Source organism: Trichomycterus rosablanca, chromosome 6, assembly GCF_030014385.1.
Source record: "Trichomycterus rosablanca isolate fTriRos1 chromosome 6, fTriRos1.hap1, whole genome shotgun sequence".
Lineage (NCBI taxonomy): Eukaryota > Metazoa > Chordata > Actinopteri > Siluriformes > Trichomycteridae > Trichomycterus > Trichomycterus rosablanca.
The window spans coordinates 15,260,594-15,404,772 of record NC_085993.1 but is presented as its reverse complement, the minus strand read 5'-3'; the positions used below and the strand labels follow the sequence as shown (position 1 = coordinate 15,404,772).

At 40.2% G+C, this 144,179-nt stretch overlaps 4 protein-coding genes, 1 long non-coding RNA gene and 1 other non-coding gene across 6 annotated transcripts in view; all 6 read right to left on the bottom strand.

Moving 5' to 3' along the window:
* Positions 1 to 55,724: 55,724 nt before the first annotated feature.
* Positions 55,725 to 78,520, bottom strand: znfx1 (zinc finger, NFX1-type containing 1). The gene is made up of 14 exons (XM_062997163.1): positions 78,513 to 78,520; positions 77,122 to 78,418; positions 76,744 to 77,030; positions 74,568 to 74,809; positions 73,606 to 73,728; positions 73,276 to 73,424; positions 72,467 to 72,610; positions 71,190 to 71,286; positions 68,461 to 68,720; positions 68,230 to 68,369; positions 63,446 to 63,746; positions 61,944 to 62,054; positions 61,722 to 61,817; positions 55,725 to 61,047 (listed from the first exon to the last, which is right to left on the bottom strand). Exons 1-14 carry the CDS (start codon positions 78,518 to 78,520, stop codon positions 58,609 to 58,611), a joined length of 5,694 nt encoding a protein of 1,897 aa, XP_062853233.1. The 3' UTR covers positions 55,725 to 58,608.
* Positions 78,521 to 78,595: 75 nt separating this feature from the next.
* Positions 78,596 to 86,058, bottom strand: LOC134316930 (uncharacterized). The gene is made up of 3 exons (XR_010013146.1): positions 85,986 to 86,058; positions 84,835 to 84,890; positions 78,596 to 78,716 (listed from the first exon to the last, which is right to left on the bottom strand). It is a non-coding gene; the product is annotated as an uncharacterized LOC134316930 (long non-coding RNA).
* Positions 86,059 to 88,260: 2,202 nt separating this feature from the next.
* Positions 88,261 to 110,617, bottom strand: ddx27 (DEAD (Asp-Glu-Ala-Asp) box polypeptide 27). Its single transcript, XM_062997488.1, has 21 exons — positions 110,343 to 110,617; positions 108,387 to 108,536; positions 107,129 to 107,188; positions 106,828 to 107,047; positions 105,424 to 105,470; positions 105,239 to 105,322; positions 104,109 to 104,214; positions 103,426 to 103,599; positions 101,336 to 101,486; positions 100,306 to 100,405; positions 97,528 to 97,669; positions 97,273 to 97,426; positions 97,068 to 97,149; positions 93,196 to 93,373; positions 92,010 to 92,116; positions 91,827 to 91,923; positions 91,646 to 91,737; positions 89,043 to 89,163; positions 88,858 to 88,954; positions 88,686 to 88,757; positions 88,261 to 88,558 (listed from the first exon to the last, which is right to left on the bottom strand). The coding sequence occupies exons 1-21, from the start codon at positions 110,424 to 110,426 to the stop codon at positions 88,543 to 88,545; spliced, it is 2,334 nt and encodes a 777-aa protein (XP_062853558.1). The 5' UTR covers positions 110,427 to 110,617; the 3' UTR covers positions 88,261 to 88,542.
* trnat-agu (transfer RNA threonine (anticodon AGU)) lies at positions 105,772 to 105,845 on the bottom strand. Its single transcript has one exon. It is a non-coding gene; the product is annotated as a tRNA-Thr (tRNA).
* Positions 110,618 to 116,169: 5,552 nt separating the features above from the next.
* Positions 116,170 to 120,669, bottom strand: snrpb (small nuclear ribonucleoprotein polypeptides B and B1). The gene is made up of 7 exons (XM_062996649.1): positions 120,549 to 120,669; positions 118,226 to 118,377; positions 118,030 to 118,141; positions 117,789 to 117,941; positions 116,848 to 116,986; positions 116,440 to 116,565; positions 116,170 to 116,351 (listed from the first exon to the last, which is right to left on the bottom strand). Exons 1-7 carry the CDS (start codon positions 120,549 to 120,551, stop codon positions 116,314 to 116,316), a joined length of 723 nt encoding a protein of 240 aa, XP_062852719.1. The 5' UTR covers positions 120,552 to 120,669; the 3' UTR covers positions 116,170 to 116,313.
* A 6,763-nt stretch (positions 120,670 to 127,432) lies between these two features.
* itcha (itchy E3 ubiquitin protein ligase a) overlaps positions 127,433 to 144,179 on the bottom strand; it is a 27,481-nt gene continuing 10,734 nt past the window's right edge. Inside the window, exons 10-24 of the mRNA XM_062997487.1 lie at positions 138,537 to 138,711; positions 138,342 to 138,411; positions 137,834 to 137,918; positions 137,264 to 137,392; positions 136,194 to 136,266; positions 135,994 to 136,065; positions 135,147 to 135,235; positions 133,891 to 134,050; positions 133,600 to 133,733; positions 132,575 to 132,715; positions 132,094 to 132,214; positions 131,264 to 131,368; positions 131,080 to 131,176; positions 130,890 to 130,962; positions 127,433 to 128,866 (exon numbers count right to left, since the gene is read on the bottom strand). Of these exons, the coding sequence (XP_062853557.1) occupies positions 128,767 to 128,866; positions 130,890 to 130,962; positions 131,080 to 131,176; positions 131,264 to 131,368; positions 132,094 to 132,214; positions 132,575 to 132,715; positions 133,600 to 133,733; positions 133,891 to 134,050; positions 135,147 to 135,235; positions 135,994 to 136,065; positions 136,194 to 136,266; positions 137,264 to 137,392; positions 137,834 to 137,918; positions 138,342 to 138,411; positions 138,537 to 138,711 (1,624 nt within the window). The 3' untranslated portion in view covers positions 127,433 to 128,766. The remainder of the gene's footprint in view (positions 128,867 to 130,889; positions 130,963 to 131,079; positions 131,177 to 131,263; positions 131,369 to 132,093; positions 132,215 to 132,574; positions 132,716 to 133,599; positions 133,734 to 133,890; positions 134,051 to 135,146; positions 135,236 to 135,993; positions 136,066 to 136,193; positions 136,267 to 137,263; positions 137,393 to 137,833; positions 137,919 to 138,341; positions 138,412 to 138,536; positions 138,712 to 144,179) is intronic.

Here is a 144,179-nt window from a genome sequence, read left to right as displayed (position 1 = left end):
TTACCGTAATTAAATACTGTTGTTACGTTACTATAGTAATTAGTATCTTTACACACAATTTTAACTCATTATTTTACGTTTGGTTAAATCTCATATTGTACCAGATGTAACACTTGACTACAGCTGGGTGCTTTTACTGTATTAAGTTCTTTATTGTTTTTATTGTTTGTATTTTTACTTCATTTTGATGCACACAGCTGGGGAGCAAATAAACCGACTGTATTCTGAAGGGAGCTGTCTGTCTGTCTGTCTGTCTGTCTAGCTGAGAAAGGGGGATAAACTATTAGTGAGGGCAGAATGATTGTCTTAAAAATACACTGTAAAATCCTAAATAAACTGCATCTTTCAAAATGCAGGCTGATTTTGTGACCTGCAAAGTGACACAGCCCGCCAGTAGATGATGTTACACATATTTACACATGATCCTAAAAAAGATAAAAAGATACAAAAAGATAATTAAGAAAATTAAGCATAAGGAGGAAATTTAATGAAAGTGAAAACAAGTGTGTGCTTCAGGAATAGAAACCGGTGCGTCTCTTGTGTTATGAGGCTGTGTCTGTGGTAAAGTAGAACAATATAAATGCAGAATTCAGCCTCCAAGAAAAACAGCAATGTGACTGCAATCACAGCAGGATACGTTACAATCGGCCCTTTGAGGGCCACCATAATGCTGATGTGGCCCTCGGTGAAAATGAGTTTGACACCCCTGATATACAACAAACCTATCTCAAACTATGTCCAGTTATACTGGAACAGAGAAAAGCCTTCCCTAAACTGTTGTTACCATGTTGAAGGTATATGATTTACCTTATGTAGTTCATTTTAACTGCGGCACGGTGGCTCAGTGGGTAGCACTGTCGCCTCACAGCAAGAAGGTCCTGGGTTCGATCCCCAGGCGGGGCGGTCCGGGTCTTTTCTGTGTGGAGTTTGCATGTTCTCCCTGTGTCTGCATAGGTTTCCTCTGGGAACTCCGGTTTCCTCCCACAGTCCAAAAACATGCAGTCAGGTTAATTGGAGACACTGAATTGCCCTATAAGTGAATGTGTGTGTGTGTGTATGTGTCTGCCCTGCGATGGACTGGCGCCCCGTCCAGGGTGTTACTGTGTGCCTTGCGCCCATTGAACAGCTGGGATAGGCTGGGATAGGCTGGGATATCTGAAACTGATGGTCAAGCTTGCAAATAATGTTGTGATGCATCACAAAGATGTTCAATGTAGACTGTTGGAGTTCCTAAGCAACAAACTTCTTTCAAACTATGTCTAGTCTCATTGGAACAAACAATGGTCTTCCCTAAACTGTTGTTGCAATGTTAATTTTAGCCACATCAGTGAAAACTTTCAGGAACGTTCACATAGTTTCATAAAATGGTAATATTTACTTTATTTGGGAGTGTATCTGTGGGGAATTTTGCCCTTTTAGTAAAAACAGCATTTAAGAGGTCAGAAACTGATGCCTCGCAAAGATGTTCCTTTACAACAAACTTCCCTCAAACTATGTCCAGTTATACTGGAACAGAGAAAGGCCTTCCCTAACTGTTGTTACAATGTTGAAGGTATATAATTTACTTCATATTCTTTTACCGGCTCCCAAAAACTGGTGGAAACGCAGGTCTGTTCTCTGTAAAACACAGGATATTTCGCTAGCACACCAGCTCAGAGATTCTGAACTCCTCGGCTGGGCGCCATCTAGCAGGCATAACTGGCAGTGCCTGCAGGGAGATATGCCCGGAATATGTGGGTGGGGTCTTCAAAAACGCTGTGTAAGGACTCTGATTGGCAGATAGAGGCACCTGTGCAGAGTACATGGGTGGAAAAGGGTTCCGTTAAGGGCTGCGCGTGGGTCGGAGGAGGCATGAGCAGCAATATACCCTCCTAAACTGCAAAAAATCAGGAATCCCCAGCAGTGGAAGTCAAATTGACTACACTAAATTGGGAGAAAAACGCATAAAATATACAGTATATACAAAAAAACAACACCAAGGTTCAAAGAAATTTGAAAAGAACCGGTTCAAGAACCAGAGTTCTTTTGGTGGAAAAGCACTAAGGGCTCCGTAGATGGAAATATTAATGCTACTGCATATAGTGACATACAGAGCATTTTACATCCACACATCCAACAATTTGAGAATAAATTGGAAAGACAACCGCATTTAACATCAGGCATTTCTCATAACCCAACATCAGATTCCACAAAGTCTGAAAGTCAAAAGCCTTTATAAAAGGCCGCTCAGGTGGCGCAGCGGTAAAAACACACGCTGAAACCAGAGCTGGGATCTCGAATACAATCGTATCAAATCTCAGCTCTGCCTGCTGGCTAAAGCTGAGCGGCCACATGAACAACGATTGGCCTGTTGTTCAGATATGGGCGGGACTAAGCCGGATGGGGTCTCTCTCCTATGACTGGTGCAATTACGATCTGCTGGCTGATTGATTGCGCCTGCACAGAGATGAGAAAAGAGTGCTCTCAGGGTGTGTCTCTTCGTACACAACACTGAGCTGCACTGCACTCGTCAAAGTGGTGGAGAGGAAGCATGACGCAATCGGGCAATTGGACATGCTAAAAGGGAGAAAAAGGGGAGAAAATGCATTAAAAAATATAAATAAAAGCCTTTATAAAAGTGTGGATTCTGTTTTAAAGGCAAGAGAGGCAAAAGGGAAACAAACTATGTACTAATACCCACTGATTTTGCACTAATTGTTTGGTGTCCAAAAACTTTTGTATTTATAACAATAAAGTTTCCTCTATTCCTGCCTAAAAGGTTTACAGTTTCTGTGGGCCACTTAATAAGCTGTGCAACTTCTGGCCAAAATCAGAATACCAATGTATCATCTACAAGTTTGGACTACTGGGTAGAATTTAATTGCAGCGAGATACTAGATCTAGACGCAATATGATCACCAGCGGTAAAATAACTTTTGTTTAGTTTTGTGTGGGTTTAAACACACTCCTCGACTCTAAGTGAATTTAACACTGCGGCTCTGATCGTATACTCTGCGTACATCCTTCTATTCCCAGCTTTCATTTAATAACCATGAAATTAAGACAGAACACACTGGCACGTACAGTCAATCAAATCCCTGACTCAGAATCTAAAATAACAGAACGTCATATATACATACAATCAAACACATTTTATGTGCCCATAATCAGAACAGCTTGGAGATGGGAGACAAGGTTATCAATTGTGGTACATGTATCATTGCAAGCTGTTCAATAAAGTGTCGCTGAACGTTATTGGTTCTTCGCAGGCGTGGGGGCATTGTCCTTAGGGACTGAGGTTTGATACGGCAAGTGGTGCACCGTTCGCATCAACCAGCTGCTGGCCTGCCAACTTCAATCAGAATGACACACGATGGTAAAGAATGAATACTTCAGCATGTACGTGCAGCCCTGACACACTCACACACTCCTGCAGGTATTTATCTGACTTTCACTAAGCCTGTAATTCGGGATTAGCCCATGAACATGGCTCAACACTGAATGTCACAAACTGACACTTTTACACTGTCACAACTAATGCTGGAAAGAGTAAAATTACTGTTAGTTTAAAATTAATTAGCCTAAGACTAATCATGAGAAAAAAAAAGTTAATGTTTATTTTATAAATTTATTATATTATATTAGGATTTTAACATCAGGTTTTACACACTTTGGTTACACTCATGACAGAACAGGTAGTTACTGGTTACACAAGATTCATCAGCTCAAGTTTCATATCAAACACAGTCACACAATTGTACCTCCAATTCACCTCACTTTGGATCGTGGGAAAAATGGGAGCTCCTGGAGGAAACCCACACAGACACGGGGAGAACATACAAACTCCATACAGAAAGGACCCAGAAATGACCGCCTCACCGGGGAATCAAACCCAGGACCTTCTTGCTGTGAGGCAACAGTGCTACCCACCGAGCCACCCCAAGGGTTAATGGTTGCAGTGGACTCACAAAGGATTCAGATCTCTTGACTTTTGATTTGGCATGGATATAATTGCAGTTTTTCCCAATCAGTCAACACTTCCATCAATCACCCATAATGATGAAATAAAAATGTTTTTTTGTTTGGTTTAGTTTTTTTTTTTTTTTTTTTTCTCCTCCTTAAGTGCATCCAATTGTTCAATTTGCATCGTGCTTCCTCTCTGTCTATGCCAAACCCTGCCCTGATCGAGGAGATCGAAGCTAACCCATATCCCCTCCGAAACATGAGCAGCAGCCGGATGCATTTTTGCCAACCACACATTGATGAGTTTGGCGCCACCTAGCGTTGCATGTGGAGAGACACACCCTAAGGGCACTCTTCCTCATCTCTCTGCAGTCGCCTAATCAGCCGGCAGAGGTCGTAATCACATTCTGACAGAGAGAGACCCACATCCGGTTCTTTGTCCCACCCCCCAACTGAGCAACCGGCCAATCGTTGCTCATACAGCCACTCAGACTCGAACCGGTGAGGCAGAGCTGGATTCAATACGAGGTACTTTTTACCGCTGTGCCACCAGAGCGGCATAAAAATTTGTTTTTAAAGTTTTTTGGAAAATTTTAATCACAAGTATTCAGATCATTTTTCAATAAAACAATTTTCCCATTTGGCTGTAAGTCTTCTTGGATATGTGTCTACATTTTGCACACCCTGATCTGGGCAGTTTTTTGGACATTTTACATGGCAGATGGTCTCTAGCTCGATCAGATTGGATGGAGACTGTCTGTGAACTGCCATCTTCAGATCTCGCTTCAGATGGTCATTTGGGTTTAAGTCTGAGCTTTGGCTGGGCCACGCAAGGACAGTCAGAGTCTGGTAGAGTTTGTTTCATGTATGTTCTTGTATTTGGCTGCATTCTTACACTTGTTTCTACACTCACTGTCCATTTTATGAGCTCCACTTATCATATAGAAGCACTCTGTAGTTCTACAATTACTGACTGTAGTCCATCTGTTTCTCTACATACTGTTTAAACCTGCTTTCACCCTGTTCTTCAGTGGTCAGGACTCTCCCAGAACCACTACAGAGTAGGTATTATTTAGGTGGTGGATCATTCTCAGCACTGCAGTGACACTGACATAGTGGTGGTGTGTTAGTGTGTGTTGTGCTGGTATGAGTGGATCAGAAACAGCAGCGCTGCTGGAGTTTTTAAAAACCGTGTCCACTCACTGTCCACTCTATTAGACATTCCTACCTGGTTGGTCCACCTTACAGATGTAAAGTCAGAGACAATCGCTCATCTATTGCTGCTGTTTGAGTTGGTCATCTTCTAGACCTTCATCAGTGGTCACAGGACACTGCCCACGGGGCGCTGTTGGCTGGATATATTTTTGGTTGGTGGACTATTTTCAGTCCAGCAGTGACAATTAGGTGTTTAAAAACTCCATCAGCATTGCTGTGTCTTATCCACTCATACCAGCACAACACACACTAACACACCACCACCATGTCAGTGTCACTGCAGTGCTGAGAATGATCCACCACCCAAATAATACCTGCTCTGTAGTGGTCCTGGGAGAGTCCTGACCATTGAAGAACAGGGTGAAATCACGGTTTTATACACCTGTGGCCATGGAAGTGATTGGAACACCTGAATTCAATGATTTGGATGGGTGAGTTAATACTTTTGGCAGTATAGTGTATTTGTAATCTGACTCTGAAAGAGTCAGTGCTTCACCAGCCATGAACTGAGCACACTTTACTGATTCTTAGTACTAGACAAAAAGGAATTTCTTTTAATTCAGGTGTTCATGTATTGTCTCCCTCATTTAATAATACATATGGTGAATTTAAAGTACACTGGCATGTTTTACCCTAAACGAACGTGAACAGACCTGTACAGAAATTTGCAGACCGTAACTGGACGCAGGAATCAAACCTGGATGCTGGAAATGTGCGGAACAACCCTAACCTTATAATATACACAGATTGAAAAGTCACTCCAAAAGTGAAATACTGTTTTAGTGATGATATTTAACAGTCAGTGGATGATAAGAAAAGCAGTCAGTGATCTAAACTCCAGAGCCTTTTATTTCCTTCTTTTTAGGAACGGAAATATTACATATTCATAGCTGGAGTGTTGATTTAATATTTGCAAATCATTTCTATAAAGAGAAACTATTCCAGTGGGGAGCACTACAATACAGACCTAAACCCCAGCGTGTCAGCAATATGCTCTAACCCGGTGAAATGAAAACCACAGATTGTAACTCGAGCTTGCAGAATACAAAGCTGTCACTTAAAAAAAAGCTGCTTTTCTTCACACCAAACAAATAAAGCCATGCATTACATAGGCCTGCGTGTATCTCTGTGTGTGCGTGTGCAATGAATATAATATGAATGTTTTCCATAGTGCAGAAAACCCGCACCAGAGCAGAGCAGAGCAGTCGTGTACGTGGCCTACAGTCCTGCTGCAAAAACATCAAAGCGTTTGACGCTAATTTTCCCATTATGAAAGCAATCTTGTAAGAGCTGCGACTCGCCATATGAAAATCGATACAGTTCATTTTTATGCCATGTGGCATTGCTCATTATGTCACATGCTGTGCGGGTTTTATACTTAAACGTCCGTGCTGGGTGTTAGCTCATACACATAGAAAACAACGAGATCACAGCCCTAATAAGATACTTTCTATCATTAAAAAAGGAAATGAAACAAAATTTTTACTGGTCTACAAATGTTTATTTCTACCCTAATGTCAAAAAGTTAAGCTTTTAAGAAGAGTAGTGCTGGTTCTACAGATTCTGGAAAAAAGTCAGTTCAGGTTAATAAATTAGAGTAATACACCGATCAGCCATGAGATTAAAACCACCTCCTTGTTTCTACACTCACTGTCCATTTTATCAGCTCCACTTACCATATAGAAGCACTTTGTAGTTCTACAATTACTGACTGTAGTCCATCTGTTTCTCTACATGCTTTGTTAGCCCCTTTCACCCTTCTTCAATGGTCAGGACCCCCACCGGACCACCACAGAGTAGGTATTATTTGGGTGGTGGATCATTCTCAGCACTGCAGTGACACTGACATGGTGGTGGTGTGTTATTGTGTGTTGTGCTGGTATGAGCTGGTATTAGCAGTGCTGATGGAGTTTTTAAACACCTCACTGTCACTGCTGGACTGAGAATAGTCCACCAACCAAAAATATATCCAGCCAACCGCACCCCGTGGGCAGCGTCCTGTGACCACTGATGAAGGTTTAGAAGATGACTAACTCAAGCAGCAGCAATAGATGAGCGATCGTCTCTGACTTTACATCTACAAGGTGGACCAGCTAGGTAGGAGTGTCTAATAGAGTGAACAGTGAGTAGACACAGTATTTAAAAACTCCAGCAGTGCTGCTGTCTCTGATCCACTCGTACCAGCACAACACACACTAACACACCACCACCATGTCAGTTTCACTGCAGTGCTGAGAATGATCCACCATCTAAATAATACCTGCTCTGTGGGGATCCTGACCATTAAAAAACAGGGTGAAAGCAGGCTAAAACAGTATGTAGAGAAACAGATGGACTACAATCAGTAATTGTAGAACTACAAAGTGCTTCTATATGATAAGTGGAGCTGATAAAATGGACAGTGAGTGAAGAAACCAGGAGGTGGTTTTAATGCTATGGCTGATCGGTGTATATTGACTCATATGTTTTTAGCTCTATTGATTCAAAGTAAAATTTAGTGTTCATTAGATTTTGAAAGGCAAATACATCTTTCTTTTAACATTTATTTATTGATTGTCTGTTTTACGATTCACTAGGCAAATTGCAAGAAACACGCCGGACAGGTTGCCAGTCCATCACAGGGCAAACACACACAAATGCACACACTTTAAGTACCTCCAGTTAACCTGACTGCATGTATTTGGATGGTGGGAAAAAAAACTAGAACACCTGGAGGAAATCCACACAGACATGGGGAGAACATACAAACTCCACACAGAAAGGTCCTGGACTTTCTTGCTGTTGCAATCTTTTCCAAATTAGTTTATCTTTAGTTGATGAGGCAGCACGGTGCCCTACAGCAAGAAGGTCCTGGGTTTCATCCCCAGGTGGAGCGGCCCGGGTCCTTTCTGTGTGGAGTTTGCATGTTCTCCCTGTGTCCGCATGGGTTTCCTCTGAGAGCTCCAGTTTAAAGACATGCAGTCAGGTTAATTAGAGATATAAAATTGTCCATAACTATGTTTGACATTAAACTTGTGAACTGATGAATCTTGTATAAAGAGTAACTATCGTTTCTGTCATGAACATAACCAAAGTGTAAAACATGACGTTAAAATAATAATAATAAATAAATAAAATCTTTAGTTGATGTACTTGTCATATGTCCAGTAGCATTTAGTTGTTTATCCATCAGTAGCATAACGGTAACACTTCAGTAAGAAAACTAGCAGTTTACCAACATATGCGATACATTTGAGAGAACTTGAAGACACCCATTGTTGTTTTCATCCTAAAAATAATAATAAAGTGCCTCTATGACCTCTGTGCTACATACAAGGAAATACATAGGCTCACTACAAATAACTACTTATAGTGCAAATTTGAGATGTAAGACAAGAACAGGTGCATCAGAACAAAATAAATCCAGAGCAAAATATAATCACCAAACTGTGCAAGCTAGTAAGATGCAATGCAGTATATAAAGAAGTTTACAATAGTTACTGCTAGAAGTGTGTTGCTGCAATTCCTAGTGGTGCTGTTCCAGGTTATACCAAGTAAAAATGTCTAACGATTAAACAAAGTCTCACTGTTTGCACAAATGTGGCTGTATTGCCTCAATTATTCAAATAATATACTCGTTTCAGAGGCTTTTAAATGTGCAGCTTTAGAGTACACGTAGTGCATACTTAACAGTTTTGACTGCATAAAAATAAGATCACATTTATAATCAGGGCAATTAAAATATTCAACTAAATCTTAAATATTACATAAAATCAACAGGGTGCATAGATTATAAACTTTCTAAGAAGTGCCTGCTGTGGGAGTAATTCAAGCTTCTACTGAATAAAACATGTCTGGCTAATTACAGAACTATACAACACACATAACTGGTTACTTTTTTTAATTAATGCAAAAGGTAAATTGATTCCCTGCAAAAGGTAAATTGATTCCCTGCGATGAACTGGCAACCTGGCCAGACTGTATTCCTGCATGGCACCCAGGCTTTCTGGGTGGCGCCAGCCTCACCAGTTTGAGCAGCATGAAATACGAGGGTTCTTTCCACACTTTTTTTTAACTCTATTTATTAAGAATTTCAAAAACAAATGACATCACTTTTCTACATAGTCACCTTCCGATGCATTTGTCCAGCGTCGTACCAACTTTTTAATGCCATCAGCAAATAATGTTTTTGGTTAAGTGTGTAGCCACTGACGCACCGCTGCTGTCACATCATCATCACATGAAAATCTTCTTCCCCTTAAAGCTTCTATGAGTGGTCCAAAAAGGTTGAAATCAGATGGCGCTAAATCAGGACTATAAGCTCTTTCTCACTCTATTTTAGACATGACCAATTACTACTCCTCCCACCCTCACCGTTTCCAACGTAAATATAAAAGTATAAAATATAAAATACAAACTGTTTAATATGACGTGGTAAAAGCAACTCAGGCAGTACGATACGAACAACACTTAACAGGAACAAAGCTTAATGTTACTTATTGTACTAAACGGGCAATGAATTTTATTAGTGGAGAGAACGTATCAGCAGTAACAATTAAGAGAGGTTTAGTGTTCCTATGCCGTTATTTTAATACAGTAAACAATGTTAAGCTTTTTTAACGATAAGCATTTTAGACTCTCTCGGAAAAGCTGATTCTCAATTTCTCAGCACCCTGAGCTATAACACAAGTTTAAAAGTGAAACATTGAGGAAAATACAGATACATGTCATAGATACATGTGGACGCTTTTAGAGTGAATTTGACGGTTATTCCACACAAATGCAGGTTTGTCTTATATTCGCACTTTAATAAGGTTTTACCGCACCACTCAAGCCAAGCACTGAACAGAGCAGCAGTTTGCATTGAGGCTCGTGATGAGCGCTTCTCAAGTGAATGCCCCCTTATACTCTTTACATGTATGGTAGTCCTGCAAGGCCAAACACTGTTCTCTCAGATTAAAGTCTAGACAAAACCACAGGGCTGAAAAACTTTAATCTATAACATACACAAAGTGGTTCAAATTAGGTTGTAAACAAGCTGTGTCTTTAAAGTAGTGTACTGATCAGAAGGGTGAGAGTGGTGTAGTGGTATAATACACTAGCCCACTACCGCTGAGATGCTAGGTTTAAATCTTAGGTTGGGGGACTACACAGACATGATTGTTTATGTCTGAGGGCGATAACTAAACAGTCAAGGTGCCTGCCTGTGCAGTCTTAGAGCTGGTCCCAAACCCAAATAAAATAAGGAGGGTTGAGTCTGAAGGAGCATTTGGGGTGAAAACTATGTCAAATCAGGTATGCGGACCAGAATGATCTGAACCAGAATGAGGTTGAGGATTCAAGACTCAACACTGCCAAGCTGTCACTTTTGGGTGCTTAAGCATGGCTCTTAATCTGTGGTTGCTTGGACTGTATCCTGTGAGTCAACTAGAGATAAAAGCATCTGTAAATGTTTATATGCCAAAAAGTAGTAGTGGTACATTATCACCCACCCCAGCCCTCAATTTTTTTTCTCCTCAGCCTTTGTAGTTACATGCCAAATAAGTAAATGTAACAATGGGTATTGTTAGGTAAAATATCAAGGTATAACTTGTCCTTCTCCTCTAACATCTGTGTTACAACAGTGGTGCTCATTTGAGTAACAGTTAACCACAAAACCTGTCTCCCCCTCTGAATGTTAAACAACCCCAACACCCCTAACCATAAACTTGGTTCTGCTTGTAAATGATTCTCTTGGGTCCCGGCAACTAAGTTGGACATAGACTCACATTCTCACATACACGTTATCTCCTCTATATAAACTCGATTCTCCGTGTAATAAACTGGAAGCTTACTCTGATTCTCTGTGTGTGATGAGTTTCTCCCCGTCACACTCAGGTTTTGCAGGGATCTTTATCGCAAACTCATAGCAGCAAATGACACTGGAGTAGAGGATCTGATGCCAAGATTTCCTTCATATTTTTTCTGTTCTAACAGGTATTATATCCTTACCCACACAAATGTTAGCGCAAACGAAACATCTACCAGATCTAGAAGTGAACAGACACACAATGTAACAACATTTATCCTATTTTACAGTCTGGCTCCTGGCACAGAGCTTTCCTCTAGCAGAACGACCTGAGGGCTAAAACAAAACAGTACAAATGGCAATGTCAATACAGATACCCGTTGTGTTATATTGCTTGTCAATCCCCTTCTCTGTCCAGCACAACTTGTTATCGATTTTTTCTTAAACAAAGTTAACCAGACATGAACCACCAGTGGCCAGCACTCACAGGCATAGACAAATTTCACTGTCGTTTAACATCATGGTTAAGTCCAAGTTAACACACTGGCCAGAGTAACTAATCTTCCTAGAAGGTCTGAAACCTACTGTTTGACAAGCTTGATGCCAAACCAAGCAGGTCAATATGCAGACAAAGCTAAAGTGCATTATATTTTAGATGATTAGACAAGATGTATTGATTTTGTTTTCTCTGATCAGAATTTAAAACTTTGACAGTTCAATACAATCTGATAGGGGACAGGGCAGTTGTCAAGTAGGGTTGAATGACGGTTTGATATATAATTCGTGAACAGTATAGCCAAAAGTTAAGGAGACCTGACAATAAGCTAATTGGACATTGCAAAACCATGGCTTTTTTCTGGATAGACTTTCCAAAAGAAATCATTAGGTAAAACATTTGTAAGGTCAGCAACTGGTGTTGGACTTGTTGGTCTTGGCTTGTAATGGATGTTTTAATTCATAACGTAAGTCTGCATGTGGTTAGGGTCAGGGCAGTTACGTTTGGCTTTCCCTAAACTATTGTACCAAACTTGAAAACATTTATTCATTCATTTATTTATTTTCTTATCCGCTTTTCCAATTAGGGTTGCGTATCACAGCTTTTCAATGGGCGCAAGGCACACAGTAACACCCTGGATGGGACGCCAGTCCATCGCAGGGCAGACTCACATACACACACACACACACACACCCATTCACTTAAAGGGCAATTTAGTGTCTCCAATTAACCTGACTGCATGTTTTTGGACTGTGGGAGGAAACCGGAGCTCCCAGAGGAAACCCACGCAGACACGGGGAGAACATGCAAACTCCGCACAGAAAGGACCCAGACCGCCCAGCCTGGGGATCGAACCCAGGACCTTCTTGCTGTGAGGCGACAGTGCTATCCATCAAACCCCACTATGTACTGTAGTTAAAATTGTAATGACACTATCAGTGGTACACTCATTTAGGTAGTTGAGCTGTTTCTTGTGGAATTAGTGTTTATGGATTGGATTGAATGCTACACAAATATAGGGTCTCTCAGACCAGGGTTTGATCCTTGCTTTGGGTCATTATCCTGTGGCATAATCCTGGCATGTTCTCCTAGTGTCAGTGTGGGTTTTTAACAGGTATACAGGTTTTAATTAATTAATTCATATTCATTAATAGTTTGTTTTACCATATCCTGTTCAGGGTGGCAAGGGTCAGATTCATTAGGCAAAAGGCAAGAACATCCCAGACAGGTCGGCAGACCATTACAGAGCACAGACTCACACCCACACTCACACTTAGGCTGACTGCCTGTGAGAGGAAACACAGGCACAGGGAGAACGTGCAAACTTCACACAGAAAGGACAAATCCAGGCCCTTCTTAATTCAATTTAGTTTAATTTAGTCATTTCTAATTCCCTATTACAATTCATCTGACACCTGCACCAGGCCCATATTGGTTGAGAAGGACCACATACCAGAATCAACTCCCAAAGAAAGTAGATAGATAGATAGATAGATAGATAGATAGATAGATAGATAGATAGATAGATAGATAGATAGATAGATAGATAGATAGATAGATAGATAGATAGATAGATAGATAGATAGATAGATAGACAGATTGACATTGGTCAATATTAAACATTTGGATTTGTAATGTGGTTTCTTTTAGGAGAAATATTTTTAATATTTTCAAAACTCCTCTGCAGTATCTTACCAAGCAATATAGTCACCTGAAAATCAAAGCTTGCCTGGTAATATTGTTATAACTAAAATCTTTCATAAAGCTATTCCCAGTGTGTGTGGGTATGTGTGGGTGTGGGTGTGTGTGTGTGTGTGTTTTATTTTATTTCTTTCATAATAATCCTCTTATCGAACCTCAAGTGTTCAGCAGAGCTTTGTAGAACAAAAGCTTATATGAAAACAAGAAATTGGACTCAGAAGATTAGCTTTTACCTTTCTAGTATGTAAAAAGGAAATTCTGTGGTACACACTGAGGGTCACAATTGTCAACATGTAACTGTTACTTCAACCCCATCGCCGGCTTATAGCACTAATGAGCTTAAAAAGAAAGGAAGCTAATTAGTAAGCTTGGCTGGTGTACATTGTTAAGAACAAAAAAGCACGGTTGCGCTACAGCCTTTTTTTGATTCTGTCAAGCACCGGTGCCATTAGGAGCAGTGGTGCTTATAGACCATTTCATCTGTTTGAGGAGCAAGCTGGGGTCAGTATTTTTGTGAGATGGGTTCAGTTACGACGGACCAGTGATATTTAAGCTGCGGTTTGACCCCAGGCAAAATGAGCAAAATATACAGTGTATTTTAACTGAGATTTTCTCTATAAAATGATAAATACATATTTATTTAAATATTAAACAATGTAAAGTTATTCAATGTTAAAAAAAGCAAATTCCCCGTTCTGACTTTTAATTTAAACATACTATATGTTTTCATTTTTAAACTATTGTTAATAGCAGAAAGAGCTTTGAAGTAAATGCACTATTGTTCATTAGAAATCATTTATTAAAGAAAAAAGCCAGACAACACTGGACCACTTTCATCAAGCAGAGAAAACATCTACGGAGGTTGCTGAAACTACTAAAATTGGGTTAAGAACTGTCCGACGATCACTTAAACGTCTGGTGAAATCAAATGGTAGAAAAACTACAGTAGAACTCAGGGATATGTTTAATAGTGAAAGTAAGAGCATTTCCACACACACAATGCGAAGGGAACTTAAGGGATTGGGACTAAACAGCTGTGTTGCCTTAAGAAAACCACTTGTCAGTAAGGCTAACCGGCAAAAACGGCTTCAATTTGCTACGGAGCATAAAGATTGGACTCTGGAGCAATGGAAGAAGGTCATGTGGTCTGATGAGTCCAGATTTACCCTGTTCCAGAGTGATGGGCGCATCAGGGTAAGAAGAGAGGCGGCTGAAGTGATGCACCCATCATGCCTAGTGCCTAACGTACAAGCCTGTGGGGGCAGTGCTATGATCTGGGGTTGCTGCAGTTGGTCAGGTCTAGGTTCAGCAACGTTATGTGCCCAAAGAATGAGGTCAGCTGACTACCTGAATATACTGACCGACCAGGTTATTCCATCAATGGATTTTTTCTTCCCTGATGGCACGGGCATATTCCAAGATGACAATGCCAGGATTCAGAAAATATGCAGTCGGTACAACCCACCACTGCTGACTGTGGAGCTTCGCAACTGACACACACCCCTTCGGTCAGCAGTGGAGCATTGTATCGGTAGAGGTAAAGCATAACGCAATCAGGGTAACTGGATATGACTAGATTTTGGAGAAAATTTTGATCATCTTTGATCATCTTGTTTATTTTTTTGGAAATTTGGTTTGTAGTTTTTATATTATATTACATCAACAGTAAAGTCAGTAAAATGGTCCAGTTTAGAAATCTGAATAATTTACACATTGAGCACTTTATCAGACACACCAGCCAAAAGTTTATCACATGTCTAGTTTTGCCTCCATTGGCAGGAATATGGACTAATGGCTGCTATGGAAATAACTATAAAGTTACTTTATAATGTTCCTGTATGAAATAATTTACTCTTCTTGCATACACTTTTGCTCAGCTTTAAATTGCCAGTGTTCCAAAAATTTACAGCAAGTAATTAAAAAGTCTGTTGGAAAGCAGCTTTAAAATAAAGAGCTGAGCAGTGAAGTGTAAGAGACAATGGTGCTTCAATCTTCATGCGTATCTAAACATTACCTAGTTGTGTAGGAGGACATCATAAATACCTGATTAAACTTATGGTTTTCAGTGTTTTGTCACTGTTTGATATACAGGACTGGTCTTTAGATATAAGACATAATTCTGTCAGCACATAAGCAGTGAGTAATTAAGTCATTCTACTTCAGTACACTGAGAAGTCTCCGGAACGAGCTTATGCTCTGACAATTGCTCGTTACACTTGATTGCACTTATTCTTAGGCTTGCTTACTTAATTAATACCAAGGTAATAAAACTTAGAGGCATTGTTGTGGCAAAGCTGGTGAGGTGTAGGCTGGAAAGCAGCGTGGATTCTGTGGACCTGGGTTGGATCCTTTGCTTTTGATTACAGTCTTTAAAGAGTTTTACATGTTTTGTAAGTGAGTATATATACTGATCAGGCATAACATCATGACCACCTTCCTAATATTGTGCCAAAACAGCTCTGACCCATCGAGGCATGGACTCCACTAGACCCCTGAAGGTGTGCTGTGGTATCTGGCACCAAGATGTTAGCAGCTGATCCTTTAACTCCTGTTAAAGTTGCGAAGTGGGGCCTCCATGGATCGGACTTGTTTGTCCAGCACATCCCACAGATGCTCGATTGGATTGAGATCTGGGGAATTTGTAGGCCAAGTCAACACCTCAAACTCGTTGTTGTGCTCCTCAAACCATTTCTGAACCATTTTTGCTTTGTGGCAGGGCACATTATCCTGCTGAAAGAGGCCACAGCCATCAGGGAATACCGTTTCCATGATTACCAAAAATGCTTAGGTAGGCGCTAGGTGTCAAAGTAACATCCACATGGATGCCTCCGCCTGCTTGCCTTCCCATAGTGCATCCTGGTGCCATGTGTTCCCTTGGTAAGTGACGCACACTCACCCACCCATCCACGTGATGTAAAAGAAAACGTTTGGCCCTTGTCAAACTCGCTCAAATCCTTATGCTTGCCCATTTTTCCTTCTTCTAACACATCAACCGTGAGAATAAAATGTTCACTTGCTGGCTAATATATCCCACCCACTAACAGGTGCTGTGATGAAGAGACAATCAGTGTTATTCACTTCACCTGTCAATGGTCATAATGTTATGCCTCGTCGAAGAAGACTGTTATAGCCACAAAGGTCATGGTTTTGGAATGGACTGTCCAACATGGACATGGATTGACACTTCATGTTTTTTTTTCTATTTATTTATGCATTTTCTCCCAATTTAGCGTAGTCAATCTGTCTTCTGCTGCTGGGGATCCCTAATTGCATTCGAGGAGGGTATATTGCTGCTCATGCCTCCTCCGACACGTGTGCAGTCCTTTTCACCCATTCCTTCTGCACAGGTGCCTCTATCTAGTGGTGGGCGGATCAATCCAAATATCGATATTAACAATACCAACGTTGGTATTGGTATCGGATTGATACTAGAGTGATGGGATCAATACTTCAGTTTTACTTTTTCTCTGCTACATTTAGCACGTTTCTCCCGTTTCGTCAGAAAGTAAACACCATGTGTGTACAGACAGTAGCAGCTCCTCTTACATATTATAATACATAATACATGCACGCCTCGCTCCTCCCCTCCTGCTTCGCTGTGTTTTGTTGTGGTATCGTCACGTTATGTTGTTAAAATCCTAACAGACATCAGTACATTGGTAGGCATTGAAAGATTGTACGTTTTTGAATACTTTGCTTTGCAAATACAGAAATAGGGGCGATTTTATGAAAATCATAGTGTAAACTATACGTACGTAAAGTACGGACGCACCTTATGCACATGAATCGGAGCATGCACACTTGCACAGTGAGGCTCTTATTCTGTGTGTTTTGGTGAATAAGAGCTCTTTACTTTTGACTTTGTGCTTATAAATGTAAACAGAATAGCATTGATTTTTTATTTTAAATTAACAAGGACACATGTATTTGGTCACTATTAAAAATTCACAAATGTATTCAGCCGCTTTGTGGTAAAGTTGTGAGAAAGTAAAGCACCAGAAACAAGAAATCGGAGCGCTTTAAACAACTGAATTTATCTTCAACCCTACTGAGAGCAGCTACTTACAAAAGATGTATTTATTACAATAATACACTTAAATGTCCTGAAAATTCATTCAGATTTAGCAATTTAAGGATGCATCTACCTTAATTATTAAAAAGTATTGGTATCGGTATCGATATCGGCGATACTGGCCCTGTATTTACTTGGTATCGGAACAATACCAAATTTTGCAGTATCGCACACCACTACCTCTATCTGCTAATCAGGGACCTTGCACAGCGTTTGAAGACCCCACCCACATAACCCGATCATCCCGCCCCCTAGCAGACACGGTGGCCAATCAGTCTCTGCTGCAGGCACTGGCAATTATGCATTTTGGCTTTTGTCACAACCCTCCCTGATAATGAAAAATAACTTTGGACATATGGCTTCTGTCAACCATTCTGATTTTACTCGGTTCCTGTCAATCATTCTGGATCTGACTTTAAATAAATAATAGAAACTGATACTCTAATGTCTTATCCACTCTGGTTGTGTTTGAGATTGATCATGTCATGTCATTAACTTATAGCCATTCTGGCTGTGTCCCAAATGGCATACAACTTATAAAAATGTAATGTCAAAAATAGTGTAGTTCATCATCAGTTGTGTTTCTTCAACAGTATGATATGTAGAAGGGTGTTGGTTTTGATTGTTTAAAATGCTTGTGATCTGCATGTTCTGCAAAATAAATGTAGGTCTAATTATTTATCTACAACCTGATGTACTATTTCTGTTACACAAAAAGGTATCCAGTATGGTTGTTTGAGGGAAAGCACTAAAAACTTTGTGATCTTCAATTTTTAAAGCATTTAATATAAACATGGTTTAACGTGGGAGCCAGCATACTATAGCTTTCTGGGAACTTACCCCAGTGTCATGCCATTTTGGGACTCACACTGGAATGCCCCTGGGAGGGCAGATCGCCCCAAGGGCTGTGTGATGTCCCTTTTTCCAGAGCGGACCCTGTCTGTAAGCCAGTCGGTGTGGTTGAAGTTCCGCTCCTGCATTGCAGGTCACGGCTCCCTATCTTTCCATAAAAATAAAAAAAACTGAGCTGCCAGTGACATATTGTGTTCTCAGTTCTGAGCTATCACCTTTGTGTCCACTTTTTCAATTGCGGGCTGTGAATGTTTGTGTCATTTCTGTTATTTTGCCCACCTTATTTAAATGTGATTGCCCCCTCTTTTTAAGTGGTTTTTGAGCCACAGTATTGATATTATATACAAAGTATTTGCCCTTGGTTCTATTTCTCTCTTGCAGGTGCGTGGCTTCACCTCATGCTGCAGTAGCAAGGCATAACCCGCCCCATTACATATGGTTCTATTATGGACTCTACCACTGTAATTTATTTAAGTCAAAATTCCAGGACCTAGCGCTAATTTTTGGCTACCCTGGCAGGTTTATGGGTACCTTAGATCATCTTTACTATCCTGGTCAATTTTTATTTTCCTTGGGTTACTTTTGTGCCCCTGTCTCCACTTTTTGCTCAATTATTAAAGTCTTCTAATTATGTTTTATAAGAAATTTTAGTTGCTCTCTGTAGAAAAAGGTTATTCCAGCCCTCATCCAATTAAATTTATTGTAGGCTGAACAGTAGGAGGCTGAGCAGCTTTTGATGATAACGTCCACCTTATAAAACTGTTGGGTGTTATTTGGATTCAGTGTCTATGCTTCAGTGTACAGTTAACAGAGACTCAGCTGCTTCAACCAAAACAGTCATAACTGTCTCAGGATTTTAATTTACAAAATCCTCCAAAACTGTAAAAAGTCAGGCTGTCTAAAATTAAAAACTAACAATTAGCCCTGCAAAAACTAAAGAAAGTAATTGTGACTGAAAGTATTCTTTAGTACAATAGCGTTTTCTTAAATTATAGAATGTTTAAAACGTATTGTGTTTTGTTAACAGTAAAACTTTACTAATGTAATCTGTATGTTCTTTAAATTGTGTCTACAAACAATATATTTTTATTAAGTAGACTATACTTCAGAATTAAAGTATACACCGATCAGGCATAACATTATGTTTGTTTCTTGTTTCTTGTTTCTACACTCACTGTCCATTTTATCAGCTCCACTTACCATATAGTAGCACTTTGTAGTTCTACAATTACTGACTATAGTCCATCTGTCTCTCTACATACTTTTTTTAGCCTGCTTTCTCCCTGTTCTTCAATGGTCAGGACCCCCACAGGACTACCACAGAGCAGGTATTATATCTGTGGTGGATCTGCAGTGACACTGACATGGTGGTGGTGTGTTAGTGTGTGTTGTGCTGGTACGAGTGGATAAGACACAGCAGCGCTGATGGAGTTTTTAAACACCTCACTGTCACTGCTGGACTGAGAATAGTCCACCAACCAAAATATCCAGCCAACAGCGCCCCATGGGCAGCGTCCTGTGACCATTCATGAAGGTCTATAAGATGACCAACTCAAACAGCAGCAATAGATGAGCGATCGTCTCTGACTTTACATCTACAACGTAGACCAACTAGGTAGGAGTGTCTAATAGAGTGGACAGCGCTGCTGTGTCTGATCCACTCATACCAGCACAACACACACTAACACACCACCACCATGTCATTGTCGCTGCAGCGCTGAGAATGATCCACCACCTAAATAATACCCGCTCTGTGGTGGTCCTGACCATTGAAGAACAGGGTAAAAGCAGGCTAAAACAGTATGTAGGGAAACAGATGGACTACAGTCAGTAATTGTAGAACAACAAAGTGCTTCTATATGGTAAGTGGAGCTGATAAAATGGACAGTACAACCAGTACAACAAATTTCTCCCTACAGGAGCTTCGGCAGTCACATCACTGTGGAGGGAATGAATCCCTAACCCTCTTTTTTGCATATTTGCTTTAATTCATGCAAATAAAAATGCTCTCAAGTACAAACTTCCCTCTTAAGGTCCTGTCACAGCACCTCAATAGGGTTCAAGTCATGACTTTGACCTTAAACCACTCCAAAACCTTTTTGTCTATGTCTGAGCAATTCAGATGTGGATTTGCTCTTGTGTTTTAAGCTTCAGATCAAGGACTGATGACAGTCATTCTACTTTATAGTGTCCATCAATTGTAGAAAATGATCAGGCCCTGAAGCAGCAAAGCATCCTTACATCATTGTGCTACCATCACTATGTTTGTGTTTGTACATTAATAATGTCAGACATATTTTTTAAAATTTCCGTTTAAAGTTATCCTTTCTGTAAATTTTGGAATCCATATAACATTATATAACAGCACTGTATATTCAGTATTCAGTATTATACCAATTATATCAAGTACCAATTATAAGAAACAGTTACAGTGTCATTACATAGTGACCCGTCAGAAAGTTTCTGAAAATCGATCAGCCGAATGATGCACTTGTGCTCTAAATTTGATAATGGTGCAATAATAGCCAGTTCAACTACAGCCACATGACGAATATGACTTTAGGATATTTCTACATCATTAATCATTCATGATTACTCAGGCTGTTGCTTTGTGAATGACACTATAATTAGTAATTCTTAATGTTTACATGTCTTTAGGGTGAATATTCTCACAGACTGATTATTATTTACAACTTTCAGTTTATTGCTGTTGCAGGGTTTGTTGTAGACATCTACACGAGAATTGGGACACATCAGTTTTCTACAGTGCACAGAGACAAAGAAAACTCAGAGCTTTAATGTTACTTTAAATTTACTCTGTTTCCACACACAGCCTTACAGTTACACCGATCAGCCATAGCATTAAAACCACCTCCTTGTTTCTACACTCACTGTCCATGTTATCAGCCCCACTTACCATATAAAACTAATACTGACTGTAGTCCATCTATTTATCTACATACCTTTTGAGCCTGCTTTTACCCTGTTTTTTAGGTATTAGGTAGTAGGTATTATTTAGGTGGTGGATCATTCTCAGCACTGCAGTGACACTGACATGGTGGTGGTGTGTTAGTGTGTGTTGTGCTGGTATGAGTGGATCAGACACAGCAGCACTGTGGAGTTTTTAAATACTGTGTCCACTCACTGTCCACTCTATAAGACACTCCTACCTAGTTGGTCCACCTTGTAGATGTAAAGCAAGAGACGATCGCTCATCTATTGCTGCTGTTTGAGTTGGTCATCTTCTAGACCATTGTCAGTGTTCATTGAAGAACAGCATGAAAGGGGGCTAACAAAGCATGCAGAGAAACAGATGGACTACAGTCAGTAATTGTAGAACTACAAATTGCTTCTATATGGTAAGTGGAGCTAATAAAATAAACAGTGATTGTAGAAACATAATGTTATGCCTGATCGGTGTATAGCATAAACTTGTATATTATCTACACCAAACTACCCAGACCTATGAGTGGTACTAAAGTGGTTCTATTTTCAGCTTTGATTCTTGATTATCTTAAATCACTTAAACACCACTTCATGTGACCTGTATATAAGAATAAATAAAACCTTCACAGACTCAAAATTCATCCGCTTGCAGGCAGGAGATAAAAATAGTTAAGCATGCAACAGATTAAAACTTGCAGCTTGTGAAGTTCAGCCCATTTCTATTTCTCATTTTCACTATCTGTCGGCGGAAGTGTAAATGCCACAAGGATTAGAGAAATTACATGTGCTCTCTCTTGCTTGCCCCAGTCCTGAGCTTATCCTCCTATTTTCCTCTCTTATGTTTGCTTCCCCTTCTTTTGCCCTTGCTCTCCTCACTTCTAACACCATCCTAGCATTCTTCTCTCACTGGCTGGACGATAGGGAAAAAAAAACAGTCGGTGCCTGACCAGCAGCGTGGCTCTGGACTCCTGAGAGTCTGGAGTGCCCAGTGCAGTGTCTTAAAAATTCCTATAATCCCAAAGATCTATTACAGATAGTGGCTCTGACACAGTCAACAGAGATTAGGAGCAGCAGATAGTGACTCTATTGATTGGTCTTCTCATTCCCTCAGTCGACCACTGGGTCCACGTGGCCATATAATGGAACGCAGTAATAAATTCCAGCAGACGTGCGCAGTCACTGCAGTTCAAGTGTCAAACGTGAGTGGCACAGTGTATGACTGTCTTTAAAGTCAATTAACTCCTACTGAGAGATGGATAACTCATCCACTCTCCTTTGTACAATATATGAAGCACTTAATGGCTATTTTTAATGTAATGACTAAAATGATACTGAGTGTTTTTGGGGGGCAGAATATTTATTATGATGTTAGGCAGGATACTTTATAATACAGTTTTTATTTAACGTCAATAGAATACAGTGTGTTTATTACAAATCATATAATAATTATAATTTAACTAAACAATTAAACCTTTAAAATTTCCATGGACAGCCGCTCAGATGGCGCAGCGGTAAAAACACACGCTGGAACCAGAGCTGGGATCTTGAATACATCGTACTGAATCTCAGCTCTGCCTGCAGGCTAGGCTGAGCGATCACATGAACAACGATTGGCCTGTTGTTCAGATATGGGCGGGACTAAGCCGGATGGGGTCACTCTCTCATGACGGGTGCAATTACGACCTCTGCTGGCTGATTGATGGCGCCTGCACAGAGATGAGAAAAGAGTGCTCTCAGGGTTTGTCTCCTTATACACAACGCTGAGCTGCACTGCACTCGTCAAAGTGTAGGTGATAAGATGCATACGGCTGCTGCCCACGTGTCGGAGGGGATGTGGGTTAGCTTTGTTCTCCTCAATCAGAGCAGGGATCGGCATTGGTGGAGAGGAAGCATGACGCAATCGGGCAAATGGACGCACTAAAAAGGGAGACAAAGGGGGAGAAAATAATAATAATAGGGGGCATAAAGAAAATATTTTAAAAAAAATAATACTGAGTGTTTTTGGGGGGTCAGGTTATTTATTACGATGTTTTGCGAGATACTTTATAATACAATTTTTAATACAGTGTGTTTATTACAAATCATATAATAATTATAATTTAACAAAATAATGAAACCTTTAAAATTTCCATGGAACTCAACACTGTTTGTGTTTGTTGTGCCACCCTTTCACTGTAACTACAGCATGCATGAATTCAAGCTGGCATGGACTCTAATTTGTGCAAAATCTAATAAGCCATCATATTCCAGCACGAGGGGTGGCACAGTGGCTTGGTGGGTTGGCCTGTTCGCTTCACAGCAAGAAAGTCCTAGGTTTGATTCCCAGGTGGAGCAGTCTGGGTCCTTTCTGTGTGGTTTGCATGTTCTCCCTGTGTCTGTATGGGTTTCCTTCAGGTGCTCAAGTTTCCTCCCACAGTCCAAAGACATGCAGTCAGGTTAACTGGAGATACTAAATTGCATTAGGTGTGGGTGTGTTTGCCCTGTGGTGGACTAGCGACCTTTTCAGGGTGGTTTCTGCATTTCTCCCAGTGATTGAACTAAATGCTTAATGAGGTTTAGGTCAGGTGACTATAAACGATCACACTCATTCATTTTTCGTTTTACAACCACTTTATCCTGGTCAGGGTCACGGTGGGTCTAATTTATTGGTCAAAAGGCAGGCAACACCCTGGACAGGTCGCCAGTCCATCCCCGGGCAGACACACACATTCACACAGACACACTTAGGGCAATTTAGTAGTTCCACTTGGCCTGACTGCATGTCTTTGGACTTATGGAAGGAAACCGGAGCACCCGGAAGAAACTCATCTGGATAAGGGGAGAACATACAAACTTCACACAAAAAGGACCCTTGCCACCTAGCGGGAAAATCACACCCAGGCCATTTTTTCTGTGAGACAACCATGCTACCACTGTGCCACCTAATTGTTTGTTTATTAGGATTTTAACATCATGTTTTCCACTTTGGTTACATTCATCTGCCCCACCTGGGGATCCAACCCAGGACCTTCTTGCTGTGAGGCGACAGTGCTACCCACTTAGCCACCGTGCCGCCCCTGCCACCTAATTAAAAACAAGAAAATAATAACAATAACAATAATAACAGTAATAATAATCAATATACAATAATAAAAATAAAAAAACACTACTCTGTACACTGATCAGCCATAACATTAGAACCACCTCCTTGTTTCTACACTCACTGTCCATTTTATCAGCTCCACTTACCATATAGAAGCACTTTGAAGTTCTACAATTACTGACTGTAGTCCATCTGTTTCTCTACATACTGTTTAAGCCTGCTTTCACCCTGTTCTTCAATGGTCAGGACCCCCACAGGGCCACAACAGAGCAGGTATTGTTTAGGTGGTGGATCATTCTCAGCACTGCAGTGACAATGACATGGTGGTGGTGTGTTAGTGTGTAAGGTGCTGGTATGAGTGGATCAGACACAGCAGCGCTGCTGGAGTTTTTAAATGCTGTGTCCACTCACTGTCCACTCTATTAGACACTCCTACCTAGTTGGTTCACCTTGTAGATGTAAAGTCAGAGACGATTGGTCATCTATTGCTGCTGTTTGAGTTGGTCATCTTCTAGACCTTCATCAGTGGTCACAGGATGCTGCCTACAGGGCGCTGTTGGCTGGATATTTTTGGTTGGTGGACTATTCTCAGTCCAGCAGTGACAGTGAGGTGTTTAATAACTCCATCAGCGCTGCTGTGTCTGATCCATTCATACCAGCACAACACACACTAACACACCACCGCCATGTCAGTGTCACTGCAGTGCTGAGAATGATCCACCACCCAAATAATACCTGCTCTGTAGTGGTCCTGGGAGAGTCCTGACCATTGAAGAACAGCATGAAAGGGGACTAACAAAGCATGCAGAGAAACAGATGGACTACAGTCAGTAATTGTAGAACTTCAAAGTGCTTCTATATGGTAAGTGGAGCTGATAAAATGGACAGTGAGTGTAGAAACAAGGAGTTGGTTTTAATGTTATGGCTGATCAGTGTATATACTGTATATAGTCATAGCTAAAGTAAATTATTGCTGCTAAAAAACAATTTAATGCTTATTAAGTCACTACAAATTATCCTGCTTTTTAATCAAGTTTTTAATATGCACCCCGCTGTTAACAAAAAAACCAAAAATTAAAATTAAGGTTTGATTATGCGACCACCCAAGAGACAAGACATGATAAACACAGGTGTATTCATCAATTCAAATTAATTTTATAAACGTCTTTTTCAACATTAAATGGAAGCATTAATCTAAAACATTAGATTAATGTCGCGGTGGCTTCGCGGGTGGCACTGTCGCCTCACAGCAAGAAGGTCCTGGGTTCGATCATCAGGTGGGGCGGTCCAGGTCCTTTCTGTGTGGAGTTTGCATGTTCTCCCCGTGTCTGTGTGCTCCGGTTTCCTCACACAATCCAAAGACATGCAGTCAGGTTAATTGGAGATACAAAATTGTCCATCACTTGTATTTGACATTAAACTTGTGAACTGATGAATCTTGTGTAATGAGTAACTACCAATCCTGTCATGAATGTAACCAAAGTGTAAAACATGACGTTAAAATCCTAATAAACAAACAATAAAGCGCTTGACCTATGCAGGGCTGTATAGTTAATCATAATTTAAAAAAAAAAAGCATTAATTAAATAAAGCTTTATAGCAGAATATGCTTGTATGAACAAGCTTCAATAAATGTTAATGCAAGTTTATGTTGATGTTATGTAGCCCTATGAACAGCATTCTTGAGTAAAGTGTGATTATTTGTAACACACTACAGACCTCACTGCCAGTAGCAATTATTGACACAACTATAAATCCATTAAGCACTGTCCAATTATTTTTTATTTATTTAATTATTTATTTTGCAAAACATAATGTGTATTTTAAGTAATATTATGTAGGCATTATGTCTGAGAACAAAATAATTTACAGAGCAATGACAAAATTGCTCATCATTAATGCCATCTGAAGTTTCATTCTGCACCATTAGCTCATTTTCACAGAGAAAATAAAACAACATTAATGCATTTCTTTTAGCTTTGAACTAGCCAGATTCCATCTAAATGTCCTGAGGTTATCAAACATAATATCCTCTTTGTTGAAAACATTTCTTTAACAAATGCAAGATTGACTGGCTAAAATAATATTATGCTGACATGAAGTTTTCAAAACCAGGTCATCAAACCATTATGAGACTTTCCAGGTTTATACATGCACTACCTTTCCAAGGTTTAGCACTGATAGGATAGATTGCCGACAGCTCACAATAGCTACAAGGCTTTTGCTAATCACAGTATTGATCCTGTTACGCTCCCTATTTGAAACTCTTTAGGTTGGTGGGCAGCTCGGAATGAATAAAGTCCAGCTCTACTGCAGTAGTGGGAGGCTCAGAGAAAAACGACTCAGACCTGCCCAGTGCTTAGGAGCAGAATCGCTCCTTAGTATTCAAGTCCAGTAGTGCACACAGTCTCCAATAGTATTGAACAAATAGTTTGATCTATTCATTACTTCTTTTTGTGGGGGAGTGGAAAGTAATATTGTTGGAATTTAAGGTATTAAAGAGCTATAGGTGACATGTGGAATAAATGTATATATATTTAGTCCTAAATTTTACGTGCTTGCATACAAGGGATGACCAAAATAATAGAAAAATGTAAAAGTATATTAATGTTTTATATAAAACCCAGCTGCTGTTGCCTTTATGCCAGCTGTGATATTTTAGGAATGGTGTTGAACATGCACAGAATGGTTTGAAGAAAACACTATTCAAGGTTTTTTTTTTTTTTATGAATGCTTACATTTGGTCACCGGGCTTTTATCATTCCTGAATATAGCAATGTGATTAGGAGTGTCTAATCCAAAAAAAGAATGTGTATACCAGAGATGTTCACAAGTCACAAAATACGAGTCCGAGTCAAGTCACGAGTCAATATAATATACACAAAACATATAATGGAAATATAGCGTAGAAATAAACAAATAATATGTAAGTTCAGATAAACAACAACAACAGATTAGCAACTGTATTTTGCCGTTTTACTTAGTGTCTTTACTTTCCTAGGCATTGTGCAAATGAATGTAATTTTCGTAACCACAAGGTACCAGTTAAAAGCTTAAACTGATACGTTTTGTTTTCATTGCAAAACAAAAGTGCACGATAAATCACGGCACAGCGGCCAAAATCCAAAAAAATGTCATAACCACTGCTTACCTTAGCTTATGTTCTTCCAGATGCTATTAAATTGATAACCATGTGTTGTGCCGTTAGGAATATAATCTGTTATTTTGTAAATGTGTGCTTATAATTAAAAACATCTTCCCAAACTTTTTTCCGGTTGTGAAGTAAAACACGAACTCATTAGAAAGACAATGAAGCGTTTCATTGACATTCATCTGTGTGACGCAAACTGAATATATGCAATTAACAGCATTTCTTACTGAAAATTAAAATCAGAAGGTCTGATTGGTTCAGAAAGCGGTCTTTCAACCATTAGCGACAATTCTGTAGGAGCGTTCCATTCACCCCAGTTGTTCCTGTGAAGTGCACTACGTAGGGTATTCCACCATTTTAAGTGAGATTCCAATCCAAAGGTAACGAAAATGTTCAAATTAAGTGAACTTCAAACTGTGTAGGGAGTAGGGAGCGACGCTTCATCACTACGCCGGAAAATGACACAATCAGAATGATGTCGGATCGACGTTTCATTAATCTTTAATAAAAACTAGCAGTAATGTGAGAATAACCAGTGAACGTCCAGAAACGCTGCACAATCCACCAAAAACACAAATGTAGCTCGTTACCTTTTACACCGTTAATCACAAACAATAAAACACCACGCATTCACATCACAAAGCAACTGTACAATGATAAAATCAGGTTTATTCCCAGATGACATCACAATATGACAGACGGCTGAGCTTTATTAGTTTGATAGTTTAGAAAGTAAAGAAACACTCAAAGAAATTTCAGTAACAAGACGCTGTCATGTACGTCACAGGGCATCCGAATGAATTCGTTTAATCTGCTTAGGGTCCCATAGACAAGATCACATGATCAGTGTGTAGAGAACACAAGGGCACTTGCTGATGCTAAGGACTCTTGTTGTTTACGAGTCATATTTTTGCGAGTCATGAGTCGAGCCCGAGTCATTTGAAACGAGTCCGAGTCGGAGACTCGAGTCCCCATCTCTGGTGGATACCAAAAAGGTAACATGCTAGCATAAACAATTATTACATTCACATTCACGGCATTTAGCAGACGTCTTTATCCAAAGCGACTTACAGTAGTGTGACAGTATACAGTCTGAGCAATTGAGGGTTAAGGGCCTTGCTCAAGGGTCCAACAGCAGCAACCTTGCAGTGGTGGGGCTTGAACCAGCGACCTTTTGATTACTAGTCCAGTACCTTAACCACTAGGCTACAACTGCCTAGTGTATTACTGTCTGTCAGAAAAATCAAACTTTAATCAAGCTATAACAAAGGCTACATTACGTTGCACATATCTCATGTAAAAATAAGAATCTGGGCCGCTCAGGTGGTGCAGCGGTAAAAACACATGCTGCAACCGGCCTTACCGGCCTTACCGGCTTGAGGCTGGGTGACAATATGAACAACGATTGGCCTGTTGTTCAGTTGAGAAAGGGCTGGATGTGGGTCCGTCTCTGTCAGAATGGCAATTACAACTTCTGCTGGCTGATTTGAGGTGCCTGCACAGAGATGAGGAAGGGGTGCACTTAGAGTGTGTCTCTCCACGAATCTGGTCTGACAAATCTTGATTTCTTTTTTTTTCTTTTTAATAAATTTAGCGCGTCCAATTTCATCCCATCTATCATCCTCTCATTAGTGCGGATTCCTGCTCCTGATTGGGGCTGACGAGGCCGTTCCACGCCTCCTCCGAAACGTGCACAGCCAATCGACCGTCTTATCACCCACACTTGACGAGTGTAGAGTGGCAGAGTACTGTGTACGGAGGATCACACACCCCGCCACACCCCCTCCCGTCTCCATACAGGCGCCACCAACCAGCCAGCAGAGGGCGCAACCGCCCCGTTCCTGAGAGAGCATCCCCTACGGTCTCAAGTCCCGCCCCCCACCCGGACAACAGGCCAATCGTTGTCCATAGCCGCCCAGCCTCGACCGTGAAGGCAGAGCTGGATTCGAAACGAGGCTCCTTCGAAATCCAGCCCTGGTTGCAGCGCGTGTCTTTTTACCGCTGCGCCACCTGAGCGGCCACGAATCTTGATTTCTAAGTTTTTTTATGACTGATACATCTGCAGGTCAGATACCTACTGTTAGCTGTTTTAAAATATGACATCTTGTAGTGCTAACTGACATTTTTATAGCTAATAGCTTACCCGTTTGTTTGTAACTTTCACTTTAAAATCAACGTCCTTTTCATGAGCTGTTTCAGTTATTTTCCACACCCACTGTAATGTACCAGTAAAATACCTTGTGTTTTGTTTTCTTGAAAATACCAATGTTAAAATACCACCCAGAATAAAAGATTTATCCTTCAACCCATTTTTTTTCACTTGAGAATGTATCAGACAATTCCAATTTAACACAGAATGACCCTGAGCCAGTGCATGACTATTTACTGTAGCATTTGACATACTGAAATAACCATTCTTGAATTTGTTATTTGCTGGAATGGTAACTGTGGGAAGCAGCTGGGGACCTATGGATCTATTAAGTAGCTGTAAATGTCAAAAATCTTCAAAGTAACAGGCTGAATTATCATCAGTCGGTTTCTCTTGTTCCAGTTTATCCTAGCCGCTGTTCTCTTGCTTCATATAACTCTTCATAGGCAACCTTCAGGCTTTTTGTCCATCCCTCACCATAACATTTCATGGCCAATACAGCATAGGAACCCTTCAAAAACAGGCGGTAAATTTATGCCATTTAGTCTGTGTGGTCTCCCAGCAACAGGAACAGATGGTGCCAGACCGCTAATGGTAAGCTGGTTTTTTGGTCGACGCTGTGCATCTTGTAATTGACCCTTTCAGATCTGCAAAGAGGGAATTTTACCTTTTAGGTGTAAGATGCTAGAATGAATGTTGCAGGTGCTGAAATGGGGTAAGAAGGATTCTTAGAAAGATTTATGGGTAGTGGTGCCCTTGCTGCTGATGGGAGCAAACAAGTAGTGGTTTGTATGCTAATAACATAGATTAAACATCTGGGTGTGATTAGCTTTGTAGTGGAATTAAGGGGAAGGCTCAATATTTAAAAAAATAAAATCAGTCAGTGGGCAGTATGGTCGTCTCAGAGTACGAAGGTCCTTGGTTCAATTCCCAGGTCTGTCTGGAGTGGTCTGGGTCATTTCTGTGTGAAGTTTGCATGTTCTTCCCATGTCTGTGTGGGTAACACCAAGATACTCCACTTTCCACCCACAAGTCTAAAGACATGAGCTTCATTCGAAATTGCATACTTCCATACTGAACAGTACGTGAAAGCAGTATGCGAGAGCGGTTAGTATGTCCGAATATGTGGTATACATTAAAATGTACGCGAAAAGTACCTGGATGACCTACTGCCTGGGCAGCCATTTTTGAGTATGCAAATGATGCACACTTACGGTCCGATAATCTATCCCATAATGCAACTGAAGCTGCAAAGGCGTTCGTAGGGAAGAAGAAATATGGCGGAAAGCGGAGTAAGACAAACATTAAACATGTTATGATTTAGTACAACCCTGAATAACTTTATGAGTAGCTTTGTGTGATTTTAAAATTGTTATAACTGTGGCAATGAGACGCCATGCATCATGTGACATTGGTAAGATGGTTGACGTAATAAGTACGAGGTTGCGTGCATACTGCACACTTGCGTTCTGAAAGATTGTACTGATTTACCGGCCGAGCAGTGCATACTGCCTCGAATCTAGTACGTACAGTTTAAGTATGCGGTTTTGGGCGCAGCCATGCAGTCAGGTCAGTTGAAAATACTACAATTGCCCTAGGTATGAATGTAGGTATGTATGCCCTGTGATGGAATGGCAACCAGCCCAGGGTGTTTCCCGCCTTTCTACCAGTGAGTCGTACCCACTGCAACCCTGAAGAGGATAAAGTGTTGGTAAAATAGGCAATGAATAAAGTCTGTAAGCAATATCAATATTTGCATTATTCCGATATAAGTTACAGTGTATCACGAAAGTGAGTACACCCCTCACATTTCTGCAAATATTTCATTATATCTTTTCATGGGACAACACTATAGACATGAAACTTGGATATAACTTAGAGTAGTCAGTGTACAGCTTGTATAGCAGTGTAGATTTACTGTCTTCTGAAAATAACTCAACACACAGCCATTAATGTCTAAATAGCTGGCAACATAAGTGAGTACACCCCACAGTGAACATGTCCAAATTGTGCCCAAATGTGTCGTTGTCCCTCCCTGGTGTCATGTGTCAAGGTCCCAGGTGTACATGGGGAGCAGGGCTGTTATATTTGGTGTTTTGGGTACAATTCTCTCATACTGGCCACTGGATATTCAACATGGCACCTCATGGCAAAGAACTCTCTGAGGATGTGAGAAATAGAATTGTTGCTCTCCACAAAGATGGCCTGGGCTATAAGAAGATTGCTAACACCCTGAAACTGAGCTACAGCATGGTGCCCAAGGTCATACAGCGGTTTTCCAGGACAGGTTCCACTCGGAACAGGCTTCGCCAGGGTCGACCAAAGAAGTTGAGTCCACGTGTTCGGCGTCATATCCAGAGGTTGGCTTTAAAAAATAGACACATGAGTGCTGCCAGCATTGCTACAGAGGTTGAAGACGTGGGAGGTCAGCCTGTCAGTGCTCAGACCATACACCGCACACTGCATCAACTCGGTCTGCATGGTCGTCATCCCAGAAGGAAGCTGACGCACAAGAAAGCCCGCAAACAGTTTGCTGAAGACAAGCAGTCCAAGAACATGGATTACTGGAATGCCCTGTGGTCTGACGAGACCAAGATAAACTTGTTTGGCTCAGATGGTGTCCAGCATGTGTGGTGGCGCCCTGGTGAGAAGTACCAAGACAACTGTACCTTGTCTACAGTCAAGCATGGTGGTGGTAGCATCATGGTCTTGGGCTGCATGAGTGTTGCTGGCACTGGGGAGCTGCAGTTCATTGAGGGAAACATGAATTCCAACATGTACTGTGACATTCTGAAACAGAGCATGATCCCCTCCCTTCGAAAACTGGGCCTCATGGCAGTTTTCCAACAGGATAACGACCCCAAACACAACCTCCAAGATGACAACTGCCTTGCTGAGAATGCTGAAGGTAAAGGTGATGGACTAAACCCAATTGAGCACCTGTGGCGCATCCTCAAGTGGAAGGTGGAGGAGTTCAAGGTGTCTAACATCCACCAGCTCCGTGATGTCATCATGGAGGAGTGGAAGAGGATTCCAGTAGCAACCTGTGCAGCTCTGGTGAATTCCATGCCCAGGAGGGTTAAGGCAGTGATAATAATGGTGGTCACACAAAATATTGACACTTTGGGCACAATTTGGACATGTTCACTGTGGGGTGTACTCACTTATGTTGCAGCTATTTAGACATTAATGGCTGTGTGTTGAGTTATTTTCAGAAGACAGTAAATCTACACTGCTATACAAGTTGTACACTGACTACTCTAAGTTATATCCAAGTTTCATGTCTATAGTGTCGTCCCATGAAAAGATATAATAAAATATTTGCAGAAATGTGAGGGGTGTACTTACTTTTGTGATACACTGTACATATCTGGCACCAAGATGTTAGCAGCAGATCCTTTATCTCCTGTAAGTTGCGAGGTGGGGCCATGGATCTGACCTGTTTGTCCCATGAGCCTTGGCCGCCCATGACCCTGTCACCGGTTTACCACTGTTCCTTCCTTGGACCACTTTTGATAGATACTGACCACTGCAGACCGGGAACACCCCACAAGAGCTGCAGTTTTGGAGATGTTCTGACCCAGTCGTCTAGCCATCACAATTTGGCCCTTGTCAAACTCGCTACCCTTGTCAAATCCTTACGCTTGTCCATTTTTCCTGCTTCTAACACATCAACTATAAGGATAAAATGTTCACTTGCTGCCTAATATATCCCACCCACTAACAGGTGCAGTGATGAAGAGATAATCAGAGTTATTCACTTCACCTGTCAGTGGTCATAATGTTATGCTTTGTAGGTGTATACACGAGTACATTACAATTAAATTCTTCTTGTTTGGAAGCTGGATTCAGCAATTGTACGGCACCATTGAAGCAGATAGGGTTAGGGGCCTGGCTCCAGGGCCCAACAGTGGCAGCATGGCAGAGCTGTGATTTAAACTCTCAACCTTTCATTTGTTAGCCCAAAGCTCTACCCACTAAGTTACCACTGTCTCGTTAAAATTAATCAGATGGGGCACTATTATTGAGATTAGTTGGAATGTCAAATACAAATCAGGTCAGCCACAGGTGTTTGATGAGGTTGCAGCTGGGAGAGTAGGTGGATGGGTCCTGAGTTTCACATTTACTTGAGTCTCTCTAGGTTTTCTCTAGGTTCTCTGGTCTTCTCCCAAATTGCAGACAGCTCCTTGTTTTTCCTTTTGTAAACTTTATAGGTGGGACTGTAGTGTTTCCCAGGCATCCTCCTGACCCAGATTTATTTATTAGACCGCTAGGTGGAGGAGCATAATCCATTGCTCCAAAGTCCAAAAGTGTTGTGCTTTACACCACTCCAGCTGACATGTTTAACTAATCGATCAAAAAAAACTCAATCTTTTAATCTAGTCACTATCACTTCCCAACTACAACTCTGCTACTTATGGATGGCAGGTCATAAACCTGCAACTTATCCCCATTTTATTATCAGCTATATAACTGGGGTTATGTCTTCATGCCAGATATTGTTGTCATTCTCCTCTATAGCATCTGAAAGTTTCAGCCATTCCTCTCTATAAAAGCCATGTGGACTCTTCTCCACTCTCTTGTCATTTCAAGGCTGGACTACTGAAACTCCCTCCTGGCAGGTCCTCCCATGGCAGTCATCAGTCTGATTCAAAATGCTGCTGGCTGCCCGGCTTTAAATCATCCCAAGCACTTGCCACATTACCCCACCGGTCTGCTCTCTTTACAGGCTCCCTATAGCTGCCCACATTCAATTTAAAACAATGATGCTTGCTGAAAGAACTAAAAAAGGAGCACTTATCAAACCCTGTTTTGAACCTCAAACACTTTGAGCTACTTGAGTCTCTTCAAAATACGACTTTGCACTTGCAACTAAACTCTCTATTTTTTTTTTCTGTTATTATACCTTAAATTTTCTATCCAAATACAGTAGACCCTTGACTTACGAATTTAATTGGTTCCAAAGGGCTGTTCTTAAGTCAAAATGTTTGTTAGTTAAACCTATTTTTCCCAGAAGAAATAATGTAAATAGAATTAATCTGTGCCAGACCTCCCAAACCACCCCTTAACTAACCTTTCTAATGTGTTAAATGGTCTTTTTTGTTATAAATACAAGTATATTTTTCCCTAAATCTTAAATTATAGAATAGATAATACTGTAATAAACAATAATAAACAACAATACACAGTAGTACTGTACATAAAACAACACACATCACATTTCAGTACAGTACGTGTGCTGTACCATATATCATAATAAATTTCCTTTTTTTTTTATCAAATGTATCTACCAGAAAAAACAATAACTCTCATATTTCTCTATTATTTCCTTCTTTATTTCAATAGTGTTGTATTTTGTAGGTGTAATTGCACGAAAGAATAAATTCCTTCTTCTCTCTGACTCACTGTCCCCTCTGTCTGATACACAGTGACAGCTATAGGAGTAATTATACAACAACAAATTGCATTAGACTGTTTTACTTTCTCACCAATGCGCTTTCTTTGCACATTCTTTGAGGTCATTTTAATATAGAATTTTGCAAAATATAAAAAAAACACTGAAAAAACACCGTCCGCTGTCCTATTGTACGCTCACTGTATATATAGAGAGAGAGACGGTTGGAGTGAACATGTTCGTGACGTCACGTGTTTCGCGAATTTCGGTTCGTAATCCGAAATTTGTTCATACGTTAAGTTGAAAAAGATTGTTCGTAACCCAAAATGTTCATATGGTAAACCATTCGTAACTCAGGGGTCTACTGTACTTTCAACCTTCAAGTGTTCAATAGAGACTTTTTTTAATAAAGTCCTTCCTAAATAACTTAGAATAAGGAATACAAATTTAACAAAGGGGATAAACTGAATGTTTTGACATCAGTACACCATTTCTCAAACCACATGCTTTTACTCTGGGTCAGTACAGATTCTACCCACTCAAATGCAAGCCTAATTTCACATCAATCAATAATGATGTCGTCTGCAATGTCTTAAAGCCCAATCATGTCTGCCAGATTGGTTGCATCTCAAATCTCCCCTTAAAACGGCTTCCATTGCACATCGCTGAAAGGGTTTCGAACCATGTTAAAAAGGCATTTTGAGCCAGAAAGTTCTGGATGCACTGGCTAACCTAAAGCGCCAATAATCGCATTAGCCAGGCTCTGTCTCTCCATGGACTGGAGTCAGGACCCAGGATTAATTGGTTTGCACCATGTAAAGCTGGCACATTGGACCAAGAAATCGATATTAAGAAGTGTAATGAGTGATTAAGAAACGTTTCAGCAGTGTTTAAAGTGTAGCAAGGTAAATGAGTGAAATATGTGATGAAATTTGTTTTTATATAATATTTATTTACTTGGTTTTTCTTTCTTTCTCTCGCTCTATTTCTGCTGCTCTCTGTTTCTGCCTATTACAGACTAACTTTAAGATAAAGGCTAATTATGAGGTTTTCCTGCTTGCTGACACAAAAGCTGGTTGATTTTGTCACACTTATCAAATGATGAAGGTCACTTCAGGGCAGCTTTTCATCAGCTTCTTTTCAGTGTCTCAATGCAGGTTAAACAGACTGCACTTCACATCCCTGCTGGGGCCCAATACTTCACTCGTCTGAGGATAAAGGTTGAGAGTGGACTGTCATTTATCAGTAAAATGGGTATGATTTTTGACAGCATGTTTTCACCACAGGAAGTAAATTTGGGCTTTGACATTGGGGTAAAAAACACTTGGCAAGCACAATTAACACAAATTTAAAATAAAATTATCATTAAAACCTGTAATAGTTATTAACCTAAGTTTGTGTTTAATTTTTTTTCATTATAGCTATAAATATTTATTGACACTGTATGAAATAATCCTGTATTTAAAAATGATTAAACTGTTTAGCGCAGGGGTCATCAAACTACGGCCCGATGCTTTAGTTTGACCGGCCCCTTTAACCACAGCAGCAATACATGTTGTCTGGCCACTGTTCATCTTCGAACTCACAGTATTATAACGGGGGAAAAAATAACAGAGGAAACAAAAATTGGCCACCCGAAGTCTCAGTAGATTATACGGCAGCGATCCAACGGGTGGCGCTCCAAGCATGAGGGGAGTGATTGGCACATCAATAGAGAGATGAGTGACCGCAGCCACTGAACTGTGTTGCAAAGCAGTTAAGTGGGATTTTGTTATGAAAATCCTCGTGTCCTGTGTTAATTTCATTAAAGCTAATGCTCTTAACTACAGGCAGTTTCAGGAATTCTTGTCTGAGCTGAAGATGTGCTTTACTGAGAGTCGGGGCGAGTTTTGAAATGTTTTAACGTCCTGCTCCTGGAGATCAACGCATTTATGCATCCAAAATCAAAACTCAAGCACATTGTTTAATTTTTATGCTTCTCTTTCCATTGCTCCCCAATCTCAATAAAACATGCACTCAAAGTAACTACCGTTTTCAGGAGCATCTACTTCTGTGTGCAGACTTTTTCGAAGTTGAAACACCTTAAATCTCCAACCAGATCCAGACTCACTGATCAACATTTATTAGCTATTATGACTGGCAGTAACAAATATGGAACCTGACGCTTACTGTCGTCAGGCAAAAGCAGGCTCACAGTTCACACTGATTTTTTAAGGAAACACTGTATGAGGTAGGATAATGGAAATTATTAAAATAAATAAAATTTCTGCATTATCATTATGAACTTCAATTATACAAAGCACAGACAATACATGCAGTATACATAGTAAATAGCTTTTTTGGGTGTGTTTACTATTTCACCCCCCCCAGTGCATGTCAGTGTCACTGCAGTGCTGAGAATGATCCACCACCTAAATAATACCTGCTCTGTAGTGGTTCTGTGGGAGTCCTGACCATTGAAGAACAGGGTGAAAGCAGGCTAAAAAGGTATGTAGAGAAATAGAGGGACTACAGTCAGTAATTGTAGAACTTCAAAGTGCTTCTATATGGTAAGTGGAGCTGATAAAATGGACAGTGAGTGTAGAAACAAGGAGGTGGTTTTAATGTTATGGCTGATCAGTGTATATCTGAGGGTAATGCAATACAATCAAAACAAAACACATTATTTGCTCTTTATATGTTGTGTTCTGTTTTTGTTTTCTGTTCATTTATTAATGAGTCTAACTTGTTGCTTGTTACACTACTTTAGTTAAATTATTTACAATCTGTGTTTGCACTGAACTGTAATTCCATGGTGTTTCTTACCTAGTGGCTACTATTTTAGGGATTATGATGATCTTTGTTTTGAGCATAGCCATGGACTGTGGTTTTTGGATTTCTCCTAAAAAACATGATTTTAGTGCACATTTGTTTCCTTAATATCTCTCACCGTCTACTTTGTCATTTTAATGGTTAAATAATGCAGATTTTTCCTATTGTAAAATTATAAATGGTTATTATCTTGTGTTCATTTATTTAATTAATTACATTTTAATTAGCTTTCCTAATGTAATAGGTGTACTGTATTAAATCAACATCATATGAACAGTTATGAGTAGTAATAGAAGAATGACCAACTCTTAATTGACTGCCTGTAAGTTACAATAAAATTGGATTGGATTTTTTTATGGTGAAACTAACTTACTAGGCACTTTCATGACACCATTTAAAAAAAAAACCCTTGCTTATAAATTATACTTAGTGCTGGAATTATTTTGCACCCATGCCACTTTTTTTTTTATCTTGTACTAGTAATTCGTACTCATACTGCAGCCACACTGCCCAGAAACAATTATGATAATGGGGCAGCACTGTGGCGCAGTGGGAAGCGCTGTCACCTCACAGCAACAAGGGCCTGAGTTTCTCCTGTTTCCTCCCACAAGTCCAAAGACATGCAGTCAGGTGTCTGTTTTACCACCACTTAATCCTGGTCAGGGTCGCTGTAGATCTGATTCACTGGGGGAAAGGTAGGAAACACCCAGGACAGGTTGCCAGTCCATCAGAGTGCACACACACACACACACACACTTAGGCAATTTGTTGTAACTCCAGTTGCCCTGATTGCATGTCTTTGGACTTGTGGGAGGAATCCTGAGCACCCGGAGGAAACTCATTCAAACACAGGTAGAACACGCAGGTATAATTGCATAGATCATTTTTACGGATCATATTTGAAGTACAATTTGCCTGCAGATTTGCAGTCTTTGTTGGGACATTTTGTAAAATGCTATGAAAAGAAGAATCTGTAATTTGGTAATTCTCTTTAACTTTTAGTCAACTGGCCAAACTACAAGGACAAGATTTCCACTGACTAACTAAACTGTATTTTGTAGATACAAACACATGGACGGCTACATGAACAATGATTGGCTGTTGTTCACAGGGTGGGATAAGCCGGACCAGGGTTTCTCATAACTGATGCAATTACAACCTCTGCTTGCTGATTGATGGAGCCTGCGCAGAGTTGACGAATAATGCTGATCATGGTGTGGCTCTCCATGCACAAGGCTGATCCGAATATGAACTCACTTTGTGCAGGTGAAAAGATGCAGTTGGCTACTGCACATGTGTCGGAGGGGATGTGTGTCAGTTGCGAAGCTCCTCAGTCAGCAGTGGAAGGTTGAGGTGAAGCGAAATGCAATCAGGGTTGGATATGACTAGACTAGGGATTAGGGTAGAAAATGGGGGGGGGGGGGGGGGGGGGGATAGAAGAAAAAGAGAAAAAAAATAATAATAATTCGAAACAGATTGTCACAATAAGCGGCTGTTAAAATGCAGAACAGACAACTGCAAGAGGCCAGTTTAGTTAAAACTGTCGCTTTGAGAGGGTGGTGGGGAACTGCAGTGAGTTAAATAGTACACAACGCTCCTGTCTACATCAAGCCGAACTGTCATTCTTTATCCAGGTCCAATGCAATTAACCTCACAACCCATTATGGCTTGAGTAGTCACATAAGCATGCAAGAGTACAAAAGTCATTTCCATCATTATGTGACATAGAGGGTGCCACAATCACTGATTAAGTCTTTAACGGCATTGGTCATTTATTGTCTAGGTTCTAGCATATTAATAAAGCATATGCGTAAGTGAATAGTTCAACCAAAATTCTCAAATTCTTCACAGTCCAAAGACATGCAGTCAGGCTTATTGGGATACTAAATTGCCCCTTGGTGTGAGTATGTTTGGCGGCCTGTCTGGGGTACCTTTCACCCAGTGAATCAAAGCCACCGCGACCCTGAATCAGATAAAGCGGTGGTAAAACAGACAATGAATGAATGACCTTAGATATTAGGAGGGATGTCCACGTACTAAAATACAGCATGCTCCTTATGAGTGTATTTATACTTTTGACTGTAACTGTAAACCTACAGTATATCACAGGCTTACAGTGGCTGAGCTTTAGCCTCAGATGAATTAAACCTGCCATTTGCTAAGCTGCTAACACCATGACTGAAATTGACTGAGTCTTCTGGAAAGGTAAATACAAAATACGCCTCTGGATTTTAGTCAAAGAACATCACCCTTAACATGGGCCAGGTGCCAGAGCGGTGCCTCCTGCGCCAGCAGAACGAGCAGGTGTGACTTGACTAAAGCATCCTGAACAGCTGACTAATTGTGAGCAGATCGTTAGCAGATGTTGTTGACATGGCTGCACGACAAACTGACAGCACCCTGACACGTCTTGGGTCAGCGAGAGCGACAGAAGGCAGGAGAGGCAAAGAAGAAAAAAACTGATACTTTTTTTTTTGTTTCTCATTTTGGAACCCCTGCTGGTCCGGCTTCTTTGCTTTTGCAACACAATATGACTATCTGTGCCCGTGCAGCTGTCGAAATTCATTCACCACGGCTGGCGGCAGCCTGGGTGCCCGCAGGCCATCGCGCTTGGATGGATTTTGCAGGAAAAGCGCTCTCCACGCTAGGGATCCACCAGATACATGACGGGACAAAATGTGAAGCATGTATATGTTTGTGCATCTTTCTTTTTGTGACTAAACGTGTTCTAGGGATTGTGGGAGAGTGCAAATTATATGTATTTGTATGTGTCATGTTTGGGACATTGCTGGGGGAAGTCTTTGGAATTAATTAAATGTGTTTTATTATTACTCATAATTTGTAATCTGATTTTCATTCATTCATTTATTGTCTGTTTTACCACCACACACACACACACACACACTTATAGTAGCTCCAGTTAAACTGACTGCATGTTTTTGGCATTGTAAGAGTCCACATGTCTACACAGAAAGGTTTCCAGACTGCTTCACTTGGGAATCGAACCCAGGACTTTCTTGCCGTGAGGCAACAGTATGACCCACCCATTTGTGCCACCCATCTCATATTCATCAGTCATAATTAAACACATCCTTCCCAAACCACTACTAAAGGTAAAGTGCAGGTTTATTGTATGTATCTTTTTCAATTATATTTAAATCTTTTTAATATTATATTTGTGTTATTTTCAGTGTATAAATGTCAAAAACAACCCCATTATTTTACATAAGCCTAAAATATCTATCCACGGGACCATGGAAAGCATTAACAGATATCCCATACATCCTTATAAGAAAAAATGCCTTGAAACTCAACACCTTTTAAACTTGAGTTTTAATTTACCACTGTAGTGTACATAAACTGAAAAGGGAATACCTTTATGTTTAATAATCCTCAATTAGATCAGCTGCCACATAATGCAGAAGATTCTGTACTATTCTGTGTATATAAAAGTCTATATTGTAATGATTTTTCACACTGTAAGACAAAAAAAAACAAAGAAAGAGCCTAAAACTAATTGGTTGGGAATAGATATGGTAAAATAGGATTGGATGGGAAATAATGGGATGGGATGGGAAGGGACAGGATGGGACAGGATTGGTAGGGAAGGGACGGGACAGGATGGAAAGGCAAGGAAAGGGATATGGTAGAATAGGATGGGATGGGATGGGAATGGACGGGAAGGTAAGAGATAGGGTGGAATAGGACAGTATAGGATGGTTTGGGAAGGGGAGGAACGGGAAGGGAAGGAACGAGAAAGAAAGGGATGGGATAGGAAAGCAAGGAAAGGGATAGAATAGGTAGAATAGGATAGAATGGAATGGGGTGAAACAGGAAAGGATAGGAGGAAGAGAAGAGAAGGTAATGGAAGTGAGATGAAAGAACAGGGCAGGGCAAGACAGGAAATCAGGAAACCTTGCTGCACAGACAGCAATAAGACAACAGAACATCAGCAATACAACACACATAAGCATCAGTTCTCTTATTTCAAAAAATTCAGTCTTGTTTCAACATTCACTTTAATGCAGAAATGATGCTAAAGCGTTCACAAACTTCTTTCTTCAACTGTTACATGTGCTGGCAATATGCCTGCTGCAATCATCAGTATGAGATAAATATAGTTAAATATACTGTAGTTAGACTGGCAAACATATGGTATTTACATATGGTTAAAACACAGCAACAAACATCAAACAGATTCCACTGCGATATGTAATTACAGAATGTTAAGCATGCCTAGTGCCTGAAAGCCAAATTCACAGGAGGAAAACAAATATGTTTTCCTGTTTCCTTTTAGCCTGACTCATGCTTGATCACCTAATGCCATCCTGTCTGCTCGCCATCACATTACTCTTGCCATAAACAGTGTTATTGACAGAGCCATTTTTAATGAAAGCTAGCAAAAAGGGGAAGCGAGGTGGCAGTAATTGTTCTAATTGGAAGGGGATCGATGGCCATGCACAAATCATGCAGCCACACAGGCGTACAAAAAAGCTGCCTGTCAGGCATTCCTCACCCTCTCAGCACTCAAACCCATTCAAAACAGTTGGCACATTGTGGCGCTGGCCAAGGTGGCACACCATGATTTCCGTCACTCTTTTCAGACAGGTTAGTAATTGTATAATCATACAGAGCATAAATGCCTCTTAACACATGAACACAGCTTTGAAAGCCTGGCTCTGCTGCTGGGACCACTTAGAGACAAAAGTGTCAATAATTATGTGAAAAGTTGAAATTATTGAACAGTCAAGGCTTTTCTGACACAGAAGAAAATAACAGTTGTCCAGCAAGGCTGTACAGACAGGTCTTACACCAGCATTTACCAGTTTAAACCAACCCTAGCCAGCTTTGAACAATATCAGATCAATGGCTTTACCTGTAATATTGAAACATACAACATTCAGATCCCACATCCATTTTAATGGGCATGGTCAGTAAACAAGGGATTATGTAATTTATCACCCCCAAAAGAAAATATTAACGTAATTGAATGCTGGCTGGTTGATGGCGTCTGCACAGAGTGGAGGAATAATGCTGATCAGGGTGTGGTTCTCCGTTCACAGGGCTGATTTGCATACAAACTCACCTCATGCAGGTGAAAAAATGCAGTCGGCTACTGCTCACGTATCGGAGGGGACGTGTGTCAGTTAGCTCTCCTCAATCAGGGGCGGGGGTCAGCACTAGTAGTAGCAGCGAGGAAGCATAACGCAATTGGGTAAAAATTGGACACGCTAAAAATCGGGGAAAATGCAAAAAAAAAAAGGAAAAAGAAAGAAACAAATTAATAAATGCCACTTACTAACTGTAAGATGTAAGCAATAGATTATCTCTCTAAGTTCCTTGGATTTGTTTTGGTACACTTTTAAAATACCCTCCCAGGCATGTTGCATATTCAGTAAATCGCATATGGCCTTGTATTAAAAATGTTAAATTAATTTAACATTTATAAAGCCCTACTTGGCTCAGTGCAGCAAAACAACTTAATGTCACGCTCTAATCCAGTTGCAGGTGTTCACAAAGTGAGCTTCAATTACACAAAATTGGGTTTCACAGATTTATTCAAATGAGTTTAGCATCACACAAGGTAAATATGCTTACCTGTGCAAGAAAACACAGCTAGATTTTATTTCAGTGTCAGGAGAGAGGTGTCGGTGTAATGTAGAATAATGAATTTACATTTAATATAGCTTGGTAAATAAGTGAGGAGCTAAATCACATTTGGGCTCATGTTTCAGCAACATTCTGATAAAACATGACATGACGAGCATGAGGGGTAAAGCATGTCTCTGTTGAGATGGAGAAAGAAGCTAGGTGTTCTCTTTCTGAACCACTTTTAATCACTGGGAGATATAAGACGTGTTTTAGTGTTGGGTTTCTGTAAATCTGTGTGATCTACACTGCTGAAGTTTTTAAATACTGTGTCCACTCACTGTCCACTCTATTAGACACTCCTACCTAGTTGGTCCACCTTGTAGATGTAAAGTCAGAGACGATCATCTATTGCTGCTGTTTGAGTTGGTCATCTTCTAGACCTTCATCAGTGGTCACAGGACGCTGTTGGCTGGAAATATTTTTGGTTGGTGGACTATTATCAGTCCAGCAGGGACAGTGATGTGTTTAAAAACTCCATGAGCGCTGCTGTGTCTGATCCACTCATACCAGCACAACACACACTAACACACCACCACCATGTCAGTGTCACTGCAATGCTGAGAATGACCCACCACCCAAATAATACCTGCTCTGTAGTGGTCCTGTGGGGGTCCTGACCATTGAAGAACAGCATGAAAGGGGGCTAACAAAGCATGCAGAGAAACAGATGGACTACAGTCAGTAATTGTAGAACTACAAAGTGCTTCTATATGGTAAGTGGAGCTGATAAAATGGACAATGTGTGTAGAAACAAGGAGGTGGTTTTAATGTTATGGCTGATTGGTGTATGACAAATAAAGGCATTCTAAATTCAGTAGTAATGACGGAAGAATCAACTGAGACCATATTGCTGGGTAAGCTTGTGTGCTTTACAGTAATGACACTGTCAAAGTTTGGAAATAATTCTTAAAATATGGATGTATTTTACTTGTTTTATTAAAAAAAAACCTTTTCACAAAGCTATCAGAATATATGCTGTTTTGTTGATGACACCCTCATGTCAATGTAGTTATGCATGTAGATATAAATTAGAGACCCCAATTGGTAATTTCTCTTTTTTAAGTGACAAATTATAAAGAAATGACATTTTGGCTGACCAACCTGATTGTTTTTTTTTTCTCCGATTTTTTCCCCCAATTTTCTCCCCTAATCTAGTCGTATCCAATTACCCTGATTGCATTATGCTTCACCTCTACCGATACAACCCTCCACTGAGGAGCTGAGGAGCTGAGGAGCTTCGCAACACGCCCACTCCGACACATGATCAGTAACGACTGCCTTTTTTCCCCCGCACAAGGTGAGCTCATATGCCGACCAGCCTTGTGCACAGAGAGCCACACCCTGATCAGCATTATTTCCCAACTCTGCGCAGACGCTATCAATCAGCCAGCAGAGGTCGTAATTGCGCCAGTTATGAGGAACCCTGGTCCGGCTTACCAACACTGTGAACAACAGCCAATCGTTGTTTATGTGGCCGCCCAGCCCAGCTTGATGGCAGAGCTGAGATTCAATGTGATGTATTCGAAATCCCAGCTCTGGTGTGCTAGCGTATTTTACCGCTGCACCACCTGAGCAGCCCAACCTGATTGTATTTTGTAAATATAAACATATGAATGAATTCGATGCCTGCACCACACTCAAAAAATATTGTGATAGGCAAAATTAGTGGTGAGTGGTAAATGAGTGGTAAATGAGTGGTAAATGAATACAATATTAAAGTTACAACATATTTGAAACATTTTAAAATAAGCAGACAGATTGGTAACAGGTAAGGGTATCATGACTGAGTATAAGAGGAGGATTCACCAAAAGTTGGGTCATGGCTCACCACTTCCAAACATCATATAAGTATTCTGTCAGTACAAAAAAATCCAGAAATATCTCAATCTGTGCTGGGCAAGACTGAAAAGCACAGTTGAATGTGCATTACTTTGAGGTCCTCAGATGGACTTGCATGACACTGTCATGCTATAGTAAAAAAATACAACCATATGGGCTGAAAAGTACTTCACAAAACCGTTGTCACTTAACACAGTCCACCACTGCATCAAAAAAATACAACCTGAAACTTCATTACACAGAGAAAATGCCATACATTAATTCTATGCAGAAACACTACTACTACTAAGTTATTTGGGCCTATTAGTCTAAGTTTCAGCTTGTTTTGGGGGAAAATAGAGGTTGAGATGAAAAGCCAGACCATCCAGACTGTTATTAGAAAGAATCTGACATCAAGGCAACATCTTTTCCCAAGAAACCCATGGTTATTTACCAAGACAATGCCAGGCCTCAAACTTCACATGATAAACCAGTTATAATATATTTGTAGGAACAGAGTATGTGTGCTTACCTGACCTGCCTGTAGTCCAGATTTGTCTCCTATTGAAAACATATGGCACATCATGAAGAGTAGAATTAGACAACGGCAACAACTGACTGTTGAGCAGATTATCTGCATTAAGAAAGAAAAAGCAAAATGTTTACTTGCATTAGTTAGTGTCTTCAGTTCACAAATGTTCAAAAGGTGTAAATAATAAGAGAGGTGATGTAACAGTGGTAAACATGCCTCTGTCACAGCTATTTTTGAGTGTGTCACAGACATCGAATTCTAAACTGAATTATATTAACAAGATCAAACGTTGTCATCACATTATTCTGAATGACTAAACAGGCATCTCTGTATTGTAAATAGCTTTTTTCCCATCAATGCAGCACTCAGAGAAAATTAAATAAACAATTACGTTTAAATTCCTATTGTAACAACTTAATCATTTGCTGTGTTTTGGTAAATCCTTCAAGTACAGTTGTGATTAATTTTGTACTTTATTATAAAACTCTCTTTGCTGGGTTAGTTTTTTAAACTTTGCCCTTCTCTGTTAAAAATAAATGAAAATATGGTCACAGAGGATTCCAGCATTTAAAATAAGACTTTTTAACAATCTAGGTTGTAATTGGCAGTAAGGGATAATTTGGCAAAATATGTTCCAAGGACAAGTGCCACGAAAGCAGCTGACTGCTTCACAATCCTGATAAAATATGTGTTACTGTACATGATAGCAAGCTGGGGTTAAATCTGTGAAACGGAATGAGAGGATTAAACATCTAACACCCCAAAGAGGTAAGACCATACAACGAGAGAGAGAGAGCGAGAGAGAGAAAGAGCTGGTGACCTATGCTAACATGGTCAAATTTGAAACACAACTTTCAATATGCTGTTTGCATTTATAACTAATGAAAATGTACAACCCCAAATCAGAAAAAGTTGGGACAGTATGGAAAATGCAAATGATAAAATAACACCTACATTTCCTACATTTACTTTGACTTTAATTTGATTGCAGACAGGATGAACCTGAGATATTTTATGTTTTGTCTGGTAAACATCTATTCCTGCATTACAGGCCTGCAACACATTCCAAAAAAAGTTGGGACAGTAAAGCATTTACCATTTGTAATGTTGCCATTTCCTTTTTACCACACTTAAAAGATGTAAACACGTCTTAAGATGTGCAACAGTACAGGGTCGTCGTTTTCGCATTTTTCATTTGAAAATTCTCCACACGTTCTTTATTGGGGACAGGTCATGACTGTAGGCAGGCCAGTCCAGTACTTGTACCCTCTTCTTCTGCAGCCATGCCTTTGTAATGTGTGCTGCATGTGGTTTTGCATTGTCTTGTTGAAAAATGCATGGACGTCCCTGGAAAAGATGACGTCTTGAAGGCAGCATATGTTGCTCTAAAATCTCAATGTACTTTTCTGCATTAATGCTGCCATCACAGAAGTGTAAATTACCTTTGCCAAGGGCATTGACACAGCCCCATACCATGACAGGTCAAGTCAAATTTATTTATATAGCGCTTTTTACAATAGACATTGTCTCAAAGCAACTTCACAAAATCCAGGACCAACAGATACAAAAACCCCTGTTAAGCAAGCCGAGGGTGACAGTGGCAAAGAAAAACTCCCTTAAAATTACAGGAAGAAACCTTGATAGGAACCAGACTCAGCAGGGACCCATCCTTCTTGGGTAGCCTGGAGGATACTTTAAATAAATAGGATTTCCACAAATCATACAAACACAGAATTAAAATGAACTAAAAGTTATAACTAGCAATAAATAAATAGATAGATAGAGTTATTATTCAGTCCAGTCTCTTATAAAGACTGTAGTGAGTATTTGACATTCTTGGTGACAGACCCTGGCTTTTGGACTTGTTGCTGATAGTCTGGATGGCTAAATAAATTATGATCTATAATACAGCAGAAGCAGCAAAAAGTAAATTCTGGATTTATTTAGTGAAGTATTTGCTCACTCGCGTCCAACAGTCCTATCAGAATGTTTTTCAACTGAAGTCAGTAAAAAGAAATTTTCTTCCATCATAGTGAGCTGACAGTGTAAGATTAAATGAAACCTTCAATCCAATTTAATTAAACATAAGTTGTCATATTTGAAATTTAGTTGCCTTGGTTGATTCACTATAATAATAATTTTTCAAAAATACAGTGGAAAAGTTTCACACGTCCTCTCTTTGTCCTCATAGCTTTCTTCTGAGTACTTTACTTTCCTTTCATCTCATAAAAACATGCAAAAGGTGTACTGAGATTAATTGGCATCCTGTTCAGTTTGTATATTTGTCACACACTCATTGTTTTCCTCCATTAACCTGGCCAGTGGGTCAGTAAAAATGAATTACTTAATGAGGTTAACAGATAAATCACAAACATCACTTCTGGCAGGTATTGTGTATACATAATTTGTGGCAATTTTTGCACCAGAAGTGAAATATTTGTGCAAAAACAAAGTAATAACCATAAAATATTTTCTTTTCTTCTCCGTGTAAGATCAATAACATAATCAATAACAATTACATGACCTATGTCAAGTGTCTAAAGACAATATTCAATGTTATTTGATTCAAAATTAGTAGCAGGAGGTGCTGGTTCCTAACAGAGTTAAAATTCTTAGCTCTGCTTAATGACTGTGTGAATCTTGGCATCTCCTTACTTTTAAAACGGTTTCCTTTGAGTACTCTGGACATCGTCCCTCTCAAAAAAATATCAGAGTAGGTGTACTGGCTATTTGAGTGAATGATGGACTGGTGCTTTCTGACCACCACATATTTTTGCTTTTTTGGCTATTCTAAAATTTTAACAGGAGTGAGTGAGTGATGGACTGGTGCTCTGTCTGAGGTGTATTTTTGCATCGCTGGCTATTCTAAATTGTCACCAGGAGTGAGTGAGGGCGTGATCTTCTTACATATGTCCTCCTTATTCTGAGTGGTTGAGGGAGTGAGTGAATGATTGAGTGGGTAAATGCTGGACTGTCATGTGATGCACTTTGTCTAGTGTGTATTTTTGCCTTTTTGGCTATTCTAAATTGTCACCAGGAGTGAGTGAGTGAGTGAGTGAATCATATATCGATGCTCTGTCTGTGGTGTATTTTTGCATTGTTGGCTGTTGAGTGAGTGAGTGAGTGAGTGAACTATATACTGATGCTCTGTCTGTGGTGTATTTTTGCACTGTTGGCTATTCTAAATTTTCACCAGGAGTGAGTGAGTGAGTGAGTGGGTGAGTGAGTGAACTATATACTGATGCTCTGTCTGTGGTGTATTTTTGCACTGTTGGCTATTCTAAATTGTCACCAGGAGTGAGTGAGTGAGTGAGTGGGTGAGTGAGTGAACTATATACTGATGCTCTGTCTGTGGTGTATTTTTGCACTGTTGGCTATTCTAAATTTTCACCAGGAGTGAGTGAGTGAGTGAGTGAGTCATATAATGATTGAGTGATGAGTAATGAGTAATGATGAGTGAGTGAATAATGGACTGGTGCTTTGTCTGAGATGCATTTTTGCATTGTTGGCTATTCAAATTTTTTACCAGGAGTGAGTGAGTGAGTGAGTAAGTGAGTGAATAAGTAAATAAGTGAATAAGTGAATAAGTGAATCATGGACTGGTGTTCTGTTTGGAAGGTATTTTTGCATTGTTTGCTATTCTGAATTTTCACCAGGTATGAGTGAGTGAAAAGTGAATCATGGACTGGTGTTCTGTTTGGTGGGTATTTTTGCATTGTTGGCTATTCTAAATTTTATTGTACATGAGTGAGTGAGTGAGTAAGTGAGTGTGAGTGAGTGAGTGAGTGAGTGAGTGAGTGAGTGAGTGAGTGAGTGAGTAAGTCATGGACTGGTGTTCTGTTTGGAGGGTATTTTTGCACTGTTGGCTATTCTAAATGTTATTGTACATGAGTGAGTGAGTGAGTAAGTGAGTGTGAGTGAGTGAGTGAGTGAGTGAGTGAGTGAGTGAGTGAGTGAGTAAGTCATGGACTGGTGTTCTGTTTGGAGGGTATTTTTGCACTGTTGGCTATTCTAAATTTTATTGTACATGAGTGAGTGAGTGAGTAAGTGAGTGTGAGTGAGTGAGTGAGTGAGTGAGTGAGTGAGTGAGTGAGTGAGTCATGGACTGGTGTTCTGTTTGGAGGGTATTTTTGCATTGTTGGCTATTCTAAATTTTATTGTACATGAGTGAGTGAGTGAGTGAGTGAGTAAGTGAGTGTGAGTGAGTGAGTGAGTGAGTGAGTGAGTGAGTAAGTGAGTGAGTGAGTGAGTGAGTGAGTGAGTAAGTCATGGACTGGTGTTCTGTTTGGAGGGTATTTTTGCATTGTTGGCTATTCTAAATTTTATTGTACATGAGTGAGTGAGTGAGTGAGTGAGTAAGTGAGTGTGAGTGAGTGAGTGAGTGAGTGAGTGAGTGAGTGAGTGAGTGAGTAAGTCATGGACTGGTGTTCTGTTTGGAGGGTATCTTTGCACTGTTGGCTATTCTAAATTGTCACCAGGAGTGAGTGAGTGAGTGAGTGAGTGAGTGAATCATGGACTGGTGCTTTGTCTGAGATGCATTTTTGCATTGTTGGCTAATCAAATTTTTTACCGTGAGTGAGTAAGTGAGTGAATAAGTGAATCATGGACTGGTGTTCTGTTTGGAAGGTATTTTTGCATTGTTTGCTATTCTAAATTTTTACCAAAAATAATTGAGTGAGTGAGTGAGTGAATCATGGACTGGTGTTCTGTTTGGAGGGTATATTTGCATTGTTGGCTATTCTAAATTTTATTGTACGTGAGTGAGTGGGTGAGTGAGTGAGTGAGTGAGTGAGTGAGTGCGTGCGTGAGTGAGTGAGTGAGTGAGTGAGTGAATCATGGACTGGTGTTCTGTTTGGAAGGTATTTTTGCATTGTTTGCTATTTTAAATTTTCATCAGGAGTGAGTAAGTGAGTGAGTGAGTGAGTGAATCATATACTGATGCTCTGTCTGTGGTGTATTTTTGCATTGTTGGCTATTCTAAATTTTCACCAGGAGTGAGTGAGTGAGTGAGTGAGTGAGTGAGTGAGTGAGTGAGTGAGTGAGTGAATCATATACTGATGCTCTGTCTGCAGTGTATTTTTGCATTGTTGGCTATTCTAAATTTTCACCAGGAGTGAGTGAGTGAGTGAGTGAGTGAATCATGGACCGGTGCTCTGTCTGTGTATTTTTGCATTGTTGGCTATTCTAAATTTTCAGTGAGTGAGGGAGTGATCTTCTTACATATGTCCTCCTTATTCTGAGTGGTTGAGGGAGTGAGTGAATGATTGAGTGGGTAAATGCTGGACTGTCATGTGATGCACTTTGTCTAGTGTGTATTTTTGCCTTTTTGGCTATTCTAAATTGTCACCAGGAGTGAGAAAGTGATAGACTGGAGCCTGTTCTATGCTGTATTTCTATGAATTAGTATTAGTCAATGATAGCTAAAATGACAGGGCAGCTGTAGAGCCCTGATCTGTTTTATTATTTTAAAAAGTAGTTATGGTTCTAAATGATGAATACAACGACTGTAATTTTTAGTACAATATCGCTTTCAGGCTTTCTTTTCTCTTTACCTGTTTCACGTTATAAAGGTTAAAAATGAAAGACTCAGCCAAGCCTTTTATGCTGGAACATCCAAAGACAATTCTCTGGATTACACCTTGCTACACGATGACACAACCTTCCTTTTGAGCATGAAACCACGGTACTTCAAAGAACCTATAATCCATCATTAATTATAGCGGCTTTTGTGAGGCATATTTAAAAAAATGGGCTTATAAAGTAAGAATGAGGAGCACAGACATACACAGAGAAAGGATTTAGCTTCGTCGTGCTTACAGTGTATCACAAAAGTGAGTACACCCCTCACATTTCTGCAGATATTTAAGTATATCTTTTCATGGGACAACACTGACAAAATGACACTTTGACACAATGAAAAGTAGTCTGTGTGCAGCTTATATAACAGTGTAAATTTATTCTTCCCTCAAAATAACTCAATATACAGCCATTAATGTCTAAACCACCGGCAACAAAAGTGAGTACACCCCTAAGAGACTACACCCCTAAATGTCCAAATTGAGCACTGCTTGTCATTTTCCCTCCAAAATGTCATGTGATTTGTTAGTGTTACTAGGTCTCAGGTGTGCATAGGGAGCAGGTGTGTTCAATTTAGTAGTACAGCTCTCACACTCTCTCATACTGGTCACTGAAAGTTCCAACATGGCACCTCATGGCAAAGAACTCCCTGAGGATCTTAAAAGACAAATTGTTGCGCTACATGAAGATGGCCAAGGCTACAAGAAGATTGCCAACATCCTGAAACTGAGCTGCAGCACAGTGGCCAAGATCATCCAGCGTTTTAAAAGAGCAGGGTCCACTCAGAACAGACCTCGCGTTGGTCGTCCAAAGAAGCTGAGTGCACGTGCTCAGCGTCACATCCAACTGCTGTCTTTGAAAGATAGGCGCAGGAGTGCTGTCAGCATTGCTGCAGATATTGAAAAGGTGGGGGGTCAGCCTGTCAGTGCTCAGACCATACGCCGCACACTACATCAAATTGGTCTGCATGGCTGTCACCCCAGAAGGAAGCCTCTTCTGAAGTCTCTACACAAGAAAGCCCGCAAACAGTTTGCTGAAGACATGTCAACAAAGGACATGGATTACTGGAACCATGTCCTATGGTCTGATGAGACCAAGATTAATTTGTTTGGTTCAGATGGTCTCAAGCATGTGTGGCGGCAATCAGGTGAGGAGTACAAAGATAAGTGTGTCATGCCTACAGTCAAGCATGGTGGTGGGAATGCCATGGTCTGGGGCTGCATGAGTGCAGCAGGTGTTGGGGAGTTACATTTCATTGAGGGACACATGAACTCCAATATGTACTGTGAAATACTGAGCAGAGCATGATCCCCTCCCTCCGGAAACTGGGTCGCAGGGCAGTGTTCCAGCATGATAATGACCCCAAACACACCTCTAAGACGACCACTGCTTTATTGAAGAGGCTGAGGGTAAAGGTGATGGACTGGCCAAGCATGTCTCCAGACCTAAACCCAATAGAACATCTTTGGGGCATCCTCAAGCGGAAGGTGGAGGAGCGCAAAGTCTCGAATATCCGCCAGCTCCGTGATGTCGTCATGGAGGAGTGGAAAAGCATTCCAGTGGCAACCTGTGAAGCTCTGGTAAACTCCATGCCCAGGAAAGTTAAGGCAGTTCTGGGAAATAATGGTGGCCACACAAAATATTGACACTTCAGGAACTTTCACTAAGGGGTGTACTCACTTTTGTTGCTGGTGGTTTAGACATTAATGGCTGTATATTGAGTTATTTTGAGGGAAGAATAAATTTACACTGTTATATAAGCTGCACACAGACTACTTTTCATTGTGTCAAAGTGTCATTTTGTCAGTGTTGTCCCATGAAAAGATATACTTAAATATCTGCAGAAATGTGAGGGGTGTACTCACTTTTGTGATACACTGTATGTTCAAAAACGATCCATCTGAGGGATTTTCTTGGAGAGTTATAACAGTAGCGGTTCTATATTTATACATCCACATGCACATTATTTCATGAAAGCACCGGAGCAGTCACCACCAGGCCTGATGAAATTTTAATCAGTTCTGTCCTAGCAGCCAGACAGGCCTGATAAATGCAGCTAAGGCCACTGCTCTAGATGCCATTCTACAGATTCACCTGCAGGCTACTGATGCTCCCACTGAGCGAAATGTTGCGTTATTCATCAGAACATAATAAATTTTAGTTCAGAACGGCACCTCAACTTTTCAGACATTCTTAATTTCCCATGTATATTCTCTGTAGCAGGTCTGAGCCATTTATTATAACTAGGGCTGGGAATCTTCCAGCAGCTTAAGATTCAAAGCAGTTTCGATTTGAAGTGCCACAATTCAATTATAAAATGTTTTTTGATGTATATTGAATCAATATATAATAAACTGTATTATTTTACTGTGACCACTTATTGCTTTAGATTGAAATAATCAGATTTTATTGCTAGAAAATCTAATCGATGGTTATTTAGAAGATAAATAAGAAGTAGACTAGTACAAGCTGTTTCTGTGAGTGTGGGAATTCTTCAGCTAAGAAGATTAATTTTAGTCCTTGTGATCTGCAACAACTTTCAGGCCAGCTTTACTGTCCCAGGTGCCAATATTAAAGCAGAACCTTTTTTCTTGCACAGCAGTCTTTATACTGTAAAGCTTTCTTGACTGTGGACAGTACTATTGGCATTTCGGCAGCTTTGAATTCATGACAGACCTGATTTGTAGTGTTTCTTGTATTACATCAGATCATCCGGACAAAAACTGTAGACTGTAGACTATCACACAGCCCCTCCAGCTTGTGTAAAGCCATCAGGCTCTTGTTTACACCTACATAGTGTTGTAACATACATAGAGGAATGCACGACGCTTGATTACCACTGAGACTCGACCCCAAGTTACTGTGGGGATGGACTAGCTGTAGCACCTACGCTAATAGATACATGCAATGTGTGTGAAAGATGAAGATTATAATGTGCCAATCTAAACCAAATCCAAGTGATAGGCAATAAAGTAAAATAGTAAATGTATTCACTCACTCACTCACTTTCTTAACCGCTTATCCAATTAGGGTCGCGGGGGGTTCTGGAGCCTATCCCAGCCTTTCAATGAGCGCAAAGGCACACAGTAACACCCTGGATGGGGCGCCAGTCCATCACAGGGCAGACACACATACACACCCATTTACAGACACGGGGAGAACATGCAAACTCCACACAGAAAGGACCCTGACCGCCCCACCTGGGGATCGACCCTAGGACCTTCTTGCTGTGAGGTGACAGTGCTACCCACCGAGCCACCGTGCCACCCTGAAGCTATTCACACTTTTTTTATTTACTTATTCTATTGATAAATGGTTACATAGAAGTATACATAGACGTCTTATTTTACCACAGCTTGGGGTATCTCAAAAATGATGTGATGAATAAATTCTGCACTATTAAGAATATATAACGGACAATTACACTTTTTCATTAATAATAAAATTATCCATAGTCCCTCCACCCCAATTTTTTCCTAGACTGAAATAAATAGGAGTCAGAGGGAGCATCAGAGAAGCGCATAACTCTAAATCCATTCCTGACCCAGCTCTCTGAGCTTTTTCCAAATACAGTAGTATGATAGATGGCGTGGAGCTCCAGAGGACATTGTACTTTTTCACCACAGACATGACTTTAAAGTCACTGCCAATAAACACTGACATTGAATTACATTCATTTATTAGATTCCTTTTTCCACCTGCGTAGACACTTTCTGCCCATTTTCCTAGTCCTTTTTCCCTAAAAGACAAGAGCAGGTTTGCATTTGAGTACATGTTGTGACAAGGCTACATTCATCATGTAATAAACGGATGTACGGCGTTGCAGAACAGTTTAAGTGGACGCTGAACACTGTTTACTAAGCTTTTAAGATAAACTTGATGACCTTGTCTTGATAGTTTATGTTCGAGTAAATTTACAGGGTACAGAAAGCCACTGAATGCCAGCACGGTCTTAAAGAAAAGCCTGTAGAGTAGCTTTCATTTCTCTATGAGTAATATTAGTAAAGACAAAAAAGTTAGATTGGGTGCTATTGGACTGTACATGCATATTTAAGCATTCAAGTAAACTTTAACATACGCAAATAATACATTGATCATTTCTTTCTCCATTTGTCCACCTCACGTCTTTTGATTGAATATTTCAAAGTACTCTCTTGCCCCCTGCTGGTAAAAAAAATGAATGCATTTTTATACTAGACAGGTCGGGGGGGGGGGGTTTGCTGGAGCCTGTCCCAGCTTTTCAATGGGCGCAACGCACATAGTAACACCCTGGAAAGGGCGCCAGACACACATACACACACCCATTCACTTATAGGGCAATTCAGTGTCTCCAATCAACCTGACTGCATGTTTTTGGACTGTGGGAGGAAACCGGAGCTCCCGGAGGAAACCCACGCAGACACGGGGAGAACATGCAAACTCCACACAGAAAGGACCCGGACCACCCTGGAGATCAAACCCAGGACCTTCTTGCTGTGAGGCGACAGTGCTACCCAATAAGCCACCTTGCCGCCCTTTATCATTTATTTAAATTTAAAATAATGAAAAGGCAAACAGTACAGTCAGTATTGATATATATTTTTATTACGTTTTACAACTCAAATATTGCATTACAATATCAGATTACAGGACAGAATTAGGTCTGCATATGCCAGCTCTGTCAATTTTACCTCATTATTATCTATAAATCTAACTCTTATCAGAAAGAAATCTGCAGGCCATCTTGAGATTAAGATCTTTCCAACCACTACCCCGATATACTAAAATACAGGTGTGGCACTATGGCTACAGGCATAAAAAAAATCTTAAAGCATTTACAGACCTGGCCCTACTGAAGCATTTTAGTAAATGAGGCTATTAAATACACATGGTCACATTTAACAATAGTATATGTGCATTTATTTATGCTCCTTTCCTCCGAACATCTTCAAGCCTCACACCCTTCTGCCCATGTGGGTCTCTCCCACCTCACAAAAACAAACCTTGCATCTTGCAATAGACTTAAGCCTTGTGTTTTCGGGTGGGCTTTGGATTCATCTCAACCCTTAACAGAATGAAATGAATAAAGAAATAAAGAAAACAAACTGCACACCAGCATTGGTGACCCACAGTTTTTAAAAGCCACAATATAATTTCATGAAGCAATTGAAGGCAATCATAACTAAAATCCAGAGAGAATGATGGAAAAACAATCACACAGCAAATCCATAAGAGTATAGGTCCGATTTTCCATCCAGTAAGAAGCAGTTCATATATTTTAGCTTTTAAAGGATAGAATAATTGCATGATTATTGACTTATTCATACAATATATTTACATTTATCCAGGGTGGCATACAGAAGAGCTTTGTATTTGTACAGAGGTGCTTTGCATTCTTTTTAGTGGCCATTTTTCACTCTAGCACAAATACGCAAACTTCTAACACCACCATGCATCCAAAACCTGTTTGTAGGTGGCAAGAGTGTGGAAAAGAAAAGTACAGTATTTGTGTTGTTTGTTTAATGCAAGTAAGTGCTAAGTAAAAGCTCACTTAGATACTTAGTGAAGAGGTGGGTCTCCATTATTGAAGGTACACCAGCAAGAGACTTACTTGGCTAGCTACTTGGGTTCCAGTACAAAGGAGCCATAATGCTTGTTTTCCTTGAGTCCTTATGGGTAGACTCAGGAGCTTTTATATGTAGCAAGTTAGGGACCATCTTTGAAGATATACTAGTCCAGTGGTTTCCATTCTGTAGGCTGTTGATTTAATGACCAACTTTGTGCCATTTATGTAATGAACCATGAGGTTCAACCAGTAATATTTCTTGAACCGTACAAGTTTGAAAACCTGTGACATTGTGCAGTTTTCATTTTGGTTAATTAAAAATCTATTTAAAAGTTTAGTGGCATCTCCGCTCCTTCCTGACCAACAATCATTGTAAATTACAATAAGCAACCGGTTTCAGCCTTACAATTTCATACTAATCCACTGACAAGATTTATTTATAAGTTTTAAAGGTCCATTGGATCAAAATTGAGCAGGTTGGCAGCGTCGGACCAGGCAGCGTGCTGTGCCCCATCCATCTCTGTTTTACCACCTGGGTTCCAGTACAGAGGAGTCATAATGCTTGTATTTAATAATGAGTCCTTGTAGGTAGACTGAGGAGCTTTTAGCAAGTTAGGGACTGTCTTTAAAGATATATACTAGTCCAGTGGTTTCCATTCTGTAGGCTGTTCATTTCATGACCAACTTCGTGCAATTCATGTGATGAACAGTACGGTTTGACCAGTAATATATTTCTTGAACCATAAAGTTGGAAAACCTGATTTAAGGAATATCACAGTTGTGACATAGTGCACTTTCAGAGCAGGGTCAGTTTATGTCAATAAACATTTTGGTTAATTAAAGATCTGTTTAAAAGTTTAGTGGCATCTCGGCTCCGTCCTGATCAACAATCATTGTAAATTACAATAAGCAACCAGTTTCAGCATTACAATTTCATATTGATTCATTTACAAGATTTGTTGAAAGGTCTTGAAGCTCCATTGAATAAAAATTGAGCAAGTTGGCAAAGTCAGACCAGGCAACATGCTGTGCCACATCCATCTGTTTTACCACCTGGGTTCCAGTACAGAGGAGCCATAATGCTTGTCTTCCCTGAGTCCTTATGACCAAAGAGCTTTGATATTTAGCAAGTTAGAGACTGTCTTTAAAGATATACTAGTCCAGTGGTTGCCATTCAGTAGGCTGTTCATTTAATGACCAACTTCGTGCAATTCATGTGAACCGTAAAGTTGGAAAACCTGATTTAAGGAATGTCACAGTTGTGACATTGTGCACTTTCAGCGCAGGGTCAGTTTATGTCAGTGAACATTTTGGTTAATTAAAGATCCATTTAAAGGTTTAGTGGCATCTCCGCTCCTTCCTGATCAACAATTGTTTAAATTACAAGAAGCAATCGGTTTTAGCCTTACAATTTCATATTGATTCATTTACAAGATTTATTTAAAGGTCTTGAAGGTCAATTGGATCAAAATCAGACCAGGCAGTGTGCTGTGGCCCATCCATCTCTGTTTTACCACCTGGGTTCCAGTACAGAGGAGTCGTAATGCTTGTCTTTCCTGAGTCCTTACAGGTAGACTGAGGAGCTTTGATATTTAGCAAGTTAGGGACTGTCTTTAAAGATATATACTAGTCCATTAGGTAGGCTGTTGATTTCATGACCAACTTCGTGCAATTTATGTGATGAGCAGTACGGTTTGACCAGTAATATATTCTTGAACCGTACAAGTTTGAAAACCTGTGACATTGTGCAGTTTTCAGCACAGGGTCAGTTTATGTCAGTCAACATTTCGGTTGATTAAATCCATTAGAGGTTTAGTGGTATCTCCGCTCCTTCCTCGTCAACAATCATTGTAAATTATCGGTTTCACCCTTACAAATTCAGATTGATCCAATTACAAGATTTTTTTATAGGTTTTGAAGGTCCATTGGATCAAAATTGAGCAAGTTGGCAGTGTCTGACCAGGCAGCATGCTGTGCCCCATCCATCTCTGTTGCCACGGAATTTCCCTGAGCAAGCAGATGTTGGGCTCCACCAATTCTAGTATTGCATTCAGGGCAACGCCCGTTTTCCATTGCACCGCCACAGTCTCCAATAGCGTATACATGCCCATTAGGACACTTATACCAGTGTCCCTTATTAAGATTCATGGCTTTAACGATCATCACTCTTTCGTCATCGGAAATACCCAGGCCAGTACAAGGGAGCTTGGTTTCTAGCTCTTTAAAAATCCTTTTCACTTTAATTTCATCAGTTTCACTGAATGGTTGAGAGTTCTCCAGAATCATTCGAGCCTGGGTCACTTCTGAGTGGACTTTGTGAAGTACTAAGGGGTTGGCTGTTTTGCAGCGGACGTCAAGGTCAGCAAGGTGGAAAAGCCTTTTTATTTCACGTTCTACATCTGCCATCTGCTGGTCGGTGAATCTCTGGTACCTATGAGATAGGAAATTCAGGCATTCTCTAAAGCGTTGAGAGAACACATCACTCGAATGTGTGTTTGATTTCTTTAACTTCCCAAGCTTCTCAAGGAAGAATATCAAGTTCTCTTGGTGCCAAAGGTCTACAAGAGACAAACCAGTCCCCTGAAGCTTCTCACGGATCTTAAAAAACTCTGTGATAAACTGTTGCCTTAAGTTGTTACTTGCCATCAAATGCTGCAAGAGCTCGTCCTGCTTCAGCTTAATCTCAGATGGCTGACCATTTATCTGTTCCTTTACCTTTTCGATTTCTGCCAGGCTGCGGTTGACATGTGTTCCATAGCGCACGTTTCTACGAATAGGGGTTCGACACCTGGGGCACTCCTTTAGTCGTATAGCCCGCTGATCTAGATCAGCTCCTTGGTCCTCATCCATGCCCATAATAACGTCCATGGCACTGGTCTCAATGATGTGTTTGCAGTCCTCCAGCTGGATGAAGGTGGCATCTGGCTCGTCTTCCGGTCCGAAAAAGATTTCGGTCACCTCTTCACGGTGGCATATGCGGCACTTGTTTGGGCAAGGGTCTCCACAAAGCCCTATGCAGGGATGCCCACATTTCAAGATTTGATCACATTTCTCGTAACATGGTGGGCGGTCGCATGGCTCATGGCAGAGTTTGCTACAGCTGTGGTGAGAGCACTGCCATTGGCAGGGTTCATTACAAGGGACGCAAGGCTGTCCACATTTTTTCTCACACTTACTGTGAACACAGCGATTCTGACAAGGATGATTACACGGTGGGCAGGTACTGGGGCAAGGCACATTGCACTCATGTGAGCAGGGAAGAACACGGCTACATTTTTTCGTACAAGACTTGTGAAGGCGGCCCTGGTAGCATTCGTGACAAGTTCCTGTGCAAACATGCCCACATTTCAGTTCTTTGCCACACTTGGTCCGGCAATTTGGCTGATCTTCAAGGTTCTTGAATATGCCGCATGGGTCTTTTTGGGTGTGTCCACATTTAAGCTGAACAAGAACTATTTCCTTGCAAAAATCAGTGCACTGGTCCCCGCAACCTGCCTGGCATGTGTGTCCACAGCTCAGCATCTTCTCACAAGGCACTTTGCAGACAAATGATTTAGGATCCTGATGGCAGGGCATTTTTTGAGTGTGCTGGCATTGAGGCACGACCTTTTCTACGAGCACTACACATTTACCACATACCTGATAGCACCGCTTCTGACATTTGTGCCCAAGCTCACACAGAACTTTGGGGCATTCCTTGTTGCATTTATATTTCTTGTGGTCAGCATCGTACGGGTGGCACATGCGAACACATACATGACCACAGTCCAAGCGGAATTCACAGGGTTTGTTGCAGCCACCTTCTGGGACTTTTAAGAAGTCCTGCGAGGAGGACACCTGGGTTTGAGTTTCCGGATGATTCTGACAGCTCAGTCTCAGTTCCCGTCCTACCTGATCTTTCTCCCTTAGAGTGTGAAGGATGTTACTCCACAGCTTTACCTTGCTAAACATTTCCATGTTCCCGATGCAGTACAGTCCCATCTTGGCACGAGAAAGTGCCACACAAACACGGTTTGGGATCTGCAGGAATCCAACCCTACCCTCCCGGTTGCTGCGGACCAACGACAGTATGACAATGTCATTTTCCTCGCCTTGATACTTATCAACGACGTGAACTTTCACTCCTGCAAACTCTTTTGAGGGCATGATCTTGCGTAAGCAGTAAAGCTGCCCGGTGTAAGTGGTGAGAATTGTAATCTGAGAGGGCTGGTACTCCTGACGCAAAAAGTATTGACAAAGTGCAACTACAAATTGTGCCTCGTGAAGGTTTTGATGACTTTTTCCATCCTTTATTTCCACCTCAAGTGACTGGTGGTCCACAAAGAACATGTTTGTTGAAATTCCCTGCAAAATAAAGAATAAAGAACTTAAACGTGGTGCAAAAGTACACAAATTCAAATATACTCTGTGGGTCTGTTCGAAAACCTAGAGAGCCTACCTAGGCAGCTGCCTAACTAAGTAGAGAGGATCCTAATAAGACATCAAACTTATAAGGCGGGTTATTTAAACACACTACTTAAAATGCAGTTTAGAAAAGAAGTCTCTAGCTCACTCACTTTCTAAGCCGCTTATCCTAATCAGTGTTGCGTGGGGTGCTGGAGCCTATACCGGCTCCCAATGGAAGCAAGGCACACAGAAACGCCCTATACAGGGCGCCAGTCCAACGGGCAAACACACACACACACACACGTTAAGGGCAATTTTAGTAGCTCCAGTTAACCTGACAGTATGTCTTTGGACTGTGGGAGGAAACCGGCGCACCCAGAGGAAACCCACACAGACACGGTGAGAGCATGCAAACTCCACACAGAAAGGACCCAGATTGCTCCACCTGGGAATCAAACCCAGGAACTTCTTGTTGTGGAGGACAGTGCTACCCACTAAACCACATATTTCTTTAGTTACAAAAATGATGAAAATCCCAAGACCTCCATGAAATAAGTGTCCTTTACATAATGTAACATTTGATTTTAACTGTAAGCAGGAATATGCAAAATTTTTAAACAAAAGATGCTGACCTTGATGTTTTCATACTCCAGTACTGAAGGGTGGTTCTCCAGCTCTGTGTAGATATGAGGAGTCAAAAGACGAGCAATTTCTGGCCTCATACGATGCTATAGTAAATCGTTTAGGTACAAAAGATGAGACAGCAATTGGTTATTCATGATATTTAAATGCAAAAATAAGATAATAAATATATTTATGTGTTATATATAATATATAATCTATTTATAACTCACCTGATAATTAAGCCTAACATAAGGAAAGTTCATGTTGATAAGTCTCTCAAACATAGACACCTCGAGGTTGAAATTTTTGGCGAGTTCATACACGGTGGCACTAGGTCTCAGCTGTAAGTAAACAAATGATTCATTTTATTTCATTGTTTTATCACTGCTTTATTCCAGTCTAGACACCAATTTATTGTGGGGCTTTATTCAAACCCGAATCTTAACGATGGTGGGCTAGTGTAATGACCACCCAGCCAAGACAACAGTTAACTAGTTACTAGTTACTAGTTACTAGTAAATATCAAGAGTGTTATATACAGTCTGCATACAAGTTTTAGCCATAGGAAGCCACAGACAATTCACACTTTTGTTTTCCATACATAACACTCCACATTTAACTCATCAGGCAATTATAGAGATCTTTCAGCCGGCCCGGGCGCCAACACAGACACTTGTCCGTGTGTCTGCAAGGGGAGGGACAGTGGCTGGGCAATTATGACCTCTGTTGACCGTTTGAGGCTTCTGCATGGTAGTGTATGGCTCTGCGCATACAACGCGATCTGTGAGACGCCACCCATAGCAGGTGAAAAGAAGCAATCGGCAGCTGTGTGTCTGTCAAAGGGGGCATGTGAGAGCCTCAACCCTCCTCAAACGTGGTGATGAGAGACAGGCCAAAAAAAAGTATTTGGACACCCCCCAATTTTGGAATTAATGTGTTTCAGCCAATTGCTAACAGGTGTAATAAATAAATGATTTATATAAAGGAAATTATATGCTTTCAACTGTGCAGCAACATTTTAGTGAGGGTCTTTTCCTGGTCCAGCATTACTGTACCCCTGTGCACAGAGCAAGGTCTATAAAGACATGAAGAAAATCTTGGTTTAAAGAAACTCCAGTGTCCTGCACAGAGCCCTGACCTCAGCAACACTGAACAGCTTTGGAAAGAACTGGAAAATCAGTTGAGGCTTTCTTGACCAACATCTATCTATCTATCTATCTATCTATCTATCTATCTATCTATCTATCTATCTATCTATCTATCTATCTATCTATCTATCTATCTATCTATCTATCTATCTATCTATCTATCTATCTATCTACCTGTCAGTGCTCATTCATACAAATGCTCTTTTAAATAAATGTGCACAAATTCCCACAGTCATACTTTAAAGTCTTGTGAAAAACATTTTCAGTGATTGCTGAAAAGATCACATAAAGGTCACACTATTTGAATACCATTTGTTTTGTAAATGAGATGTCCAACAAGCATATGTTTATGTGTCCAAATACTTGCATATTCAGTTTCATATTAAAGTGTATTTAAGTAGCTTAAATCTGAACACTATTTATAAACTTTTGACAGCTCTAGTGTACCTACAGGTAGGGGTTTTAGCACTGCAGGTGAATTTTGTCCTGTGTAGTGCACTAGTAACATTTAAAATACTGTATTTGTAGCCTAAAACAATGGTGACTGTATTTTATGTAATACCATTTTTAATATTTGTCTATACCTGTTGATGATCTCCGATCAAAACGAGGTGCTGGCAGTCTCGGGTGAGTGTGGTAATAGTGTGGGCCTCCAGTACTTCAGCAGCTTCTTCCACAATCACCAGTCTGGGCTTGAGTAACTGCAGGACCTGACGGTATTTGGCTGCTCCTGTGGTAGTCATACCAATGACTTTGGCATGCTGTAGTACATACAGATCCTCTCTGTGGCGGATTTCAGCAAGGCGCTCGGCCGCGTCCTGATAGACTTGCTCGGCCTCTAGAGTTTTCTCACGAAGCTCAATCTGATACCTCAACACCCAGAGGCTGTGGTGTGACAGAAACGGTGAGATAGGAAGAGAACAGATAAAGAAAGAAGAAATGTGAATAAATGTTTAGGTCATGAGCGCCTCAGTAGTACTCAGTGAGTAGATATTAGGGTGCGAGTAGGGTTGCCAGTTGTCCCGTAAAATACGGAATCGTTTCTTATTTGGAAACTAAACGTCGCATTACGTATTGAACTGATACGGGACGCGCTTTGTTCTGTATTTTTATCAGTGGGAGAGAAATGCTGCAGATTAGACTGAGACAGGGCGATATGTATGAAACAGAAGGAAACTGCTGCTACAGTGGGAATTAGAAAGCGTTTGGTTATTATTTTAAGTAGTGTTTACTGTTAGTCTTAGTAACGCCATGTGTGCGCAGGCATATCAGCATAACAACCTAGTTACTACTCCACGCAGTGGGCAGAGCGCATTGCGCATATTTTTCCGCCCTAGGTTCGAATCCTGCTTAGGGCGAAACTAAAGTAACACAAGCAGGACAGGAGCTAGTTGGGTGTTTTTCTCACTGTCCCCCTAAGCAACGCAGTCCAGAACCTGGGCTGCATGTCAGTGTGAAGATGGATAATGTTTGTTTGTTTGTTTGTTTATTAGGATTTTAACGTCATGTTTTTACACTTTTGGTTACATTCATGACAGGAAACGGTAGTTTATCTTCACACAAGGTTCATCAGTTCACACGGTTATATCGAACACAGTCATGGACAATTTGGTGTCTCCAATTTACCTCACTTGCATGTCTTTGGACTGTGGGAGGAAACCGGAGCACCCAGAGTAAACCCACAAAGACACGGGGAGAACATGCAAACTCCACACAGAAAGGACCCGGACCGCCCCACCTGGGGATCGAACCCAGGACCTTCTTGCTGTGAGGCGACAGTGCTCCCCACTTAGCCACCGTGTAAAAATGTTGTTTGCACGATTGAGAAAAAATGTTACATGATGTTCTTTATGCACGTTGTTTTGCCTAAAATATGGTTCCGATATATTATTATAAAGAATAAAAATTATATACTTTAAACAGCCTAAATAAAACATTTTGATAATGTTCCTATGACTGTGTAAGACCTGTTTTTATAGGTGCAACCCTAACCGCCTACCCCCCCACTCCCGCTCAGGTAAACACCCGCCATCCCACCCCCACTCTAGAGCTGCGTCCGGAATCGCATACTTAAAGAGTACATACTAGATTGGAGGAAGTATGCACTACTCGGCCGGTAAAAAAGTACATACTTTCAGTACAGAAGTGTGCAGTATGCACACAACACCGCTACGTACTACGTCCGCCATTTTACCAACGTCAAGTGATGACGTGAGGACGTGATGACGAAATATCACCATAGTTACAGACTCATTACAAACCCCACTCGCCAAAATTTTGGATATTTATCGTCTTTTTGTTATTTATTTGTCTTTAAAAAAAATTATTTTATTTATCTTACTTACACTTGTGAACAGAGGACTCCGTTTTCCGCTATCTTTCTTGTTTCTTATTCCGCTTCAATCGCCTACGCAGCTCCAGTTGCATTATGGGATACATTAGCGGACCGCAAGTGTGCATCGTTTGCATACTCAAACATGGCTGCCCAATAAGTACGTCATCCGGGTACTTCAGACATACTAACCGCTCTCGCGTCCTCATTTCGCATACTATTGAGTATGGAAGTACAGTCGAATCCGGTTAATTGGACCACCGGTTAATCGGACCAGCCGCTTATTCGGACCGAATCCTAAAGTACCGAAACAAATCCTATTATGTACGTGTAATGTTATTTGCTTATTTGGACCAAAATTCCGTTTAATCGGACCAAAGAACGTGAGAGCGAATAAGAAAAAGAAGCCACAAGTCGCCACTTATAGCGGATGCAAAGCGGGTCAGTGAGATATGGGAGGATTCCTGGGCTCCCCGGGAGAATTTATGCTTTTATCAAAGGTCAGGAAATCCGAAAAGTTGTGTTGACAAGAGCAAAACCAGCGGGAGGTGAACACCACTTTCTTTCCCACAACGAAGCACCCAGTAGCCAGCAGCGTGGTTATTGGATCCATCTGCATCTCCGCTTTTCGGCAAAATGAAGTCAAGCGTAAACAAGAGTGTCCGGCAACACGTGCAAGGAATTCCCTCCTGTCAATCACGATTAAAGTCTACACGAGAAAGCTATCATTCCACTATCATTCCTAGTAGGACCAAAACGATCGCGTCCCGATGTGGTCCGATTAACCGGATTGGACTGTATGCGATTCCGGACGCAGCTTATGTCTTCGGCCAGCCCGCCAGCCCAGGGTGTTTAATATTTACTGTTCTGAAAGTTGGCAACCCTATGAGCGCCTCAGTAGTACTCAGTGAGTAGATATTAGGGAGGTGTGAGGTAAACACATTTTTTTTTTGGTGTGAACAGCTGGTTTACTTATTAAGCAATTTAATTAAGTAACTGTTAGGAATCTTACAGCTGCTCTATACCAGAAGCTCCACAATGCTAGCTTGCTCAGAAAAATGACTAAAGTAAGTCCTATAGATGCAAACCTTCAACTTACAAACTTTTAAAGATGCAAACGTGCGTGTGTAATGAATTAAAATTAACTGAAATAACTACAAAATTAAAAATTGTGGCGAAATTTCAAATTGCCATACGCTAAGTCACGCTATGTTGGTTAGCATCTCTGGCGCTTGGTGGCGGCAAAGCGCTGTTATTGTTTGTTTGGGCTCAGTCACAGGCAGGTTTTATCTAGAAGTGTTCGTGTTACCTTTTTGTGTTAATATTGCACTATTTTAAACCCTGGATGTCTGGTATTAAGTGTAAAACAGTGATGACTTCGCTTGCAGTGTTAAGACGCGATTAACAATAACAATGGAAACTAAAATGAAAATAATAGAAAGAGTGGAATAAGGCTAAACAATTGTTGTACAGTCTCACCACTCAAAGTCTCTGTATGCCAGTTGTTCTACTTCACAAGGTGAAATTCACATTCAAATTTCTTAAATCAGGAATACAATTTGTGAAACTTTTATAGCATTTTATTATGTACAAATAGATGTAGGACTTAATACATAAGCTAGCTCACTTGCGGTAAGCGAGAAAGTTGTTGGAGGCTCATGAGCTGAATGCTTAGGCTAACTTTATTGGACTTTTTGGACATGCAAACCCACTCTCGGAACAGAACTGCATCCGTATCTACACTATATTGCCAAAAGTATTCACTCGTCTGCCTTTACACACATATGAACTTGAGTGACGTCCCACTCTTAATCCATAGGGTTTAATATGATGTTGGCCCACCCTTTGCAGCTATAACAGCTTCAACTTTTCTGGGAAGGCTTTCCACAAGGTTTAGGAGTGTGTTTATGAGAATTTTTGACCATTCTTCCAGAAGCGCATTTGTGAGGTCAGACTCCAATGTTGGACGAGAAGGCCTGGCTCACAGTCTCCGCTCTAATTCATCCCAAAGGTGTTCTATCGGGTTGAGGTCAGGACTCTGTGCAGGCCAGTCAAGTTCTTCCTCACCAAACTCGCTCATCCATGTCTTTATGGCGCTTGCTTTAGGCACTGGTGCGCAGGTGTCATGTTGGAACAGGAAGGGGCCATCCCCAAACTGTTCCCACAAAGTTGGGAGCATGAAATTGTCCAAAATCTCTTGGTATGCTGAAGCATTAAGAGTTCCTTTCACTGGAACTAAGGGGTCGAGCTCAACCCCTGAAAAACAGCCCCACACCATAATCCCCCCTCCACCAAACTTTACACTTGGCACAATGCAGTCAGACAAGTACCGTTCTCCTGGCAACCGCCAAACCCAGAATTGTCCATCGGATTGCCAGACGGAGAAGCGTGGTTCGTCACCTAGAGAACACTTCTCCACTGCTCTAGAGTCCAGTGGCGGCGTGCTTTACACCACTGCATCCGACGCTTTGCATTGCACTTGGTGATGCAAGGCTTGGAGTGAGCTGCTCGGCCATGGAAACCCATTCCATGAATCTCTCTACACACTGTTCTTGAGCTAATCTGAAGGCCACATGAAGTTTGGAGGTCTGTAGCGATTGACAGAAAGTTGGCGACCTCTGCGCACTAAACGCCTCAGCATCCGCTGACCCCGCTCTGTCATTTTACATGGCCTATTACTTCATGGCTGAGTTGCTGTCGTTTTCAATCGCTTCCACTTTGTTATAATACCACTGACAGTTGACTGTGGAATATTTAGTAGCAAGGAAATTTCACAACTGGACTTGTTGCACAGGTGGCATCCTATCATGGTACCATGCTGGAATTTACTGAGCTCCTGAGAGCGACCCATTCTTTCACATGTTTGTAGAAGCAGTCTGCATGCCTAGGTGCTTGGTTTTATACACCTGTGGCCATGGAAGTGATTGGAACACCTGAATTCAATGATTTGGATGGGTGAGTGAATACTTTTGGCAATATAGTGTATATTGTACTGTATCTAGAGGACTTACTGTATTGGAATTGGTATACACATACCGGTAAAGTCTCCATTTGTCTGTTTTATTAAGCCTCCATATGTCCCGAATCCGAGACTCTTCTTCCTCGCTCATGGCCGGGCCTTCCTTCAACTTCTTCTTTATTTTCTGCTTCATGTTCTTTTTTTGTTGACGCTGCATCTAAACACAAGAAAGGACGTGTGAGGATTGTTAGTCAAAATGCACAAAAGAATCAATTACAACAATGATTGGTGTTTCTAAAATGTCTCACCTCCCACACTCCATCATTAGGTTGATTAATTCCATCATACTCTAAGGGCTCTTCCACATCTTCGTTTAGGTTGACAGCAAGCATGCTCTTAGAGATCTCCGCTATTATATCCTCTTCTTCCTTCCTGCGCTCATGATCCCATTCATTCTGATCCGAAAGGTCTTCGAACAGGATTCTATCAGCCTCAATCAAAGCAGCCTCTTCATCCATTTCCAACAGCTCCTCCTCCTCCTCCACTTGCTCAACCCTCTCATTTTCATCTAGGGAAAAAGTATAGGTTGTGGAAACTGGCCTATTTGGCAGGTTACACAAGCAAAATTTTGCACCAAGGTGTTATTTCTCCAGGAGACATGAGTGCAAAGCTAGAATACAGTATACCCTTAGACAGGACGTCACTTTATAACAAGGCATTACACACCCACCCATTTATTTATACCAAGGGATCATTTAGAGAAGCCAATCCCATCTACTGTATGAACTGGAAGATGGGAGAAAACTGAAGTAGCAGAAGACAACCACACAACCCAGAAACCAAACTCAACACAACTAATTTTAACTAAGAATTTGCAGGCACCAGTGGTTTATATCATTAGTTTGCCAACTGATGGTGCAAAAACAAATCAGCTGATGAGTTAAGTATGGGAAAACACGACCTTAACTCCACTAAACACATGAGAGCCAAACATTCTCATCCAACACCAGTATTTGACCTCACAAATGCTCTTTTACCTAAATGGGCACAAATTCCCACATATTTACTTCAGCATTTTGAGGAAAGCTGTCTCAGAAGATTGAAGAATTTTAAAGCTTTAAAACTTCACAATAATGCCCATGGTTTTGAAGTGGAATGTCTAGTTTCATAGTCAGACGACAACATTCATTTGGCCATATTCGCTTGTTAAGTGTGACGTCACGCGTCATTTCCGGGGCCAAACGAACCTAATCGCAAACGCAAACAACTATGGCTAAACCTGTGAACCTTTTTATATATATATATTGTAAGATCCATATTGCACAAATTGTAATGATCTATGTTTATTGTCATAAATATTTTCTGTTTGGTTAAAGAATACTTATTTGAGGTGACTTGGTATTTCAGCTATTGATGATTTTTCCTGGTAATCAGTGTATGCTGTTATTCATTAGTCCTCTTCGGTGGAGCCTGCGGGGGGGGCAGAATTGTACTGACTCTATATACCGACAATATTTATCAAATATACGGAAAGTAAGAGGACGTGGAGCAACAGTTTTATGATCGTAGTTTTGTTTGTTATACGCCAATTGCGAACATAGTGAGTCTTTATAAGAAACTTGGATCAACGGATAAGTCAATGTAAGAAGAAAGTTAAAATAAATTCTGTTTGTGGAAAACTTAAGGAACTCGTGTTGCTGTCGTTGGAAATTGGATTTACAAACATTACCCGAGTCATAAATGTCTAGTCCTTCTCAATAGCTGTCTGGACGAGAAAAGGTCTTATTATATACATATATATATATATATATATTAGAAACATACATTAAGATACAAATAAGACAAGATGTGCAGTACACTAGTGCACTTCAGGTAATCTGAATATCATGAAAAGTTCATGTCATTATTTCATTTCGTCACCTCATCAAGAGGTAAGCGGTCATATTTTTAATTAATTACATGAAAACTGACATTTCTAACTCTTTGGTTTTACTTTTAATCAGTATAGCTTATAGCTTATATAGTAAAAATCCAGAATCTCACATTATTATATGAAATAAAATTTAAAAAGCTTGAAACACGTGTAATGAATATACAATGACAGTTTACCTTTTTACATTGAATTATGAACAAAAATATTACTTCATGATATCAAATCGCAAGGAAAGCGGTAAAAAGACAGTTGGGTAGTTTTTTTTCGACTCGGACCTGTTGAAGCAGTACGGGACACAGCACTGTGGCATATTGAAAATACGAGAGACTCAGCCAACTTGGACCCGGATGTGACGTTTCATAAGGTCGACACGTCACCACTTGACAAGCGGATACGAGGGACTCGGCCAACTTGGACCCGGATGTGACGTATCTTAAGGTCGACACGTCACCACTTAACAAGCGGATTGAAAATACGAGGGACTCGGCCAACTTGGACCCGGATGTGACGTATCATAAGGTCGACACGTCATCACTTAACAAGCGGATAGTCTATGCCAACTATGAAATATGTCAAAATCAGCTTAGTCAAAAATATGCAAACAACAACTTTAATTACAAATATTTTAGTAATTTGGTGACATACAAAGTTTTATTAGTTCATAAAACTTCATAGAATGGTTTCCTGATTCTTTTTCATTATTATAATTAATAACAGATATTGACTTCTCTGTGTCTGTATAATTAGGAATAGTACATGTATCACTGCTCTCTTTGCCAAAATTTGGAACAAAAAATACTGTTCGAAATCACCTTCTGCTAAGAGAAGATTTGTCTGGCAGCGTAAAATGTATTAATCACTTATGCAAAGACCATTCAGAAGCTTTTAAATGGCATTTTCTAACAGTCAAATTCATTATTTGTTTACATATATAATGCAGATTGTGTCATATTTATAAAAATCTCACAATGCACTTATAAAACTCTTTGGGATGTATAACTCTTTGGGATTCATACTGTATGATTGTTTTAATCGTGACATGCCATAAACAACAAACTGTATTGCTGTAAAACACTGATTGACCTATTTTTCCAAAAGCCTTACCTGTCTCACCAAAATTAATTGCTTGTTGATAGTCTCCAAGGCCAAGCCACTCCATGATAACTGATGACTTTTTACCACCAAAGGAAAATTCACCCATCTAAATCAAACAGATAACATGTTAAAACAACAATAATAACAGACAGAAAATAATATTTAGGTACCAAGTAGATATCTTCAAACTTTCAAACAAAACTGTTGCTATGGGCAAGCTTAAGCCTGCACAAAAAACTTATGAATCACCACCGGCTAGATATTTTTGGCTGGTACATTATTTTCAGCACTGCAGGAACACTGTTGTGCTGAAAATGGACCAGCACCCAAAATATCTGGATGGAACTCTTTTGATAAAGTTTGTAAACCCATTGAATTGAACTGTCTTTTTTTTTCATTTTATTTCATTTTCACCAACCGCTTTTCCAGGTCAGGGTGTTGGTAAACATCGTCTTACCCGAGATCACTGGGTGCGAGCGCCACGTCTTTTTGCAATGTTTAACCATACAATGTGTTCTAATTCAATTCCAAGTCAGAATCTTTTCCAGACAGCTGGAAAAGATACTGAAACCCTTGGTTTTTAATTTGGCAGCAGTAACTGAGCTGCACATCATTAAACAGGAATTAAAGACGCAAACTTGAGTGAGAAAAATGAGATCAATGCAACGGAATAATAATAATAATAATAACAGTAATAATAATACATCAAATAGAGCCCTTGGAATCAAGAGGATTAAGTGCTTTGCTCAAGTGCTAAACATAGCAGAGCTGGGATTTGAACCTGTAACCTGACCACTGAAGAACAGCATGAAAGGGGGCTAACAAAGCATGCAGAGAAACAGATAGACTACAGTCAGTAATTGTAGAACTACAAAGTGCCCCTATATGGTAAGTGGAGCTGATAAAATGGACAATAAGTATAGAAACAAGGAGGTGGTTTTAATGCTATGGCTGATCAGTGTATATCGAGCACTTTGTACAGGATATTGTGTGGATTAGGACACAGCCCTCCACCTTGCCAGTTAAGGCAGTGTGCTCTCAGCTCTGTGTGTTGCTCCTTACATCTCCTTTCGTTATAGTATTAATACTTATTATTGGCAGTTATTTTAACTATGATTTGATAAAATATTTGTATTATTTACACAATAGTAGTTTAGGCTTTTTGTTTTAGTTAATTAAGTGTGTGTGTGTGTGTATGTGTATGCGTGCATTAATAATGTTAATTCGCTAGCCCACTGCTGTTTAATAAAAACAAGAAAAACTGAATAAACAGGCCTTTGACTGACCAGTTGCTCGGTCATTCTGATCCAGTGCTCCTCAGACATGTACTTCCTCAAAAAGCGCTCATCAATGACCCCTTGCAGACTGCACACTAGCCTGGCCGATTCTAACTGTATCTGTCTCTCTGTAGACTTCAGCTCTCTCTGGATCTGTAAAATATCACAAATACTTTAAAACTCATCCTAATAATGAACAACACAATACAGTGCAATAAGAAATTTTTATCCTCCAATTTTTATTTTATTTTATTTTTTACCCCTTTTTCTCCCCTTTTAGCGCATCCAATTGTTCAATTAGCATCGTGCTTCCTCTCTGTCTATGCCGAACCCTGCCCTGACGGAGGTGATTGAAGCTAACCCATATCCCCTCCGAAACACGAGCAGCAGCCAGATGCATCTTTGCCACCCACACATTGACGAGTTTGGCGCCACCCAGCGTTGCATGCGGAGAGACACACCCTAAGGGCACCCTCTCCCATCTCTGTGTAAGCGCCTCCAATCAGCCGGCAGAGAACGCAATCGCATTCTGACAGAGAGAGACCCACATCCGGTTCTTTGTCCCACCCCCCATATGAGCAACCGGCCAATCGTTGCTCATATAGCCACTCAGCTTCGAACCGGTAAAGCAAGGCTGGATTCGATACCACGTTCTCAGAATCCAGCCCTGGTTGCAGCGCGTCTCTTTTTACCGCTGCGCCACCTGAGCGGCTCTCCTATTTTTTTTAATACAACATGCAATCACAAAGCCTTAGTTCAAGATAAAAGGCTTGAATGAAAATGCGAAATGTCAGTCATAAAATATTTCTATGACTCACTTCACTGAAGGCATTCCTAATGTGTAGTGGCAGGTTTCTGCGAAAGCCTGGCTGCCTGGTCAACTCCCGCAAAGAGAAACGCTTCAGCATTTCACTGTTACTCCGGCCTCCGACCCTTACAATGCCTTTGTCCAAGAAGCTATGGATACCTAAGAGAAACACAGCATGACCGCCTCATTATCGAGCTTAAGAACTGATCCAGAGTTGAGACAGAATATGTTTAGAGAAGATACAGCCCACAGGAACAGCATAATTAGCCTGATGTGTCTGTGCAAACAACAAAGTAAATGAATCTTGTACAAATCAAGTAAAACATTGCTAGTGATGTACCTTCCAAAAACTGATCTAGAGCGTGGTTGGTGTAGCACACTACCAGCATCGGTGAGTTATAAATCTGCACCACACTGTTCTCCAACAAAGCTCTAGCAATCTTTAGTCCCACATATGTCTTCCCTGCAAAAAACAAAACATTTAACATCACTACAAATACTTTGGAAGCATTGTATGAACATATTTTAACAAAATATCTGAACAAAAGAAAAAGTTATCAAAAAACAACATGGTTTTGTACCATTTAGTTGTACAAAGCCAACCCTACAAACAGCTGTTTTAAATCATTGGTATAAGCCCTGGAAGTTTAAAGATCTGCACTTAAAAGGATTTTTTTTTTAATTAAAGAAAATAATGAACTTGTAGTCTTCTTATTCTCTTTACCAAATGTTTCATTTCTACCAACAGTACAGTTTGGTAGGTGTTATTACTTACTAATTCATATATTATACAAAGGAATGAATGTCTGAAGGTAAGAAACTGCAACGCAAAGTGTGACATTATGCATCTGAAATCTGTGCTGATTTTTTTTTTTTTTACTTTTTTTAATTTACTAAGGCCGTAGTTTATCTTGAAAATTGTACCTTGTACTGACTACTGCTGCTCAAAAACTGCTGCAGAAAATCAACTATAAAGCCAGAAAAAAACACTCCTAAAGAATGTCACCTTAACAGCACCAAATTTCTTCATTAATAAAGTCATCTTGCGTCAAAACAAGTAAATGATGTGGAAAGCACTTACATTGCTGAATCAAACTTGGTTTTGAAAGGTCAAGGCAATTACACCCAAATTTAGACATTTGCTTTAACCTTTGTAAATGGAGAAGTTTTTTTTTTTTTGTTTTTTGCAGACTTTCCCCTTTTTCACTTGCATGAGACAGAACCGAAACATCCACAGTCCTGCTTTGTAAACACTGCCCTTCTACATATGTTAGTTACAAGACTGATGCTTTAATTGTCTACCTGTGCCTGGTGGGCCCTGTACAATAGCCAGCTCTTTGGTGAGGGCCAGTTTAAGGGCTTTGAGTTGGCTCTCATCCAGACCTAGCTGCTCCTCAGAAGGCCAGGCATCAGCGTTAAGGGGGTCAAACGGTTTCAACTTGTCCTTACGATCTTTTGCTGCAATGCTGGACAGATCGTAAGAACTCCTGAACTGCATAATATATTCTGGAGGATGGACATCTGGGTTACATTCTACAATGTACCTAAAAGAATAAGAACAGAGTAAAAAAGATTTGTTAGGTGTGGGTGGAGGTGGAATGGATATTTATGTAACATATTTGCTGAACAATGCAAAATAAATGCAATTAGAATGAACAAATGACCATAAAGATAGGTAACCTCCTCTAACAGCTTTTCAGTAATTCCAGTTGAATGATCTGTTCACACATGAATCATTTAAGAATGGAAAGTTCATTTATTTAAGATATAAATACAACACGCAAGTTCTTTTTCATACAGCACACTGGCAATATGACTTGTTTAAACTGGTCCCAACCCAGAAGGGCTTTAGTCATATGCACCAAGGCAGAGTTTCTCCACTGAGTCACAAACCACAACAGCACCTTGAGAAGCACCTTTTTCCTTTCAAGGCCTACATTTAGGAGAAACCATGTGAATGAACCAGTGCTGGTCCCCTAAATCATATAAAATATAATAGTATTTTTCAAAAATGTGAAAAGGCGCTTGGGTTGCGCTGGAGTAAATTATGCTAGTCTAATTACTCATTACTGCTGGGATCCAGTGTTCGAATCCCCAGCTGTGCTCCTGACTGATCTAAATACAGACATGTTTATATTGCGATGGATTCTCTCTAGGGTGTGTTACTACATTGTGCCCAGTAATTCCACGAATAGCTGGACCCACCGCAACACTGACTAAGGAAAAAGTGGGTAAAACATTAGTGGTTAAGGTACTGTTGGGCCCTTGAACAAGGCCCTTATCCCTTAGTTGCATAGACTGTATACTTTTACTGTACTGTAAGTCGCTTTGGATAAAAGCGTCTGCTAAATGCTGAAATTGTAAATTATCATTTTCTATTTCATTTTATCTAATCAAGAATAGTGGCATGGTTTAAAAAATACAGTACTTGACTCTTGTAGTTGGATGTATCATGTATTTTGACCTAGCAGATTGTCATGTTTTTTAGAAAATTACAATAAACCAATGAATAAATTTAAATGATTTATTATTTAAATGTATTATTAAATTAACTCATTAACTACTTTAAACTCATGTTTTTGTGCCATCTTTTCCTTCAGTGCAGATTAAGTCCACTTTAATCCATGCCACTTTCCTGTATGTCAGCTTTTTTGACATACCCATATTATAATATACTGTATATATATCTATAATATTTTGTTCTATTTCTCACTGCTTGCATTATGTTTCCATTTGCATTTTTCCCATTATATACTTTATTAACACAGTGCATGACAGCTGTGGCATGCAAAAGTCAAGTAAAGCTAAACTTCATGCCAACGCATAACTTGCATTTGGCTCTTCAGACATATGTTCCTGGACGGGAAGACTTTTATTTCGGCATAACTAGACTCAAACCTCTCATGTCCTCAACTCAAAAGGTGAATACACTCAATTCTATAAAATAAATTACATGATTTCTATTCAAACATGACAGTGCCCCTCTGCACAATGTGAGGCCCATAAAGATTCTCATTGAACATGCTCTATTCCACAAATTCTGACCGATACACCCCAAACAGTCTTGATCCTCCACCCACAACTCAAGGAAGACAGGCATCAAGGTTACTATCTGTACTAGCACCCAAGTGGTGGAACGAACTTTCCCTGTCTGTTCGTACAGCTGAGTCTCTTACCATCTTTAAAAGATGATTAAAGACCTTCATCACCTCTTTGCCAAAAAAAGTCTCCTACTTATTCCCTTGTTCTAACAGGGTTTCAGCAGATTTTAATTCTTGGACTGTCATCTACTTAAACTAGAGTAAGAAAATGTTTACTGTGGTAGCACTTCTGTAAGTCGCTCTGGTTAAGAATGTAAATGTAAAGTATAAACGTGTGGAGGCCAACTCCATATTAATGCCCAAAGTTCTGGAAGGGATATCCAAATACCGAATGATGGTCATGATGGACACACGGTACTCAAATCAAAAGTTCATACCTCTGAAATGGAAGCTCATCCTCTTGTTGTTCCTGAAGCCCCTCCAGTACATAACGGTAGGCTTCAAAGTATGCAGAGGTCTCAACCATCGTGAAGGAATCAGAAGCCTTGACCCTGGCCAGTTGAGCTCGGCTGTGTGCAGAAAAACTTAGTTCAACCAGGCCATCTTTCAGAAATTTGGGGTCCCGATTGGCCACCGTAGCAAAGAGAAAAGATTCAAAGTTGTCCTTTGACAAGCAGACCAGGGACCCATATAGCAGTCGTTTGGAATTCTCCCATCGCACAAACTGTCAATCAGGACACAAGTATTATACGTCGTTTCTATAAAAAACTGTATAAAGGAAGCCAAATTCATGATTACATTTATTATTCACTAACCTTAAGTGGCTGTGGGTCAAACGTTACTCTGTAGACAATGCCTGTGTGAGTGCAGATGGGCACAAGCAGTTTGGTGTCGAAGTAAACCCTGATATCATCAAAGCGTCTCTTTTTTATAGATATGCCACCGAGGCCCTCCTCTTGCTGTTTTTGGAGCAGGTCCCTGATGCCTTCACGTAATGGCCTGACAAAGTCCTCTCGCATCAGCCTAAAATGCGTATCCAGGTAGACGTGGGCGTTGGGGTAACTTTGCTGCATAATGTTGGGCCTCAAAAAAGGTTTCTCGTCCTGGTGGAATTCTTCAGGGGTCGGGTAAATGCTCATGTTCCTGAAGTCCTCTACCCCTGGTGGAGTATCTTCATTGCCAAGAGAGATAGCATAGTTGTCTGATCTCAAGGATCCTTCCCTTGCTTTCTCTTGGAGATGGTCCACCGTGGCTTGTACCTTCTCTAGATCCTCATCAATTGTTTCGGTAAAATCAATGCCAGAAGCTCGCAGCAGGTTGACCACTGGTTTCACCAAAGCCACCAACATGGAGATGGTACCTACAGAGCTGGAGGGGAACATGCCGAGCAAGTCGGACATAATTTTGATGATGTTGAGCAGTTGCAGAGGGTACTGCTCCCGCCGAGCGGCGACGTGATCTGACATCATCCCAGTCACATGGAAGGGAAGCACATTTTGGAAGAAGATGGAATCCTTCACTGTTTGGGCCAAATGAAGCACCATTCTGCGTTCATTTCTGGCCTGTAAGGCCTTGAGGAGCACCTGAAGTACCAGATGTACGAGGTCTGGCCTCATGGTCCTTTCCATAAGTAAAGCCTGTAGTCCCCTGCTGGAGGACAGGGTTATTACAACTACAGATGCATCTTTCTGCAGCAGTTCCTCCAGTGATTTGTACCCGAGTATCCGTACCTCAGGGGTACCATTGCTAGTGTTCCCTCTGCCCTGGCTTTCTCTTCCTCTGTGATCTCTTCTAACAACCTCCGTTCCATTAAACCTTTGGTTTTCGTTGTTCTCTCCTCTTACCTCACTTCTACCTCTCCGACCCTGCTCTCTGGAAACTCTAGGTGCTCCCTCTGCTGCACTGCCCCTTCTGTCCCCTCCATAAGTTCCTCCTCCTGCACCTCCTCTTCTGTCAACACTACAAGCTCCCCGTTCTGCTCCCACACCTGTATTAGGGGGCCTCTGTCCAAAGGGGCCTCTTCTGTCTCCTCCCCAACCCCCACCTTCTCTTCTGTCTCCTCCCCAACCCCCACCTTCTCTTCTGTCTCCTCCTGCTCCAGCACCTCCTCTTCTGTCTCCTCCACCTCCCCTACCCCCACCTCCTCTTCTGTCTCCTCCACCTCCCCTACCCCCACCTCCTCTTCTGTCTTCTCCACCTCCCCTACCCCGACATCCACCTCCCCTACCCCCACCTCCTCTTCTGTCTCCTCCTCCTCCCCTACCCCCACCTTCTCTTCTGTCTTCTCCTCCCCCTGCAAATCCTCTTCTGTCTCCATCACCCAATCCTCCTCCACCTCCTCTTCTGCCACCGCCACCATCTCTCACTCTTTCATGAAGAAGTGTCCCACTGTCATGTCTGTGTCCAGGATCTGCATCAATGAAAATAAATAAAAATAAAGAAATTATCAATGCAAAATTCTGTACACCCAATTAATAGCATTATTATTACATACTATATGGCCAAAATATGTAGGCATTAATGTATACAGGTGTTTGAGCCACACCCATCACTTGGTGTGTTAAATAAGTTATATCACTGGTATGAGGTAAATAATGTTTTGTGCAATTTTGTATTGTGAAAGAGTGATACATAATACTTTACCCAGTATATATACAGTATATTAGGGCTGTCGAAGTTAACGCGATAATAACGCATTAACGCAATCTCAATTTAACGCGATTTTAAAAAATAGTGCCGTTAACGCAAATTCTATACAGGAAAAATTTACCTATACAGGCAGTGAGTGCCATGTAGAATTACATCACGAAGACCCGCATTGTAATGTTTTGTACTTAACCACGAAATACAAATGACACTAGTTATGTGGAGAACGAGTTGTCTTTATTGCTTAATCCACAACTTGGAGCATCACACTTAAACATAACACGCCGTTACCCACTGGTCACCTGATACACATATCAGCTCAGTGACGTACAACACACAGTGGTAACGTGATACGCAGATCACGTAAATGATATATATCACACGCATGATAATAATAAGCTTTTTTCTCTCTTAATTTTCCCTGACAAGTGAAAAACCAAAATATAGCAACCTTAACATTATGAGGAAGAATTTCAAAGATATTCCTTTGCAATACTTTATCATTTCAAGAATATGATACAGACTGACCAACACTATTAAGCCAAATCAGCATTGAAAATTGACTTTACTTTTAATAGCCTTCTACAATGCTGGTGCTTCTTAAAACTGAATATTTTCTTTTAAACAGAAGTGTTATTTAAATGCTATTAAATTGTTTTCCAACAAAATCCGCCCAATTTGGCGGATAACCGCCCAATCTGGCAACACTGGAACGCGTTCTTATTATCGCGTTAACTTCGACAGCCCTAATAAAAACGTATTCTGATATCCAGTTAGCAGCGTAGGGTTTATATAGCAGCAGGTAGAATAAGGTGAGAATAAGGTGCAAAAACAATGCAATATTGTGCAAAGATGCAAGTAATATAGTCACTAGTATGAGTTGTCAGAACCCAGGGAACAAGACTGTGTTGATTGTGAATGAGTTTTTGTGTATGTTAGTGTATGTACACCGATCAGCCATAACATTAAAACCACCTCCTTTTTAAAAAAAAAATTCCGATTAATCGCGATTAACTATATGAAATTCTGAGATTAATCGCGATTAAAATTGTTAATCGTTTGACAGCCCTAATATATATATATATAGGGCTGTCAACGATAAAAAAATTTATATATTTTATATATATACACACCGATCACACCGATCAGGCATAACATCATGACCACCTCCTTGTCTCTACACTCACTGTCCAATTTATCAGCTCCACTTACCAAATAGAAGCACTTTGTAGTTCTACAATTACTGACTGTAGTCCATCTGTTTCTCTACATACTTTTTAGCCTGCTTTCACCCTGTTCTTCAATGGTCAGGACTCTCCCAGGACCACCACAGAGTAGGTATTATGTAGGTGGTGGATCATTCTCAGCACTGCAGTGACACTGACATGGTGGTGGTGTGTTAGTGTGTGTTGTGCTGGTATGAGTGGATAAGACACAGCAATGCTGATGGAGTTTTTAAACACCTCTCTGTCAATGCTGGACTGAGAATAGTCCACCATCCAAAAATATCCAGACAACAGCACCCCATGGGCAGCATCCTGTGACCACTGATGAAGGTCTAGAAGATGACCAACTCAAACAGCGGCAATAGATGAGCGATCGTCTATGACTTTACATCTTCAAGGTAGACCAACTAGGTAGGAGTGTCTAATAGAGTGGACAGTGAGTGGACACGGTCCATCAGCATTGCTGTGTCTGATCCACCCATACCAGCACAACACACACTAATATACCACCACCATGTCAGAGTCACTACAGTGCTGCAAATGATCCACCGCCCAAATAATACCTACTCTGTAGTGGTCCTGTGAGGGTCCAAACCACTGAAGAACAGCATGAAGGGGGGCTAACAAAGTAGGCAGAGAAACAGATGGACTACAGTCAGTTATTGTAGAACTACAAAGTGCTTCTATATGGTAAGTGGAGCTGATAAAATAGACAGTGAGTGTAGAAACAAGGAGGTGGTTTTAATGTTATGGCTGATCAATACATGTATTATATGTCTGTGTATATGTGCATGCAGTTGTGAGTGTGAAACAATTGTGTTTTGTGAGGAGGAACTTCAGTAACCTGCACAGAGCTCTGACCTCAACCTTATACAACACCATGATTAAATAACATGTTGAATGCGAGGCTTCTGGTCTAACTTTAGTGCCTAATCTTAAAGTGATCTTTGGCCCTCACTGGGCTCAAAAAATAAAGGCTGGTAAAGCTGAAAAAGATTTAACAGGTAAGACCAGATATCTGCTTAACCTTAGCCTTTTAAAGCTAAGACCAGATTTCTACTTCCCGTACGGTGGCCCTGGAGCCAAGAGCTCTACAAACTAGGCTACCACTAGGTCAGCAGATTTTAAATATGAATATGTACAATTTAAACCAATAAGGGTTTAGGATGTCGATAAGTCTTTTGGTCCAGCTGTGTGATCGTATAAAGTGAATTGAGTTTGTACATATGTGTACAGAACACTGCCGTGAATCTACATTCAGCTGGACTGGCTAGCTAGCGTAGTTTACATATCTAATTCTATGCAAAAAAATGCATTTTAGAGATAAACAGACAATTGCAGGTGCTACACTAGACCTCTACTGCCTAGAATTGAGTTAGCCTTAGTGGTGCCAAAGGTGTGGTTGGGTGCTTCTAAAGACACTATTGACTGTGTCTGAGAGAAAGAACCTTATTTTTACTGCAACAGCAACTGTTACTGTCTGGTTAAAGCACTTGCGTGAGTGGTGAAAAATACTTTGCCTATGAGGTTCCTCTTTGTTCCTCTACTGAGAAATCTGCCACTGCATGGTGAAGGGGACATGTACTATTTTGTGTTTTTTCTTCACAAACAGGGGTGTCGTGCATGAGGCAGAGGTTAACAATGCTGTGAGGGAGGGTTAGGGATTTGAACGTGTCTACATTTGTATTGTTAAAAAACTCATGTGTGGAATTGGTAGATTTTTTTTTTTTTTTTTAATTAAACGCTACTTTTTAGAGAGCTGATTGTGTGTCTGTCAGGTTTTAACATACACCGATCAGCCATAACATTAAAACCACCTCCTTGTTTCTACATTCACTGTCCATTTTATCAGCTCCACTTACCATATAGAAGCACTTTGTAGTTCTACAATTACTGACTGTAGTCCATCTGTTTCTCTGCATGCTTTGTTAGCCCCCTTTCATGCTGTTCTTCAATGGTCAGGACTCTCCCAGGACCCCCACAGAGCAAGTATTATTTAGGTGGTGGATCATTCTCAGCACTGCAGTGACACTGACATGGTGGTGGTGTGTTAGTGTGTGTTGTGCTGGTATGAGTGGATAAGACACAGCAATGCTTAGAGTTTTTAAACACCTCACTGACTGTCACTGCTGGACTGAGAATAGTCCACCAACCAAACACATCCAGACAACAGCACCCTGTGAGCAGCGTCCTGTGACCACTGATGAAGGTCTAGAAGATGACCAACTCAAACAGCAGCAGTAGATCAGCGGTCTTCTCTGACTTTACATCTACAAGGTGAACCAAGTAGGTAGGCATGTCTAATAGAGTGGACAGTGAGTGGACACGGTCCATCAGCATTGCTGTGTCTGATCCACCCATACCAGCACAACACACACTAATATACCACCACCATGTCAGAGTCACTACAGTGCTGCAAATGATCCACCGCCCAAATAATACCTACTCTGTAGTGGTCCTGTGAGGGTCCAAACCACTGAAGAACAGCATGAAGGGGGGCTAACAAAGTAGGCAGAGAAACAGATGGACTACAGTCAGTTATTGTAGAACTACAAAGTGCTTCTATATGGTAAGTGGAGCTGATAAAATAGACAGTGAGTGTAGAAACAAGGAGGTGGTTTTAATGTTATGGCTGATCAATACATGTATTATATGTCTGTGTATATGTGCATGCAGTTGTGAGTGTGAAACAATTGTGTTTTGTGAGGAGGAACTTCAGTAACCTGCACAGAGCTCTGACCTCAACCTTATACAACACCATGATTAAATAACATGTTGAATGCGAGGCTTCTGGTCTAACTTTAGTGCCTAATCTTAAAGTGATCTTTGGCCCTCACTGGGCTCAAAAAATAAAGGCTGGTAAAGCTGAAAAAGATTTAACAGGTAAGACCAGATATCTGCTTAACCTTAGCCTTTTAAAGCTAAGACCAGATTTCTACTTCCCGTACGGTGGCCCTGGAGCCAAGAGCTCTACAAACTAGGCTACCACTAGGTCAGCAGATTTTAAATATGAATATGTACAATTTAAACCAATAAGGGTTTAGGATGTCGATAAGTCTTTTGGTCCAGCTGTGTGATCGTATAAAGTGAATTGAGTTTGTACATATGTGTACAGAACACTGCCGTGAATCTACATTCAGCTGGACTGGCTAGCTAGCGTAGTTTACATATCTAATTCTATGCAAAAAAATGCATTTTAGAGATAAACAGACAATTGCAGGTGCTACACTAGACCTCTACTGCCTAGAATTGAGTTAGCCTTAGTGGTGCCAAAGGTGTGGTTGGGTGCTTCTAAAGACACTATTGACTGTGTCTGAGAGAAAGAACCTTATTTTTACTGCAACAGCAACTGTTACTGTCTGGTTAAAGCACTTGCGTGAGTGGTGAAAAATACTTTGCCTATGAGGTTCCTCTTTGTTCCTCTACTGAGAAATCTGCCACTGCATGGTGAAGGGGACATGTACTATTTTGTGTTTTTTCTTCACAAACAGGGGTGTCGTGCATGAGGCAGAGGTTAACAATGCTGTGAGGGAGGGTTAGGGATTTGAACGTGTCTACATTTGTATTGTTAAAAAACTCATGTGTGGAATTGGTAGATTTTTTTTTTTTTTTTAATTAAACGCTACTTTTTAGAGAGCTGATTGTGTGTCTGTCAGGTTTTAACATACACCGATCAGCCATAAAATTAAAACCACCTCCTTGTTTCTACATTCACTGTCCATTTTATCAGCTCCACTTACCATATAGAAGCACTTTGTAGTTCTACAATTACTGACTGTAGTCCATCTGTTTCTCTGCATGCTTTGTTAGCCCCCTTTCATGCTGTTCTTAAATGGTCAGGACTCTCCCAGGACCCCCACAGAGCAAGTATTATTTAGGTGGTGGATCATTCTCAGCACTGCAGTGACACTGACATGGTGGTGGTGTGTTAGTGTGTGTTGTGCTGGTATAAGTGGATAAGACACAGCAATGCTTAGAGTTTTTAAACACCTCACTGACTGTCACTGCTGGACTGAGAATAGTCCACCAACCAAACACATCCAGACAACAGCACCCTGTGAGCAGCGTCCTGTGACCACTGATGAAGGTCTAGAAGATGACCAACTCAAACAGCAGCAGTAGATCAGCGGTCTTCTCTGACTTTACATCTACAAGGTGAACCAAGTAGGTAGGAGTGTCTAATAGAGTGGACAGTGAGTGGACACGGTGTTCAAAAACTCCAGCAGCGCTGCTGTGTCTGATCCACTCATACCAGCACAACACACACTAACAGTGCTGAAAATTATCCACCACCTAAATAATGCCTGCTCTGTGGTGGTCCTGTGGGGGTCTTGACCCCTGAAGAACAGGGTGAAAGAAGTCTTAAAAAGTATGTAAAGAAACAGATGGACTGCAGTCAGTAATTGTAGAACTACAAAGTGCTTCTATGTGGTAAGTGAAGCTGATAAAATGGACAGTGCGTGTAGAAACAAGGTGGTTTTAATGTTATGGCTGATCAACTGCCCTTCCTCAGGCACAGCCAGCTGTGCCTGTTTGATAGCACAGTGTAGGATTTGAATGTGAGAGCTCAAGTTCTCAGTGGTGAGGGGCTAGTTTACTAGATCGCTGTACTATCTGAGTTTTATCATTATTCTTTTTATTATTATAGAAACAAACCTTGTCTTTGATGTGTTCTTGGTCTGTGTTGGTTCTCCATTGTTCAACAGAACTGTCTGTTAAGATTAAGGGGAAAATTATACAACAAACAATCAATACAATGTTGCATTCTTAAACACAGTAGTGTCAAACAGCAAAAGACAGGTTTACATGTCATTTACGTAAAAATAAATGAAAACAGTCATGTGGCAGAAAAGCAGCGAGACTAATTACACAGAGTTACATTAGAATTAGACAAATATGTGATCCAAGCTTATTTATCAATGGTATTATTGTTACTGGCAGAAAGCCTGCTCATAAAATGTTAAATACTACTGATCTTACTTCCAGGAAACACCCCCAATGCTGGGACGTACAGACATGGACACCCAGCCAAAAACACGCATCTTCAAATCATACACAGACAAGTCTTTATGTCTTTAACGTTTGGTTTTGTTAAATATTGTTTAATGTCACGTCATACAGTATTATAATAAGCAGTATAATTATGGGATGGTATACTATATACAGTAACTCCTTAACGCACTATGAGTCAGCACAGTTTCGTTTCCTAGTAAATGACATCAGACTTCAATGAAAAAAAGCAATGTATCTGACATTACGCTAATATTATTTAAATAACCTCCACGTATTTTTAATAAGCGATTCGGGTCGCTCTGATCAGGGTCGTGGCGGATCCTGTGGTGGTCGGAAACACGAAACGAAACGCAGCAGAAATTCTAGGTCAGAGTATCAGTCTAGGCTGTCTGTCTTGGTATCACAACTCGACGCGTTCAGTCCAGCGGTCGATCTGGATAGCCAGTTCCCATTCTGAATGCTTTTTGAGCGTCTGGGATGGGAAAATAGGGGATGAAGTACCCGACCCGTAGGTGGCCAACGCGGAGGACGGGAGAACATACCAAACCTCCCTATATGCAGTGGCCGAAAATAGTTTCGAACACAATCAGTCAGTTGTTCTCAAAGTAAATAGTGAATCCAGGTCAGTATACACAGTGCTGTGTTACTGTCGGCGCAATTGAATGTTGAATAATTGCGGAAAATACATCAGAATAATAACACAATAGTAAACGTCAATTGCGAAATATATAACCGAATCAATGATAAGAACGTTGATAAAAACATCAATGATAAGCCAAAGCTGAGATACATACCGGCTCAGTTGAGTCCTTTTCCGCTTTGACTTGTATGGCAGCTGTAGCTCCACTGCGCCCTTAAATATCCGCTGTAAGTTTCGCTTTCTCTACCAAAGAAAGCATCGTTCGTCACAAACGAAACAACCGGCACAATAATAGCAACAGTGTTGCTAGCCTTCCTGACAGGACCAATAAACAGCCCACAGTTCAATCCAACCGATATTTACAACCAATTTATAGACGACATTTTAAAAAATAGTCAATGACAAAGCTCGAACAACCACTATTAGTCGAAGTTAGAACCAAAATTGGAGTATTTTTGTAGTTAGCAAAGCCCATGACTCAGAATTCAGTCATACATGCCCGAGCAGGAGCAGCTAAGTATTTATTAGCCGATGATTGCATAAGCTAATTCTTCCCAACCTTATAGTGATACCATGTTGTTGTTTTTTATCTTAATATGAAAAAAACCCAACAAATTTTACTTAATTTGTTCGAGGTTGTCATATCTATGCTTTGTTTACTAGCTAAGTCTAGTGAAAGTCCTCCAAGTGTGGTGATCCCATATTTTTCCAGTAAAATGTTGGGCAAGTAATATTAAAGACACAGATTCACAAGAACAATAAACAGCCCAAATCTCAATCCAACTAGGACATTGTAAAAAATGGTCAATGACAAGGCTCCATCCTACAAAGCTGATCGGTCAACCACCATTCGTCAAAGTTAGAACCAAAATTGTGTTTTTGTAGTGAGCAAAGCCAATGACTCACAAAATTCAGTCATACATGCCCGAGCAGGAACAACTATTAGTATTTATTAGCCGATGATTAACTGAAACCATTTTTTTTTTTTATCTTAAAGTAAAAAAAAAAAACCAACTAATTTTACTTAATTTGATAGTGGTATTTCTTACAAAACTAGTATGTTCGAGCTATTAAACAAAAAAAATTGTTGCGTGTCATTTCTAGTCTATGTTTACTTGCTAAAAGTTTGGTGTGCTATATTTTTCCAGTAAAATGCTGGGCTGATAGTTATATAACATTATTGGACCAAAGTAATATTAAAGACAAAGATTCACAAGACCAAGAAACAGCCCAAATCTCAATCCAACTGAAAATGTATAGAGGACATTTAAAAAAATAAAATAGTCAATGACAAGGCTCCATCCTACAAAGCTGATCGGTCAACCAACATTCGTCAAAGTTAAAAACCAAAATTGGAGTATTTTTGCAGTTAGCAAAGCCCATGACTCACAGAATTCAGTCATACATGCCCGAGCAGGAGCAACTAAGTATTTATTAGCCGATGATTAACTGACACCATTTTTTTTATCTTAAAGTGAAAAAAAAACTAATTTTACTTAATTTGTTAGATGTATGTCTTACAAAACTAAAATGTTCTGCTATTAAACAAATAGTTGTGTCTCATATCTGTGCTTTGTTTACTTGCTAAAAGTTTGGTGAAAGTCCTTCAAGTGTGGTGAGCCCATATTTTTCCAGTGAAATGTTGGGCTGATAAGTTATATAACATTATTGGACCAAAGTAATATTAAAGACAAAGATTTACAAGATCAATAAACAGCCCAAATCTCAATCCAATCAAAAAATTTTTAGAGGACATTTTAAAAAATGGTCAATGACAAGGCTAAGTATTTATTAGCCGATGATTACATAAGATAATTGTTCCCAACCTTACGTGATACCAACGCAAGCATGGTCCTAGGGGGTAGACTGAATTCATGCCAAGATGCAAAAAAACAGTTCAGTATAAACAGACTGAGTATTGCAAATTACTATAAATATTGTACAATAGATGACAGGAGTAAGGTCAAGGTACTCTGATAACCCAGTACCATGTCTGACTGTTGGTATAATGTTCTTATTGTGGAATAGTTTGTTAGCAAAATGTCAGATGTAACTGCTCAATAGTTAAAAAAAGAAGCACTAATATCAGAACACCACACACTACCAAGGTAGTCACTGCAGTACTGCATGGTCCACCACCCAAACGTCATCTGTTCAGTGGAGATCCTATGAGGGTCCCTTTTAATAGATGAAGTACAGGGGTGTGACAATGTACTGATCACCAAAAAAGGGCTACACTCTTCTACAAAGTTCATCTGTATGGCTGGTGCAACTTATAGTAAAAGAATATTCATACCAGGTGAGTGTATATTTACTGTAAGTAATTGGTGTCCAAGTTGTATTTCTGCCTCCTGTTCTGATCAGGATAAGAATAAAATTAAAATGAAGATTCACCAAAACATATCAGTCAGCGATCAGTCAATAAAGACTAGAATGTATTGCTTTTTTTATTACCACATCAAATTAAACAGGAGGGATCATTTCAATTTTCACTGGATTTTGAAGTAATACTTTAGTTCCAACCATATCAAGAACATTGCATTTCTCCTCATGCTTCCTCTTCACATATAAAAAAAAATAGGTACAGATGCATAGAAAGGGCAAAACTGCCCTGGTTCTTTTGTTCCTAGAGGAAATTTGCAATGATAGGTTTCAGTTTTGGTATCAGACCAGTGGGGAAATGTGTGCCTTTTGTCATCTCATCCACCACTTTACTTTCTTCTAAATCTGAAAAGAAATGCAAACAAGAACGAGATTATGTTAGATAATTAAAATTTAATTTAAACAGAAGGGTTGATTAGACGCAACATATGATGTGGTAGATAATACAAGTCTGCTATAAGGTTTAACATACTTGGGTTTGGATTTAAAGCGGCCTCCTTTTTTGTTAGCAAGACCTAACCTTTTCCTGTCCACAAAGGAAGGCCTACAGGAAAGCAAAAGCACAATGATCAGTTAATTACCTGTGAGTTATACATCACATACATAAACACTAAAACCCTTCAGCAAATCTCTAGGAAACCTACCCTGATCTGTACTGCTTCAGGGCTTTCTTGCTAACATTGGTGAGCTCATTGTCAAACACAGACTTCTTCGCAGGTTTTCCAGCTTTTTGTTTCATGGCTAAAAGAAAGAAACAAGTTTTAATAGATGAAAATTAATGATTTATAAAATGAACTAATTTCAAGTCCTTAGTTGTTAAAGCACCAACCTTTAATTTTGGGCACATCCTCTGGAACAGCTCTGGCTCTTTTAGGCTTGCGGTCACGTTTTGCAGCCCGTTCAGCGTACATCTGTGACTTAAGGATCTCGAACTGAGCCCTTTCATCCGCCTGGCACATTCAAACAGCAAAAACAAAAGTCAAACTGATTTTCTGAGCAGCAAGATCAAGCCATAACTGGAAGTGCTGAGAGGATAAAAATTGTAACCATACTAATAGAAGTGAAGTTGAAAGTACAGGGGTTGGACAAAATAACTGAAACACCTGTCATTTTAGTGTGGGAGGTTTCATGGCTAAATTGGACCAGTCTGGTGACCAATCTTCATTAATTGCACATTGCACCAGTAAGAGCAGAGTGTGAAGGTTCAATTAGCAGGGTAAGAGCACAGTTTTGCTCAAAATATTGCAATGCACACAACATTATGGGTGACATACCAGAGTTCAAAAGAGGACAAATTGTTGGTGCACGTCTTGCTGGCGCATCTGTGACCAAGACAGCAAGTCTTTGTGATGTATCAAGAGCCACGGTATCCAGGGTAATGTCAGCATACCACCAAGAAGGACAAACCACATCCAACAGGATTAACTGTGGACGCAAGAGGAAGCTGTCTGAAAGGGATGTTCGGGTGCTAACCCGGATTGTATCCAAAAAACATAAAACCACGGCTGCCCAAATCACGGCAGAATTAAATGTGCACCTCAACTCTCCTGTTTCCACCAGAACTGTCCGTCGGGAGCTCCACAGGGTCAATATACACGGCCGGGCTGCTATAGCCAAACCTTTGGTCACTCGTGCCAATGCCAAACGTCGGTTTCAATGGTGCAAGGAGCGCAAATCTTGGGCTGTGGACAATGTGAAACATGTATTGTTCTCTGATGAGTCCACCTTTACTGTTTTCCCCACATCCGGGAGAGTTACGGTGTGGAGAAGCCCCAAAGAAGCGTACCACTCAGACTGTTGCATGCCCAGAGTGAAGCATGGGGGTGGATCAGTGATGGTTTGGGCTGCCATATCATGGCATTCCCTTGGCCCAATACTTGTGCTAGATGGGCGCGTCACTGCCAAGGACTACCGAACCATTCTGGAGGACCATGTGCATCCAATGGCGGTGCCGTGTATCAGGATGACAATGCACCAATACACACAGCAAGACTGGTGAAAGATTGGTTTGATGAACATGAAAGTGAAGTTGAACATCTCCCATGGCCTGCACAGTCACCAGATCTAAATATTATTGAGCCACTTTGGGGTGTTTTGGAGAAGCGAGTCAGGAAACGTTTTCCTCCACCAGCATCACGTAGTGACCTGGCCACTATCCTGCAAGAAGAATGGCTTAAAATCCCTCTGACCACTGTGCAGGACTTGTATATGTCATTTCCAAGACGAATTGACGCTGTATTGGCCGCAAAAGGAGGCCCTACACCATACTAATAAATTATTGTGGTCTAAAACCAGGTGTTTCAGTTATTTTGTCCAACCCCTGTAGTTTCTCTCAGTGCTATTTAACCTTGATTCCAATGTTGTCTTATTTATTTTATTTATTAGAATTTAACGTCATGTTTTACACTTTGATTACATTCATGATAGAAACAGTCTCACCAATCTCAGTACACAAGATTTATCAGTTTACAAGTTTTAATGTCAAACACAGTCATGGACAATTTTTTATCTCCAATTCACCTCACTTGCATGTCTTTGGACTGTGGGAGGAAACCGGAGCTCCCACAGGAAACCCATGCAGACATTGTCCCATCTGTGGATCGAACCCAGGACCTTCTTGCTGTGAGGCGACAGCACTACCCAATGAGCCACCGTGCCTCCCGGATTCCAATGTTAAATAATCTAAAATACTCCTATAAAGAAGCCTGCCTTACATGTCTGTTTTATGGACGCAAAGTTTGTTTTGTTTTTATTAACGTAATGTTCATCTGAGAAACGTCTGTACAACCAAAGTAGGACACTCAAAGTATTAGTCTCTGTTTAGACTTTTGGTCAAACAATTAACGTCTTGACGCTCGGGTGGAGCAGAGGCGGAGGATGGACGAAGTCTCTTTCCGCTGTGATATGCAATCTCGGAACTGGTTGCCTGTGCGGTTGTATTGGGAAGGGGAGCTTACATGGCTCTCTGTATGTGATACAGCTCGCTCTGTGTGGGAACCCAACACTGGCAGGAGATAAGAAGTGATCGCAGATTTGACATGTATCTAAAGGGGCGTGTAGTGATTCAGCTTTCTCTTATCAGATCGGGGTCGTGCAAGCAGCATTATTTGCTGATTTGATCATTTATTTTTGTCTTTTAGCAAGACCACAATGTGCACTTTTAATGTGAAATCAGCTGCAGCTTCTTTCACATGCTGCATGTTCTCCATTCATATGAATCGTTTTTTTGATTCAGGCCGTCATTGTATTGCACTGCTTTAGGCTAAACTTCAGATACTTAAGTATTGTGTTTACATTAGCAATTTCAAAATCAATAATCAACTGCTAAATAAATGATTAGATTATTAGTGTGTGGTAAATGCAATCGTTGGATGGATCTTTGATGAGAACGTACTAAAGCAATAAAAAAGAAATACAGAAAAGTCCCCATACCGACAGCACTTTTTTCGTGCCCTCTTTCAAAAATTGGGCACGCTTCTTCTTCCCCCTAAGAGCCAAGTCAAAGTCCTGAAGCGCTTTGTTCACTGAGAAACACAAAACAATTTAAAGGTTTATTTTTAGTAATATGTACTGTGCACTGTTGTTGCTAGTACAACATGAAAAGTTCTCTCACTTCGGTCCTTCTTCCTGTCATCCTTGCTTTGGAACCAAGACCTTTCTGGCTGCCTCTCTTCTGAACTCTGTGTCAGCCTCTTCTGGGCAGCATTGATCTGAAATAGACCATGAAATCCAACAATAAAAAGCTGTACTTATTCGCATAGTGTATTTTACTTCTGAGCAAGCAAGTGTGTCGTACCTGTGCTTCTGAGTGCACCATCTCTTTTTCTTCTTTCTCTAAACGCAACACAGCGTATATATCCTTCTCCAGCTTCTCAATCAGATCTCTGAACTTCAGAATGACCTCTGTTACATAGACAACAACAAAAAAAACATTTTTAAGCATGCACTCTCTCAGATGAAACGTAAAGGATAAACACAATAAAGCACCCAATACTGTTTTAATTTATTTTAGATTTTGACAAGATTATGTAAGTAAGGTGCTTAGGCGGAGCAGTGGGCTAGCACACCACCGTGTAGGCACACCACCGCAGAGTTTTGAACTTGGCTGTGTTGTTCGGACAGGGTCTCTTCTCAATGTGATATACAATACAAAAACAAAAAAACGGAGAGGATGAGAAGAAGCTTTTTCCCACAAGCTATTCGAGTCCTCAACGAAAATAGCATTTAGGACTAAATTACACAACTTGCACAATCTAATTTATATGTATATATGTGTGTATATATGTGGACATGTGTATATAAGTATATGCGTGTATACAGTTTTTATATATATATGTATGTATATGTATAGATTGGTATTTGTGTATTAATCACATCTGTGTAGCATTATGTTGCACAGTTTCTGCACTACTTGTTCACTTTAAATTGCTCTTTTTAATTCTATTGTTAATTTTTCTAATGTTTCTACATTCTTACATTTAAAAACATTCTATTTTTTTTTTAATAATATATATTTTAACTATTTTGTAGATTTTGTAATTACTGTGGCAGAGCAGTCACAAAAGCATTTCACTGCCAGTTGTACTGTGTATGACTATGTAAGTGACAAATAAACCTTGATTTGATTTGAGTAAAATGTGCTACATAAATAAAATTAAATGATATGGGTCGCAGATTGAACACAAGTTGATTGCATCCCAATTCACACCCTGTGTTCTAAAGAGTCTGTAATTACACCTTTAATAGTGCACTATTTAGACATACTATTTAGCAGAGTAGGGTGTGGTTTGGAATGTAGCCTATTTCAATCACTGACATTACTTTAAGGGCCACTTTTAGGAGAAACAGAGACGCTTAAAAACCCTACTTTGAACACCTTTGAGACAAAAGTTTCTTTAGACTTTTAATCATGTTAGAGAATATGAATGTTACCAGCAGACCACACATACATTTTTAAAAGTGCACATTGAATTTAGCTTTACCTTGAGGTACAACACGCGCCTTAGTAGGCGCTTTGGCTTTTTTAACAATATCTTTTAGCATCTTTCTCTCAGTCTCCCCGACCAGAGACACAGAGCGGCCCACTTTCCCTGCACGTGCTGTGCGGCCAACCCTGTGCACGTAGTGCTTCACCGTGTTGGGCATGGTGAAGTTTATAACCTGAGAAGAAGTGGGAGAAAGAGAGTGATTTTATTTCTTTATTCAAACATGGACAGGCATTAAAGACACAGTGGTGGTGCTGTTATGAGCAGAAAAAGAAAAGGTTTAGGAAACAATAAACCATAAAATATGTTGATGTGACAATAAACACATGCAATTTCACAGGTCACTTTAGCCTCTTTATACCCTGGGCAGGGTGCACATTAAATGCAGAGCAATACGCCTTATCGCTTAATCACTTCATGTTAGGGCAATTATAGACATGTATGTTTTGGGTGGAAGGACAACTAAAGAACCTTAAAAAAATCTCTGTAGACACAGGGAGGACATGCAAAATTCCTTAGACAGTAACCAGAGGTACTAGTACAGTGTAGCCAGTAGAGTGGCAGACACTTTAAAAGCCTTGCCAGTGTACTCATTGTTGAAAAAAAAAAACAATGAATCTTCTAATTCATCCCACCAAGTATTTACAGCGGTAAGTTACTCTAGCTTACTACCGCTGGGATCCAGGGTTTAAATCCCCAGCAGTGCTATCGTCCAGTCAAGTGTCTACATACAGACATGATTGGCTAAGTCTTAGAGAAAGGATGGCCGAGGGAGCGTGATGGATTAACATGGTGCAGTAGTAAAACATGGATGGAAAATGGATGAATGAAAGAAAAACTATTACATCATATTTCAAGTCTATTATCATTCTGCTTTGTCGACACATCCAAGCTTTATATACAGGGGTTGGACAAAATAACTGAAACACCTGGTTTTAGACCACAATAATTTATTAGTATGGTGTAGGGCCTCCTTTTGCGGCCAATACAGCGTCAATTCGTCTTGGAAATGACATATACAAGTCCTGCACAGTGGTCAGAGGGATTTTAAGCCATTCTTCTTGCAGGATAGTGGCCAGGTCACTACGTGATGCTGGTGGAGGAAAACGTTTCCTGACTCGCTTCTCCAAAACACCCCAAAGTGGCTCAATAATATTTAGATCTGGTGACTGTGCAGGCCATGGGAGATGTTCAACTTCACTTTCATGTTCATCAAACCAATCTTTCACCAGTCTTGCTGTGTGTATTGGTGCATTGTCATCCTGATACACGGCACCGCCATTGGATGCACATGGTCCTCCAGAATGGTTCGGTAGTCCTTGGCAGTGACGCGCCCATCTAGCACAAGTATTGGGCCAAGGGAATGCCATGATATGGCAGCCCAAACCATCACTGATCCACCCCCATGCTTCACTCTGGGCATGCAACAGTCTGGGTGGTACGCTTCTTTGGGGCTTCTCCACACCGTAACTCTCCCGGATTATTAGGAAAACAGTAAAGGTGGACTCATCAGAGAACAATACATGTTTCACATTGTCCACAGCCCAAGATTTGCGCTCCTTGCACCATTGAAATCGACGTTTGACATTGGCACGAGTGACCAAAGGTTTGGCTATAGCAGCCCGGCCGTGTATATTGACCCTGTGGAGCTCCCGACGGACAGTTCTGGTGGAAACAGGAGAGTTGAGGTGCACATTTAATTCTGCCGTGATTTGGGCAGCCGTGGTTTTATGTTTTTTGGATACAATCCGGGTTAGCACCCGAACATCCCTTTCAGACAGCTTCCTCTTGCGTCCACAGTTAATCCTGTTGGATGTGGTTTGTCCTTCTTGGTGGTATGCTGACATCACCCTGGATACCGTGGCTCTTGATACATCACAAAGACTTGCTGTCTTGGTCACAGATGCGCCAGCAAGACGTGCACCAACAATTTGTCCTCTTTTGAACTCTGGTATGTCACCCATAATGTTGTGTGCATTGCAATATTTTGAGCAAAACTGTGCTCTTACCCTGCTAATTGAACCTTCACACTCTGCTCTTACTGGTGCAATGTGCAATTAATGAAGATTGGCCACCAGACTGGTCCAATTTAGCCATGAAACCTCCCACACTAAAATGACAGGTGTTTCAGTTATTTTGTCCAACCCCTGTATATACAGTGAGGAAAATAAGTATTTGATCCCCTGCTGATTTTGTAAGTTTACCCCCTTACAAAGACTTGAACAGTCTATAACTTTTATGGAAGGTTTATTTTAACAGAGAGAGACAGAATATCAACAAAAAATCCAGAAAAAAAACATTAAATAAAAGTTATAAATTAATTTGTATTTAATTAAGGGAAATAAGTATTTGATCCCCTACCAACCAGCAAGAATTCTGACCCCCACAGACCGGTTATGTGCCCATGAGGCACACAAATTAGTCCTGTCCCTGTATAAAAGACTCCTGTCACAGAATCAGTTTCTTCCATTCAAATCTCTCGACCACCATGGGCAAGACCAAAGAGCTATCAAAGGACGTCAGGGACAAGATTGTAGACCTGCACAAGGCTGGAATGGGCTACAAGACCATCAGCAAGACGCTTGGTGAGAAAGAGACCACTGTTGGTGCGATAATTCGAAAATGGAAGAAATACAAGATCACAGTCAATCACCCTCACTCTGGAGCTCCATGCAAGATCTCACCTGGTGGGGTAAGAATGATTCTGAGAAAGGTGAGGTCAGTCCAGAATTACATGGGAGGAGCTTGTCAATGATCTCAAGGGAGCTGGGAGCAGAGAAATGCTGGATATGAGCCCAAGAACACCATCCCCACCGGGCATTTCTCTGCTTCCAAACACGGCGAGTGGAGTTGATGCCAAAGAGCTCAATTTTGGTCTCATCTGACCATATCACATTCTCCCAAGCTTTCTCTGAATCATTCAGGTGTTCATTGGCAAACTTCAGACGGGCCTGTACATGAGCCTTCTTGAGCAAAGGGACTTTGTGGGCACTGCAGGATCTCAATCCATTACGGCGAAGTGTGTTACTAATGGTTTTCTTGGTGACTGTGCTCCCAGCTCCCTTGAGATCACTGACAAGCTCCTTGTGCAGGTCTACAATCTTGTCCCTGACGTCCTTTGATAGCTCTTTGGTCTTGCCCATGGTGGTCGAGAGATTTGAACGGAAGAAACTGATTCTGTGACAGGAGTCTTTTATACAGGGATTTGTGTGCCTCATGGGCACATAACCGGTCTGTGGGGGTCAGAATTCTTGCTGGTTGGTAGGGGATCAAATACTTATTTCCCTTAATTAAATACAAATTAATTTATAACTTTTATTTAATGTTTTTTTTCTGGATTTTTTGTTGATATTCTGTCTCTCTCTGTTAAAATAAACCTTCCATAAAAATTATAGACTGTTCAAGTCTTTGTAAGAGGGTAAACTTACAAAATCAGCAGGTGATCAAATACTTATTTCCCCCACTGTATATGTAAGAAAATAAACAGATAACAGTGGTAGTCTAGTGGGTAGAGCTTTGGGCTATCAACCGGAAGATTGGCGGTTCAAATCCAGGCTCTGCTATGCAGCCACTGTTGGGTCCCTGAGCAAGGCCCTTAACCCTGTCTACTCCAGGGGCGCCGTACGATGGCTGACCCTGCGCTCTGACCCCAGCTTCCAAAACAAGAAAGAATTTCATTGTACTGTACACCTGTATATGTATATATGACAAATAAAGTATTTCTTCTTCTATAATGGTGGATGGACTGGCGCCCTGTAAAGGGTACTCCTGCCTCACATCAGTGTTTCCAATTGGAACCAGACCTGCTGCGACCCTGACCAGGATAAATCGGTAGATGAAAATGAAATATACGTATTTTAAAACCGTACTGTTTTGACTCCTTCAATATCCAGACCTCGAGCTGCAACATCTGTGGCCACCAGAATATCAATCTGCTCATCTTTAAACCGCCTACAAGAAACAAAGTACAAAACTGTGTTTCTAACAGGTTCACAACTGGTACAGAATGTATTTGTGTGTGTGTCCAGTCACTTCCGCACAAACGTTATGCTGGGCTTAAAAACACAAGTGTACCTGAGACTTTCCAATCTCTGCGTCTGAGACAGGTTGCCATGGAGCTCCCCGACCTTCAACCCCATGAGGCCGAGCAGAATGTGCATACGGTGAGCCTGTTTCTTGGTCTGAGTAAACAGCATCACATGGTCCTGGAAAGTACGAGTGAGGAGCGCTGCTCACATTGCAGTCGGGGAGAAGAAGAAAAATTAGTGTGCATGAATGATGATGAAGAGGGGCAGAAACAAGGAAGTGAGATAAGAGACTCCCTCTCACCAGCAACAATAGCCTCTCTGTCTCCTTCTCGGGCGGGTCGAATCCTAACGAACTCCTGCCTGAGATATGGAGCAACGTCTGTGTTGCTGTTTACAAAGATTCTCACTGGCTGCTTCAAGGACACTGAGGCCAGATCTTTTACCTGCATGGGACAAAATACACACCATCGACATGTAGCTCTGTGAAAAGAACTTTGTGTTGTCTGTTGTGTTTTGTTATATTTTACATCACGTTAGCACCTATGGCTTTTTCCATGACATGCACCTGATTCTCAAAAAAAGGATTTAGAGTTCATAACAAGTAAATAACCATGTAATAACCGAGTCTTGAAAAATGTCAGTCCAGTGCTCAGTTTGTACATGAGTGATTATACGTTTGCTAGGTGGGGCATTGTAAGGGAATATGCCGTAATGTAGGTGTGGTTTGCTAGGCTTGGAATATGGGGGCCACCTCTGAGGATCAGCCTTGTGTGCCCTATACCAGCTGTTCTCAACCTGTGTTTTCCCCACTTAGACCCCCCTGTATTAAAATATATAATATCCTTACATATATACACCGATCAGCCATAACATTAAAACTAGAGATGGGACGATCGATCGGCTATGAATCGGTATCGGCCGATTTTTAATCAAAATATGCTATCGGCGATCGCCGATATTTCCTAAAAGTAGCCGATCCGATCGTGTGATATATAAAAGATCACGTTAAGTTAACAGCTCAGTGGATTGATCCAGACTTTGAGCTACGAAGCACCAACCATCACATCACCATTCATCAACCATCGTACAGAAACCACAGTGAAAGCTCTTCATGACCTAAAATAACATAATTAACGTTGTGCATCATACATACGATGTAATTTTGCTGATTGTAATATTTACTTTAAAAAGATAATTCAACCCGGTCACATCTGAGTCGATTCTATCAGCACGTTATATAAACTCCTGTTTCACTTTGGTAAATCGTGAGCGGTTCTTACTTGTGATGTAGATGAGAACAGAAAACGTTACAGAGCCAATCAGAGGCAAAAGTTTATTCATTACCAAATTCGTTAGTTCAGGATCATCTGCTGAACTTTTAGCTCCTTAGACGGAACGAGTCTGACGGTCGGTTACAGATCTGTGGTAATAGCAGTTTAATTAAGCTTTTTAATGAAGCTTTTTAATGTAAGAGAGTCACACAAAATGTTCTGTAGTAGTTGGTGTTTATTTTAAACCACGACATTTAATTAATAACAGTAAACACGGAGAGATAACTGAGAAGAGAAACTTACGCTTCGCGAAAAATGACTCGTGAATCAATGAATCACTTATAGCGATACAGTGAACAAAGCGTCTCTTCTAAAGGCGCACACACACACACACAAACACGCGCGCGCGCTGCTCCGGTTTATCTTCACTGTGAGGCTCTTTTTAAGTTTATTTATTTTATTTACTGCTAACCCCCCCCCACCTCCTTGTTTCTACACTCACTGTCCATTTTATCAGCTTCACTAACTATATAGAAACACTACTGACTGTAGTTTATCTGTTTCTCTACATGTCTGTTAGCCCCCTTTCATGTTGTTCTTCAATGGTCAGGACTCTCCCAGGACCACCACAGGGCAGGTTGAGTGATGGATCATTCTCAGCACTGCAGTGACACTGACATGGTGGTGGTGTGTTAGTGTGTGTTGTGCTGGTATGAGTGGATCAGACACATTAATGCCGATAGAGTTTTTAAACACCTCACTGTCACTGCTGGACCGAATAGCCCACCATCCAAAAATATCCAGCCAACAGCGCCGCATGGGCAGCGTCCTTTGACCACTGATGAAGGTCTAGAAGATGAGCAACTCAAACAGCAGCAATAGATGAGCGATCATCTCTGACTTTACATCTACATGGTGGACCAATTAGGTAGGAGTGTCTAATAGAGTGGACAGTGAGTGGACACGGTATTTAAAAACTCCAGCAGCGCTGCTGTGTCTGATCCACTCATACCAGCACAACACACACTAACACACCACCACCATGTCAGTGTCACTGCAGTGCTGAGAATGACCCATCACCCAAATAATACCTACTCTGTAGTGGTCTTGGGAGAGTTCTGACCACTGAAGAACAGCATGAAAGGGGGCTAACAAAGCATGCAGAGAAACAGATGAACTACAGTCAGTAATTGTATATATATAAATATATATACCGATCAGCCATAACATTAAAACCACCTCCTTGTTTCTACACTCACTGTCCATTTTATAAGCTCCACTTACCATATAGAAACACTTTGTGTATATATATATATATATTCTTATGTTTTCAGCAAAGATGACTAAAGGTATTGTGAGCCGCATCAACAACTAAATTGGAATCGTTTGTATTTGCCATCTGTTCACCTTTGTACCTTCGTGGTGAGCAAAGCAAGTAAGTTCACTCTCAAATTCCTAACGTAGGCTATAGGCAGTTTACAATAGATCTACATGACCTCAGACGAAAACTCCCATATGCCAATAGTCGATTGATTTTCCTGTACCATCATGGATCTGATCATTAAGGAATTCATTATCTGATCTTTTTTATGTATATTTATAGTGTGTACTATGATTGTTGATGTGTCAAGCTACTGAGGCCTTAAACTCTATTAAAATCAATAAGTATGTATGTATCTGTCTGTCTGTCTGTCTCTTATTCCCCAGAGTCTCCCTCTGTCTTTCTCTCCCTCTGTATCTCTGTCTTTCTAACATGCTGGCTATTAACATGCGGGAAATCGCACTTGTTAGAATGTTAAAATACGTACCTCCTCACTCATGGTGGCAGAAAAAAGCATAGTCTGTCTCTGATAGGAGCACAGCCGAATAATCTCCTTCATCTGTTCTTCGAAATATTCGTCCAGCATCCTGATCAAAACAAACAAGTATTTTAAAAATTAGTATTTAAACTAGTATAATTATTCACATTAGGCCAGAACCAATGCTAAACTGTACACAATATTTCGGATGATCAATGTTAGGGACGTAAAAATATCATTAGCTTGGTGTTTAATCAATATCAGAGTAAATGTGGCCATAAGTTTTTGGACACCTGACCATGAGCTTGTTGGACATGCCATTTCAAAAACAAATGGTATTAAAATAGGGTAACGTCTATGTGATCTTTTCAGCTGTAACAACAGCCACTCTTATGAAAAGGCGTGAAGTATGTCCGTGGGAATTTGTGGCCATTCAATCAAAAAAGCATTAGTATAGCCTCAATTCCAGTTCAGTTAAATCCAAAGCTGTTCAGTAGGGCTAAGGTCAGGGCTCTGGGCAGAACACTGGAGTTTCTTTAAACAAAGCTTTTGTTCATGTCTTTATAGATCTTGCTTTATGCACAGGGGCACAGTCATGCTGGAACCGGAAAGGGCATTCCCTTAACTGTTGGTGCAAAGTTGGAAGCATATCGTTTCCTTTATATAACTGATTTATTACATCTGTCAGTGATCGCTGTGGCTCAAATGTGTGTGTGTGCTGTCGCTGGCCGCTTCTTTTGCACCAACCAGCAGATGGAACTTTTAATACTTTTAATTTAACTTGGTGTCATTTCTAATTCTTTGTTAGTAATGATGATTGAGTTTAGCCTTTGACTTCTCTGGGTCTGTATAATTAGCACCCTTCTAAATAGAGTTCTCACAAGAGTTGCCACATTTTACTGGTCATTGACTGCAAATAGTAATTACAACATACAGTACATACATGTCATAATACAAAAAAAGGTTAAAAAAAAATTGACATCCTAAATGAAAAGTATGCATGGTTGGATTTTTTCTTTTCTTTTAAAAATTCAGTCACCTGTCAGCTTCATCTAAAATTAGAACCTCGATCTGGCTGAGCTCAAAAGATGGAGTGTTGTGTAAATGATCGATCAAGCGACCGGGTGTGGCGATCAAAATGTCAGGTCCCACCCTTAGTGCCACTTCCTGAGACTTCAGGTCCAAACCACCTGTAACAAGACAAATGAGAGGGTGCAGTTTACAAAACCACATCTGTAAGAATATAACCCCTTTCGCATGTTCTCCCTTACCCTGTCATGGTATTTCTTTTTAAAATTCTGTTTTTGCATCTTTAAATGTAGTCATTTCTAATTAGCAAGTTGTATGTTTCCTCTACTGCTGCAGACCCAATACAATTCAAGCAATTGAGGATTAAGGGCTTTGGTCAGGTGCCCTACAGTGGCAATTTATCGATGATGTGGCTTGAACCAGCGACACTCTGATTAACAGTCCAGTTCCTTAATCACCCTTTAAAAACAAAACATTCTAAACTAAAATTGTTCAGCAATTTTTCAGCTACTTGGATGTTTTATCATTTTAAATGCTATATCATCACGTCATCACACTTGTGAACAGGTGAACATTACAAAACGCACATAGCATTCCATCTTCTGTACTTCTACTGCAGTTATTATTTATTTTGATATACAGTTTCAATAAGTTTTGTGGAGTGTCTATAGACTGGAACTGCCAGAACATTAATAGTAAATCAGGGTTTTCAGTTCAGTATCTGAAGTATTTATATCAGCTGCTTCAGTACATAGAAATCGCAACAGCAATCTGGCCCGCATACCAGACATACCTCCTATTTCTATCCGGGTTTGGGACCAGCACTGAGAGCGCACTGGCTGTTGTCGGCCATCCCCCAACTGCAGATGCCCGACCGGCCAATAGCACTGCTGAGATTTGCCTACTGTACTGAGAGTTGCCTACTGAAGAAGTTAATGCTGGTTCTGATAGAAAGGTGTCAGAATACACAGTACATCACAGTTTGTTGCGTATGGGGCTGCATAGCTGCAGACCAGTCAGGGTACCCATGCTGACCCCTGTCCACTGCCGAAAGCGCCAACAATGGGCATGTGGGCATCGGAGCTGGACCACGGAGCAGTGGAAGAAAGTGGCCTGGTCTGATGAATCACTTTTTCTTTTACATCACATGAATGGCCAGGTGCGTGGCAGTGGCCGGTGGAGGCAGTGTGATGCTTTTGGCAATGTTCTGCTGTGGCAACCAATATTTGAAATATATGTTTGATAAATAAATAAATAATTCTGATCTAATGCTGAGCTGCTATGCATCCCTAAATATTTTAGATGCATGACTGGCATGCACACATACAAATGTAACCCCTCTCCCTGAAAAAACACAGTTAATCATGTCTGTATGTAGACACTTTACCGATTGATAGCACTGATTGATGGAGCATAACTCGACTGTCCTGTGTGGTGGTTGATTTAATGTTATCACATAAACACATCTAATTATATTGCAGCATTGTATATTATTCTCTTTAGTACCTTTTGCTTACATATTCTATGAACTCACGGGACACATAGAACAAAGAGCCAATGATTAACATAGTTACATACATACATAGATACATAGTTAAGGAGTCAAGGTTTGCAGAAGATTTCGCTCTTCACTCCCACTTGGTCAGGTGTGCATCTAGTGGCCAAGGCCATGAAGGTAGGATGAGAATTAGATGGTCAAGGCTGCAATGGTACAGTAAATCTTGGGTGATCAAGGCCATAATAATGAAACAAGGCAGGTCAAATGTGGTAAAGGATAAAAGGTGCTAATAGGTTAAATTACATGTAATCATATGCTGTATCTTCTTATCTTCTGTCTATTATTATATAAATAATAATTCATGTATTTGTATGAATATTTATAGACTTATGTATCTGCTTGTCTGATTTTTTGTTGCACTCTGAGGTAAGGTATATTAAACCATACTGAACATTTTTAAATGCAACAGTGATGAGTTATAAAAGCACAGGTAACAATACCGGCACACGCTACAGCCCCAACATGGCAGGTCACCATCATTCATCCAGAATAGTCATGAGTCATTTATAGAGAAAAGGAACCATTTAAAAAGGAGTACATACCCACAGCCAGGCAGGTGCTGATGCTGGTGAACTGAGCAAGCTGGCGTGCCACAGTGTGCACCTGGATGCCCAACTCTCTGGTGGGCACGAGCACCAGTACCCTAGTCACCTGTGTCTCTCTTGGCTTATAAAGGAGACGCTCCAGTACGGGTAACATGAATGCTGCAGTCTTACCTGAAAATAAATAAATAAATAAATTAATTAATTTAAAAAAATAGATAGAGCCACTAGTTTTGTATCCTTAACCAGCAGTCGTACAAATAATATTTTGTTTTGTTTAGATGATTCTCAGCTATTAATATATCATTAGTTTCTTTATAAGTAGTTTAACAGAAGCATTGTTATGAACACATTATAAGATGGGGGGTGGTAGCAAAGCGGTCTATTTCGCTAGCCCACCACTGCTGAGATCTGGGTTCAAATCTCACCCAGGCGTCTATACACAAACATGACTGGCTATGTCTGATGGAGATATGTGAACAAAGCCCTGCAATGGTTAGTAGCACTGCCTCATTCCTAACTTGCTTCCAGTTTTTCCCCGGTGGAACCGGGCCCACCGTGACCCTGATTGATATAAATCGGCTGACGATAAAATAAAATACTAATACTCAGTAATAAATGAATAAGTAATCCCTTCACATTTATGTATATAGGCATTAGGAAAGAATTTGCTTGAGAATTACCAGTTCCAGTAGCAGCACAGGCGCAGATATCCTTTCCGAGCAAACCCACAGGAACACAGGCTTTCTGAATTGGTGTGGGCTGCTTAAAGCCAATGGTGGTGATGGCCTGTGGAGTCAATGCAATCAAACATGACTGATCTGTTTTCACTCAAAACAATTATTCTGTGGAGCCGCTATGTTTCTTAACACGGTATGGAAAAAGCTTAAATAATAACAATCTGGTCGGACAGTAATACACAAGATGTAATGTAAAGCCTCCACAAGAGGGGGGTTTGTGTACAAATTTATTTCGTTTTCATGTACCTGTTAATATTAGTTTATTTCTTATTATTTTTTCTACTATTTTTTTCCCTTTGATTTTGGCTCGTGACAAATGCCATATCAACCCTAGAGTTATTTTGGTTATAGTAAAAGGTTATAGTGTTTTTTAGTTATTTGTATTTTCTCAACAAAGTAAGACAAGAAACAAAACCCAAGAATATCTAATACAATAAGTACAGAGATATTTTTGCTTTGTGTCTGTAAATAGTAAGCAGTGTGATGTAGAAAGTCTTCACACCTACATCTATTTTAGCTTCAGACTTGGAAATATGTTGCTGCATTTAATAGAATCTGGTTTAGTATTTAGTACTGAATAAAGTAAGTGTCTACTGTTGGTGGCTTTCCAGAGTTCAAGGAAGCAAAGAAAGCTCTGCTGTTCAACAACAGGACAGGAATTTTAACTCGATTAAGCCAAGAAACTCCCAGCAATGTACAAGACAAAAATTATACATCTTCAGAAACAATGCCTAGTCTTTAATCTTTAGATTGTGAAATGCAAGTCTGACTATAAAACAGATTTCTTTTAATCATGTAAAATGACTTAGTTGCCACTTATGATTGAGCACATGCAATTTTAATAAGACATAAAATTAGATTTAAAATGTTATAAATATGTAAAAAGAATAATGAAATACAAACCACTAACTGAAAAAGAGTTTGAAAACACTACTACAATATTAATAACAATACTACAATATTAAACATTACCTAACAAACTACAGCATAAAGCAGGTTTAAATTTACTGGAATTTTTGGTTTGTTTGTTTTCAACTGCACAATCCTGTCAGGAATGAAACATGGCAGCTAACCTTCAGCAGAGGTCTGGACAGATTCATATCCTGGAATGTGAGGTTTTCATCATACTGCGAGGCATCTTCAAAGAAAGCTTCAGGCTAGAACAAAAATGATTTGAAATCATGAAGATGGACTTTGATGCTTCTCAGACAATCTGTTATATATGCTTTGTTTTGAACAAGTCATGCACAACAATTACCTCTTCAGCTTTCTTTTTATTTTTCTTGCCTTTTTCTCTTAGTGTATCTATAAAGAGATACAGATGATAATTAGGCATCTTACAGTTGCAAAGCTAAACACAAATCAAGCAAATTAAAAGAAAAACGGCTTTCTAATGTATTTTATATATATATATATATATTGTATAATTAAATATACAGACCTGTTAGGGAATGTCTTTATATATACATACTGGATATAAATGAAGAAAATCCTAAAGCTAGTATAGTTAAAAAGTGAAGAAAACTTCTGGTCAAATTCTTTTTTTTCTTAATTTGAGTCAGTACCCTTTACAGAACACAACACTAAACATGGCAAATTTTAAACCTGGCAGTGGTGGGGCTTGAACCAGCGACCTTTGGATTACTAGTCCAGTACCTTAACCACTAGGCTACAACTGCCCTCAAGAACTGAACTCAAAATCTTTGAAACTCAACACCCTTCGTCGAGAAATTTTAAACTACCCTTTAAACTCAACGTGTGTGCGAATGCTGCTTTATTCAGAGCTCAGCTTGAGCGGTGTGGTAAAACATCATCAAAGTGCGCATATGACACGAAACTGCATTTGTGTGGAATGACCATCAAATCCAGTTTGAAAGCATCCACAAGTATGTGTTTATCTGGATTTTCCTCACTGTTTCACTTTTAAACTTGTGTTACAGCTCTAATTGCTGAGAAATTGTGAGAATCAGCTTTTCTGAGAGTCTAAAAAGCTTATCGTTAAAAAAAAGCTTGATGTGACAGGAACACTAAACTTCTCTTAATTATTATTGTTCTCTCCACTAATTAAGAAGCATTAGAAAACAATAAAGAAGTAAAGGTAAAGTGCAGGTTTTATTGTATTTTTACTGTTTTTTAATTGTATTTCAGTGTTTTTATATTATATGTGTTATTTTCAGTGTATAAGTATCAAAAACAACCCCTTTATTTTACATTAGCCTAAAATATAGGCAGTTCCACGAGAACATGAAACATTAACAGGTTCCCCAAACATTGTTATGGGAAAAAATACCTTAAAACTCAACGCCACTCCCAAAACCAATTGACGTTGAGTTTCAAGGTACCACTGTATCTCATTTAAAGTATTTATTTAGAAAATTACAGACGTTTCTATCTAGCACATAAACAACACTTCAAATCTGACTAGGAGATCCCTAACACTTGCATGATCTGTTGAGGTTGATCCTAAATGCCTCATGATCTTGTACTCCAAGTGTTTAAAAACCATAATTAAAGGAAAGTAGCATTTTACCGCAAGTTAAAACTGTTGTTAAACCAGTTTAAACCACATTTAGTGTGTTATCCTGAGGAACTGTTGATGCTCTGCTCCCAATTGGAATCTCTAGTTAAGGGTTAAAGGAAGATAGATCCCGATAGCACTCACCTGCTTTTTTAAGTACTTCTTCGTCGCCTGAAGAAAACTCCTCCTCCTCCTCATCACTTCCTTTGTTGTTTTCCCCATCAGACTCCTCATTGGGATCTTCATCTTCCTTATCTTTATCCTCCTCCTCCTCATCATCATTGTCGTCATCATCATCATCTTCGTCATCTTCTTCCTTGGTCACTGGAGCATCACCTTTCTTGCCTTCTTTCTGAGCTTTCTCCTAAATACCACAATAACAGCGGATGAATAACTGGACAATCACAACATGCTATTAAAAGAAAACAACCAGAGTCAAGCTTACCTCAATTTTGCGTTTCTTGCGCACTTTCTCTATCTTCTCATCTAATGTGGTGGGTGATTTCTACAGATCGGGGAAAAAGAGGTCATTTGTGCATGTGCATAAAGCCTGTATGCATCTTGGTTTGGAGTACGCAGAGGCTTTCAGAGGAGCTGGGGCTGGTTTGGACTCTTTTAGAACAGTTAATGTAAAAAAATTTACATGCACTGTGAGAGAAAAATTTTAATTTACAGCAACAAATTTCAGTCAAGCTTCAATGATTTTAGACCAGGGACATCAAGACGGTTTGATTTACTGTTATTCTGAATTCACTGTTTGAAATTAACACTCAATGCACTAATTATTGACATTTGATGCCCTTACAGTGTGTTTATAATACGTTTAGTGCTTTTCCACCAAAAGAACTCTGGTTCTTGAACCGGTTCTGTTCAGGTTTCTTCGAACCTTGGTGTATTTACTGTATTTACTTCACGTGTGGTGTTTATGCAGCTCGGGGTTCTGAATCTGCAAAAAGCTTCACCCAAATAAAGTGTAACGTGGCTGAAAGTACCACACAGGAACGCTCAATTTCTCTCCGTTATTACTGGTTATAAGTGCTCTGTACTGCCCAATACTAAAATGTTTTAGTACAACAAGCCACGTTTCGCTTTATTTTTCACGTTAAGCGGTGTTCGTACTGTCCAGGTCGCTTTTACCACCTCATATCATGCAGCATTGAAAATATCAGCGAATATCAGTGGCAAACTGGCTCAAAATGTAATCAGGTGAACTTTAAAAGATGAAAGTGCAGCGCAAATGCGGTTTTGCTGTTTCTCAAACCTCTACACTGTGACACGCCCACAGATGATGTCACGGTTCGCGCTGAAAAACCAAGTATTCTGTGGTGCCAGATTAGAACGCAAGTTCGCTGTCTGGAACTTTTTTTTTGTCGGTGGAAACACGCGGAACCGGTTCAAAATCAAGTTCGGGAACCGGAACGGAACCGGAACCGCGTCGGTGGAAAAGGTGTAATTGAGACTTTGTTTTCAGGTTACTGTTTTTATTTTGTGTTTTGTGCAATGCTGCCAACTAGCAGACAAAACCTGCATTTGTTTACGTATAGTGTGTAACCGCTCATAGACGCAACTGCAACGGTATAAAATAAAAAGCCCCAAATCAGACTAACATCAAATACAAATCTAAAATTTAATTCACAAAGACGTAAAATAACATTAGTTCTTCAAAAAGCCGTCAACATTAGACAGAAATGTGGAACACTCACTCTCTTTTTGAGCTGGCTCAAAACATCCGCCATCGCCCAGTCCTCACTGTACAGTCCTTCCCTCTCTCCAAACTCAAAATTCATGTTGAAGTCTCCATTTCCTTTTCTTTTTAGCGCTTTCTTTTCCTTACCCAACACAATAGGCTGCTCCTGTGGATTTAAATAAACAAACATTCATTTACACACCAAGTTCCAAAGTAAAAATGGGACAGAAAAAAAAAAGAGTGAATAAAAACAAACCGCTTTTATTTACTAATCAACGAGACTGCTTATTTTTATTCAAAAGTCATATAAGCAACATGTCCTAGCTATTGGTAGGCAAGTGCGCTTTCAGTGCTGGTCCCAAGCCCAGATACAAATGATGATGATCAGAATTTGACAATCTTGACCATGTGACTGGCATCATGGGTCCAGAGATGTATTTATTTATTTATTTATTAGGATTTTAACGTCACGTTTTACACTGTGGTTACATTCATGACAGGAACGGTAGTTACTCATTACACAAGATTCATCAGTTCAGAAGGTTATATCAAACACAGTCTTGGACAATTTAGTGTCTCCAATTCACCTCACTTGCATGTCTTTGGACTGTGGGAGGAAACTGGATCACCCGGAGGAAACCCACGCAGACACGGGGAGAACATGCAAACTCCACACAGAAAGGACCGGACCGGACCAAACCCAGTTCCTCTTGCTGTGAGGCAACAGTGCTACCCACTTAGGGGTCCACAGAAATAATAAGGCATTCTGGGGAGAAAAGTTATGCCTTCTGTGGTGATAATTGGACTTTTTAGCAAAACAATAATTCCAAGCTCATGCTCATCAATAAATATTCTTTCTCTGTTGGAGACTTTTGATGTATATTTTATTCAATTGCCCATAATACATGGTAAAGGGGGTTAATATTTCCAGTTGTAACTGTATTTTAGAACATTTAGGAAAAGCTTTTACTCACAGCGACTTACAATAGTGGCAATCTTCTGATTCACATGCTACCACTGCCCCTACACCACTAACACTCTTGCTGCTGCCTCAAATGCTAACTTAACATCAACTACTATTTGAAAAATTATTAAAATTAAAAAAAACTGTCTAAAACGAACTAGTTTTACACACCTGTATAGAGAAGAGTAGAGCGTTTACCAGTGTTACATAACATGCACTATTAATTTCTACTATTTTGCTTGATCCATATTCAGCTGGTCAACAGTGTGGTCACCAACACCAATTTTCCATTTCATGATACACCATGCATTAATACACTACATCACCCGGTTCTTCAATGGTCAGGACTCTCCCAGGACCACTACAGAGTAGGTATTACTTGGGTAGTGGATCATTCAGAGCACTGCAGTGACACTGACATGGTGGTGGTGTGTTAGTCACTGTCACTGCTGGACTGAGAATAGTCCACCAAACAAAAATATCGAGCCAACAGCGCCCCGTGACCACTGATGAAGGTCCAGAAGATGACCAACTCGAACAGCATCAATAGATGAGCGATCGTCTCTGACTTTTCATCTACAAGGTGGACCAACTAGGTAGGAGTGTCTAATAGAGTGGACAGTGAATGGACACGGTATTTAACTCATACCAGCACAACACACACTAACACACCACCACCATGTCATTGTTCCTGCAGTGCTGAGAATGATCCACCACCTGAATAATACTTGCTCTGTGGTGGTCCTGACCATTGAAGAACAGGGTGAAAGCAGGCTAAAAAAGTATGTAAAGAAACAGATGGACTACAGTCAGTAATTGTAGAACTGCAAAGTGCTTCTATATGGTAAGTGGAGCTGATAAAATGGACAGTGAGTGTAGAAACAAGGAGGTGGTTTTGGTGTCATGGCTTAAGAGTGGAGTTAGAAGCGAGGTTCATCTGGTGACTCTTTTACTCAACTTTCCATCAACTTACAGGTCTGAAACTACAATCCAAAACTTAGAACCCACCTCATCATCAGATCCAGATTCTTCCTCCTCTTGTACCTCCGCATCATCCTCAATAGTTCCGATTAAATCAAAATCTGATAACATGGTGCTACTGATCACACTGGCTAACTACAGTCAGTACAGGTAAACCAGTCAGCACCTGCCCAAATACACCGATAACACAGCAACCTTACTGTTGTGCGCTGTTTACAATAAACTAGATTAGTTCAAACTGTTAATCTATAATAATATAATAAAAATGATCAACACGAATCTTCTACCCGATGCACACGTGTTAAAGCAGTGCAGTGCAGTGCAGTAGTGCGTCATTTCCTCTGCTGGCTGGTTCAACGTGGTTTGGGATAACCGGCAGCGGCCCCTACAGGTGGTATAGAACCATTGCACAAATTGCAACGATGGTTTCTAGATCATTCCACTTAATTAACACCAACGGTTTTATCCTAGTCAGGACCGCATAGGGACAAAAGGTGCAGGCAGGAATACCCAGGACAGGGCGTTAATCCATACCCAGTCATCTCTGTGTAGACCCCTGGCCGGCCGGTAACACCTGACCTTAGCAGTGGTGGGCAGTGGCGGTTCTAGACCATGTGTGGTGGGGGGGCCAGGCAGGGGCCAGACGTCCGGTTTTAGGCCGGACAGTCCGGCTTTTCAGCTGCCAGTCCTCCATTCACGCAACGCTAGGACGGACACTTAAAAATCCTCCTTTGGGAGTGAACTGGTAACATTTTTGATCAATATTATTTACCATTGGCTCAGGTACATGTCAAAACAAATGCTTTGTATTTCATTGGTTTAACAGCCTTATTTGACTCCTTACAATGCTACCACTGGCCAATCGGAGAAGGTCCGCCCTCTAAATGCTAGTCTGTGATTGGGTGGTTGAATTTCGCCCGCCCTCTCTGTCCTGTAAACACCGCTACCTGAGTCAATCACTCAGCTCTCATGATCAGGAACGCAGTGAAAATGCCAAAAAGTAAACTTTTGGAGGCAGCGAGGAACAGACTTAAATATAAAAAGTAGACACAACATTTAGTGAGTAATTTGATATAGAATTCCTGCTTAAATTGGTCAAAAACTCTGTTATATGGGTTCTGGATTCATTCTGTGTGTTGCAGTATCATGTCCCCCTGTTCCTAATATGATGTCCGTCTTTTTGGGGTGTAATGTCCTCTTTTTTGTAACTATGAATCTGGCCACCCTAGGCCAGAGGCTATGTTAGAGGGGCCAGTTACTTTCTGCCCAAATGTGCATTGTGGGCATTGAGAGGAAACAGTCGATATTCAATAGAATTCAACATTTTATTTATGCAGTTTTCAGCCTACATTTTCTTGAGTTTGATTTAAACAGATCAACAAAGGATCACCATTAAAAGCATTTGCTCTGCTTAAATGTCATTTATTCAGTCCTTCTCTTTTTCATATTCAAATTGAGTTACATATACTGTATTCCTAGGGGGGCCGTAGAAGGGGCCAAGCTGGTTGGGCCCCGCTGCCCCCACCCGAACCGCCACTGGTGGTGGCCAAGCATACTAGACTGCTGCGCCACCCAGCTGGCCAATATCCAGATCAGTAATCGTCAAGCTTTATAGCTTAAGTTCCAACGCATATTAAACCAAAACCTTTAAGTACCATCTATCTACAAGTAATGCTACAGGAACACAGGTGTCACACACACTTAGGTACAATAGTTTCTGGGTAAAACAGGCTAGAATTGTCTTTCTCAGAAATCTTGTTATCTTTGATGTATGGTTCCAAACGGTCCTTACTGCAGAGCAACAGTGACTGACACCTTGGATGATTATTTAGAGTTATTAACACCAAGTTTTACCTTAGCATCTACTTGTGTATAGCTGGCTAAAGAAAAGTGAAGTAAAAATCTTCTTCTTCCTTTGATTTGGCACAATTTTTATGCTGGATGCCCTTCCTGACACAACCCTCCCTATTTATCCGGGCTTAGGACCGGCACTACAATGCACTGGTCGGTGCATTTTAGCGGCTAGGTGCATATAAGACAATTCAAAGTCTCCAATTAGCCTAGCTGCATGTTTTTGGACTGTGGGAGGAAACCGGAGCACCCGGAGACACGGGGAGAACATGAAAACTCAGCACAGAAAGGTCCCGGACCGGCCCACCTGGGAAATCCAACCCACGACCTTCTTGCTGTGAGGCGACAGTGCTACCCACTTAGCCACCGTGCCGCCCAAAAGCGAAGTAAAAATAAGAGCACTGAATGCAATTCAACATCTTCTCATTTCATTTCATTTTAAGCATTTAGCAGATACTTTTTTCCAAAGCAACTTACAGTACTGAGACAGTATATACTGTGTAAGCAATTGAGGGTTAAGGGCCTTGCTCAAGGGCCCAACAGTGGCAACCAGGCAGTGGTGGCTCTTGAACCAGTGACCTTTCGATTACTAGTCCAGTATCTTAACACTTCTCTTAACACATCAGTAAAATATAATGTTTTCTGGATGGTAGGGGTGCAAAAATTAATGATTTAATGCCATTCTGAACATTTACTGCAGACTACAGTAGTGCTTCAGGTAAAGGTCTACTAAAAACGTTTTGAAACACCCTATCTATTGGAAGGTGCACTTTCCCAGGCCTGGATAGAAATAGAAAGGGTTGAATCAGAAAGAATATTTGGCATGAAAATTGTGCCAAGTCTGATATGTGGACAAACGTTTATGGCAACCCCTATATATGGAAGCAGCCAAAAGGGAGAAGAGAGGGAGAAAAAAGTACAGATGTCTTTAAAAAGTCATTAGACACTTTATTTAAAAAAAGAAACAAAAATTACAGAATGCAGAACTATACAAGAGGCCAAATCCAAGGTTTCCTGTACTGTGATGGGGCTTGAACCAGTGACCTTTCGATTACTAGTCCAGTATCTTAACCGCTAGGCTACTACCACTATCTTACTCTTTTTTTAAAGTTAAAAAGAGAAATCATACATTGAGATTCAGAGTTTATATCAACTGCTCATAAAATTAGTCTAATACTAGGCTCACCACATACAGACTATTAGCTTCAAGTACACTTGACTTTTTCTAACTCTCAATAAAGAAAAGTATCACTGAGATCACTTGCTCCTTTATTAATGCGAGGCAAACCACCTCACGAGTAACTGCTGTTCAGTTACTGCTGTAACTAAGCAAATCCTAAGTAATTTAATATTGCCAGAGGAGTTAATTGTAAAAATGAGTTTAAAACCCCCATTCACTTTAAAAAGATACCCTACTATACTAACATTTGGGCATTTTGTAAAATGCAGTGGAGTGATTTAATTCTCTTGAACCTTTAACTCAAAAAAGAACATAAAGAAGACTTCCTAGATTTATATTATGTATAATTTAATGCCATTAAAACATAAAAAAAGGACAGAGGCATGTTTGCCAGGTTTACATAACCTGTCCTATTAATTATACCTTAAATCTAAAGATTCTCGAATATTTGCTCGATACAAAACTTCAGCAGCTCATCATTGCTTGATTCTCCTCTTCATGCTGCATCATACATTTTAATACACGACAGATTTGCACTGCAAGTAAGCCAGTCAAGCACATGCTTTTTGACTTCCCTGAATCTTTTCACAATATTATGTATGGTAAACAGTGAACCCCTTATATTATTTACCACTTTTTTTTTTATTTTTTAAACTGATAATTTTCATGAAGTTTGGCACCAAGTGGTGAGCCATGACCCATTTTTGCTTGCAAAGACTGAGCCTCTGGTGGATCCTCCTTTTGTATCCAATGATGATACCCTCACCTGTTCACCAGCCTATTGTGGAATGTTTTAAACCCTGTAGTCTTTGTTTGCATTGCCTGAGTGGAAGGAGTCTCAATTTACATACAGTAACACCACTGGTGAAGTACACATTTAGCAGGACGGCAAGTGGTTTGGACACAGCTTCATTCTGTGGATAAATTAAATGTCCTCTGTGCACATTTTTACATTAAATACTACCACACTCAAATACTCAATTTCATAGTAATTAAGCATACAAGTGGCTCAAGACTGTGGATTCAATTATTTTCAATGACTTCCAGTTCTTCTGATTTTTAAGGCCGTTCACTTTTTGATTACATTCATGACATGAAAGGTAGTTACAGGTTACACAAAATTCATCAGTTCAAGTTCAAACACTAACAGGCTAGTTTGTATCTCTAATTCACCTAACTTATAATTTTTGGCTGAGGGAGGAAGTCAGAGAACATGTTAAGTTCACATGGGAATAGAACTAAGAAACTATTTGCTGAAAGACAAGCCTAAAAAGCCATACATGTAATATGATTCACATCAGAGAAATAACATTTTCTGGATGGTAGGGGTGCAAAAATGGATTGATCAAATTGATTGATTGCCATTCTAAACATTTACTGCAGACTACAGTAGTGCTTCAGGTAAAAGTCCAAGATTTTTACTTTGTGAAACAGCCTAGCTATTGGAAGGTGCATTTTTTCCAGGCCTGGATAGAAACAGAAAAAGTTGCATCATGAACATTTGGCATAAAAATTGTGCCAAGTCCGATACACTGACAAACTTTTATGGCAACCCCTATATATGGAAGTAGCCAGGGCTGGACTGGGAACAAAATTCAGCCCTGGACTTTTTTCTTGACCAGCCCACTACAAGCACATCACGCCACACATATCACCCCCTAATCAAATGTTAGATGATTGATATTAATAGTTTTCATCTATCTTACCACTAAAGTTGATAACTCACTATAATAAAAATTAAAATAATAAAAAAAATAACTACAAACAAATATATATATTTCCAACACTTTCCTTTGGGATTAATAGTTCTATCCATCGATCACACATAAACTTACAATTTCTTAAATGGTTCTATTGGATTTCCCCATCCTGTCCCATTAAACCGCAAGAAATAAAATTAAACCTTTCATTAAACCTTTAACACTGGTAAGTATGCTTTTTTCGCACTTTTATTCACACGTAATTCACGTTTGTTCCAAATTAGTGCATTGCTCCGATGAGCAAATAAATAAATACTTTATATGTTGACAAGGGAAATTAACCATGTGAGCTCTGCACATAATCACTCTAAAAAAATGTCCTGAACAACTGCATTTTCCGTTCTGTATTATAGAGAACAAGATGAGGAGCAGAGACTAACGGTACCATCTCAAATTATATCCACCGCCCTATGTAGTGCACTATGTTGGAACTTTTACAAAACTCGTCCTTAAAACGGCTGGTTTAAAGCCCCTGATATCCAACAGTAGCTTAGATAACTACTTATTAATCATTCAGTGACTTAAAAGAAATGTTTTTTTAGTTAGGAAGTACCCTAAGTAGGGCATAGGCGACATTTGAGATGAACCCACAGTCTCTTCTTAAACGGCATTACTAGTAACGAAGCAGAGGCGCTGGGCTGTAACTACACCTTTTCTGCTCTTTGGCTATGCTGTAGTTCCTCCCTGCCAAACAGGTTGTCCAGTTTCCTGCACTTTTCTGCATCTGCTTGCAGCTTTTTCTGTTTTTTATCACGGGCTTTTTCGACCCTTTCTCCATCTCGCACTCGTTCATAGTTTTTGTACTGGTGATTGTGATTACGGTTTATCCTGGGGGAGGGACATTTCTGTGATTGGCCAATGGACATGCAGCGAGGATACTGTGGCAGGCCAATGCACACTTCAGGATTATTATTCAGGAATATTTAAAACTGAATTTATTTTTCACGCTCTCAGTCTCAGCAGCCCACATACAGAGCGGCCCACCGGGAAAACTCCCGACGGCCAGTCCATCCCTGGAAGTAGCCAAAAGGAAGAGGGGAGAAAAAAACAAAAAAAAAACAGATTTCCTTAAAAAAGTCATTAGACACTTTATTTAAAAAAAGAACAAAAAATACAGAACGTAGAACTATACAAGAGCCCAAATCCAAGGTTTCCTGTACTGTACAAGGAAAACAAAATGTTCACAACAATCAATCCACTTGAAAAATCAAGGTCTGGGGGGACGCATGCCTGGAGGGGGTGGACCTGATGGACAGAACACACAAGAGTAAAGTCAGCATTTTGATAACTTAAGTCAGTCATATTTTACTTGAACATACCAAATAGTCCTTACCCCTCATTCCTGGGGGTGGCGGTCTCATGCCAGGAGGAGGCATACCCATAGGAGCACCACGACCCAGTGGCATACCCATAGGCGGGCCCATGGGTGGCCTCATACCAGGAGGAGGACCCATCATACCTGACCGGGATGCAAGAAAGGGACACATTAGTTGACCATAATTCCCATGCAATTACAAAGCTCTGGTGAGCACAGTGATTCTCAGCTCAGAGTAATCCTGCAGCAAAAAGATCTCTTCATCTGTCTCAGTTTGCACAAGTGTTCATCATGGCTGAGAATCACGAAGCTTTGTCGCCACTTGACTCCACAAACTGAACGGGGGGATTGATTTTTGATAGAATGTTCCACTTTTAACTGATTTAAAGCAGCTTCATAACTGATAAAGTAGCATGCTGATCTTACCTGGAGGTGGTGCTCCTCTTGCCATTGGAGGAGGTGGAGGACCACCTCTGCCTGGTGGGTACTGTGTGGGTGCACCGGCAATGCTAGCACCGGCCGCTGCTGCAGCAACAGTGCCTCTGCCTGCCTGAGGAGTCATAACCTAAAGTGCAAACAGAAAACACGCAAACTTGAGATGTTTTCTAATTATAACTGGCAGTATTGGATAGTCAAGTCAAACTCACAGCAATCATTTCAACATTAAATACAGTTCATAAACATAGCTTTAGATTTCACTGGGATGAAAAAAAAAAAGCTCATCACAAGTCACAGATATATAAACTAAGTTTACACTAAAGTCTTGTATCTTTGAAGGGGGCATTTGTGATGGTATGTAGAGAATTTTCTGAAACCAAGTGATCACACATTTAGTCTGTTACCACTGCCAAGTGACAGGTACAGTTTCTAGGTACTCTAGGTATGCTAAATGTAGTCACCCTTATTGACCAGGGGCCGAGGGAACTAAAGCAGGCTGTATGGGTTGGGCGAGAAAAAGTGCAGACAGTCAGACTGCTGATTGGTCAATTATCTATAAACTAAGATAATACAAACACCATATTTAACACCCAAGTGGAGTAGATGTGTTGTGGAAGGGAAATTACACAACAGCACAATAACTCAAGTGGAGCAACAGAAACACTTTCTCCTGTTGTTGGCAGTTAACTCATTAAAAGAGCTAAGTGAACATGCTAATCAAAACAAATTGAGATTAAGTCAGTTTCTTAACGGCATGTCAGCTACTATGGGTATAATGGCTGACTAATGGGTTCAGTCTTTTAAAAAATAAAATTTGGGATTAGGGTGTTTGTGTGACTGAGGGGGCAGATTAATTGATTTTCAATATCTAGTATGTTATTTTAAAGTACTAGTGCTTTAAGAATTCTTAAAGTCTGAAAGACACATACCTGTTGTGATGGACCCCCAACTCCTCTTACTGGTCCAGCAAGACCAGCAGGAGCCTGAGCCATCGGAGCGCCAGCTGGTACACCTCTTCCTGCTGCTCTGCCCACACCAGGGCCTCCAGCAACACCAGCCAGTGGCACCCTGGCAATACCAGTCTGCAACAGAGTATTAGATGTGCATGTGTCAATCATTTAACAACAAGTACAGGCAAAGAACAGATTTTGGAATTTACACAAGCCTTACATCTTTGGGAGGGGGTCCCTCTACAGTCATAGAGACGAGATTCTCTCCTCTGAGCAGCACCAGACCCAAAACCCTCTTCTCTTCCCTCTCTGGCTGCTTTGAATTTTTGGGCCTGTAGAAAGCAAACATAAGCAGTTAGTATTGCTACATAGAGCCAGATAAAGCACATTTCCAAGGAATGTATGAAATGCCTTACTTGATCTTTCTGAACTCGTCACAGTCACACAGGATGAGGTTCATGTGTTTGTCGAATGCCTTAAATGTGCCAATGAATATTCGACCATCTTGTAATATACAGCGCATCCTGAAGTCGATGTGCTGAAGCATTTTGCTACTCTTCCCGACCGTCTGTTAAACACACAATATTTGCATAGGCAATCAATTACTTGAAATACATAATCATACCACATTTATTCATACATTTCATTTTTTGTCAAATGAGTAACGTGGCTGCCAGATAAACATGTACGATTTGCAGTTTTCTTCTTGTTTAGCACATTTACACAATCTATGCTCACAAACACTGACAATTTTCTTTACACTATTTGAGGCAATGTAATCAAATGTGGTCAAACAATTCAACTAATCAACTATTTGTGGAAGTTCATGCAGAGTACAATGTAAGGGAAGGCAAGGCAAGTTTATTTGAGGCTGTAAAATGTAGGTTATTAAATTATCAGCCTAGCTGCAATATAGTGTTGTTTATAGGCACTGACTGGATATTTTACCACAAACTTTACTTATTCAAGTTAACACTGTTTAGTGTGTTATATGCAGGTCTCTAGAATTCAGTAAGGGGTTATCTTTGGGTTTAAAAGGGACCTTGTTTGGGACATCACTTGACTAAATACTTTAGATAGAGAATACATTACTAAACATGTTACAAATTAATTAAGCTACAACACCATTGGAGAGTGGAATTAAGACAACACTTTGGGCTACGCTTTTGGTGTTGTGGGTTTCTTGACTTTTGTTGTTTATACAAGAAATAAACAAAAGTACTTAAGTGTTTATTAGGGGAGATGCAAACTTTCGCCATTGCTAATCAAATAATCAACTCATTAGTGATAAGGGAAAGTCATATCCATTGGGATATTAAAAATATAGAAATAAAAAAAATCACTAATAAATTATACTTATAAAACTTACTGGAAGTTAACGTTACAATACAAGCTAAACTAGTTCCACAATAAGGATGTAGATTTTTCCTGACATAAGTTATGCTGCAAAACCAATTGTGCTGGTTGTGCCATTGTTTCCTATTAAGTGTAAGCGTTTCACCGCTTTGCCGTGCTGTTTGTACAGCTTGCAGCTGAGCCTACAGTTCAGTGTGACTGAACTTTGACCAGCTCACTGCTGGTCTTTTTAAACCGCCACCAATAAGAAGAAAAATGAGGTTTTGCTTACTACTACAGCATAATAAGAAGACTTGACTGAGAGAAACTGATTCACTAAACCCTGAAGTTTTGTATTCCACTTTGAATTAGAACCATGGAGTTGTAAGAAAAATATGGGATGGCAACTAGTGCGCTGAGAAATAGGCAGATTAGGTTTGTATTTCAGACAGCAATCCCACAATTTACTAATGCTGGAATCTCGTGTTGTGACTTCGATGCTCTTTGATAAGATTTAAGGCACCATTCAATCAAAGCTACCCCACCTCTATTTTTCAATCTTCTCGCGTCTTTGCATTTTAATCCATGTTGTTATAGCTCAAGTGTTGATATGAAATTCACGGCATTGTGTGCGTTGAATTTTAAGGGGACACTACATGCGATTAGCAGTTTAAAAGCTTAAAAAATAAAGCATGTGTCTGTTTGATCAAGACCTTTAGCTTAGCTGGTGCTGCTAGTTCATTACACACAACTGATCGCAAATAGTAATAGTACAACAGAAATTTTTTTCGCTTTACTGGTTTAATACGAACACGTATTTAAAGCGCACAACTAAAGTGCAACTATTTAAAAGTGAAAAGCTAAAAACGATAGAGCAAGCTAATTGATGTAAACCGTATTCCAAGCTAACAACATGTAGCGCCTAGGCTAACTATTTTAGCTCTATAGTCGGGATGTAGCGTAAAATTTTCTGTTGAATTAAAACATTCAGATGAAAAGCAACGGTGTAGCTTATTCATTTGTGCTTATTAATCTTGTGTAAAGCTAGTTTTACGTGTTCATACACTAACATGTAGCTACAATTGCAATAATGCTAATTTAGCTTCATCTCGGTGCAAGCCAGGTACCCATTCATTGTCAGGAATTAAAAAAAAAAAATAACACACCATGCTACTCTTTATTTGATTTAATTATAGCTCCACGCAAAGCTTGCATTAAACTTGAATAAAACTTTAACATTTCTGCATTCTACCCGGTTTCGAAAAGAGTCGCTGAACGTAACTACAACGCACAGCAGCTAACCAGCTATCATCAAATTTTCTGTAGTAACAATTGCATTTTCACAATAAATATAATAGTACATAAATAGAGAAATACAGATTAAATGCATAAATCAAATCTTACCATGGTTGCTGTTGGGATGGCTCCGATTCAACTCGGATTCTACCAAACAACTTACAAAAATTAACCCGCGAAGCCACAGGACTGGCGCCGCTTGGTCGTTCCTTTATTGGCGAATGAGCGGAAAAGAGTCCCGGCTGTAATGTGCACCCCCGGAAACACGACACGCAAGAGAATCGGTCCTACCAACAGCTTCAGTCCGGTAAACTCACGCAATCAAGGTTGGCAATTATAAACCAGAACACCCACTTATTTACAACCATGTTCCAAATATATTAAATTAAGGCTGGTCACGGCTTATTAACATTAGGTTTACTTCATATTATATAGTGGAGAGGGTTGGTGCCAACATAACCAACAAATAACGTTCCTACAACCTTTCCTTCTAAACTGCTTCAGCTTATGTACACATCTCTAGAACATTCCTAGGAATTTGTTTTCAGTAAAATGTTCTTGCTGTCAGTTAGTAAAAACTGTTATAGTAAAAGCAGATCTATAACAATGGGACAGTAGTAGCCTAGTGAGCAGAGCTTTGGGCTAAGAATCGGACGATTATGGGTGTGAATTTGAGCTCTGCCATGCAACCACTGTTGGACCCTTAAGCAAGACCCTTAACCCTGTCTGCTTCAGGGGTGCCATACAATAGCTGACCCTGTGCTCTAACCCCAGCTTCCAAACAAGCTGGGATATGCGAAAAAACATGTATATGTACATATGACAAAGGCATTCTATGAAAGCCATCAATACTTGATAAATGTAACTGCATAATTTAAAGATATTACAGATAACACAAAACCACTATTAAATAGGTTAGTGTAACATCAGCAGCTTTATTATTATTATTATTATTATTATTATACTGTAGATGTTACTGGCCTAAGCAACATTGGAGTGGGTTATGGTATTTGGTCCGGTGTTAATACCCCACATGCTGCTTCGTAAGATAAATTCTGCCCTATACAATTAAATCTCTTGCTGCATTTCATCTTGGTGCAAAATTACAACCTAATACCAAGATCAAATACATTTCAGGTGGCTTGGGTCAAAAACAGCATGGATATTCATAAAAATATTCACTTCTATTTTTTAAAATCAGTTAAAACAAACGAGAGAATGCACAAGCACAATGCAAATAAATGAATGGACAAATGAATGAATTAATTTTGTAACTGCAGGTGAATGTATATTAATGTTATGAGAACTCTTTTTTGCAGTTTTGTCTCTGGAGATTAGTACGTTCTTCCTCTTCGTTCGTATTCATGTAGGTGGATTAGTGGAATTGTGTGAAGTCTTGTGATGAACAGGTAGCCGGTCCAGGCTGTGTCAGATGTTAGAAGAACTCTTTCCATTAAAAGGCACGAATGTAGTGAAATGAACATGTATTATTAACATATGTTGCTTTGCAAACCCATCTGAGCTTTTAATTAAACTGGAAATACTTTCATTTTTTATTTGTAGTACACAATTATTTGTACTACTTAAATTGCACTTTTATAATTAATAATATTTATTAATCATTGACACTTACGACATGCAATACAACATAACCACATCAACCACACCAGGAGTAATGCATCACTGATTTATTTCGTCAGTTTAGAATAAACATGTTGACAGGAATCAACTAACTGTACACGTCCACATAAGAAAAATAAAATGAATTGAAAATATTACACCCACTTATAATTAGATATAAGCAAATTGTTACAGGATTTACAATGCTTTTGTAAATAAGATAAGAAAATAAAGTGTAAGTCATCTGTACTTTCAGAGTTACAGTGTATCACAAAAGTGAGTACACCCCTCACATTTCTGCAGATATTGAAGTATATCTTTTCATGGGACAACACTGACAAAATGACACTTTGACACAATGAAAAGTAGTCTGTGTGCAGCTTATATAACAGTGTAAATTTATTCTTCCCTCAAAATAACTCAATATACAGCCATTAATGTCTAAACCACCGGCAACAAAAGTGAGTACACCCCTAAGAGACTACACCCCTAAATGTCCAAATTGAGCACTGCTTGTCATTTTCCCTCCAAAATGTCATGTGACTCGCTAGTGTTACTAGGTCTCAGGTGTGCATAGGGAGCAGGTGTGTTCAATTTAGTAGTACAGCTCTCACACTCTCTCATACTGGTCACTGAAAGCTCCAACATGGCACCTCACGGCAAAGAACTCTCTGAGGATCTTAAAAGACGAATTGTTGCGCTACATGAAGATGGCCAAGGCTACAAGAAGATTGCCAACACCCTGAAACTGAGCTGCAGCACAGTGGCCAAGATCATCCAGAGTTTTAAAAGAGCAGGGTCCACTCAGAACAGACCTTGCGTTGGTCGTCCAAAGAAGCTGAGTGCACGTGCTCAGCGTCACATCCAACTGCTGTCTTTGAAAGATAGGCGTAGGAGTGCTGTCAGCATTGCTGCAGAGATTGAAAAGGTGGGGGGTCAGCCTGTCAGTGCTCAGACCATACGCCGCACACTACATCAAATTGGTCTGCATGGCTGTCACCCCAGAAGGAAGCCTCTTCTGAAGTCTCTACACAAGAAAGCCCGCAAACAGTTTGCTGAAGACATGTCAACAAAGGACATGGATTACTGGAACCATGTCCTATGGTCTGATGAGACCAAGATTAATTTGTTTGGTTCAGATGGTCTCAAGCATGTGTGGCGGCAATCAGGTGAGGAGTACAAAGATAAGTGTGTCATGCCTACAGTCAAGCATGGTGGTGGGAATGCCATGGTCTGGGGCTGCATGAGTGCAGCAGGTGTTGGGGAGTTACATTTCATTGATGGACACATGAACTCCAATATGTACTGTGAAATACTGAAGCAGAGCATGAGCCCCTCCCTCCGGAAACTGGGTCGCAGGGCAGTGTTCCAGCATGATAATGACCCCAAACACACCTCTAAGACGACCACTGCTTTATTGAAGAGGCTGAGGGTAAAGGTGATGGACTGGCCAAGCATGTCTCCAGACCTAAACCCAATAGAACATCTTTGGGGCATCCTCAAGCGGAAGGTGGAGGAGCGCAAAGTCTCGAATATCCGCCAGCTCCGTGATGTCGTCATGGAGGAGTGGAAAAGCATTCCAGTGGCAACCTGTGAAGCTCTGGTAAACTCCATGCCCAGGAGAGTTAAGGCAGTTCTGGGAAATAATGGTGGCCACACAAAATATTGACACTTCAGGAACTTTCACTAAGGGGTGTACTCACTTTTGTTGCCAGTGGTTTAGACATTAATGGCTGTATATTGAGTTATTTTGAGGGAAGAATAAATTTACACTGTTATATAAGCTGCACACAGACTACTTTTCATTGTGTCAAAGTGTCATTTTGTCAGTGTTGTCCCATGAAAAGATATACTTAAATATCTGCAGAAATGTGAGGGGTGTACTCACTTTTGTGATACACTGTACATAACTAATGATCATTAGAATGATTGTAAATGAATAATTAGGACATTGATTAACTGACAAAAGTGCCTTGGTCCAATTAACTCCATTATGGACCATAAAGCTGCATTAGCAAATATCCTACAATAGTAAACCATCTCAGGTCTGATATGTATATTTACTTTTGGCTATAGTAATTGGTTTGAAGGGCAGTGGTAGCTCAGCGGTTAAGGTATTGAACTAGTAATAAGAAGGGTTATAGTTCAAGCCAGGTTGCCAGAGTTGGGTCCCTAAACAAGGCCTTTAATCCTCAATTGCTTGAGTCGTATTCAGTCACAATTGTAAGTCTTTTTGGATAAAAGCCTCTGCTAAATGCAGTAAACGTAAATCGTTCATTTGACAATTCTGGACATTTGATTTTTTTTACAGTAATTTCCAAGGCTATAAAAAAAACTAGTATTTCTTCAAAATGTTGGACTTTGCAAAATAAACAATTAAAACAGCTGCTTTCTGGTTACCTTAAAAACAAAGTACACATGATATCATAAACACATTTCTACAACTGAAGTGTTCTAGAACAGCGGTCCCCGGTCCCCAACCTCTTTTGCACCATGGCTGGTTTCATATAAGATATGATTTAACGGACCGGCCGGGAGGGGGGGGTGGGGGGGGGGGGGGGGGGTGTTAAAATAGAATATCTATAGAATGGAAAATCAGTGTGAATCCTGGGCTTTTTTTGCTGCAATGAGACGCTGCTCCCACCTAGTGGTGATTGGGGACAACACTACAAGACTATTGGAAATTGAATTGCTCTTGTAGTGATCTCTAATCATTTATTCTTTCTGTGTGGCCCGGTAATAACTGACCGACGTAATAACATTTTTATCACTGCGCTCCCACATAATCTCAGTAGGGTTTTGACATTTGGGAATATGGGGATTTCACAGGCAAAATTCATAAAGATCAATAAAAATGAATTATTTTCAGATATCTGCATCTGTGCTGTACTAGCTTAGTATTTGTGTCTGTGCCACTTCAAGCAGTGCAGCAGTCTAATGCAATAGCTCACTACTACCCACCACTACAGCAACCAGAGTTTGAGTTTTAGCACTGTGGACAAGCTGGACACTTTACAGACACATGGCTGTGTCTGAGGGAAAGAAGGCCAGAACACCTCATTGCCACTGCAACGTTGACTTCTCTTCTCTGGGCAAGGGTGTCGGCTCTAGCAACAGAGGAGTACAGGGTATATAATGCCCCTCTGTATGTGTTAAAAGGCTGTATGTGTTAAAACAGTTGGTGGCTGCACACGTGTTAAAGAGGGCAGGTGTTAATCTGTGGCCCTCTGCATTTAGAGTGGGGGCGGTAAATGTGGGGGTGGGAAATAACTAAATTAGGAGTAAAACAAAGGATATTAAAAAAGAAAAAAAACTCTTTAAAATATGCAGCCAGAATATTTCACTTTCTAACAATTTCTTTGAAATTCTATATTAACACAGTATTTATATACACAATATACATCCACCTTTGCAAAACAAGGCTATTTCCTAAGGACAAGAAAATCTCAGCTATAATGTAATAACTGCCTTTAAAAAATTCAAGAAACCTTCTAGTAGATGAAAGAAAGCATCCACTATGACAAGAAAACTAAAATTGGCCAGTAATCCATAACTGCTGACCACATTTAAGCACTGTTCTTTACATTATAGCGTAAAAGGGTGTTTAAAGGGACAGAGCTTTACAGCACAGTTTTAAAAGTGATTAAACTGCTCATGATTGATCAACTCAGCTGGAAAGTGACAAGTGCACATTCAGACACAATGAACAAAAACTGGCTCACTTTAAAACATTGAAGGGAACATGAACATGCAGAGATAAACGGATTTAAATTCAATTAAAATGCACCCTGTTGTGCGGTACTGTGCAAAAACCTCAGAATTGAAATGTATACCAAAAAATGAATGTGGAATTTTTGTAGACTGTTACAGTATGTAAGTTATTAAGTGAGTACATTTAAGAAGAAACATGATTATGCAGGTAAGTAGTCCAGCTAATTATCTGTCAACAATAAACAGCTCATGCAACAGAATTGTGGGAAGAAGTGTAAAACGTACAACCTACTGCTCTCCATCCGAACAAATCAAACGATGCCTTTATAAAGTCGTTTGTTTCATGTTCTGCTCTAACGTTTAAAGACTTTACTTTTTTACTTGGATGTTTTTTCCGACCCATTTTATCCCATTTTTAGTCACTGCCAATTCCCATTTAATAGCATGGAGTGAGGGCTAACACATACTTCCTGAGTCGTCATTACATCCAACATCCTTAGGCAGATCAAAATGCTGTCAGAATGTTGTAACTGTCCCTTTCTTACAAGCTGACCAACACAGAATTGATTGTGAAAATTTATTAAACTAACACCCTGCGAACAGACTGGCTATTTAGCATGCTTTGTATCTGTTCGATTCTTTAATAATATTTGAAATATTGAATGTGATCAGTTTACAATTATGGTGGTTTGACAGTGATGGAAGTCACACCCAAAAGGACATTACAGCAGTTCGGTTGTTAATTGTTAATGTTAATTCTGTACTTTGATGATTAATTAGACCCCTGAGCACAATTTATAATCAAAATCAGCCAAAATTCACCTTATGTCATAAACCAGTCATGCCAGATGCCCTATCATGTTATAAGTAGTTGTAACAGTTGATATTAGGTATTGTAACAGTGTTGTGTTACCAGTTTAGGTAACCGTCATGACAGCTTTTGGTACATGAATGGTCAGATCCTCAGCTGTCATGGCATTATATATTAAACAGAAGTCATGACAATATAGATACTGGTAGCGCAACACTATTATAATACCTGACATCAACTGTTAGGACCACTTTTAAGAGCAAATAAGCTCTGCACGAACGGTCATTGACAATTTTAATTAAAGTCAATTTGCATGCCATTTGTAACGTTTAAAAGATTTGGACCACTACACCTCAACTTCTACACATTTGGATTACTGAAATCAACCTGCACGTAACAGCAATCTTTCCATTCCTAACATTGTAAACCCTGCTCTACAAAAGTGGAATCTATATCTAGAAGCTGTAATTCTAAGCTTTTTAAGCTCTTAAAGCTATTTAGATGTTGAACTATGCTATGTTAAGGTAAGCTACTGCATGTTCTCTGAACCAATAAGGTCACGTCTTAAACTGTCTCATCGCAGAGAGAAAGCAATTACTGGAATTCTACACCTTGGTTATACTTTACGGAGTGTACAAATTGGTATCAATATTGAGTAGGATGAAAATGTTAGTTATTAAAGTTAGTTTTTAGGAACAGAACCCAGTATTTTGCATGGGTGAATACACCCCTACTGAACCCCTACTCAGTACAGTAATTACAGACAAAATACAACAAGTAAAGTGTTACTGGTTATATGGGATCAGTTTAAAAGAGAACAAGCAGTGGTCAAATCAAACTCAAAAGTAAATTTAAATGTGTCTATTATTTATTACATACTGCCATATAACCGTATTATCACAAGAAATTAAACAAAATGTAAGTGTTTCCCCTATTCCCCTTATGTTCCAATGTTAATGGTCTGCTTCCAACTGATCTACATGCAGGAATCCCCCAATTGTCTTCCCAATCTAGTTGTATCCAATTACCCGATTGCATTTTGCTTCCTCTCTACTGCTGTCCTCCACTCCTGACCGAGGAGAGCCATGACTAACAAACGGCTCCTTCATGCACGTGTGCAGCAGCCAGCTGCATCTTTTCACCTGCACAAGGCGAGTTCATATGTGGCTCAGATTCGCGCACGGAGAGTCAAGCACTGATTCTCATTATCCTTCGTCTCTGTGCCAATCATTGTTCAGGTAGGTGCCCAGCCACCTGGTAGCAAAGCTGAGATTCGAACGGAATAAGGTTGTAACTGACAGTTCTGTTAAATCCCTAACCACCAGCCTGATATGCTGTCTAAACAGCTCTGACCTGCTAAGACATGGACTCCACAAAACATCTTAGGAAGTCCTGTGGTATCTGGTAGCAAGACTTTTCCAGCAAGCCCTTCAGGTTCTGTATGTTGGTTTGTACATTGGATCATCCTTCAATGCATCCTTGTGGCATCTCTTTAACAACTAAACGATGCAGACGTGACTGGCTATCCACATTTCAGACATAGCCAATTCCGTCTGTGTAGACACCAGCACAGCTGAGATTCGAACTCGTACTTCAGCAGTGGCGAGTTAGTGCAATAGACCGCTGCGCCACCCAACGTGTCGCCCTGCGATGTGTGATAATCCAAAAAATGCTCATGTAAATGAAAAGGAGAAAATATGGTGTATTGAATAACACATATAATGAACTGATGTTACACCTTCCAGCTCCTGCACCCAGTGTTGCTACAACAACTGTAATCTTGTTTGAGCAACTAAAACCTTAATGGCAGGAATAGAAAAACATACATCTTAAAAATACATCCCGCTGACCAGAGGTAGGATGCATAGCCTTAACTGTGTGTCTTAAGTGGGGTTCAGTTCATTCAAACAAACCCAGCAATTCTAATGCATAGATTCCCAACCTAGGCAGCATTCACATTAAAATGAATCGTTGAATGTTGCATTAGAAAGAACAGGGCTAAAGTGAGTCTAGGGGAACGAATTTAGCTACAGTGCTCTCTGGTATTCTCCTCTTTTTTCTTCTACAGATGTACTCATTCTAAATTGAGAACCTGCAGCATTCTCTCACATGAGTCCGGTGAGGAGGGTTAAACATTGCTTCCTGGGATACGTGCAGATGACATGCGAGGTCGAAAAGGAAGTATCACTCTTGGCCAAAGCCTTCAGTCTCCTCGATGGCAAACATCAACTTTTCCTTGAGCTGCTCGTAGCTTTTATAAGGTGGCAGATCCAACCGGTTGAAGCTATTATTAAAAACAGAAACAGGCAAATCAGAAGAGGGTGATATGACTTAACTCATATTTCATTTTATTTTTATTAAACGCTTTATCCTGATCAGGGCTGAAAGAGCTTTGACAAGTTAATAAAGCTAACTAAATATTTACACTCATTAATAAAATGAAATACGGGCTCTGTCCGAAAACCTAGTGAGCTCTCTATATAGATGTCATTCTATGCACGCTCCCGAGAAGAAGCCTGTCCAAATTGCTAGATACCTTAAAATGCTGCCTACTAAGGTGCCTTATTTATTTTTTTAAATGCATTTTCTCCCTTTTCTCCCCATTTTTGTTTGTGCCCGTGTTTGTGTGTGTGTGTGCCCTTAGAAGAGACGCTTTGTTCACTGTATCGCTATAAGTGATTCATTGATTCACGAGTCATTTTTCGCGAAGCGTAAGTTTCTCTTCTCAGTTATCTCTCCGTGTTTACTGTTATTAATTAAATGTCGTGGTTTTAAATAAACACCAACTACTACAGAACATTTTGTGTGACTCTCTTACATTAAAAAGCTTCATTAAAAAGCTTAATTAAACTGCTATTACCACAGATCTGTAACCGACCGTCAGACTCGTTCCGTCTAAGGAGCTAAAAGTTCAGCAGATGATCCTGAACTAACGAATTTGGTAATGAATAAACTTTTGCCTCTGATTGGCTCTGTAACGTTTTCTGTTCTCATCTACATCACAAGCAAGAACCGCTTCCGATTTACCAAAGTAAACCAGGAGTTTATATAACGTGCTGATAGAATCGACTCAGATGTGACCGGGTTGAATTATCTTTTTAAAGTAAATATTACAATCAGCAAAATTACATCGTATGTATGATGCACAACGTTAATTATGTTATTTTAGGTCATGAAGAGCTTTCACTGTGGTTTCTGTACGATGGTTGATGAATGGTGATGTGATGGTTGGCGCGTCGTAGCTCAAAGTCTGGATCAATCCACTGAGCTGTTAACTTAACGTGATCTTTATATATCACACGATCGGATCGGCTACTTTTAGGAAATATCGCCGATCGCCGATAGCATATTTTGATTAAAAATCGTCCGATACCGATTCATAGCCGATCGATCGTCCCATCTCTAGTTATGAGGTCCTTATCCGGCTCCTCACCCCAAATGAACAACAGCCAAACGTTGTTCATATAGCCGCCCAGCCCAGCCGGATGGCAGAGCTGAGATTCGATATGATGTATTCAAAATGCAAGCTCTGGTGAGGTGCCTTATTTCTAAGCAATAAACTGAATAACGAGGGAGCATCCGATGCTTCCTTAGCGGTGAAGGCAATCCCAGCATTCTGTGTGGCACAACTTTTCCTGCCAAAGATTTCAAATATGGTGGACGAATGCGGAGTTCTTTTCAAATGTAAATAAATTCTCATTGATTTTTAATTTGTATAAAGATTTACATTTATTTTTTTATTTATTAGGATTTTAACGTCATGTTTTACACACTTTGGTTACATTCATGACAGAAACTGTAGTCTTTGGACCGTGGGAGGAAACCGGAGCTCCCCGAGGAAACCCACACAGACACGGGGAGAACATGCAAACTTCACACAGAAAGGACCCGGACTGCCCCACCTGGGGATCGAACCCAGGACCTTCTTGCTGTGAGGTGACAGTGCTGAGCATACAAGTGTTATTTATTTACAACTTTGGGTTTGTCATTGACAATTTAACCTTTTTCGGTACACGGAGGGATATGTTAGCTGGCATGCTAGAGGGTTGTGTCACCTCAGCCCCTTGGTTTAAATGGCCTGAGGCTAACTATGTTAGCTTAGTAAGCGAAAACTGCCATGACGTATTCGCCATAATCGCTGTCTAAGTAGTGTGTCTGGATAACCTGCCTTATAAGTTTGATGTCTTATTAGAATCCTCTCTTCTTAGGCAGCTGCCTAGGTAGGCAGTAGGCAGCAAGGCAGCTCACTAGGTTTTCAGACAGACCCACAGTTTCAATTCTGAGTTAATGCATTTTGGGCAACTTACCAAGTGTGGCTCCTTGGAAGCCAGTTCTCTTTGCCCACTTTTTCAATGCAGAACTTCTGTGGTCCATTGCTCCCTAATGAAAGAAAAAAAAACACATTGGTGCTGTCAAGGTTACTGCATAAATCATCTACTCCTCTAGTTAATGGTGGACTAATATCCAAAATCTGAAATCACCTCAGTTCCCACTTACCCATGAGGTTAGCAAAGCCTCCAACAGGAAACCGGCAGGTACCGGTCACAAACTGGAACAAACGCATCCTCTTCTCATTATCCATTTCTTTCACAAACTACACAAGGAAAGTAAAAGTCATGCCAACTAGAAGAAATCTGATGTTAAAATTCTGAAATAAATGCAAACCAAAGCCCAGGCTCACCTGCCAGAACCAGATGATCTGCTTGCTGCCACGAGCATAATGTCTGTAAATGGTGTTCTTCTGCCAGTCTGCAATATCTATCTCCTGCATTCCACACAGCATCACCTACAATGGTTACACAGTTTTAATGACACACAATTTAAAAACCACAGCAATAAGTATTTATTTAATTATTTGGATTTTAACATCCTGTTTTACACACATTTTGGTTACATTCATGACATGTTACACAAGGTTCATCAGTACAAGTCCAACTTCAAACACAGTCATGGACAATTTAGTATCTCCAGTTCACCTCACTTGCATGTTTTTGGACTGTGGGAGGAAAACGGAGCTCCCGGAGACACGGGGAGAGCATGCAAACTCCACACAGAAAGGACTTGGACTGCTCCACCTGGAAATTGTATCCAGGACCTTCTTGCTGTGAGGCTACAGTGCTACCTACCGAGCCACAATGCCGCCCAAGCGATAAGTAAGCAATTAGTATTTAAGAGCATAACTTTTTTTATTTATTTGTTTATTTATTTATGTATTCATTTAGATGTTTTATGTCATGCTTACACGACGGTTATATTCATGACAGGGAAGGTAGGTAATTTGTATATCTGTCTAAAGCCCTTGGCAAGTGTTGTTATAGTATGCTGAAGAAATTTGAGGTTTGTTTTTATTTTAGCTTGGTTAAAAATGTGTCTCAAAGTCTTAGGTAGTGCTACATACTGTCAATCATGTAAGTATTTAGGGCATTCAGTCAGTATAAGTTTAATAGAAATAGGTATTTGGTCGATATATATAAAAAAAATGTTTATACCAATGTAATCATTAACCCATACCTCCAGCTCTTTAGCGTCAAAGTATTGCAGATACTGCTGTGGCAAGACTTCATTAAACCCTTCAAGGAAAGCTTGTGTCTGCTCCTCAACTCTCCTGGATAACCTCCATTCTGCTACCAGCCTGAGAAGAGATAAATGATTTAAAAGTCAAGTCATTTAAAATGCTTACATGAAAAGACTGCAAAACAAATCAGATTTCTGTAAGAATCCATTCAAGGGGCGCTCAAGCAGTTTGTCTAGAGACTTCAAACCTGCAAGTTTGAATCTCAGCAGAGCCACCGACTTGGCCGGGAGTCCACACAAACACAGTTGGCCATATTTGATGGAGGGAAGGCAAAAATGTAATTGAGTCATATAAAATTTCTGAACTATTTACACCATCAAATAACTAATTTATTTTTTGACCTAGTATCTTTTCAGACAACCCACCAAAAGAAGTGAATGTAAACTTTCCATTTTACTCTCACATGCGAGCTATTACCTGATATATTCTTCCTTATTTTCCTCAGTTACTTGAATGTTTCCTCCGTCTGGCTTTAGATCATGAGTGGTGACCTCGCCCAGGACCTCTTTATCCACTGAGAAATACATTTCTAGCCCACACTCTTCCAAATTATTCTTCCTGTGGAAAAAAAGCATTGCAAACATAAGCATTTAAATGACCAAGAAAAGAAGTGTAATAATAACAATAATAATTAAGTAATAGCAGTTATTATTATTATTATTATTATTATTGAGATCTGCGGTTCTAATCTCAGCGGTGCAGACATGATTGGCTTAATTGGGGGAGGAGGGTGTAGCCAAACAGCCTAGCCATACGGAGGTGCACCTGTAAGTGTGCTCTTAATGTTGGTCTCAAGTCCGGTAAAAAAAAAAAACTAAACAAAAATCAGGTATGCAGAGCAAAACGACCCACTGTGGTGACCCCTAAATACTGAAAATATTAATGTATATTTTACAATATTACATTAGAATATTAATGTATGTCTATATTTTTTGCAATTCCTCTTATATTTCACTCAATCTACTGGATTGCTTGAACCACCCCCGTGCTGATTAGGAACTGAGACTATCACACTCCCCCTTTGACAGGTGCGCAGTTGCCTGCTGCATCTTTTTACCTGCCTACAAGTGCAGGTACTTTGAGCAGATAACAGAGGTTGCAATTTCAATATTAATATAATATTGTGAGGGCTACAAACCCGAGAGCTTGAGATCTCAGCAGTGTTGGGCTAGCGCATAAGCCTCCTGCACCATCCAAACTATATTCACATACTACCTAGTACACTTATGTTATTTGGAACACAGATGAGAGTGTCTGCTAAATACCAATAATGTAAATACATTTTGACAGGTTTAGTCAATGCTAAATTATATAAAGGGTATTTTAAACAAAGAAGCATTGTCAGCAATACCACAAATCACTTAATGTCTAGTCTATTATTAATTAGCAAATTTCCACTTGTGACATTGCATTGTTATTGAATTGCACAGACTGGTACTGACTTGATCCACATTAGGGAGTTGAAATACTCAGGGTCGATAGATTCCAGATCATTCAGAGCCAGCTGCTTGTTCAGAATCCTCTTATAGAAGGGCAAAGAGAAGCCGGTGTCGATGAACTTCCCATGAAATAAAGCCTAGAGTGAAAAACAGAGATTTTAACTAAACCGAGGCAAAAACCAATGCAAACAATACAAGATTCTGTCACAATTTGATACAACAACACTAAACCCGAGCTTTTGGCCCTAAATAACTGCTTATCATTTCCAGAGCAACATGAAGCTGGGTGTGTACCATGGCGATGAATCGTCCAATGAACTTGAAGTATTTAAGATGATCGGGGTTGATGGAGGAGGCAGGGTTGATCTGCAGACAGTAGTTGTCTTTGCCCGCATACTCAAAGAGACAGTACATAGGGTTCAGAACTTCGTGGGACAAAAGGAAAAACCACTCCCTGCCACAGACACACACACACAAACACAAACAAACAATTATTCATCAATTCTTTAGAAAATGGTTATTAGAATTTTGCTTAACCCAGCGTGAGCCAGATACACTAGTTATTGAAACCAACCCTACACAGAACTGGATGTTTAGTAAGGTCAATGCAATATATTTCTGATCATATTAACTTGCAGGTGCATCCCACAAAGCTGTTAACAAACTGGTCACCATTTAACCAACAAAGAAGCCATTGCTCGATAAGTGCTGTGTTTTAAAAATATCATTTAAGTTAATTTCCAAAAGCTCATGCTTAATTCCAATTGAGAGAGGAGCTGGCGACCCATCCTCAGTGCATGTGCGCCAGCTCGGCTTACAGGCACATTCATTCTTAAACCAGAACAGGAACTTTTTTTTTGATGCATTTATATTATTTAAATAACAAACACTGGGACTATTAGTCTATTAGGCATTAAAGCACAAACAAAAGCCAGTTTGTGTAAGTATGAAGTGTGACTGCATGTGGATCTATGAGTCATTTTTGGGGGAAATTTTCCATTACGCTTCAGTATGGAGATAAAACTCTGCTTATTATCTTACAGTAACTACATAATTGTTGTCAGGAAGAGTTTTAATTTACCAACTGCATCTCATTAGTGGTTAACCACTAGCGCTTGTAGTGAAGTGCTTGCTACCGACTTTGTGTAAAATTAACATTTTGAATGCTGCTCACAGTGTTTATCTGACTGGTCTACAATACTGCCAGGTTTGGTATAATTACATTGTTACAATACATTGTAATGGCAGTGGTAAAATTACATTGTTTTTTATCAATAAAGCACAAATACTTTTTGATATTAAACTCACATCAATTTTCTATTTTTTGATGGGACATTTTGGTCAGTTATTCATAAAAAGCAATGGGCAAAATTCCATCCCTAGTTGTTGGAGCTTTTTTCTTGCATGCTGTTTAATTAAATGGTAAAGTGTACACAAATTCGTAAAGCAAACACAAATTCGTAAAGCAAAAATAACTAAAGTCGCCAAATTGGATGAGCAAAATTTTACATTGTTCTAGACTTTGTGTGGGGAAAAATTAATTGACGTACCTAGCCACCCCTCCATAATCCAGCCCCTCCTCGCCTGAGAAGATAATCCACAGTCTTCGCCTCAGATCTTGTGGATGAACGCTCATGATCTAAGAAAATCAAATCATGATTTGAATCAGTACTGAGTGTTACTATTTGCCAATAAGGAAGCATAATGCAATTGCTTAAAAAACAGACCAGTGACAAATTATAAGAAAAAAGTAACAACAGGATCAGTGTCTTGACGTAGACTCTGCAAGTCTAAAGAACTGAAATGAAGAGATGGAATTTTTTTTACACTTGGTTCTTAGATGATTGTAATGCAGAGCATTATCTAGCATGCAGGTCCCACCATAGATGTTGATAACTGGTGACTGTATAAGCCATAGAATATGACTTATGATCAAACCATTCAGTGACTTATTAGGGTCTGTAACTGGGGCATTGTCAGCTCAGTAGAGACCACATTCATCAGGACAGAAATGTTCCTCTTTATTGACCAGGTGATAAGTAAGAATAACGTGACAAGACCCATTTATATAAGGAACCTTACAGGAAATTAGGCATTTAAACCTGTACTGTTCTCTTGACGCATGCCATAAACATACTTGCACATTTGTTGAAATTTAGTGATATATAGGATAACCTATATGATCATGTTGCTTTTCCAAACTTTTTGAGTCCAAGGCTAATGTCGAATTTGATCAGAAATGTTTTAACTAAGCATTTTCACAAGTCACAGAGCATAAAGGAAAGTTAACTACATAATTGTATCAACCTGTACACCTGTCTGGATACATCTAAACCCATTTTATATTTTTCCCAATTTAATTGTCACCTGTCCACATTGACCTTCATCTCCACTGACCTGCTGAAAAGAATCCTCAAATAGTGTTTTGCGACTGACGTGGATCTTGATGTGCTGAGGCATCGTCAGTTGCTATAGTGATGAGACAAAATAAAGTGTTTACGCAATAATAAAGGTTCTAAAAATCTCTATAAATATATATTCTACCCAATACTAAAGTCAATTTGAATGAGAAGGATCATTAAAACAATATAACACACCTGACACCAGAAGCGAAAATAGTGCACTTTGGCTTTAAAGTCTCGCACATACGTAATCTGAGGTCTGTTCTCACTGTGAATGAAATAAAGAGACAATGTTAGAACTCCGAATGCAATCACCAGACCAAAAAAGGTCCAGCAAAAAATGCAAAGTTATACCAGGAATCTGTTTACAAACAGCTCAAATACCATTTTCTAGCATAAACAACATTTTCAGTCCAAACAACTTTTAATCAAGGTTATAAACTTCATTTAAGTGATCTCAGGCAAACATAGCATAGCCTGACTGGTCTAATACAATTTTATTACAGCAATCAGCACTATTCTGCACAAGCGTTATTACTCCTTACTTTTTACTATAGCAACCAGTTTGAATGAGAATGAGCATTCATTTCACTTCATTTTACTAGAGTTTCATCCGGGTCTGTTTCCTAGAATCACTGGGTGCAATGCAGTAACACGGCCCAGACAAGACAACAATCCAACCTCAGAATCAGCCAATCATGTTTGTGTGATGGGAATAGGCTTTTGTCTCTTAAATATTTTTATTGCCTGCATTTTTATTTTTTTATTTAGACACTCAACAGTTATGGTACAATAAAATAATGTATAGCAAATATTAAATAATAGATTAGCTGTGGGTTTAGGTTTACGTTTCTCAGTCAACCAAATAAATACATGATGAAAGCAGCTTCAGTGAGCTGTTTAAATGGGGATGAATTTATTCAGCTATTGTGAGGTGGAGTTTCCTATACAAACATACACAAAGAAAATGGTTAACACATTGCACGGTGCTCTCTGATAACTTTTTTTTTAAATGTGTAATATGAGTTTTCTTCCCTTATAAAAACTAAGAACAATAACACAGAATGCAGGCACCTATTCCAAATAAGGTCATTAAACATAGGATTTATCTAAAGCTGTTATGGTTTGATTGAACAGATTATTTAAGAAATGACCCACCTCAAGCAACTGAACACAAGTTTTGTTGAGATCAGATTTAATCAGAAGAGTGTATGTGTACACAAATATTTTTTATGCTGGTCAAGCTACAATTCGAGAACACTCACAGCGAGGATTTGCCCGTGCGAGGGTCGATGTAGGTGGTCGTTCTCCTGTTGTGGTCAACGTAATATGGAAAGCCGTCCACAGTGAACCTCATCTCCCAGCCTTCCGGCAGCGGCTTTTCATTAAGTAACCTGAACACAAACACACACACAGGGATGCTCTAGCAATTTTGTACAGAAGCTGCTAAGCAAGCGATAAGAGTGCGTGAGTTATGTATTTAATATGTATTTATGCCTCTTTTTAATTGCATTTAAAATCTGTGATCCCACATTAGTAGTTCAGCGGCAGGAAAAGCCAAACAAAAAACATAAAAATGTACTTTTTTAAGTAAAACATAAAAAATTGCTTAAGATTAAATACTTTTGGTATTAACTGATTAATTAGATTTGTTTTAGGCATGGAAAACACAATTTGTGTTCCCTAGGATTATCTAGGATGAACAGTGCATTACAATTGCTTGTGCAGTCCTACATGTAAGCCGACAAGTTCAGAGATTTTGGTTTCTCTGTCCTTCATAAAGTTTAAAAACTAGAATGAGAAGCGCTATACAGATTTTTAAATTTGATTCTTACCCCTGAGTGCGAGGATCTTCCCACTGTGTTGAGCGTGTAGGATGATGAACGAAGTACATTCTACCGTTAGCGTCAGTCCGTTTCTCTGTAGGTGAAATGAGTAAACACACGGCACAAAACCACAGTGAGATGAACAAGCAACATTCACACTACTGCCTGAATACCAGTTTATTCTTTTAGCTTTAATGAGCACTTCCATCCTGATCAGGACACTTATTCACACCTATTCACTCACACCTATCTACATTCTGCATGAGGTACATGGTACATGTTTCCATCATCTCAAGTACATGGTGGAAACACAAGTGGACTGGACATGGACAGAACCACTGCTAGAGGCAAGGTGTAAACCCAGGTCCCCAAAACCCATGTTAAGCGTGGTGCCCACTTTACCAGCTGCACCACTATGACACCTTTATTACTCCAGGTCATGTAATTAATGTAGGTTTGTAATGTAAGATTAGGGTAAAGGTAGTTTAAAGTGTTCGTGTGTTAGTTTAGGACTCACCCCACCCCAGTGGTAAAGGACCGAGTGGATCAAACTCTTTATTAGGAGCCGGTCCTAGCTGATCCTGAAGCTGAAAAAAGAACAGGAAAAATAAAACTGCTTTTATTTAATTAAGCCATATTCAAGTTACATGTACAAATGTGAAACAAAGTAGCTAGAAAGAGGGTAATAAGGATATGTGTGGAGGGTCCTAACCCCAAAAATGAATCTCTGGTTGAACTGCTGCATGGCTCCTTGTAGCTGGCTGCGCTGACTCTGCCACTCTTCATAGTTTCTTACAGACTCTGCCGTAGGCCTTTGCCACGTGGTGCTCCGACTAATGTGATCCACGTAGTATACTCTGCCATTTGGATCCACACGTCGCTCCCACCTAAACAAAACAAAAACAGTTATCCACCCTGTAGAGTCCACCAGGATTATTTCTAAATAACTTAATTATATATAACAGCTTTTTTTATTCATATATATATATACAGTATATATATATACTGAGGTGGACTCATCAGAGAACAATACATGTTTCACATTGTCCACAGCCCAAGATTTGCGCTCCTTGCACCATTGAAACCGACGTTTGGCATTGGCACGAGTGACCAAAGGTTTGGCTATAGCAGCCCGGCCGTGTATATTGACCCTGTGGAGCTCCCGACGGACAGTTCTGGTGGAAACAGGAGAGTTGAGGTGCACATTTAATTCTGCCGTGATTTGGGCAGCCGTGGTTTTATGTTTTTTGGATACAATCCGGGTTAGCACCCGAACATCCCTTTCAGACAGCTTCCTCTTGCGTCCACAGTTAATCCTGTTGGATGTGGTTTGTCCTTCTTGGTGGTATGCTGACATTACCCTGGATACCGTGGCTCTTGATACATCACAAAGACTTGCTGTCTTGGTCACAGATGCGCCAGCAAGACGTGCACCAACAATTTGTCCTCTTTTGAACTCTGGTATGTCACCCATAATGTGTGCATTGCAATATTTTGAGCAAAACTGTGCTCTTACCCTGCTAATTGAACCTTCACACTCTGCTCTTACTGGTGCAATGTGCAATTAATGAAGATTGGCCACCAGACTGGTCAAATTTAGCCATGAAACCTCCCACACTAAAATGACAGGTGTTTCAGTTATTTTGTCCAACCCCTGTGTATATATATATATATATATATATATACATATATATATATATGTATATATATATATATATATATATATATATATATATACATATATATATATATATATATACAGTGTATCACAAAAGTGAGTACACCCCTCACATTTCTGCAGATATTTAAGTATATCTTTTCATGGGACAACACTGACAAAATGACACTTTGACACAATGAAAAGTAGTCTGTGTGCAGCTTATATAACAGTGTAAATTTATTCTTCCCTCAAAATAACTCAATATACAGCCATTAATGTCTAAACCACCGGCAACAAAAGTGAGTACACCCCTAAGAGACTACACGCCTAAATGTCCAAATTGAGCACTGCTTGTCATTTTCCCTCCAAAATGTCATGTGACTTGTTAGTGTTACTAGGTCTCAGGTGTGCATAGGGAGCAGGTGTGTTCAATTTAGTAGTACAGCTCTCACACTCTCTCATACTGGTCACTGAAAGTTCCAACATGGCACCTCATGGCAAAGAACTCTCTGAGTATCTTAAAAGACGAATTGTTGCACTACATGAAGATGGCCAAGGCTACAAGAAGATTGCCAACACCCTGAAACTGAGCTGCAGCACAGTGGCCAAGATCATCCAGCGTTTTAAAAGAGCAGGGTCCACTCAGAACAGACCTCGCGTTGGTCGTCCAAAGAAGCTGAGTGCACAGGCTCAGCATCACATCCAACTGCTGTCTTTGAAAGATAGGCGCAGGAGTGCTGTCAGCATTGCTGCAGAGATTGAAAAGGTGGGGGGTCAGCCTGTCAGTGCTCAGACCAAACGCCGCACACTACATCAAATTGGTCTGCATGGCTGTCACCCCAGAAGGAAGCCTCTTCTGAAGTCTCTACACAAGAAAGCCCGCAAACAGTTTGCTGAAGACATGTCAACAAAGGACATGGATTACTGGAACCATGTCCTATGGTCTGATGAGACCAAGATTAATTTGTTTGGTTCAGATGGTCTCAAGCATGTGTGGCGGCAATCAGGTGAGGAGTACAAAGATAAGTGTGTCAAGCCTACAGTCAAGCATGGTGGTGGGAATGCCATGGTCTGGGGCTGCATGAGTGCAGCAGGTGTTGGGGAGTTACATTTCATTGAGGGACACATGAACTCCAATATGTACTGTGAAATACTGAAGCAGAGCATGATCCCCTCCCTCCGGAAACTGGGTCGCAGGGCAGTGTTCCAGCATGATAATGACCCCAAACACACCTCTAAGACGACCACTGCTTTATTGAAGAGGCTGCGGGTAAAGGTGATGGACTGGCCAAGCATGTCTCCAGACCTAAACCCAATAGAACATCTTTGGGGCATTCTCAAGCGGAAGGTGGAGGAGCGCAAAGTCTCCAATATCCGCCAGCTCCGTGATGTCGTCATGGAGGAGTGGAAAAGCATTCCAGTGGCAACCTGTGAAGCTCTGGTAAACTCCATGCCCAGGAGAGTTAAGGCAGTTCTGGGAAATAATGGTGGCCACACAAAATATTGACACTTCAGGAACTTTCACTAAGGGGTGTACTCACTTTTGTTGCCGGTGGTTTAGACATTAATGGCTGTATATTGAGTTATTTTGAGGGAAGAATAAATTTACACTGTTATATAAGCTGCACACAGACTACTTTTCATTGTGTCAAAGTGTCATTTTGTCAGTGTTGTCCCATGAAAAGATATACTTAAATATCTGCAGAAATGTGAGGGGTGTACTCACTTTTGTGATACACTGTATATATACAGGGTGTCCCAAAATTCACGCAAGAAGTAATTTTGATAGAGAACACAGGTTTTTCATTAAAAATTGTTTTTTTAATTGATTCATAAAGTATACAGTATAGGGTTATGTATGGAATAGCATATCGGGTAAATGGCCTCCACGGCTTTGCTGGCACATACGCACTCTTTTGTCGAAATTTTCCATGACCGTTTTGCATGTGGCTGAATTTCATTGATACAGCGCTCAATTTCCTCATTCAAGGCGTGGGTGGTCGTGGGCTTGATGGCATAAACCTTAGACTTAAAAAAAACCCAAAGAAAAAAGTGCAACAGTGTTAAATCGCATGATCTGGACGGCCAATTCTGATCACCAAAACGGGAAATTACACGACAAGGAAATGACTCATGCAGTAATTGAATTGTTTCTCGGGCTGTATGGCATGTGGCACCGTCTTGTTGAAACCACATGTCGTCCACATCCATATCTTGCAATTTAGGCACAAAAAGCTGGATTATCATGTCGCGATAGCGAGCACCATTAACTGTTATTGCCTGACCAACCGCATTTTCTAATGAAGAATGGTCCAAATTCAAATCTTGCGTGAATTTTGGGACACCCTATATATATATATACAGTATATATACAGTATATATATATATATATATATATATATATATATATATATATATACAGTGTATCACAAAAGTGAGTACACCCCTCACATTTCTGCAGATATTTAAGTATATCTTTTCATGGGACAACACTGACAAAATGACACTTTGACACAATGAAAAGTACTCTGTGTGCAGCTTATATAACAGTGTAAATTTATTCTTCCCTCAAAATAACTCAATATACAGCCATTAATGTCTAAACCACCGGCAACAAAAGTGAGTACACCCCTAAGAGACTACACCCCTAAATGTCCAAATTGAGCACTGCTTGTCATTTTCCCTCCAAAATGTCATGTGATTTGTTAGTGTTACTAGGTCTCAGGTGTGCATAGGGAGCAGGTGTGTTCAATTTAGTAGTACAGCTCTCACACTCTCTCATACTGGTCACTGAAAGTTCCAACATGGCACCTCATGGCAAAGAACTCTCTAAGGATCTTAAAAGACGAATTGTTGCGCTACATGAAGATGGCCAAGGCTACAAGAAGATTGCCAACACCCTGAAACTGAGCTGCAGCACAGTGGCCAAGATCATCCAGCATTTTAAAAGAGCAGGGTCCACTCAGAACAGACCTCGCATTGGTCGTCCAAAGAAGCTGAGTGCACGTGCTCAGCGTCACATCCAACTGCTGTCTTTGAAAGATAGGCGCAGGAGTGCTGTCAGCATTGCTGCAGAGATTGAAAAGGTAGGGGGTCAGCCTGTCAGTGCTCAGACCATACGCCGCACACTACATCAAATTGGTCTGCATGGCTGTCACCCCAGAAGGAAGCCTCTTCTGAAGTCTCTACACAAGAAAGCCCGCAAACAGTTTGCTGAAGACATGTCAACAAAGGACATGGATTACTGGAACCATGTCCTATGGTCTGATGAGACCAAGATTAATTTGTTTGGTTCAGATGGTCTCAAGCATGTGTGGCGGCAATCAGGTGAGGAGTACAAAGATAAGTGTGTCATGCCTACAGTCAAGCATGGTGGTGGGAATGCCATGGTCTGGGGCTGCATGAGTGCAGCAGGTGTTGGGGAGTTACATTTCATTGAGGGACACATGAACTCCAATATGCACTGTGAAATACTGAAGCAGAGCATGATCCCCTCCCTCTGGAAACTGGGTCGCAGGGCAGTGTTCCAGCATGATAATGACCCCAAACACACCTCTAACACGACCACTGCTTTATTGAAGAGGCTGAGGGTAAAGGTGATGGACTGGCCAAGCATGTCTCCAGACCTAAACCCAATAGAACATCTTTGGGGCATCCTCAAGCGGAAGGTGGAGGAGCGCAAAGTCTCGAATATCCGCCAGCTCCGTGATGTCGTCATGGAGGAGTGGAAAAGCATTCCAGTGGCAACCTGTGAAGCTCCGGTAAACTCCATGCCCAGGAGAGTTAAGGAAGTTCTGGGAAATAATGGTGGCCACACAAAATATTGACACTTCAGGAACTTTCACTAAGGGGTGTACTCACTTTTGTTGCCGGTGGTTTAGACATTAATGGCTGTATATTGAGTTATTTTGAGGGAAGAATAAATTTACACTGTTATATAAGCTGCACACAGACTACTTTTCATTGTGTCAAAGTGTCATTTTGTCAGTGTTGTCCCATGAAAAGATATACTTAAATATCTGCAGAAATGTGAGGGGTGTACTCACTTTTGTGATACACTGTATATACAGTGTATCACAAAAGTGAGTACACCCCTCACATTTCTGCAGATATTTAAGTATATCTTTTAATAAATATTACTACTCCTGGGATCAAAATATGGATTAACATGTCACTCCCATCTAACCAAAACAAAAAGAGTTACCCACCATGTAGAGTCCACCAGAATTAATTTGAAATAAGTTAATTATACGTGTAAGAAATATATAGCGGTTATGTATAATTAAGCTATTTAGAATTAATCCTGGTGGACTCTACTTGGTGAAAAACTGTTTTTGTTTTGGTTAGATGCGAGCGATGTGTTGATCCATATTTTGATCCCAGGAGTAGTAGTAGTATTATTTATTTTCTGACATATATGTGTAAGAAATATATAGCGGTTATGTATATGTCAGAAAATAAATAATAATACTACTACTACTACTCCTGGGATCAAAATATGGATCAACATCCACCTTGCTGGTTTTCCACCTTGTAGAGTCCACCAGCATTAATTCTAAATAGTTTAATTATACATAACAGCTGTATATTTCTTACACATATATGTCAGAAAATAAATATTAATACTACTACTCAAGGAATCAAAATGCTAATTTTGCCAAATTCTTTATAAGAATATATATAATTCTATGCACA

Bases quoted from the DNA above. Each gene is read 5' to 3' on its own strand.
- znfx1 (XM_062997163.1), bottom strand. The intron at 63,747-68,229 runs GTATGTGTATAC...GTCACACCACAG, and splicing joins GACAAATGGAGACTTTACCG to CCTCTGGGTGTTGAGGTATC. The intron at 61,048-61,721 runs GTCAGCATCTTT...TTTATTTTGCAG, and splicing joins TGGAGTATGAAAACATCAAG to GGAATTTCAACAAACATGTT.
- ddx27 (XM_062997488.1), bottom strand. From the start codon at position 110,426: ATGTTATCAGATTTTGATTTAATCGGAACTATTGAGGATGATGCGGAG. The intron at 100,406-101,335 runs GTGACTGAATTT...TGTTTTGATCAG, and splicing joins ATTTTAGATGAAGCTGACAG to GATGCTGGACGAATATTTCG. The intron at 93,374-97,067 runs GTACGGTTTTAA...ACTTCTTCTCAG, and splicing joins ATATTGAAGGAGTCAAAACA to GTTATAAACTTCACCATGCC.
- snrpb (XM_062996649.1), bottom strand. The intron at 118,142-118,225 runs GTAAGGCATTTC...TGCTTTCTACAG, and splicing joins GACGAGTTCAGAAAGATCAA to GCCCAAAAATTCAAAGCAGC. The intron at 117,942-118,029 runs GTAAGGCTTGTG...ACTCTGTTGCAG, and splicing joins AGGGACCCCCTCCCAAAGAT to ACTGGTATTGCCAGGGTGCC.